The sequence below is a fragment of the Ammodytes marinus genome (genome assembly GCF_949987685.1).
Source record: "Ammodytes marinus genome assembly, chromosome: 3".
Taxonomy (NCBI): Eukaryota; Metazoa; Chordata; class Actinopteri; order Uranoscopiformes; family Ammodytidae; genus Ammodytes; species Ammodytes marinus.
This window is the reverse complement of record NC_137232.1, coordinates 10,721,581-10,865,759: the sequence shown is the minus strand read 5'-3', so window position 1 is coordinate 10,865,759 and position 144,179 is coordinate 10,721,581. Positions and strand designations below refer to the sequence as shown.

General features: G+C 42.0%; 6 protein-coding genes across 9 annotated transcripts; 3 read left to right on the top strand and 3 right to left on the bottom strand.

Moving 5' to 3' along the window:
• Positions 1-1,507: 1,507 nt before the first annotated feature.
• On the bottom strand, positions 1,508-15,938 carry wdfy1 (WD repeat and FYVE domain containing 1). Its single transcript, XM_080025076.1, has 12 exons — positions 15,771-15,938; positions 13,832-13,899; positions 13,636-13,709; positions 13,495-13,549; positions 11,076-11,226; positions 10,621-10,733; positions 5,990-6,116; positions 4,782-4,887; positions 4,486-4,587; positions 4,145-4,275; positions 3,344-3,452; positions 1,508-2,352 (listed from the first exon to the last, which is right to left on the bottom strand). Exons 1-12 carry the CDS (start codon positions 15,905-15,907, stop codon positions 2,293-2,295), a joined length of 1,233 nt encoding a protein of 410 aa, XP_079881202.1. The 5' UTR covers positions 15,908-15,938; the 3' UTR covers positions 1,508-2,292.
• Positions 15,939-16,629: 691 nt separating this feature from the next.
• Positions 16,630-25,499, bottom strand: serpine2 (serpin peptidase inhibitor, clade E (nexin, plasminogen activator inhibitor type 1), member 2). The gene is made up of 9 exons (XM_080052641.1): positions 25,323-25,499; positions 23,724-24,002; positions 23,078-23,305; positions 22,221-22,418; positions 19,097-19,295; positions 18,685-18,782; positions 17,726-17,812; positions 17,480-17,563; positions 16,630-17,287 (listed from the first exon to the last, which is right to left on the bottom strand). Exons 2-9 carry the CDS (start codon positions 23,983-23,985, stop codon positions 17,250-17,252), a joined length of 1,194 nt encoding a protein of 397 aa, XP_079908767.1. The 5' UTR covers positions 23,986-24,002; positions 25,323-25,499; the 3' UTR covers positions 16,630-17,249.
• A 2,391-nt stretch (positions 25,500-27,890) lies between these two features.
• Positions 27,891-40,968, bottom strand: prss59 (serine protease 59, putative). The gene is made up of 10 exons (XM_080053029.1): positions 40,930-40,968; positions 39,832-40,044; positions 39,335-39,516; positions 38,371-38,603; positions 36,804-36,939; positions 34,515-34,629; positions 30,443-30,638; positions 29,494-29,584; positions 29,143-29,345; positions 27,891-28,225 (listed from the first exon to the last, which is right to left on the bottom strand). Exons 2-10 carry the CDS (start codon positions 40,036-40,038, stop codon positions 28,116-28,118), a joined length of 1,473 nt encoding a protein of 490 aa, XP_079909155.1. The 5' UTR covers positions 40,039-40,044; positions 40,930-40,968; the 3' UTR covers positions 27,891-28,115.
• An 820-nt stretch (positions 40,969-41,788) lies between these two features.
• Positions 41,789-53,404, top strand: psmd2 (proteasome 26S subunit ubiquitin receptor, non-ATPase 2). Its single transcript, XM_080053536.1, has 21 exons — positions 41,789-41,958; positions 43,074-43,130; positions 43,244-43,408; positions 44,146-44,267; positions 44,634-44,858; positions 45,400-45,558; positions 46,133-46,277; positions 47,141-47,201; positions 47,314-47,460; positions 47,749-47,855; positions 47,973-48,100; positions 48,482-48,569; positions 48,659-48,821; positions 49,454-49,555; positions 49,747-49,898; positions 50,009-50,092; positions 50,633-50,801; positions 51,690-51,784; positions 52,058-52,184; positions 52,320-52,438; positions 52,615-53,404. Exons 1-21 carry the CDS (start codon positions 41,836-41,838, stop codon positions 52,795-52,797), a joined length of 2,721 nt encoding a protein of 906 aa, XP_079909662.1. The 5' UTR covers positions 41,789-41,835; the 3' UTR covers positions 52,798-53,404.
• Positions 53,405-55,233: 1,829 nt separating this feature from the next.
• On the top strand, positions 55,234-112,337 carry eif4g1b (eukaryotic translation initiation factor 4 gamma, 1b). Of its 4 annotated transcripts, none has more exons than XM_080025043.1 (32): positions 55,234-55,276; positions 60,814-60,866; positions 61,124-61,242; positions 64,378-64,464; positions 65,055-65,087; positions 66,169-66,363; positions 71,438-71,531; positions 87,075-87,214; positions 93,844-93,936; positions 94,553-94,634; positions 95,805-96,932; positions 97,084-97,172; positions 97,398-97,593; positions 99,419-99,552; positions 99,817-99,963; positions 100,074-100,490; positions 101,161-101,307; positions 101,890-102,126; positions 102,251-102,355; positions 103,922-104,224; positions 104,889-105,000; positions 105,108-105,222; positions 105,577-105,824; positions 106,313-106,440; positions 106,576-106,748; positions 107,182-107,307; positions 107,444-107,525; positions 108,488-108,586; positions 108,787-108,924; positions 109,110-109,185; positions 109,539-109,679; positions 110,576-112,337. In XM_080025043.1, the coding sequence occupies exons 3-32, from the start codon at positions 61,171-61,173 to the stop codon at positions 110,761-110,763; spliced, it is 5,325 nt and encodes a 1,774-aa protein (XP_079881169.1). In that variant the 5' UTR covers positions 55,234-55,276; positions 60,814-60,866; positions 61,124-61,170; the 3' UTR covers positions 110,764-112,337. The 4 variants fall into 4 exon arrangements, with proteins under 4 accessions (XP_079881169.1, XP_079881168.1, XP_079881170.1 ...); XM_080025042.1 differs by having other exon boundaries at positions 71,438-71,540; XM_080025044.1 differs by lacking the exon at positions 65,055-65,087 and having other exon boundaries at positions 71,438-71,540.
• Positions 112,338-121,673: 9,336 nt separating this feature from the next.
• On the top strand, positions 121,674-138,975 carry alp3 (alkaline phosphatase 3; the record flags this gene model as incomplete). Its single annotated transcript, XM_080053713.1, has 11 exons — positions 121,674-121,785; positions 122,149-122,264; positions 123,241-123,415; positions 126,614-126,786; positions 126,971-127,111; positions 127,981-128,050; positions 129,408-129,542; positions 132,862-133,053; positions 134,798-134,914; positions 135,872-136,158; positions 138,919-138,975. Exons 2-11 carry the CDS (start codon positions 122,151-122,153, stop codon positions 138,973-138,975), a joined length of 1,461 nt encoding a protein of 486 aa, XP_079909839.1. The 5' UTR covers positions 121,674-121,785; positions 122,149-122,150.
• Between the last annotated feature and the right edge of the window lie 5,204 nt (positions 138,976-144,179).

Genomic DNA, 144,179 nt, shown 5'->3' with positions numbered 1-144,179 from the left:
ACTTCATAAAGATGTTTCATTGTTGTGTTTCAACAGTGTCTGGCTGCACTCAACCCACGTGGCTGAAAGAAAATGATTTAATCTGTTTTCACTATGCAGCTTTAATAAAATTTTCGTAAAAATGCTTTCCTGATAATGAAAATGTAAGGTGTATTTTATCCCAAAGCTTCTACAATCCAAACATTTTCATCGATTGAAAAAATTCAAATAAAGTCAGAAATGCTAAAATGTAAATAATGAACAGATGTGCTAATATTGATCAGAATGAGTCTCAGCTTTCAGCCAATCACAAGGAACTAAATATCTGGAAGGTATTGATGATGGCAACCACTGCTGCTAACCAATCATTGTTCATGTTAAGATGTGCAATGTCCGACACTGCAGTCCTTCATTAAATAAATTAAGAAAACTGAGATGGACATGAAAACTGAAGAAAAAACAAACAAACAGCCATTTACAATGATGACAGATAAATACTTTACTACAAATATAAATATACACTACATGATCAGAAAAAACTGGAATGTGACTACATTTTGAAATCAAGAATTCCAACAATTTATAATGCTCATTTTTCCCACTTACAATAAGGCAAGCGTTAGTCTAACATGAGAAGATACTAGCCGCTATTTACAAGGTAGCTACATCAAATTCAGTTATCATCCCTCCCACATGTGAACTTACAAAAAAAACTTTTAAGTCAAAGACAAAGACCACAAGAGTTGTGCAATTCAGTGCAGTGGTGAGAGATGGGGGGGGGGGGGAGGGAGCTCAGAACAGATCACAAATAGGATGAAAGGAAATGCAAAGGAGACATCCAGAGCTTTATAAAGACAGTGAATGAGCGTGAGTGAACAGTCGCGAGCACTGATAAACCACTAGAAAAAAGGCTCTTTGAGTGGGACCTTCTCTCTTTAAGGCTTTTGAAGGGACACAAGCAGCACTGATCAGCCAGCCAGCGTTTAGTGCTACCTTTACTTTAGATTACCTGGCTGGTTATGTGCCTTTTTGGTGGAAAGGAATTTTGCACCACACACACAAAAAAAAAAAATCAAACATTTGCAGTTATTAATATTTTTTTAAGTCTTGGGTTAACACAAAGTGTGGTATCCACCTACACAACATTAACGTATTTTTCTAAGAGTCATATATCTAGGAGGTGGTGATGCTGTGCTATTTTTTTATTTTGTTTCTTTTACCAAAATAAAGTCATCACAAAGCTTAAATGATGACAAGTGGCTCTAATCCAATCTATGAATTGTAATAATGGCTGTGACAGGATGTTTCGATTGTTACCGTGGCAACCATTTCCCATCATGCGTCACCCGGCTGGGTCGAAGGCGCCGCCCGTGCTAGACATCCGACAAAGTACAAATGACATTTCTTGGCGTGTAAACGAAAGACTTCCTTCTGGATCGACTTCCTCGCCACGCTCGAGTGATTGGACATTAATAACGGTTAGGACTGACATGGAGAGCCCCCCCGCCCAGGGACATCCTACTGATGGAAAACCTCCTGAGAGAGTGAGTTAAGGCCAACTAGTGAAAGAAAAAACAAACTGAGAAAAAAGACAAGAAAAAGGCTGATCGCTTTGATCAGTGAGTCATTTCAATCGACTATCTCCTATACACATGATTCAGGGGCTATATATATATACAGGTTTGTACATGTTACAGTGACTGAGTAATATGCAGTTAGTGGGGCCACAGTTATAAGCAAGCTAGTGTATGTTTGTACAGGGATGGCAGGTTTAGCGAATTTAGTCAAACCTAACTTTACAGTGCAAGGGTAATTTAAAAAAACAAAAAACACCTTTGTCAAAAGAAGCATTGGAAATATTATATTAATAGAACGTAAACACTTACATCAATACCATTCCTCCCATGGGAGAAACCATCACGATACATGCACACATGTACACACACATACACACACACACACCATTGTGCTTAGGGTTGTGGTTCGGATCACGGCGAAGAAGTCAAAAATCAGTCACGCACACTTTCAGGTAGGACTGACATTTAGAGAAAGAAAAGAAGAAATTGTTGTGAGAAGCAAAAGGAATGTGGGGGAAGGGGGGGGCTGCACCATTGACACGCACACACACGCACACAGACACGCACGCACGCTCAACAAGGGCTGGTTGTAGCAGAATATCCCCAGTGTGATGGTGAGATGAACTGTACAGAGGGGGTTTCCATGACATTGGTAGAGTGGGCAGAGCACGGAGTAGGAGAGAAGGGGGGCGGGGGGGGGGGGGGGTCCATGGGTCCATGTAGAGGAGGGGGCATATCAGCGTGCGGAGAAGCCTGTTGCTAAGCTACAGCCAACCACCTGCGTCATATCCCAGATCTGTGGAGACAAAACAGCCAATAACAATGACAGAAGAGGTCTGGTGCAAAGCAGCGTTATTACTGAGTGGACTCAGTATGGAGACATTTGGATTGGGACGTTAACACAGAATAATGCATGGGGACGAACAAAGGTGTTAAATAAAGGAACCAATGCAAACGCAAAATATAGATTACTGTTACTCAAAGAACTTCAAAAAGGTACAGTGGGTAATATGAGAGTATTTAGCGGCATCTTGTGGCCAGATTCAAGATTGGAACGCTCCCTTACTAACCCCTCCCGTTCTGAGAATTTACAGAAGCTACGGTGGCCTTCAAGGACAATAAGGTAGTTACTAAAGATGACATCATCCACCACTGCCTCAAGTGATTCCACAATATCGAGTGATAAAGTGAAGATGTTTTAAGTTATTTATTCTATAGTACTTCGTCTTTGTCTTCCAACAGTTGAATTTGCCTGCGGACACCCACTGTATATAAAAAAACATGAAAAGGCTGTTGTGCTACTGTAGAAACATGGACTTCATAGGTTTCTCTTAAGGCTTTGCCACTTTATTTCCTCCTTGCAAAAACTTGTCGTGACTTGAGTGCATTTGCAACAAATGGGAATCAAGGTAAACCTCAATTCACTGCCAAACATTAAGAGGGCCTTTAAAGTGTTGTTTTATGAGACAGGAGATGTGCTCCAGGACACTGCGACGTCACTGCATACTTCTGACCACAGCCAACTTAACCCAACCCCCATCAGCCCGGTGTTACATTCTAACCTGCACTGGAGGCAATGCTCGATGGCTACAAATTGCAGTTGCGAGAAATTTGAATGTTAATAATAACACGTAGAATCCCAGTGAAAGCCCCTGAACCTTAATTTAAGGACTGGCTGCAGACACAGGAGTCTGAGAGGTAACTGAAGCTTGACACAATGAGACAGTGGATTGTTCTGTGTGTTTGACGTAGCATGAATGATCTAGAGTCAAAGAGCAGGTGCTGACCTTCACAATGCGGTCGCTTCCACAGGTGACCATCAGCCCTCTGGATGGGTCCATGTCCATGTGGGCAATGTTGTGTTTGCCCTCGTGGAATGTGGCCAAGGCTGTCCGACTGTACACACACACAGAGACACACACACACACACACACACACACACACACACACACACACACACACACACACACACACACACACACACACACACACACACACACACACACACACACACACACACACACACACACACACACACACACACACACACACACACACACACACACACACACACACACACACACACACACACACACACACACACACAGCATTTGATCAGAGAAGCCCTCAGTACTCTGGAAATAGGTGACCAATGAATTAATTACAAATTCGACACAAATCTGATTGTACTGACGGCCTGCTAACATCTACATCTGCTATCCATTGGCTTGAGCCTTCCTCCTCCATCTTCTTGGCACTATGCTTTTCAGGGTCGACAGTGCCTGACGTCAATCGGCCAGGACCTTCGCATTTTCAATGACGTGTCAATCGCAAACGACAGCTAATATCACCCTGTCCGCTCAGATCACAGTGGAGGTGACACATCGGATTCATTTTAGATTTACTTCCATGGTATGATCGAGGCCTGCAATCGGCTCTAAGAATAGCAGATACCATGTGCTTTATTAACATGCTTACACGTGCATAGTACCTGATCTGTGTCACATTAGAGGAAATAATCAGAATTGGGCGACATTGACATGTAGTGTAAATATACGGCTTTGTAAAAAGAAGCCCCTTTAACTCACTCCTCTTCTTTGATGGTATCAAAGCAGGCGTCACACATTCGCACCGGGAACTCGAAGCCCATGATTGGGAACGTGGAGCGTTTGGAACTACATTTCCCACACACGGCCTTGCCACACTTCCTGCAGTGGTGCTGTAACGAAAGAAAGAAAGAAAGAAAGAAAGAAAGAAAGAAAGAAAGAAAGAAAGAAAGAAAGAAAGAAAGAAAGAAAGAAAGAAAGAAAGAAAGAAAGAAAGAAAGAAAGAAAGAGAGCCATATATTAGGATGACTGATGATGTGCTGAAGGAGAAGACAACTGTTAAGGACACTGTGCGGCCATCGTCTCTCTCTCTCTCTCTCTACCTGTCTGAGCCCCAGGGTCTTAGTGTCCCACATCTGCTTGATGTTCCAGAAGAAAGGCTGCTCACACTTCTGACACGAGTCGCTCTCTAACCACTGAGGCGCCTGCAGACACACACACACACACACGCACACACACACACACACACACGCACACACACACACACACAGATGACGGCTGTGATTAACCGTGCAGAAACTTGGGAGCACTGAATTAAACCCCTCCAAGCACTACAAAAAAAGACAAATCATGACTGTATCATTTACACCGTGCATTTTTTGTTGTGTGTGATGCAAACCTCTTCTCTCTGCGTGTCCATGTTCCACACGGCCATGCCTCCGTCGGCCGAGCAGGACAGCAGCTGCCTGGTCAGCTGGAGGTAACGCACGGCCTGCAAGCGCTCGCTGGAGGGGAAAGAGAAAAACAACAAGTTTCAATTAATTCCATCAGCTGTCACTTGAATCTGCATTAAAGCAATATTGTAACCGGGGGGGACTCAACAACATCCAACTCTAGAAAAAAACATTACGGAACAATATTTGAACTCGTTGTTCCAGTGTTCTTTGGTTTAATGTGTTGGGTCACCATTTCCACCCCCCCCGCCTCCCCCCCCAAAAAAAAAGAAGCTATACCTCTATACTCTAACAGCATAAGACTAGAATAAAGAGGGAGGTAAACAACGAAAAAATATACCAGAGAAAGAACTTTGAAATTAAAGCTGAAATGCCAAAGGATCAAAAGGCTCTTCCATCATTTGTATTGCTTTTCATATCCTCTCTCTCACACAGACACAGACACACAGGTCTTTAATACTTCTACTGTACTTCTGCTCAACTGTTATACCACAACTGTTATAACAAGGATGTCTGTTTAATCCATTCTAATACACTAGTTAAATGGGGGAGAGGAGGAGAAAGAAGTCACAAGGACAACTGAGAGGCTTAAGCAGAGATAAAGACAGGGTCAAATGAGGATTGAAGACCTGTCAGAACACAGCACTATTACAACTCATTTTAATGGCTGTGTCTAGAGATAGAGAGACAAGACTGCGGTAAATCCTGCCAGAGTGCAACAGGAAATATGGAGGGCTTGCTTTGACACGCACCACTGTACATGGGCTTTGTTGATGATGAGCCATGGAAAAGGAGGTGTGTGTGTGTGTGTGTGTGTGGAGGGGGGGGGGGCAGGAGGTGAAATATAGTATGAAGATGAAGAAGTGGTAGTGGTAGTCAAATGCCTGGGGGGGTGGAGCTAGCAGTTACTGAAACCTTAAGCTTGAAGAATCCCATTGGTTCACATATAAAGAGGAAGTAAAGCCATAAAGCAGCATGTACACACACACACACACACGCAAACACACACTCACACTCACACTCACACACACACACACACACACACACACACACACACACACACACACACACACACACACACACACACACACACACACACACACACACACACACACACACACACACACACAGGAAACAATGGAAAAGGACTTACTGGTGTCCCTGCAACAGTAACGTTCGTCCCTTGCGGCCACCAATGTCCCACATGATGACGCTGTGGTCGGAGGCCCCGGAGAACAGCAGCCTCTGGACAGGGTCCCACCATAGAGTGGCTATGCTACCTGGATAGGGTGAACAGAGGGAAAGAGGAACACACTGGTTAGAGAAGGATGACAATTAGCAGGGGATCAGGTCAAAATGGCCCCTGAAAAATCTGAAATTGCTTTGATATTCAATCCTCCTACTCGCACCACCAATGTCATTGTCACAGAGCGAGTGGATAGGCCATGTATCGATTTGTGTATAAGATCCCTAACGTAAGTAGCATAGATTTAAATATGTTTTCTACACAAACCCCCCAATATTGTCATTGTGAACAGTGGCATTTTAATTCCTTATGCCTTTCTTCTCCCTTAGTTAATATGTTTGTTAATGATTTCGCATTGATTGATATGAACTTTAAAGAATACAATATTTGATAAGAGTAACTGAATATTGGTGTTTCCTGTAACACCACTTGATAAATAACTGTCTAGATCATAAATTAAGTACTGATCCTACATTATATATCCCTGAAACTTGTATGGAAGTGCATGGACACAGCATTACATTTCATTCTAAGTGATATTAGAAAGGTCTTAAAAAGTCTTAACAGTTGCTTTAAAAAAAAAAGAACCCTGGCAGTACCCTGATAAAAGAGCTCTTTCCAAACATTTGATAAAATAGCCCTGATAAATGAATTAGAAAATGCACCTGGAACAATACTTCACATGGTTAACGAAAGAAAAAAATAATAATAATTACATTACCTACCCTTCTTGTTATGTCTGTAATTATGTGCGCCAAGAGCCTGTTGAGGGGACAGTGTTATGGTCTGACCTGGTGGCACCACCTAGTGCCCACTGGGAGAACTACAGGACTATTCAGACAAAACAACAAGCTACGGCTGGAGCTCGAGGAAGCCCGCACGTAGACAGTAAACAACATTTTTTTTAGCTACACCGCAGTGTTTGTACTTGTATTACTTGAGTATGTGTAATGGTTATACATCATATGTATATTTATCTACACACAGTATAGGAACAAGGCAGCAGTTTTTGGCCACTTATGATAGTTTATTGGAATTACAGTTTTGTCATTTGGAGATTTTTCACAGCTCTGTTGTAGCTGAGGTTTTATGTCCTGACACCTGGCCAGTGGTGTAGTGGGGGGGTATACGCAGGTATACGGCGTATACCCACTTATTTTTCAGGCGACATTGCGTATACCCACTTCTAACGGCCGCGACTGCGGGACTTGTTGCCACCCGTCCCGTTTTCCCCGAAATTGTTCTCTTTTTTTCACCAGCTGTCCCGGGAAAAGAAAAATCTCTCCCGGGACACAATTTGTCCCGTTTTTTGGGGAAAATGCCAGAAACTCATTTGATTTCCTTCGTTCAGTAGTTCAGGCCTTTTCACACGGGCCGAGGCGTTTGTTTCGCCCACTAATGCATTCTCAATAGAGAGGCGAGCGGGCAGAGAGAAGGCGGCAAGCGTGCAGGGGCGGTCTTAACGATCTCGGGGCCCGTTTCAAGACCCTGTGGGGGGCCCCCACATTTTTTTTCTATGAATAATGCTTGTGCATGCTCCCCGCAAAAATAAAAAAGATTGTGGAAACCAGTTGGTTCATAGACGGATTATGAGATTTAAAGTAAAATGCATCAATCTGATGCACTTTCAGAGGAACATTTAGATTTAAATCAAATCTTGAGCTGCAGAAGGAACATTATTTTTCTTAAACAGGCAGCACTCTTTACTCTGCAACTGTAAAAACATTTCAGTAGATTGGTCTGCAGATCCATGTTATATGATGGAGGGGCCCATTGCAACAGATACAGGGTGGAAAGCTACTTTTTATGAACAGTATAGAATTTACACGTATAAAGCTTATTCCTGTATGTGTGTGGGGGCCTTAGAGGCCCCTTATGAAGCCCATAAGACATAGCTAATAATGCTTTTGTTTTGCACTTGCTTTTCTATTTTTCACCTGCTAGGGGCCATGATGATTTATTTCCTATTCCTTTTTGGACCCTAGGCTGTTATTGACATGAGTGACTGAGCTCTTTGACAATGCGACATGTAAAGTTACTATCAGTATCTCTGGCTTAGGGCCCCCCTGAGCCCTTGGGCCCCTGGGCCTGGTTGCATGCAGTTTTCTTCTCAAAGTGCACCAGATTGATGAATTTTACTTTAAAAGGTTGCATTTTTTTCTTCCGGGGGAGCATTCCCCCGGACCCCCCTAGAAGGTCCAGGGTCCCCACCTCAGTCTCCCTATTTAGCCTACTGTGCAAACAGTGATGGTCCGGCAGACCGTAGCGGCAGTCAGCTGTCAGGACAGTGAACTCCCCCCCCCCCCCCCCACTCGCACTAATGGCTGTAAATGGAGCGGACTCGGAGGCTAAACATATAGCCGTTCTGCCAGCTACGCTCTCTAATATCTTATAGGCTATTCATGCATTAGGCCTGTGTTGGACCACTACTCGCGAGTGGCTGTGTGAGGCAGCGCAATTATGGGAAATATAGGACCGGCAAAAGCGGATGCGCGCGCAGTACAACTTAGAGTATACCCACTTCTCCAGGCACCACTACACCACTGCACCTGGCCTCGCGTCAGCTGATGAACAACATGACCAAACCATCTGCCCATTGTTGTCCGATGGTACAGCATCACACACACACACACGCGCATCGCACACGCACACACACACACACACACACTCACACACACACACACACACACACACACACACACACACACACACACAGCTACTGTATGTTCTTAGGGCACTGTGCACAGCCCATGACATGAAGTGCTTCGAGCTTCAACATTTGTAATTAGGTTGAATAACAGATTGACTTATTGTTTCCACGGTAGCAGTGAACCCCCTCTGCATTCAAAGTGAGAGGAACACACAATGAAGCTCTTGAAGTGGGAGCAGTCATGTGATGAACAATAGCCTGTGGCAGCCAGGTGGTGGTGGACTAACTAGGCCTGCAGTGACTGCAGCTACATGAGAAACACCGAGCCACAACACAAACATGCTTTATACACAGAGCACCATGCTCATACACAAACACAGGGAGTCAGGCCACATTAATGACAATGTTGAGAGCTAATGCTTGACTTTGCTAATAACTTGGAGTTAAAAGGTGCGACGAGGATTTTTTTAATATTTCTGAAACAGCCTAATTTTCCCTCTGATGATCATGAATTACATGTAACAGCAAACATGTTATTTTATCTTAAAAAGGCAAGGGCAAAGCGACATGTAATGCATGTCTCCACTGGCTTACTTAACTAGGCCTTTGTAGAGGTGGAGATCGTCATGTTGTCATAAGATTCAGCCCTCACCATGTTCCCAACCAGCACATGAGCACATGTGTGATGAGCGCCTGAAGGAGAACCCAGGGGGGTGGGGGGGAGGGGGGTTGTTTCGCACAGTGAAGTGTCCTGACGACTTCTTTATATTGTGGGAATCTATTTGTCTTGGCACAGCTACAAGTACACTGAGCTCCTAGAATACAAATCCCAGCAGTGATGCGTTTTAATGAAGGTCAAACATTGGGTATTTTAAAAAGGGAGAGTTTTTTTGGCAGAATGATAACTCCCATCTGAACGGCTCAATACGTTTTCACAGAAGAACAGCTTGATGAACAGTTGCCACATCTCAACTTTGACGAGGCCCACACACGGGAATTTGTGAGAGGTTGGGATTTCCCATCAATTACATCATCATCGTTATCCTCTTCTTCCTCCAAAGCAAATGATGGGATTCCTAGTGGAGCAGTGGTCTCACATCCTGCCAACAGAGCGCTATACTCACATGGAGAGTGAGTGTCAGACGCCATAAAGCTTTTGTGGCAGTGTGTGCGGTGGCTGAGTGCTCCATTTGACAGAATGTATGCGGGCGGTCCCTTCATTATGTGGAGTCAGCGATTTTTCGGAGAATGCCTGTTGTCAAAATCAGTACGATCCGCTACCTGTCCGTACTGTGTGTGTGTGTGTGTGTGTGTGTGTGTGTGTGTGTGTGTGTGTGTGTGTGTGTGTGTGTGTGTGTGCGCGCTGAAAACAAATCTGGTTATAATACACAGCCTAGGCTCTGTAAAATGGTATGTAAACAAAGGGGGTCCACCGTAGCTAGCCACATGCCTGTTAACAGAGTGCCTAGGCTGTGTATTAAAACTGGATTTTTTTTCAGCACATACACACAGTACGGACAGGTAGCGGATCTTGAGTATATTCCCTGATTTTGACCAAAAAGTTATTTTGACAAGAAAAACTCCTTTCCTTTCCTCTTCAAGTTGAACAACTTTGGTCTTTCCTTTCCGTACATAATAAAGTTAAGTTGAAAGGTCTGGGTTATCTATGTGTAGCAACATCTGCATATCTGGCTTCATCTCGTGCGTAGACGTTTTAAGAGACATTGTATTTGAGAAAGGACCTAGAACGATACATCTATGCTAGGAGAAAACAACAGTTCTTTGTGGTTGATAAGCTTGATCCTTTACGTGTGTGTGTGTGTGCGTGTGTGTGCGTGCGTGGGTGTGTGTGTGTGTGTGTGTGTGTGCGTGCGTGTGTGCGCTTTACCTTCGTGACCCTTCAGTGTAGTGATGGTGGAGTAGGTCTGCTTCTCCAGCTTCAGCAGTGTGATCTGTCCAGAGTAATCTCCCACAAAGGCGTGCTGCGTCTCCTTGTCGTATCTGATCAGTAAGGGGTCAGGGTTTAAACACATTCTACGTCTTGCTGCTCGGCTGCTAATATACAAAGTGCATCTCATCTAATTAGAATAACATGGAAAAGTCATTTTTTTCTTCCCTAATTGAATTTAAAAAGTGAAAGTGTAATATACTCTAGAACAAAAATGTTCTAGATAAGCAACATTTAAATATAAAAAGGCAAGCGATATTTCACCGTGTGTAATGAATCTACAATATATAAATGTTTCACTGTTTGAAATTCAACTTTTCCATTATATTTGAATTCTATAGTATAGATGCACCCGTACTGTATACACACACAGTGGGCGACTGTAGTAAGGATACTGTAGGCAGGAGGCCCAGGCGGTGAAGTAGTGTCTGCCCAGCATGCTGCCGCTCTGGGTGCACATCCAGCTCACACTCTTGTCGTGGCCGGTGCTCACGAGCCACTCGCTCTCCAGGCAGAACACCATGTCGGACACGCGGTTCTGATGGGCTGTGGAAAACAAACAAGCAAACACACACACACACACACACACACACACACACACACACACACACACACACACACACACACACACACACACACACACACACACACACACACACACACACACACACACACACACACACACACACACACACACACACACACACACACACACACACACACACACACACACACACACACACACACACACACACACACACACACACACACACACACACACACACACACACACACACACACACACGTTTGTACGGCTAGACTTATAAGGACACTCATTGACATAATGCATAATGTAGCCGTTTAACCTAGCCCTAATCATCAAAGCTAAATGCCTAACCCCAATTCTTACTCTAACCAACAACAACAACAAAAAGCTCTTTAACATTTACTTTGGATACAACTTACCTTATATGACATGGATATGCTAGTTATTGAGACAATATACTTAAAGCTGCAAAAATAACATTTAATGCTATCGGAACAGCACTCATGACTGTGTCTTATGTCTTATGTTATTATTATTTATTGTTATTATTTTCTCATAGTTAGAACAAAGCATCACTGACAAGCACAGCTTCAAAAATGGTGTAAAAAAATGTTAGCTCAACTGAGGCAAATACAACACCCGAGACATGTCTTATTTTATGCTTCATGTACTTTCTACTTTATCATGATCTACTTTCAATCAATGAGGACATTCTTTGCATATTTCAGCTGCCCCATGACCAAACCATGGCTGCCAAAGACATTTGGCCTGAGAGGCTTGAACTTTGATGTTCTCCGTCCTCATTCCTATTCCAGATTTCCTTCCTTTTCCCTCTTTAGATTCTTTCTTCTTGGAATTGGATGAAGTGACAGGCCTCTAAGAAACACTTTTAATCACCTAAACACATCTGTTTTATTATAACTACTGCGTGTTTTGGAACTTGTTGCTGTCCAACAGCTCGAATGGAGCAATGTTTTTTTGTCTATTGTGCAGTGCAGTTCATCAAGCCACCATGAACAAGTTCACATAAAAATGTAAAACAGACTTTGCTAAGTGAGTGATCTGAACTACAGAGAGGAAATCATTTCTTTCATTCTGTCATATTCCTTTCTAACCAGACGGAACATATGTAAGCTGTTTAATCTTTGGCCAACGGGCTAAAATAAAAAATTTCAATATTGCTTTGTCGGCTGTTCTTAAGAAAGTAAGATTGTCTGCCAAAAGGCAAATGGCAATACTAAGCCAGCCCTGCCTGTCTGTCTGTTTGATGTGATGGTGAGTCATGTTCAGGGCTCTGCTGCATGATTTTGCTACAAGTAGGAGAAACAAGATGGAGCATTCCAGTGTTGACAAGTGGCATTTTTTTGCCATCTAAAAGCAACATGCTGGGCCATTTCCAGACCCCCACCAAACTAGATTTTCCACTATGGAGGCCAAATGGTTGCTGATACAGCCACATAAATGTTCTTCTCATAAACCGCAAATTATGACATTATGAGTTGAGATTGGAATCGAGATGTGACTATAGGGTTGCAACTTACACTTATTTTCACCAAGCCAATATGGATGATTTAAAATTCTCAAAAAAAAAAGGACAGGCCTATACTCTGTTCTGGTTAGAAACACTGAATGTTCACGCAACCATGTTTGTTTTCAAGAAAAACTCAACAGAGCACCTTCAAGGTTGCACCAATGAAGGCTCATGCAAGACTCGTCGTTGCAATGCACTTGTAGTCACTGTGTGCTTTACTGCATCAATGCTTTCAGCTTCGTCAGTCAAGCTCAACCTAGCTGCCCCTTTAGAGTCTCCTAGGGCGGGGAGAGGCCTCTGACTGTACACACACCCCATAACACTGAATAAATACTGAACTCAAATGAACAAAACAACTGAGTACACAAACCTGCAGTAGACACATGATCAGAGAAGATAAGCCTGATGAATGAACTTCCTTCTCCTATTTTACTTTGACTCCACCTCTGCTAAGCCTCAAAAGCATCCTAGTTTTTTTTTTTTTTTTTTTTTTTTTACAGTTGAAAGCAACAGTTTAAGAATTGAGCAGCACACGATCAACTCATTTCGAAGCCGTCTTTTGTCCTTTATGAATTGTTTCTTGAGCGTTTGACCGAGCGCCAGTGGGAATTCCCTGGACCACCATGGATGTCTACAACTTTGTCTGATCTCAACTTGCTGTAAAATTGGTCTTGACAGATGTGTGTCAATGGCAATGTCAGTGTGTGTGTGTGTTTCTTCCACCTCATGCTCTCACCTGGATATGTTTTGACGTGGCTCATCTTGTTGAAATCTTCAGAGATGAGAAACTCCTTGAAGGGCAAACAGACAATGTTCTTAGTAAATAACTGTCCTGTCCCCACTTGCATTGCAGTTAACTGGAGTGAGCTTCACTCACCACAACAGCTCCATTGTCCTGGCCTATGAAGATGCGTCTGCTGTCGTGGTGGTACGACATGCAAGAGCATGGAGCTGAAGGAGAAAATAAGCAGAGAGTCGCAATGAGCACGGAAATAATATCCAAACACACACACACACAAACACATATATATTTTTTGTATTGCCATTGAAGTAACAAACACAGTCTTACTTACAGGAGACTGTGTGGTAGATGCTCGGCCAGTACTGACCACTGTCCCTCTTCAGCCAAACCCGAATGGTTCTGAGGGGAAAATGTCAAAACATCACATTCATAGGCATTGTCCAGTGTCGTCTCAAATGTCATTCTGTAGCCCACTTCCTATGATGGAGGTCAATTTTGTGAAATGCAGAACTATAGATGCATTTTTGAAAAAATAATTTCCTTGCTGTTTGCATGGACATTAACATGCAGTCACGGAGGCATATTCTTTGTCTGTGAATGAGAATTGGCTCTCTTCAATGGAAATATGCACAGAAGACTGAAGAGTGCTCTCACCCTAGTCTGGGAAAGCAACCCCAATTCTCCTTAAACACAGTGCTCCATTCTGTCCACTGAACAGCACAGAAAGCAGTGGGATGACACATGTATTAACAGCATGTTTAAATATCTTCTGTTGTGCAAAAGTTATTATTATATATTTTTACTGAACCACTTCTGAAATCGTACACTACCAACTTCAAGTACTTTGTTGTTTATTTGATCAAAAAAAATGTTTTAATAGGTCTCGTGCTTTACTACATTATAACACTTCAGTACACAGTTGAGCGTCCTCGATACATTTTTTTTAAAACTAAATATCTAGGCTACTTTTCAAAATTCTTAAGTACTGTAATGTTGGGTTATGGAAAAACCACATTAAGTTTCCGTCTTCAGCGCATTATCAAAAGAGCTTCAGTCAACATTTTTAAGGAATCGGGTTTTAAGGGCTTTGACTTCTGTTCCAGTATAATGTCTGCTAACTAAGTCGCAGCATAAACGATACCAAGAGCAGCAAGTGGCCAGCCCTGTTTCATTAAGGAACCTCACAGTAATACTGCTCCATCACTGTCCCACAACTTCCCTTTTTGAGTTACAAAGTGGGTTAGATGTGTGACAGCAGGTGCATCGCATTTGCTCAGAGAAACTAAGTTCCTTTATCTTTAAATGAGGATGTTGCTCCTTTCGAACTTGTAACACAGCATGATAGCACAAATGCCACTATCAGTACACAGTAACTGGGTGACTGTGATGGACTGATATGACAAATTCATGGCTTGGATTATCTGGCTACTGCCACAGGGCGAGCAAGTCAAGTGCTCTGTTAACACTACCTTTATTCTGCTGCCTTCACGTGCTGTTGGAAAAGTGATACATCATACAGACTTTATGTGGGTGATCCCTCACGTACACTATAAATTGACAAGATGTGATGTTCACGGGGCAGAGTCCACAGCGATTTCGACAACCATTAAATCATGACGTAACTTTGTTGCCACACATAAAAACGTAACCATACCAAACTTAAATGAACCCTTGGTAATGATTGTTTTCATCAAATCAAACGGAAAACGTATCATTTTAAATTCATTTTAACAGCGTTTTCGTTAAAAGCACTTTTCACAAATACGGCCTTTACAGAAGACGAGGTGCACCTGAAGGCAGCAATCGCTGCTTTCAGAAAGTAATGTTTACTATGAGCAGTAGCGTAGCTAGCTGGGTAGCTAAGTTAATATAGCCTTACACTATAACACGGTTACGTATAGCAATCCTAAAGTCCTTAAACTCAACGTGTTAGAGTTAAGACCAAATGTTATAAACCCCTTTACTTTTACAGTTGGTTGTTTGTTCGTTGATATTTAATGGAAAAGCTATATTCTTGGGGGATTATCTCCTCACACCCTGCTATGCTAACCACCTTGGTTCCATTCCATATGCTATATTCCAAACCAAAAATGTAAAGTGAATCTCACGAGAGAGAAGAAATGTTGCCAGTTCTTTGTCATTTTGTTCTTTTTGAACAAGCGCACAAAGAAACATAATATGTGTAACGACCAGAAAATAGACCGAGCCCGCTAGCTAGTGCCATCAGGCTACCCTTCGCCAGCTTGGCAAAACTATGGGGCAAAACTCACCTGTCTTCGCTGATCGTGATAACTCCATCTTCTTTAGGTATTAAAACGGCTGCATTGACGGTGTCTGCGTGGCCCTCGATCTTGTTCAAAAGAATGGGTCTAGCGGTCTGGGGCCTCGAATGAATCTCCGCAGCCATGGTTCAAAACACCCAGCAGACAGTGTTTTCCTTCAGCTGGTTTTCCTCCTCACTCGCCAGTAAGGCAGGATCAGCTGACACCCAGAGCCGCTGTCAGGATTACCGTAATGATTGCAAGAACGCTCACAAACAAACGCAGACTGGAAACAACTGAAACCTGTACACCACATCACTGACAAGGCAAGTGGGCCAGACATCCCCAGGGTGGAGTGCCCAAAAACACAAAATGTTTTTTTTTATTAAAATCCACCTAATTTCTGGATATATTAGTTACATTCTGTATAATTAAATATTAGGTTTATGATGGACTGTATCTTCTGATTCACTTTTCATGCAGGTACATGGTTCAAGCACACTATTGCAGTTTGTGTCCATGCTTACAGGTTGTATTAATGTGTGTTCTAGATATTGTTTATGACACTTTCAAATTATTGTAGTTGTTGTGTTATGTATGATGTGTCATACTTACTTTATTTTAATTGTTTTGTTCAAATTAAAGAAGAAATTAATCAATGAACTGATGTGCTAGTCCCTAGCAGAATGAAAAACGTGAAAAAAAAAAGAATAGTTCTGAATAAAGTGTGCATTGTCAAGAAGCACAACCACTCATTTCTGTAGCTTACTGTTATAATTGAAAATGTTCCACAATAGTACTAATGTCACAACACAAACTTTCCCTTGTCAAAAATAATATCACTGAAAATAAGAGACAAAATCATTGATGTTATAAATATGTGTATTTATTTGGCCCACATATGAATCAGTTATTATAACAGAAGACTTCCTCAGTGAGGGAAACATTCATTGCAAAGTAGCTGAATGCAAGGCATTCCAGATGGGATGTACAATGCCATAACTTAGGAGTGAAACTTAGAACAGACTGGAGTGACATGATTTGAAATGGAGAAGGCTTAAACTGAAACATAGGCATGATGATCAAACTCAATCATATACTCCAGAGTTGAAAAAATACACAATTGACATTCAGAGACTTTTAAAAAATGTAATAAATTCAAAAATTAATACAAAAAATTAAAAAAGCTGGACAAAATTTAGTCAGCAAAGCATTTGATAAAGCATGTTATGCGTTACAGAAAATTGGTAACATAAAAAGCGACATTTAAAACAAATAAAATATGTTCACACTGTACATAAGTCTACAGCAAAGTTTGTGTGTGTGTGTGTGTGTGTGTGTGTGTGTGTGTGTGTGTGTGTGTGTGTGTGTGTGTGTGTGTGTGTGTGTGTGTGTGTGTGTGTGTGTCTTCGTTCATGCATGGCAGAGTGGAAGCATTTCCCGTACTCTCCTATGATGCTACCAGGGGCAGTCCAATCAGGGCTGGGCTCAAGGCTGGTTGATCTGGCCCATAAAAAGAATGGTACCTAAAGACATATACAAAGATAACTGGTCACTCTGTTTCACTCAAGACTCATGGGTGATTCAAATCCATATTTCAAACAGTGATATGTCAGATATATTTGTGCTGTACCTGCAAAAATGTTTCATCTTCTGTATGAATATATTATTTATACCTTTAAAGTTGAGTAAAAGTAGATGGAAATAGAGGACTGTACCTGTTGGGTTATGTCTGATGAGGAAGAGGAAAGGTCTGTCCACTGTAACCCAAGGTGGAGAGGACCGAGCTAGCAAAATGGCAGCTGTGCACACATTGTAAAAACATGTCAGTAACTGTAACAGCATAGGTTATTGTTATGAATGCACAATACTGCAAGTACTCTGTATACCACGATAAAGAACATTCTCATCAACTAAGCTTACATATTTGTGTCCAACACAAGGCTGACTGAACAGATACTCACTAGTGGCAGCTGCTGCTTTTGTTCCATCTTCATTCACCTCAATTTTGGATTTCTGCAGTGCCTTGGATACATGCACTGGCTCAGAACCTGAGGAAGCAACACATGTTCATTCTGGCTTTTTTTGGATACGTCAAGTCATCACTGCCGTTTAATAACAATCTGATACTGGTCAGCCAATGCTGTTCACATCTGACCAAGAATGAATGCAATGCGTTTTGTAATGATATACTAGCGATATATGGTATTAATGAAAACACAATTTTTACACAATTTGCTTATGGGAAATCCTAAAAGGACCTAAATGCCCATTGTTCACTCACACATGTGTTTCCACTTATTTAGCTTCCCAAATATGGCAAGGACCTCGCATTCAGGAAACCATGCTTGTTTATATTCTTGTTTCATGGTGAAATAATACAAGCAGCAGAGAAGAAAAGATGATGCTTATCTATAGTGAGTCCAAGGACAGTGACAGAGGTAAAGGACATCATTTTTTGTCCAACGCTACATGTACCCACATGGGGAAATTTAATTCCAGTGACTGACAGCAAGCCATGTAACCATTTACGGTTGCGGGCTTTTCATTCATTGTACAACATAACCTAATTAGCTTATTACGGCTTCTAAAATATCTCTATTCAAATGTTTTAGTGTTAGCCTTGTTGGCTAGTTATTGAGTAAAAGTATAAAAAGGTCTCGAATGCCACATTACACCACATGATGGCACTAGAGCTCTTTGTTCAGATATCACTTCATCCCATCATTCAGGGAGAAGATAAGAGAAGGAAAGAGAACAAGAGTCATTCCAATTTTCACCCTGGACAGTAAGTCACATTTCATACTTCTCACTGGGTCTTGTGCAGCAATAAATGCTTTCATAATTTAAACCCTTCCTAATGTCCAGATAAACCTTAGGTCATTTCTGTACCACTTGTGTGTCTGGACTGTGCTTCACTCACTGAGGTGTCTGAAGTCAGCTTTGTCCTCACTGAACATGTCTGTTATTCCCAGGGCTGAGAGGGGGGCTTCCAGATCTACTTCAGCATCTGCAGTAAACCTAAAGACATAAAACACACAGAGAAAGAGATGAAATGAGCCGGAGAGGGGAATGACATGCAGAGAACAACCACGGGCCCGATTCAAACCTGTGGTCTGCGCTCTAACCAATATACCACGAGCGACCCCCTACGGGACAGGTTCTTTGAAGGTTGAGGCTCGGGTATGAATAAGGTTTAGGTTAGGGTTAGTATAAGGGCTGGGATAGGCAATTCATTTTGATGGTTAAGGTTAGGGCCTTGTGAATGCGTCATGTCAATGAATGTTCATAAAAGTAAAGTCGTACAAACGTGTGTGTGTGTGTGTGTATCTTACTTGGGGATGAGCAAGCGCACTTTTCTCATGTGCATGAGTTTGGTCCAACTCTGCACTGTGGCTGTGCTGATGTGTGGGATGACACGGGACAGAGGCGTGTCCTCTTCAGAGGGCAGAACTATCAGCATGGTGATGGTGTTGCCGTGGTAGGGAAGCTCAATCACTTTATATTTCAGTCCCTGAGGAGTGCTGGCCATGCCTGGCACAAGAGGAGAGGGGAAGGGGTTAGTAGTTCATTAAGATGACTCATCTATTTACTTCCTATGTCTATATTACATTTTTTCAGAACACATGTAGGACTGACTGGCAGACACGTCCTCTTCCTTCCATCAGTACAAATGACATTACTTTTTGTACAGCTTGCTCTTCTTTTATAGAGACTGCAGAACCTATTGTATATTTAAACTTTCTGAATTTAGAATTTAAGGAAATTACATTTCTCCCAACGTTATCCATCTGTAAACTTGGGTATTGTAATGTTATTGGTATTATTCCTGATGTACTTAAGCCTTGAACAATACCATATTATTTATGTGTTAATAGATAAGCATGTTTTTGAATGCTATCTAACCGAGAGTCTGTTGAAAACCCTTTGTTTCTGAGAGTGACAAAATTCCTTTGTCACTCTGAACATGACTACAGCTGCTCAGTATTTTTATTTAGTCTAAACAAACTCAAAATGCACCATATCCTGATGACAAACAGACTTTTTTCTCACAACACAAATACCAAATAGCAGATGTTTATCATCGGAAATGCAAATGATAGGCTTGATAGCTGGAACAATAGGAAAAAAACAATGATATTAAAATAACACATGGATATGGTTTAATAGACCTCTATTGAGCCTTCCAAGACGCATTCTCGGAGAGGCTTTGCTTCCTTTGCCTTTGCCTTTTTTTTTTTTTTTTTTTTTATAACACCACATTTCTATTTTGGCACTTAACTGCGTAATAAGAATGACAAATGTGCAATTTAACTCAGACACAGCCAGTCACAGCAGTAGTTTTATGCGACAAAATATACCCATTCAGCTGTCCCTACACATGTTTTAATGCTTTATATGGCCATTAAAGTACCACACTATGCTCTCAAGTCATAAAGCCAAGTGTAAATGCCATTATATTCATTGAACATAACTATCAAGCCATGGCCAAGTGATTCAGTGCAGTTGCACATTTTATCTTCTCTTTATGAACTAGCAGTGGGCATTTGGGGACGATAATCCAGTCAAAAACTCACAAATGATGTTCACTAAAGCCAGCACACTGCAAGCTAACTGCTTCACACATGAACGTGGCTTAGTTTAACCCTAGCACTGTATGAAAAATCTATCCACAGTACTCACCATGATAACACGACTCTGACACACTCCTCTAAATATAGACCACTGACTGCTGTATCGTTGCATTTCACACAGGGTGAAACACTGTCCGGCGGATGTGCCATGTCTCAGCCTGTGATTAATTTACGACTCAACCCAAGATGAACTGATAATCATAACCCGTCAATGGCTGGGATTGCATCATAGAAACAAAATAAAAATCTTTACTTTATAGACATACACCTAGACAAACACCTTAAATCTACAGTAGCCTATAAATAAATCCTGAGTTTTTTTTTAACAAAGTGGCTAGCAAACAAAATGGGAGTAGCACAAATTGAATGAAGGTTTCATGAATGCATTCAGTTAATTTGTTAGACCTCAGGATACAAGTTCTGGTGGAAGACACTGACTGTTACTGTTATCCCCGTACAGTGCCTTGCAAAAGTATTCATACCCCTTGAAATGTTCTACATTTTGTCATGTTACAACCACATACGTACATTTATTTTATTGGGATTGTATGTGATACACCAACACAAAGTGGTGCAACATTGTGAAGTGGAATGAAAATGAAACGTGGTTTTAAAAAAAATATATAAATAAAAAACTGAAAAGTGTGGCGTGCAAAAGTATTCAGCCCCCTGAGTCAATGCTTTTAGAGTATTTCTCTACCAGCTTTGCACATCTACAGACTGATATTTATTACCCATTCTTCTTTGCAAAATAGCTTGAACTAGAGATTCAGCATCAGATTGGATGGAGAGCGTCAACAGCAATTTTCAAGTCTTTCTCAATATTCTCAATTGTTTTAGGTCTGGACTTTGACTGTGCCATTCTAACACATGCCTATGCTCAATTTTGATCTCATTTGAACAGAGCACCTTCCTCCAACCCTTGCCAAAAGCCATGCATAGTCAGATGAGACCAAACGTGAAGTTTTTGGCCTGAATGCAAAATGCAATGTTTGGCAGAAACTAACACTACACCATTACCACAGTGAAACATGGTGGTGGCAGCATCATGCTATGGGGATGCTTTTCTTCAGCAGTTACAGGGAAGCTGGTTAGAGTTGATGGGAAGATGGATGGAGCCAAATACAGGGCAGAAAACTTGTTAGAGTCTGCAAAAGACTTGAGACTGGGGCAGAGGTCCACCTTCCAGAAGGAAAACTACCCTAAACATACAAACATATCTACTGTGGAATGGTTCAAATCAAAGCATAGTCATGTGTTAGAATGGCCCAGTCAAAGTCCAGACCTAAAAACAATTGAGAATATTGAGAAAGACTTGAAAATTGCTGTTGACAGACACTCTCCATCCAATCTGATCCTGAATCTGAACCTTGAGCTATTTTGCAAAGAAGAATGGACAAAATATATCAGTCTGTAGATGTGCAAAGCTGGTAGAGAAATACTCCAATAAATGTGCAGCTGTAATGGCAGCGATAGGTGGTTCTACAAAGCATTGACTCAGGGGGCTGAATACTTTTGCACGCTACACTTTTCAGTTTGTTATTAAAAAAATAATAATTAAAACCACGTTTCATTTTCATTCCACATTTTCATTATCACATAAAATCCCAATAAAATAAATGTACGTATGTGGTTGTAACGTGACAAAATGTGGAAATTTTCAAGGGGTATGAATACTTTTGCAAGCCACTGTATATGAACAACAAACTAAAACAGCCTTCTTCAGATTCATGAAACCAGTCCGAATCTATTAGTGCAACCATCTACACAAGATACAGCAGGCAATCAGAAAAAAAGCTGTCACACACACATCACCACCGCTCACCAATGTTGAAGACGGATAGCTGGGACATCATTGGAACTTTATATACGTTTCCGTCGCCCCCGGTGAAGGGCCTCATCTTGGTGTTCTCGGGCTGGAAGCGGGACTTCCACAGGCCTTTGAAGTAGATTGAGTTGACAGCGACCAGACGGGTCAGAGCTGGATCCAGCATGTCTGCTTTGATCAAGCTGGGGATGTGACCTGGAGAAATATGCAACATGGCCCCATTATTCCATCAGAGGACTTTGATTGATTGTTTTAAACACCATCTCTTTCATAATGACTTCACAAACAGACTAAGGTGTAATAAAGCAGGATCGAACGAGAACGCAGCGATCTACGTAAGAAACTGACCGAAACATTAGGTCTAAGCTTTGTAATGAAGTGTGTGAGAAACACACAATAGTGCTGTGCTTTGAATGTGCATATGCCTTTTTCCTACGAAAATAATAAAAGCAAGACCCGTTTTATCGGTCCGTATCAAATCCACTTAATCAGTCATTCTGCACCTAGTTCAGGGTCTCCTGAACTACTGATGGGTTTCCATCTAAATGTAAAGTGAATCTGTTGATTGGTTGGTTAGTATTCACCATGTTTACTGTTATCCAGTTATGTAGAGTTCAACGTGCACTACATCTGAACTTATTCGACAGTTTGGTTCTCCTATTTTTATCATTTTTATCACTCTTTTCTGAGGTCATACATAGAAATGTATAATAGAGCAGTGTGATGGAAGCCCAGCTTTAGTTTCAGCTATTTTTCTTTCTCCCATCTGTTGCTACCGCCTAGCTTAACGAGGGCTTCTTTGAGAATATTTTTATTGTGTGTGCCGCTGCTATGTACATCCATGACTCCTATACCTTTGGTCTTATTATTGACCCATTCATTGATTTGATCTGCTGCCCCTCTGGTGTTGCTGAAGTCCAGGCTCCTGCTCTCACACTGGAAGTTGGCTTTGTTGGTGGCTGCAAAGGCCTGGTCCAGGGGGAAGCCCTCCTGTGTGAACATGGCGTTGGCTATCAGCACTACGTCCTGGTTGGACTTGGCTGTCAAGCTCTTGTGCAGCTTCTTCAACATCTTGTAAGGGCCTGTGCGGACCAAATACACTTGGAGTTATTTCTCTACTGTTGCATCAGGTATAAATGTTAAAGGAATATTACAAACAATGTTTTATTTTAACTTGTTGGTCTAATTTCGGATTCAAGACAAGGCGATGTAAACCATTCCTTAAACTCTACGTGCATTTTTGAAAAAATGATTGACTTGGCTCAAACACTGGTAGCCAATAGCGTTAGATACACTCTACAACTTGACTAAACAGTTGTGTGGGCTTGTTGTGACTTGTTTATTTACCATGTTATGTTCTGCTCTTTATTTTTTGCACATGATGTCACTTTCTAATCAGATACTGGAAGGAAACCGTGCAGGACAAGAGCATAATATTCTTACTACTGAGGCACAACTCTAGCTGGCGCCTGAACTTCTATTGCATGAAAGAGTCCTTACCGTTTTTCTTGTAGCGGAGAGCATTGACAAACTGCTTGCGAGTCTCTCCATGGGCTCCTGGTAGCAACATCCCCAGGATTGAGGCTACTCCGTGGGGGGAAAGCACCACATTTTCCAGGGGCTTGGAGCGGACAACTTGCTGAAATACCTGTATGCCGAGATCAGAGCCCCGTTCACCGTAGGAGGGAGCCTGTGACAGCACGCCCTCATGCCCATATAAGGTCACCAGCACACACAGGCACAACAATGAGAGGTGCTTCATTTTAACCTCTGCAGCACCTGGGAAGAAACAAAGAAAATAACATTAAAAAGGTGTTTCTTAAGAACCTTGGCATGTCACATCTGTTGATTTGTTCTTCAGTAGACGCACAAAGTACTACTTTACACATGATTCATCATGGTTATCACATACACCTTTGTACTTGTTATCCGGCAACAAAGCTATTTATCCAGAGCGGCAGGGTCTGACTAACTCTTACTCACACATCTAAATATTACAGTCCCACCATGCAGCCAAATGAAGCTGGCTCTTATTTCACTTTAATTTTAGACTTAATTAAATCTTTTAAACCTTTTTGGGAAAATTGATCACTGAAGCAGGAGCCAACAAGAATGTCTAATGACTTAGAGGGGGATATCTTATACAGTATGTGCCGTGATCATCTATGAACTCAGTGGTAAGCAAGCTGTATTTTTCCAAAGTGGAAATGGTAGGTAGTCTACTTTGTTATTTATTCACAGAAGATTACATTTGTAGTTAAATCTCTTATATTGTTCCCCAACCCTTTGGAAAACGCAGTAAACAGTATTGACAGTTGATTGTTTTGGGGATCGAAATTTTACAAAATTCTGGAAATGTCATGGTCTTTTGACATAATGACTTGATATCAAATCCTACAAATAATGGTAGTGTTTGTGTAACATGGTTGGTTGAGAGGTCACATTTGCATTATATGACCGACCAAATGAGCATTTCTTTCAACAAAAGTGTTATCTGAAGCTAATATAAAAGGCCTACGCACACGCTTTATTTTGGTGGCAGACACAGCAAAATGCACATTGGACATCATGTTAAAAATATACAAGACATACCTATAATATGCCATTACTGTGGGACACCTGCAGGTATGTTTGGCAAAAAAGCAGCAATAAAAAAACAGTATTATTGTTGTGTTTGTTTCAATGTATGACACAAAGCCATCCCTGACCACAATGCCTAGGAGGCATTTTAACTACCCCCAGTCTGAAGCTCGGAAGCGCACCTTTCTTTCTATTGTCATGTAAGTCACGTTAACAGCCTGAAGACAATTCATGGCTTTCCTGGTTTACGTGAATTATTTCCAGTTAATAAAAGGCGTAAAACGAAACCCGACTGACACGAAACGCTTTCTCCTAATTTAATTTAATACCAATAACAACATGTGTAGCTCTATGTAGCTGACGTTTTATTGAAATGGTTAGGATCAACTCCGTGCGCGTGAATGCAATGGTGACGAACGTTACAAGGTGGTGCTAAACGTTGTTTAGCTAGGCACAACGTTTGGACCTGTTTAAAGCAGTTTAAAGTAAAAGTAGCGTTTAAATAACGACGGTCCTTACCTATCACGAGGTGACTTTAGTTGGATTTATTCCACAGGTGAAACTGTTACCTTATTACACAAGTTCGCTTTCTACTGCAGTCCAAACCAGCCGACAAAGCTCCGTCCACTATTTGAAATGAAATGTCTTTATTCCAGTGATGGTGAGCATTGCACTACTACTGACTCCACTGTTGTTTGAGAGAAGACTTTATTGAACTGAACTCCGCCCTCTAATCAAACTGCCGAGCACGAAGCGACTGGAGTCCCCGTTAGTGCAAATTTTACGATAACCAAATATGGGCTTCCTTTAGATTTTCAAAATAAAACTAATTAATTTCCGTATTGTGTCTACTCACTGACACCAAATACAGTGACACAATCCTCATGACATAAAGCCCATGATTTCACATGTTTAAATCTAGTTTGTTCTCATAACTTGCAGAGTTGTTGCTCACACCTTCAACAAAACAATGTTTTCGTTTCATGTTTGCATTATCATAGTCGCTACTTCCGGTACGTTTGGCCAACTCTGGCTAACTTGACGCAGCTCACAATTTACACGGTGTTAACCACAGGAAGTGATTTATGGGGAGTGTTTTGAAACATTTAATAGCAGTCATTTTAGTTATTTGTTGTCATCAGTGGAAAATTACTCAGGCCCTGCAATTCACCAAGGTGTACCAACACAAGTACGACCCAGGCAGGGACACCAGCAAAATAATCAGATTAGAAAGTAAAATTCCTATGCACCCATGCTAACATAGGCCTACAATTATTAAAATAAAGTGCACAGGTAGGCTACATATTGGCATAACTTGCCCACTACTGACACCGATCCACAAAGGATCACCCAAAGCCTTTCTTTCCAGTGAGGTGATACAGTTGGGGAGGGTGGCGACCCACACACATGCACACGCACACAAACACACAGGAAAAGAGGCTGAGGCTCAATTACATCCCTGCTGCAGCCAAAGAGAGGATTATGAGTAGGTGCATAGGGGTTTGAATTACAGGGGATCAAATTAGATTGTATGGGTAATTATGGCAGAATCCATCGTAAATGTAATTTACCTCGACAAGGACTGGGTTGCGTTCTAGATTTCTTATTTCCACTTCCACTTCCATTATTATTTTTTTTTTTAAAGATATTTTTTGGGCATTTTTATGCTTTATTGATAGTGTTAAGAGACAGAGGTGAAATGGGGCAGAGAGGGGAATGACATACAGAGAACGACCGCGGGCGGGAATCGAACCCGGGTCTGCTTCTGGGCCCGGCCCGGGGGGAACGCCCTACCAACTGAGCTAAGGGCGCCCCCACCACTTCCATTAGTTTGACATAGTCTTTGAATACCCAGACGGATTTAAGAATTCACTGGCACAGCAAGGGAAACTCAAAGTCGGGCTGGACTCAAGAGCAGGATGCTGGTCTACAGTCTGTGTGTGTGTGTGCGTGCGTGCGTGCGTGCGTGCGTGCGTGCGTGCGTGCGTGCGTGCGTGCGTGTGTGTGTGTGTGCTTGGTAAGTGCTCAGAGAGTGGGGGTCTTGCATGTCCAGCTGAGCGACAGAGATAGGTCTGTTGTGAAAATAAACACTGAAGCAAAGTGGGGGTCACTGTGTCTGTGTGGGTTGAGAGTCTTGAGGATGATTTGACTGAGCACACAGCTGTGTACTATAATCACGCCACGCAAGGAAACTTCTAATTTTCCATTGCACATTCTGCTTTTACACTTCAAAATCTACTTCAAGACAATGGAACCGAGAGCATCGTGCATGGTGTGCAGTCCAAATTACGCAATTTCCAGAAGTTGTCCGTGTGCCACATGCGCCATCTCCGGGTCCCGCTGGAGATATCATCATGCCCCTGTTGAGCTGCCAAGACAACATTTTAGTTACATTCTTATCATCAAGCAAGACTTGGCTTGTTCTGGATACGGCCAGTTGTATGAATCACATGTCCCAATGCAAACATATGAACTGGAACACATTTTGGACACATTTTCTGTTGAAAAGGTTCGTCTTTGTGGCATTCCAGCCTGTTTAAACATGATTTTCAGTTTGTTATCTTGTCTGACAAGATGTTGATGAAATGACTGATAACCAGATTAATGGCATTTTGAGGGAGGAGACTATATGAGAGATTTTAAAGCTTATGACTATATGAGAGATTTTAAAGCTTATGACATCTCTAAAGGTTGCTGTTGAAAGATAGTTTCTCAATTAGAAATGATGTTTGTCAAGAGTTGGGACACAAGTTGTGACATTGCATATTAAATCCAAAAGCAAACGTTATGCTGTGAAATGTTCTATTCCACACACTTCCTTATTTTTGAACTTTTTTAAGAACATATTTGAGGGTTTTGCTGTATTTTCTGGATCATGCTACCTGTTGGTCCACAGTTGAACAGTTAAACAGATCCGAGTGGGTTCATTGAAAGACATTCTTAATTCAAAGTCAAAGTCAAACCTTCAAAGTTGAATTTAACTAGGCTATATAGGACTGTCGGAGAGAGCACACACCTCTGCTACTCTTAGCTTAATGTAGAAGTATATCCTGTTAGCTCAGAATGAAACTGAAAATGCCGAGCAGGTCAAATAGAAAAACATCTTTATTCATCAGCTCAAAATTTTCTGAGTCATTTTAGAATTACCTGAACTTTGTACCTATAGTGATGCTTGTGTAAAGTGCCTTTTCATGTCATCTCATTAACGTGGCAGAACAATCAGCAGTCTCCCTCCAGCGTCAAAAGTCCGGACATAAGAGTCATTATTTTTGCTTTGCGACGCCAAATGGTTGGTTGGTACTGAGCTGCCGGTCACTGCTTCAGCCACTGCTGGAGGAGTAAGAAGACGTGGTCTCTGGCCAGAGTCAGCTGGGGGAGATCTTCCCCCCTGGCAGGGTACATGTTGGCACAGTGGGCTGTTCCTGGATCAGACACAAAAAAATATATATATAAAGAAAATGCCAAAGAAAAACTGTAAAACTGAGATTTTCAGAGTTGTAAAATAAGAGCAATTATCTAACTAATAAAGTCAGAGCTGAACAAGTATGCAATTGTTCTACTCTGAAACTGTTGGTTGGCCTCTGTGATTTGAGGCAACCCTGAACGTAATTCAGTTTTCAGTTAACTTTCTGTGACTCGACAGATTTTAGACCTGGAAATACAGTGATTCAGAATGTTCCTCAGAAGCCTACTGATCAAATGTGGGTCAATGAAGAGATCAACCTCTTCTCAATTTCAATGCAAAGCGACAAAAATGTTGCATTTGAGACTAATAGTTATATTTAACCTATAAATGTCTAAAAAACATCTCACTTTCTAATCAAACTAGATGTCGGCATGGATTTTGATCAGCAAAATCACCAAATACTACTCTATTGACTGAATTTGTAAATACACTGTATGTTATGGGCCTGCAGCCGAGGTCAGCAGACAGACTGACTGTTTTGAATACTTTTGCAGATGTGTTTAGACTACTAGAGAAGAAATGGACAAGGCCATATCACTATCTGTATTGTCACAGGCAGAGAGGAAAATGGAAAGCATGTCTGTTGTACACTGTCAATGAATAAGGAGACCTAAAATTGTATGTGTATTGGAATGCATCTTCTTAAAAAAAATGTTTTAACTGTATCAGTAGCTGTGTATCTGTGTATCTGAATCTTATGGCAGTGGGGGCGGGACCTGATAAGCCTTTGGCTTCTCCTGCCACCCTTCGGACGATAACACAAAGTAATATGTATGAATATGCAAAGATAAAATTGTGTATTGTGTGTAATTGTCCGGAAGAATAATAATAAATAAAAAATAAAAATAAATTGTATCCAGAGGGATTTGTCACCTTTGATGAAGACAGCAGGGAGGTCAGCCGCTATGTCCTGGGTGATTCCCAAGGCGTGCCAGGGGTCAATGGAGCCGTTGGGGAACACTATTCTGGAGGAGCGGATGTCATAACCGCCGTAATACTCGTTGGTCTGGGCCACGGCCTCCGCCAGCTGATCAGCACTCACATTGTAGAAGTCTGCACACTGATTCACGTGATACCTAGAGGAGAAATACTAAATTTACTCATATTGAAACTGGAAGCAAGAATGGAAATGGCCAGTGTTTGATGTGGAAATAGCAGAAGGTGCAGGGCTAAAAACATAATTATGAGTTTATTAGGGAGGGAGGTAATGTTTAGTATACTCACACAAGAGGGAAGCCTGTGAATGGTTGGTTGGGCGAATCGGTGCTCTGGTAGAATCCAAATTCAGTGCAGGTCTGGTAGACCCATTGTCTCCCTGACAGACACACACACATGAGAGATGGAGCCATTCATTGGTTAGCTGATTAATAAAGCTGATTAATGGCATTTTGAGGGAGGAGACTATATGCAGAAACAACTCAGTGGCTTTTTAAAAGACCACTTCCTGTTCCAATGATTGCCCCCCTACCCTCATGAAACTGAAGCTGTGAACTGTAACCACTGCTCAGGGCAAAGCTACAGCATATAGAAAGCTCATTTTTGGTTAAACACGCAAATAGTGTTAATTAATAATCGAGACAACATGGGAAAAAGAATATTTAAAAAAGGCACATCCCGGATTTATAATAGTCTTCTTCCCTCAATGTCAAAATAAAAAACACCCCATGGATGTAAAATTCAACTTTGCCCAAAGTAGAAAAAAAAACATTATTTTGGGATGTACACGCCAATCCAGGAGTTAGTTTGTAGTCAAGTGATGTAATGACATTTCTTTTTGGTGCATAGCGTGCTTAAAAAGCCTTTCAATAACACCCAAAAGTGGGGTTTCAACATAATGACAGTAAAGCCACTGTCTTGTGGCTGTGTAATATTCTGATGATGGGAAAATTGGCATTTCAACCACCGCTGCAATGGATCGCTCCTGTGTTATTGTTGGACGACAGCGGAAAATTTCAATGTGACATCATCTTGCCTATGCCAGTTTATTCACAAGAAGAAAACACACACCACTTGACAACCTGCCAACCAAATGGACCGGGAAGTACACGGTGCATGTTTTTTCCAACAGTCATGAAGTTATTAAGGCGACATTTGAAAATAGAACCCACTAAAATAACCATGTTTACACATTCGAAAAAAAAACACTTTCCAGTATGTGTGTCCATATACCCACCTCCCCCTGCAGCCAGCCAGGATGTGTTAGTCATGTCTCTGAGGTAGTTCTTGTAGCTGGCGTCCAGGCATTTCATTGAGAAGGTCTCCATCATAAGGTGGGCCACCGCAGCATAGCGGGCGTAGGGCTCACCCAGTGAGGTGTCCCCCATCAAACCACACAGCACCTTGATAGTGATGTTGGTGCCCGTCACGCCCTAAATGAATATCAAAGAGAAGAGAAAAAAAGGAAAGTAATTAATGTAAGGAAGAATGCAGCTAAATACACAGAGGTCCTGAAGAAAACATGTGACAGAGCACTCACTACCGAGGACTGACTGGGGCAATGTTGTGAGAACGTTAGCATGCATTGCTCTTATCACAAAAGTGGTTTTGGGGTTAAGTTAATACTGCGTTACAGGAGTGCTGTGTTTGTTTTTGTTTTTTTACGAATGACTATACAGTATATGCATATGTTTGTTTAATATGTTAACATTAACTGTAGCCTTCATACATCTTACGTATATAGCTCGATGTGAAACATGATGTGTCTAAAGCTCATCAAAATGTATAACATGTTTGTCAGAAACATGGATTAAAGAAGGCAAAAGCATGGACTTTGAACTAAAGGGACTTAAACTGGTTTGTGTCAAAATATAAGGTTTGAAATCGTAAATAGAATGTGCTCTGCAATTGATAACCTAATGGAATGTGTGACTACTGAAATTCAAATGAAAGATAAATGTTAATTATCAACTGTGTGTACAGAACACCCGATTCAAAAATGGAAGACTTTATAGAATAGATGGGAGAATTACTTTCAAAGGCAAATCAAAAGAAGATATTTATCTGTGGGGATACAAAAAACTTTGATTTACTTAAAAAAAAAAAAAAAAAAACTCATTCACTGACTGAAGAATTTGTAAATACACTGTATGTTATGGGACTGCAGCCGAGGTCAGCAGACAGACTGACTGTTTTGAATACTTTTGCAGATGCGTTTAGACTACTAGAGAAGAAATGGACAAGGCCATATCACTATCTGTATTGTCACAGGCAGAGAGGAAAATGGAAAGCATGTCTGTTGTACACTGGCAATGAATAAGGAGACCTAAAATTGTCTGTGTATTGGAATGCATCTTCTTAAAAAAAAAAAATAATAATAATAATAATTGTTTTAACTGTATCAGTAGCTGTGTATCTGTGTATCTGAATCTTATGGCAGTGGGGGCGGGACCTGATAAGCCTTTGGCTTCTCCTGCCACCCTTCGGACGATAACACAAAGTAATATGTATGAATATGCAAAGAGAAAATTGTGTATTGTGTGTAATTGTCCGGAAGAATAATAAATACATAAATAAATGTGCAAAAATGGAAACAAATCTACGCTCTGAATCAGCTTTGAGTGCAGAGGGATTCATCAAGATAGTTGCTGAGGATGTTTTTTTGACATTCTTGAGCTTCAGTTTCATTATGAAACATCATGCCTGGGGTAATTGCAAGGCTCTCTCTCCATGCTAAATATAACTGCAAATTATCTTCTTCACAAAGAACATGTACTTGAGCACCTGTAGGAGATGGACAATTATCATATAAATTGGCCCATCTCTTCTGGCAAGACATAATTCAGAACAGCCCCATGTGTCTTGTCTTATTGTTCCTTTTGACAGATAACTGGCCATTACATAACACATTTCATTATTACAGCTATCACTTCCACTTTATGGCAGAACGCGCAGAGCCAAAGTGTAGATGCAAGATATGCAGCAGAAAAAGCAAACAAACTGTGATGGTCCCTTGCCTGCACACCAACCCACAATGCTCCAATAGTAATACACTAAGGCTATACTCATTGGCAACAGTCCGATACTTGTGCTAGTGCCTTTCCAGGTATAAACTTTCCAAAAGACAAAATGTAGTGTTTGAATGAGGGATGGACGAGTAAAACAGTTGGGCAGTGCATGCAATTCCCTTTGCATGAAAAACCACTACCGTAGTCTACGATCCTGCAAAGAGGGACTGTTGATGCTCGTTCTACGAGCTGTGGCGTTACATGACGTCCTTCCGTATTTTGTAAAGCACCCCATTGATAACCCCTCGACTGTGAAGCCAGCCACTCGCTCTGACTCTTCTGATAGAGTTACACCTCGGCCCTAGTTCTCACACCCAAATTCCTCAGTGGTACCTAAAACCTGGTAGTTAGCTCCATATACCCAGTGCCTTTATATCAGCGAGGCAAGCTGCTGGCTGCGTATATGTCTGCTAGTGCTGTGGGCTCCTCTCGGTTATTTTATGAGCGTCTCTTTAAGCTTGGGGGCGACAGGAAACCAGAGAGACCACAGAGTCTTTTGTTACTTTTTCACATGGGCTTATTGGTAACCGGACTCACGTCTCCCTCAAGGCACCAGAGGGGACAGAGAGAGGGGATGGGATGGAAGAAAAAGGGGGGGGCGAAGAAAGAATGGGTGGATTGGGGACTGATGTACAGTAACAGATAACAAGAAAAAAAGGAAATATATGATGTGTCTAAAGCTCATCAAAATGGGAACTTCTTTGAAAGAGCTGTAAGATTTTCCACACATTCGGCAATAGGGCTGGGCAATACCACACAGTTTTCAGGATTCAGGGTTGTTTTTATTTTCTCCTGATAGAAAAATTAATTCTAAAATTTCTAAAAGTGGAAGGCAGCCCCTGATTGGTTGATGTAGTCATTGACATAAACATGGATCAATGAATATGAAGATTGTCGTGAGAGATGGCCAGCCATTGGCGACTATAATTGATGAACCAATCAGGGGCTGTCTTCCGCTAAAGGGATGGACGTTATAGGTCTGAAAGCAAGCCCTGATTGGCCCAGTCTTTAAAAAATAAATTAAAAAAATCAGCAAAGTGAGACTTCTGCAGCCCATTCCTTATGTAGTCTAGAGGCTACAATCTACATTGGAAGTTAGAAGCAGCATAACACGCCCAAATCTCCAACAGTCGCTGATCAAGCTGCATTGTTGGTAATGAAGGCAACAGGGAGAATGTGTGCACTAAAAAATAAATAAGGCCATATCTCTGGTTCCGCTGCGTTGGTTTTGTGTTGCTTCTTTGTATCTCTACACGAGTGCCTGAACAAAGTCAACAAGCACACAGCCTCCGTTAACAAGCCCTTGGAGACCCTCTTACAACTAAAGGCAGCATCTCTGGGCCCCTCGCTCACATAACAATGCAGGGTTTATTATGTTTCAGTGTGCTGCTGCTGCTGCTTGGTTTGCCTGTAACCCTCCTTCACCTCATAGCTGCCTTCCACTCAACCAAGACTGGATACCAGGTCCTACCCCTGACCTACAAAAGGCTCTAATACAAAACTCTCCCTTTCAACATTCATAAACCAGGCCATATCTGATATATTGTTCCTTTACCAGATGTCTGTCGAGTCGCCCCTGAGGAGATTGAGGTAATTATATTGGAATAATTTCTCTAGGCAAAATTACAAATAAAATTGCTACCAGCCTTGAAGCTGTAGCTCCAGCTCCTATTTTCAACTCGGAACTTCTCCCATCATATTTCTCTTTCCATGTCAGTGTATTAATATTAAATTCTAAAGACATGCCTGGTGTGGATTTTTTCGTGAGTGATTTCTCAGCACTTTTTGACACATGCATGCATCAAGTAGACTAAAATATAATGATGAAGCTGATGAAAATGTGTGCAATCAATCAGCATGGTTCCATGTTCCAAAATGACTCCAGTCTTTATGCTATGCTAAGTGCCTGCTGGCTCTGGCTTAATATGTAGTGCGCGGACATGATCTGTCTGCTCATCTGTCCTTAATAAGTGAAACTGAATCTCCTAAAAAGGGTTGAACTATTCCTTTAAACACTTAATAACCTATGCGAAGAATTCCCATTAGTAAAATAGGCAATAAATGGTTTTAACGTGTCATGGTCTATATACTGTTTGTGAGCAATGAATGCTTGTTGTGGCTTTCAAGAAAGCAAATAAAAAGGCAGCAGCTGTTGGCGTAAAATGATCAGCATCTGCCTCCAAGATCCATGTTTTTTTCTACTCATGTCGTTTGGCAATGCTGCGTGTACCCTGCTCTCACCTCAAACCCCCGGTTGTCTTCATTGTACTGGACCACGTCCATGAAGTTGCCAGCCAGCGTTTCCAGGAAGTAGGCAGAGTCCACCTCTGTCTGGATCTGCAGTGGGGAACACAAGCTGGGATGGAGGGATGGAAAGTGGGGGCAGACGGAGAGGTGGAAAGTTAGACCAGAGCATGTTTTAGCAACGGTACAGTGCATATTGCCACATCTTCTCATTTCCTGTTAGTTCACAGGAAATAAAACCTAATGGCATGTCTTTGAAAGTCAAAACTTGCCACCAGCCAATGTTTAGGGCGTCTTATGTAGGACAACCAGCTTGGCAAAACAGCAAGCATGAATGTAGGTGGACTGTGTTGATGAACAATTATTGCCCAACACATCCACGTCCTGTCTACAGAATTCATAGCCCTTTATTCAATCGGCTGCCAGGCTTTAAAACCTCAACAGAAAGTAGCTTTTTTATTTTGTTGTACCGCATGTGTACCTCTGGGATAAATATACTTGTCTGACGTTTGAAATGAACTTATTTTAATTAAAGGTCACCTATCATGCAAAATGCACTTTTAAATGTGTTTTCAACATTAATATGGATCCCTGGCCTGACTGGAGACTCCCAAAGTGTGAGAGCGTCTCCCTTTTTCACCAACTCACCTTTCTGAAAACCCGATTTTCATTTTCTTAGTGAACACATTTTCGACCCACACTGATTAGGGTCGTCAGTCAAAGTGACAGTAATGAGGTACGGTGGAAGTGACATACATGTAAGGTTTGTTATACTTTCCTCCAATCCAGGTGTGTGTGTGTGTGTGGATGCTAATGTGTGTGCACAGGGAACAATCTTAAATGTTTTTCATGATGAAATAGTGACGCAAGTCCTGTATCCTCTGAGACATTGTGGTTTGGAAGCTGGACAAGCCTCCATACTCCCCTTTGTGACCTTTTGTGTGTTTGCCCCCGCATGAGGACACGTCTGCATCTACTGTCTGCACCATGTGAAACAAGTTACATTTAAATAAGATGTCCAGTGTGGTCAGCGCAGTGCAGACACAAAGACAGGGCTTTGGTGTGTCTCCATGACAGTGCTAGTATGCTGAGACTGGCGGCCACACCATTATAAAAAGCATTTTAAGTGTGTTTATTCATCAAGTGGACTGACCTTACTGTCACTATAACAACCTCAGATACACAAATATAAAAAGAACACCAGACACTGACATGATGACTGAGGAAGGAAATGATGAAACAAGGGGCTGAGAACATGTGCCTACAAAAAACTAAAAGCTCAAGGGAGATCTTTAAAGTTATATTAAGTATATATAGGATGCAAAGGTATTTGAAACCATGCATTAAAAGTCTAGACCATGTGACACTAAAGCCACCCACTGAAACCTAAGACTGCAATTGGATCATACTAACCTAACACAATTAATAACTGAACTTTACAAGCTTTATTAGCTGCCCATAGACAAGCAGTGTAGTGATGATCATTTACACTGTACATATATCTGGCCATTGTATTTTACTGGAGCAGGTCCCACATTCCAGAGACCCAGTCTCAATCCAAAATGGCTTGAGGGTACGCTCAGCAAGCTGTAACGGGACCCCACTCAAAGAGGGTACCAGGACAAACCTGGCTGCTCTTTTGAGGCCTCTAATATAGCTCCAGGTATCACTGTGGTCTACCCCTGTTCTCAGACTGACGCTATTAACGCCAAACAGTGCTGTTTCACCCACAACATCCCTCACTGTCCAGAAATGAGCAGAAACAAAGAAAGAATTGGGTAAAAATTTAAAAAAATGATTGTCAAGAGTCAAAAAAGGCTATTGATACTGCTTTGATGTCTGTATGAAAGCTGCAGCACAAGGACAGTTAGCTTAGCTTACCTTCTTAGGCTCAGCATGACAGCAAACAAGAAGGCCTCCCCCCCCCGGTAGCCCAGCTGGTAAAGTGCATAATACCATTTTCCTCTTTGTCTCTCTCTACTATCTAATAGTAAGCATCACAATACCAAAAAAGTCATTTGAAGACTTGGGCTCAAGGATTTTACAAAAGAATATTCACTGATGAAAGTTAGTTGCAGCTCCGCTATTAAGATGTTTCCTATATTGATTTATGGAGTTTATTAAAAATAAATTATTATGAATATTGTAATTAAAGTCTCATAATGCAATCCCTACTTCCAGATCTTTTGGGATGACGTACATTGGCATTGGTCAGCTCAAATGTTTTTTTTCGTGTAAATAACAGGGTAGAGAAGACGTGGGCTACAGGGAGTTGAGATACTGTACTTGAAGTCTTTGGTGATGTTGTCATGGGTCTTGGGGTCCTTCAGGCGCTCCACTAGGGTATCTGAAGCCTTTTGCACCAGTACGGGGCACTCTGGGTTCTCTGAGGCCAGCGAACGCCACACAACCTCCAAGTACTCTGACAAAACATAAAGGCAAAAGGGTGGAGTGGACACTTAGAACGCAGGCTGCTTATAAAGAAAGACCACAATAATACACAGGAACAACCATGAGTTAAACATACAGGACTATTTTCTGAGGCGCTGCAAAAGGCACCAATTCATTTTCTAAAATAATGCATGAGCACTGAACCAGCCAAGTGCTTGAGAGAGTATTTACTTAAAAAAGCTTGCAGGTCTCAAGCGAAGTGAATTACACAGTTTATGAAGCTCTAAACACAGGCTTTCAGAGCAGAGGAGAAACTCCCACATTACAAAATCTTGGAATATTCCCACTTGGAGTGAAAGTCAACCTTAACTGCTGACTAACTGCGGCGCTGTTCGGGGAAATAATACCTTTGTGGTCCCCTGACGTCAGTACACCATGCACACTATTCTTTGTGTGTGTTTTGTCTCTGGATAGAAGAGAACTTGGGGCTGTGTGTGTGTGTGTGTGTGTGTGTGTGTGTGTGTGTGTGTGTGTGTGTGTCTTCGTTCAAAGCTACTTTGATTCCAGCCTGCAGCCTTCCGGAGGAAAACAACGAGCTCAGCCAAACACAACACATACACAGATAGAGAGTGAACCCTTCCTCATCTTTGATCTGTCTGTGACTCTTCCTTCCGAGACACTGAACAACATTGGAATGTTGTGGTGAATTGCAAATTTAACGCTTGACGATGTGGTCTACAGAAATGTTTAATACAAGATTCAAGAAATATATAAGAGGGTGTTTTCTTTCAATATGGTGCACGAAAGGTCACTTAATATGCAAAATACACAAACATGTATTGGTTTTTAACCTTAATCCGGGTCTACCAAAGTATGACAAAAAAAACACACTCTCTTTTTCACTGCCTTTCTGAAAACCTGTGTTCAAAACCCCCAGTCAGATTTCTCTCTCCATGTGACGTCATAAGAAGGGAAAGCCACGCCCCCTCATTACCAACCTAACTTAGCACTGCCTCCACCTGTGATACCCCTCAATCAAACTGGCAATTAGATTCAAATCAGCAGTTAGATTCAGGACCGAGAGCAGACTAGGTCATTTGGAAGGCAGGGCTCTCAAATAGAGGGTTTCAGACAGAGGCTGAAAAGAGGAGAGTGCCATGTTGAATACAGTTTCAAGCAGAAACCTAAATTAGTGAAACATGTAATGAAACAATCTTGAGTAATCCTTTATGTGGCATCGGTAATTTGTTTTATTGACTCATCTAAAAATCTCTTATTCACCAATAAGGAAAGACATACATCTGTATAAGGATGAGAATGCAGTCCAATATAAGTGTGTGTGTGTGTGTGTGTGTGTGTGTGTGTGTGTGTGTGTGTGTGTGTGTGTGTGTGTGTGTGTGTGTGTGTGTGTGTGTGTGTGTGTGTGTGTGTGTTGTTATGTCATACAATGCCTCTTTCTTACCTGGGAAGTTGACAGCGGCGTGAACAGGTGCACTGGTGGCCACAGAGGCGTGGACCAGGTGGGGATACTTCAGCCTGAACCAGGCGGCCAGAGAACCCGGGTACGACCCGCCAAACGCTACCCACTTCCTATTGGTCAGACCTCGGGTCTCTGCCATCGCGGTGCGGAAGTGAGCTAGGTCCGCCAGCGCCTGACGACTGCTCAGGAAACGCAGGCTGTCTGTGCTGACGTCACTATATGTACAAAAGAGGGAATTTTGTTTAGTAAGGAATAGGTGCAGCTTCATATACAGTCCGTGCAATACTACATGGACCATTTGCAGGACTGTCCTTTGAATGCTGCATTGCCATCTACTGGTCCACTAGCTGCTGTACACACACCAAACACATGAAGCTAGTGGGTGGCCCGAGATTTGTTGTTGTCCTTTTGTTGATCCCGCAGTATTGCGCAAGCAGAGCTGCTGAAAGCTCTCAAACTGCTGTGAACACATGTTGAGGGTGAGGGTATAGTAGTGGTTGCTCTGTGGCACGGGTCAATAGTGTAAAGTTATAGTTCACTAAGGTGTGAGAAATCTGTTGACTGGAAAGAAGCCTTTCGAAAAGCATTGGATAAGCAGCCTTTTTTTCCCCAATCCATGCAGATAATGATGAGGTTAAAGAATTATGGCAGTGGGTGGAGTCAAACTAATTGGATTCATGTCTCTAAAACTTAAAATGATGAACCTGTTTGTACTGCTGCTAATTGACTGTCTATGGTATCCACACTAGAAAAGAAAACAGTCCAGAGTTTTTAAAACTGCAATAGGTTTTTAAAATAGGACTGGGCTCTTGGATTTCAACTGCATGGTTATCCTGGCTGGCAACACAAACCAAAAAAGAGTAAAAGCGCCAGAGTTTGTAGTAAACTTATCTAAATGCCCTCTTTTGTACAAGGGCATGGATCAAATCAGCAAGATCAAACCCACACTGTAGGGTGACTGTTTCCATAGAAGCGATGTTCCAGCATCAGGCATAGTGCTCCTAGTTTCTGAGCATATGTGAGCCAGGTGCCAGACTGCATCCAGGCTGGATTAGCCGGGCCCTCTCCACCTATCATCAGAAACACTGGACCACCTGGCTTGTAGAAGGCTTCATTTACAAAGAACCTCTAAGGGAGGAAAACGAGAGAGAGAGAGAGAGATATGAATGAAAAATCCTAGATAGGGGGATGTCAAGTCAGGTTTACATCAGCACATATTTCATTTTTAGAATGATTCCAAGGGTCAACATTTGAAACAAAATGGATGGGTGAACATTAATACGCTATTGAATGAGATCATATACTAAATAAAATGCATAATGTGTTACCTTCAACTAAGCCCATGAGAGAGCAAGGACTAGCTAAATATTATCCATTTGCTCATTAAAAAAAATATATATATATATTTTAAGCCGTGTATGATACATGCATACACAGATTTACCTGCTTCCACTCTCTGCTGTCTGCACCATTGAAGTGATCTAGTTTCTGAGTGAACCACTGCTCCTCTGACCCAGCTGTCTGGCTGTTATCCTGCACATGATTCCACTTTCTGAAGCCCTTAAACCGTCCCTCTCCGACGACAAAGAGCGAAATCAGGAAAATTAAGGTCACTTTGCACAGAAGCAACCGACACCTTTGGAAAGCCATGCTGATCTAAACAGGAAAACAGACAGGGGAGCATGTGATTAATTTCCCATGTAGTCACATGACAAGTTCTTGTGCTACCTTAAATGACTCGCTCAACATGGGAGATTTGAGTACATACGGTATGAACAACGCTTACCGTATTTACAATATTTTAAAAATACGAAAGTATTGTATACATCTAGGCTATTATTCATAAATAGAATGGATCGAAATGCTTACAAATCAATCGACTAAAATTATGTTGACTGTGTTGTTGATGCGATACCTAGCGTGGTGTAATGTCTTCGAATGTATCACTCAAAACTCATGTGTGAAAATCATAGATAGTATATAAATAATCCCTCTTATAATAGGTCATTGGTGAAAATACTTTAATCTGACAGAAATGTTCGTTTCTTTTTACTTTTAAGTTTTAAACGCTTTCTTTATGAAACAAAAACAATTGTCATTGTTTTAAACAATGACAAAAAATTACTGAATTTGAACAATTCTGTTAACAAACGTATACATAATACATGGAATCCTCCTTTTGCATGTTTAACAAAAGCCTATTCCCTCATGAAATTAGGCTATAGGACAGAGTTTGTAATCTCTAACATTAGAATGCAATGTTGCAGTGCAAATAAATTGGAATAATGTAAATAAATAATAAATAAATACAAAGAAAAATATAATAAATCAATTAGAAATGGGCTACAATAAGTCAGATATTAGTATATATTTTTTAGCTCGAGTATTATCAATTTTGAAATGTAGCCATTGAATGTGTAGGCCCAGGCTATATTTCTATTTAAGTAGAGTCCAAAATGGGGTAGATTTATAATACCTACTCTTATGTATATAATATGTTGTAATAATGATAATATTGTTGATAAGAAACTGCATTTTTACCTTATTTTAATTTGTCACTCGAAGCTGTTCCGGTGTTCTGACATTTTCTGCTCCCTCGTCAGATTTTGCTACCTATCAGAAAATGCTACCCTACGTCATGGTAGCGTATAGACAATTACCTCATCAGACGATGCATCCACTACAGAATCACGTTATTTTACACCACTACTCACCCTATGTAGGCCTACACACAGTGTAGCCTACACTGTAGGAATATGGGGAGCATATTTTGATGCTGTTAGTGTTTAATAGCCTATATCAAATTATGCTACCCTATCAGAAAATGCTACCTCACGTAATTGGTAGCGTATTTGATCTGTAGACCCATTAACTATCAAATAATGCTCCCACTACAGAATCACGTTATTTACAACACCACTACTCACCCCATGTAGCCTACACTGAAAGCTGTATATTTGTATGCTACTTTATAACGTTATTATAGATTTAGTAGGGTATAATGTGAGATCAATTGTCTCTATCAAATAATGCTCCCGCTACAGAATCACGTTATTTTACACTAGTCTGGTAAAGTTAACACATAGAAAAGCCACAATTTAAACATATGTGTAGCATAATTACGCAGTTAAAAACATGTTTTGAAGAAAATACTCGGTAGCAAAAAAAGGTAGCAGAATCTGACGGCTGCTCACGCAGGATTGTTATTTTCGGAATGCGCATGCGCAGAACCACTAGGGAGCAAAATCTGACGGGTAGCAGAAAATGTCAAGTCACCGGTGTTTTTTTGAAGCACGTGAAGTAATCCAAAACAACCACAATCTGCGTCAACGGCAGAGGGCGGTAAAGCGAAATCACACCTTCTCCACACTGACGAAGAAGAAGTGGCCCACACACAAGAGTAGTCCTCAGTTCGTTTGCTAGCCGACAGTTCACAGAGCCGCAACTATGGAGGAAGCAAAAAACAAAGAGAAAAAGCAGACCGAAAAGACCGATGAGAAAGACAAGGAGAAGGAGAAGGGGGATAAGCCCACAGGAAAAGACAAGGGAAAGAAAGCGGAACAAGAATTGGTAAGCCGGGCATGTTTATCTTATTCAGACTTGTGCTAACTGACGTTATGTTATTTTGCCTTAGTCACTGCCGCTTTGACAACATGGCTGAGCAGGCCGGAGACACAGCCGCTCCACATACATCACTGACAACCTCTCCGTAAAGTCCAAATCATTTCTCGTATAAAGCGCTCACATTTTGATTTGGTCAAATTTCATGGTCCTCCAAAGGCATACAAATGAGCTCGCCAAAAAAGCTAACTTTAGCCTAGCCTAGCCTACCTCAGCCGGTATGCTAGCGTTAGCTCGCCGGTTGTTATCTCGTATGTCCGTGCTGACATCAATGTTAGCTTTGCTCCCAGAGGTGCTAGCAACGTTAGCCAGGTTTAACTTTAGGAGACTCACTGTATGACACAGCAACTAACATGGATAAGAATAAACACTTACACCACATTGTAACATGTATTATGTATCAACCTAACAACTGCTAACAAAGACTGGTTTGGCAGTTTAGCGGCTTTTCAAAATAGCCAACACCAAATGTCACCGGTGAGGGTATTTTGTTCCCTTGTGGACACTGAGCCACACAAGTATTATCGTTGTGTCTATGCTTTGACCAAGATTCCAGCTTTCGTAATTGGTAAACATGTTATTGGGATTAAATGAGACGGTTATAAAGTTGGACTGCTATAGTATACATCTAATGGTTATTTGCCAAGTAGCTGTTAGTCAGACACATAACTGTCAAAGTTAGCTATAGTTTAAGTTGTTGCTGGGAGTAATACATGTCTATTTCAAATACACAAACAATGCTTGACACGCACCATGCATCAACAAGGGCATAAGGTCACCAAGCTCGAGCTTGTTTTACTTTCAACAGCAAGTATTCAAAATACATTACATCCTTCTATGCTGCTGCTAGGCAGCTACAGGAGTAGTGTCAGGTTGTTGGGAATAAAAGGTATTGATGTGAAGTTACAAGGCAGCATAAACAAATAAACATTATCACTGCCATCACCAGGTCTTGACTAAAAACGGCAGTAGTAGCAAATAAGTCCTGTCATTTGTTTTGTTTAACACTTTTATAATTTTGGATAAGTAACTGATTGGATCCTCTTCTTTCTACTACTTCCCAGTCAGAGGAAGACAAGCAGTTACAGGAGGACTTAGAGATGATGGTGGAGAGACTGGGTGTAAGTATTTTTTTCATTTTTTTTTTCATTTTCATTCTCTCCCTTTTTTAACAACTCTTGTATGTCGTGGTTGCAACAAGGCAGACAATTCACCCTTTTCTACACATTGTCAGGATACGGACACAGCGTTACACCGCCCCGCATTGGAAGAGCTGCGCAGACTGATCCGCTCCTCCACCACCTCCATGACCTCGGTACCCAAGCCCCTCAAATTCCTGCGCCCGCACTACGCCAAGCTCAAAGAGATCTACGAGGGCATGGCTTCCGGAGAGAACAAGGTAAGGCTCTGCTGTGCTGGCTGAACCTTGGGAAATTCATGACTGGATACTTTTTTTTGTTCTATTTTCAGTTGAATCACCATATGTAAAATAGCGTTCAAAAGTACGGGCAGGGATTTGTGATGCATCTGGTCTCCTAACTAGTGTTGAATAAATACAGGAATTAAGTGTCCAATGCAAATATTTGGAGTTGAAGCTTTAGATGTCTGTTGTTGTTCTTGAATAGTATCTTGTGAAGTGTCACTTGTTCTGTGTTTTTCTTTTGGATAAAATGGCCTGTTTTTATGTATGCTTGTAAAGTGGTGCTAATCAGCATGAAAATAGCAACGTATCATTCGTTCATCTTTGATTTATTGTCTAATCTATGGCATATATATCAGCATAAATGTTAAAGCAATGCAAATACATCAAATATTCCCTACTAATATTTTCAGTATCATTAATCTTTTGATTATTTGTTTTATCAGTTGTTTGGTCTGTAATGTCTCCAAATGCAAACAGTCAAAAACATAAAGGAATTCAGTGTGCTTTAAACGTAAGATCTGAAAACCTGCAAATGTTAACATTTAGAAGTTGCATAAATGTCTTGCATTCTTGCTTGAAATTTGACTTTAACGATTAATCAATTATCACAATCATTTCCGATTAACATCCTGACAATCCACTATTGGATTAATTGACAAATCGTTGCAGCTCTCGTCTTTGAACTAAAAACTGGACTGTGTTTGTGTTGTTAGCGTTTCTGTGGTGATGTGGTGTCAGTGCTGGCCATGACCATGAGCGGAGAGAGGGAGTGTCTCAAGTACCGTCTGCTGGGCTCCCAGGAAGAGCTGGCCTCCTGGGGACATGAATACGTCAGGTAAGTCAGGAGTCATAATCATCAGCCAATGCAAGTAACAGTGTTGTGGTTCTTATAGAAATAGAGATTTTTTTGATGGTATTTATTTATTTAGTATGTGATTTTGTTCACTGTCAAATATGTCGAACAACTTATTTATAAAATATAAATGTGTGCTGTAACTTAGTATCAAATTATTCAGTCAGCAATTTTTATATTTGTGTGTGTGTGGGGGGAGGGGCCTTAGCTGTTAAGTTACAACAGATTTGTTTTCAGTGCGCACACAGTACATACAGTGAGTGGATTGTGAGCAATTATGAAATACTGTACAGTTAATTTCTTGTTGACATATCCAGTAAATCTCTGTGTGTGTGTGTTGTCCTTCAGGCACCTTTCTGGTGAGGTGGCCAAAGAGTGGCAGGAGGTGGAGGAGAGTGACAAGGCGCAGCAGGAGACGCTGCTGAAACTAGTGAGGGAGATCGTCCCCTACAACATGGCCCACAATGCCGAGCATGAGGCCTGTGACCTGCTGATGGAAATCGAGAGGCTGGAGATGGTGGAGGACTACATCGACGAAAACGCCTACGGCAAAGTCTGCCTGTACCTCACTAGGTATGATCTGCTTTGCACTTTGCTCGGGGAAAAACACAAAAGCTATTGTTGAACATGTAAACATTTCAAGAATAGCCCTGCGTTCCAATACCCATACTATTTATTATGGTAGGAAAAAGATTTAGGATGTCCCGATTCTTGTGGCCAGATCTAGTATGGTTAGAAATACTCTGATGTTTACTACATCCGGCCGAGATTTTTTCTGTTGAAAACAGCATCCTATTTCCTATTATCCTATTTGGGCGATTCTGAACCACAATCCAGTGCGTACTGGAAGTGACGTCACATCGACGGAGCCGCCATATGAAAACAAACAGGGATGCGACGGATATAAAAGCAAGATCAAGGTGCAATGTTATGATGAATAATAAATGAGTAAAAGTATGTCCCAATTGTATGCCTACTGCAATCTAACTAGATAATTTTTATGGTCAGGTGTACTGTGTAGAATATAAAAAAGAAAGAGTATGCGATTTGGAACTTAGAGTAGGTCTCATTGTCTTTGAATATCATCTCCTACCTTCCTGTGTCCTCCCTCCAGCTGTGTGAGTTACGTTCCTGAGCCAGAGAACTCTGCGCTGCTCAGATGTTCTCTGAACATCTTCAGGAAGTTCAACCGTTACCCAGAAGCCCTGCGCCTGGCCCTGATGCTCAACGACGTGGAGCTAGTAGAAAACATCTTCACATCCTGCAAAGACATGTAAGGACCCTACGAACCCTGTTCCTACAGCACACAGCTCCATTCCTAATGTGCTTTCAATATAAATGATAGGAGAAATAAAACATTACGTTCTCTGCAAGAAAACGCATTCCAAACTTGAATCTAATATTGGTCTAATAAGAATTCTAAGCCTTTTAATTACTACTTCTACTATGCAGGAAATAAAAAGAAGGGATTTTGTTTTGAACCAACTGTAACCTAAATAAATACCCACCTGATTTGAATACATCAGATTTCTGAAGCCCCATGTTGGCTTCAATGGAACTTTGGATTGTATTTTTGCATAGAGCAAGGACTGTTGATTTCCTCCCCCCCCCCCCCCCCCCATCTCTTCCATTGGAAGCTTATTAGTTATGGATGTCTTGATGGCTAGCATGAACAAGAGGAATGATTAAACAGAGTAAAAGAGTTTGCATGGCCACTGTTGTTTTAAGATGGACTTTAAAAAATTGCTGTACCTGCACTGTTTTTGCTCATCCAACCCCACCCCCCTTCTTTTTTTAAGTACACGTGGCGTGGGCGGTAAATTAAATTGAATGTCTGTGTTTTGCAGAGTTACCCAGAAGGAGATGGCCTTCATGCTGGGTCGACACGGCATGTTCCTGGAGCTCAACGAAGACGTAGAGGACTACGAGGACCTGACAGAGATCATGTCCAACGTGCAGCTCAACAGCAACTTCCTGGCCCTGGCCAGAGAGGTAAGAGACAAATAGGAACACATCTGAAACTAGGGGTGTCCTCCCCCAACTAAGATTTGACATAGTCCAATCTTATTGGTTAGGTCTGGCTGATAGTCTAATAATAATTCTTTTTTATTTCAGTCCACTCAAGGACACCTTACATGTACAATTAGTAAAAAAAATGTGCTAATTGAACCGTATTTTCTATTGCAATATATTCCTCACCAGACAAAGGGACTGAACACTCACTTACCGTTTGTCTTCCTTACTTGGCATAAGATCTATTTTATTGCGACTTAATCTACCATGCTGATTTATTCATGCAAACTAACAAGATTGATTAAGTTTAGTTATTTTCAAATTTTTATGAACAGTATTATTAATAGGGTAGACTAATACCCCAATGAGCGATGTATCATGATTTATTGGGAGAAACCAAGCAATTCCATGTCAAACATTTAGCACCCCCATATAGCCGGAATAGAATGATCCTTGTTTCATAACCAATCATGTATCCTTCCCTCGAATAGTCGACTTCTTCGGCGTCACCCCTATCATGAACCAAAGTTATATAGTTTAAAGGCAAGTTAGGAATTGCATGTAATGTGGGGGACTTGCTCGATTTGAAAGGTTTTACTAGGCCTTTACCGGTACATGTCCAAGTTATTAAACAGCCATGGATATTTATACAGACACTTGAATTTTAAAACGGTATAATTTGAATAGTATGCAGAGGATGAGATGGAGGGTCACTGCAGATTTATAAGAGTATGATTAATATAACAAGATGGAAGATTACAGCCCTAAGCTCAAACGTCACTGTCACAATGACTCAACACATTTTCACCTCCTATTAATAACACTGGTCTTGTCCTTCCCAGTTGGACATCATGGAACCCAAAGTCCCTGATGACATCTACAAAACACACCTGGAAAACAACAGTGAGTTCCAGTCTGTGCAGGTTGACATGCAGCTGTGGCCATGTGAAGTGAGAATAAATTGTTGTTGACGGAGTTGGGGCGTTTTGTGTGACCTCTGTGCTGTGTGCCCCAGGGTTCGGAGGCAGTGGCTCGCAGGTGGACTCGGCCCGTATGAACCTGGCCTCTTCCTTCGTCAACGGCTTTGTCAACGCCGCCTTCGGACAGGACAAGCTGCTCACAGACGACGGCAACAAATGGTTATACAAGAACAAGGATCACGGTGAGAGAATGCAATCGGGAAAAAAATGTACTTTCTAGACTCTTCATCACAGTTACCCCTGCGTTCCAATCCCAATTATTCAATACTAAGTAGTATGACAGAAAGGGATTTAGGATGTCCCGATGTCAAATGAAGAATGCCAAAAATACCCGGATGCCCTAATACATCCAATTGTAGTTTGTTTTAACTTGGCTTATATATGGACATCCATATATTCATGAAGATTTATTTTATTTGTGCATTTCATGTCATTTGTTCAGTGACTAAAGCTGATATAATTGTCCCCAGGTATGTTGAGCGCAGCAGCCTCCCTGGGTATGATCTTGCTGTGGGACGTGGACGGCGGTCTGACCCAGATTGACAAATATCTGTATTCCTCTGAAGACTACATCAAGGTAAACAGCAGGCGAGGAAGTATTGAAAACCTCACTGACCAACTTTTTTCTATTATCTTTCCCTAGATTCTTATGGTTTTTTTCACACCTGCGTCATTCCCCTCTCTCTCTGTTTAGTCCGGCGCCCTCCTGGCCTGTGGCATCGTCAACTCAGGCGTGAGGAACGAATGTGACCCGGCCCTCGCCCTGCTCTCTGACTATGTCCTCCACAACAGCAACACCATGAGGATAGGAGCCATCTTTGGGTGAGGAGATTGTTCACAGTGCACACACATAAGATATAATAAAAAAAAAAAATCTAATGGAAATGTTATCCAGGTTCTATTATAAAATGTTGTATAGCTTTGTACTATAAACTATGTTTTTTTTTTTAAGCGTAGTTCAGCCATTGTATAACTACGCCAACTTGCAACAGTGCAGTGCACCTTTTAGACAGTCGGCAAATCAACTGTTCAAGAGGCACTTCCTACAGCCCCACAAAAATACTGAGCTATTCTGAACTATAAGTTCCAAGTCTTTTGTTGTTCTTCTGAAAATCATTGAGTCTCTCCTCTGGGGGTCAGTAAAGAGCGTCTTTAATGGCACATTATGGCTGTGTGTCTTGATCCTTGTCCTTTTGCTTTCAGACTGGGCCTGGCCTACGCTGGCTCCAACAGAGAAGATGTCCTTTCTCTGCTTCTCCCCGTCATGGGAGACTCCAAATCAAGCATGGAGGTACGGATGCATGTTTTTTGTTTTGTTAAGAGGTTCCTCTCTCTTTCTGTGTGTTCAGCTCTGGAACATTGAAGTGTGTGTGTGTGTAGGTTGTTGGCATTACGGCGCTGGCGTGCGGTATGATCGCAGTAGGATCTTGTAACGGTGACGTCACCTCCACCATCGTCCAGACCATCATGGAGAAGAACGAAACAGAGCTGAAGGACTCGTATGCCCGCTGGCTGCCTTTAGGCCTGGGACTCAACCACCTGGGTAAGCATGGGGCTCAGAACTACTAATAATAACTAGACATCAAAACAGTGTGACAGAACAGAACAAGCTAATACTGGATGTGTGACAGCTTTATGTAGATCAAGAGGTCAATGCCATTAGCACTGGACCTTTACATCCTCTCCCCTGTGATGAGATCCCTTTCATTAAATTCCAGGATTCCAAAAGTCATGAAATTCCTGGAAGAGGTTATCAAATTGGACACAAACTGTTTCCCAAGCCTGAAAATGGTTTTCATTTAACTGAATGTTTTGGTTTTACACATATTTGCTTGTGTTCAAAACATAAATATTCCAAAACATGTCTCACGTTATGCAAAATAGTTCCTTGAATTACTATTGTTTCAAATATTGCTTGCTTGATTATCTTCAAGAATGCCAGGAAAGTGCATATTTAATAATTTATGGCTATTTGGACAAATATGACACATGGCTCGAGAGACGCAGTAAGAGCTTCATTATTGAGCCATATGGTTGAACAACAGGCTCCCTATTTAGATAAGGTTATATAAATTGGGTTGAATGTCACAAAATGTATTGGTAAAAATGTATGGGAATGGGAACCCTGGAATTCCTTGCCATAACTTACCTGTTTGTGTTATTTGCCGTCTGTAGGTAAAGGAGAGGCGATTGAGACGACCCTGGCAGCTCTTCAGGTTGTACCTGAACCTTTCCGCAGCTTTGCCAACACACTAGTGGATATCTGTGCACATGCAGGTCAGTCTCATTAGTGCCTCTCCACATTTTAATTCGTTTTTTTGCACACATGCAGAAATCCATTGCCCAATCTCTTCGCTGTATTCACTTCTGTGTAAGCCAAGTTTACACGGCTCTACCTATAGTGCAATGTCTGCTGGTTTTAATTGTCTCCAAAACTCTCCTTACTCACTGTAATGTGTCCCTCTCAGGCTCTGGTAACGTGCTGAAGGTGCAGCAGCTTCTCCATATCTGCAGTGAGCACTATGAAGCCAAGGAGAAGGAAAAGGAGGACGAAAAAGACAAGAAGGATAAGAAGGACAAAGATAAGAAGGAGACTGCTGCTGACATGGGCTCCCACCAGGTAAGGACTGACCTACTACCCTCATTATCCTCAAACCTCAATGAATTAACCCTCTATTTAGCATTTCTTTGTCAGCTACATTATTGATGCTTATCTTATTTTTCTCTCAGGGTGTAGCTGTTCTTGGTATTGCCCTCATTGCCATGGGGGAGGAGATTGGCTCTGAAATGGCATTGCGGACGTTTGGACATCTGGTCAGTAGCACTGCTTACTCTCAGTTCGCTATTCTTTTAGTTTTCACTTCACCAGCCCTCAGTTTTCTATTGATAATCCTCAATAATGAATCAACATAAAGAGCTATCATGCCAGTATACTGAGTTGTGGCCATTTAAAGGCCTACTTCACCGGCTGGAATATGAAGGTGTATTGAACTCGGAGATCCTATTTAGTATAAATGTGCAAAAAATAAATAAATCGGATCATCTTAGCCTGAGAAAAGGCAGAAAGAGTGTTTTATGGTCTCACTGTCTAACCCTACAGTTTCCTTCTTGTGACATCACAGTAAGGGTTAGGATTAACAGGACAGCTGGGCCAAGGGAAGACTGAGGGAAGAAAAACCTCATTCATTATATTATAATAGTTATTTTATAATGATAGAACGCTGGTTCCGTATGGGTGAAGTATTCCTTTAAGTAGGTGATATAAGCAATAAGAACCACATTGTTTTTCCTCTCTTTTGTAATAGAGTCCCATCATCCTAATATTTCTTCTTGTCTGTGTGTTCATTTGATCAGCTGCGTTATGGTGAGCCCACCCTGAGGCGAGCGGTGCCTCTAGCTCTGGCTCTCATTTCAGTGTCTAACCCTCGTTTGAACATCTTGGACACACTCAGCAAGTTTTCCCACGACGCTGACCCCGAGGTGGCACACAACTCTATCTTTGCCATGGGCATGGTGGGCAGCGGTAAGTCCTGTTATTGACATGGCATGAATTCATGTTTATAGCTGCAACAATACAATCCCCCTATGTAATGTTTTCGTAATGAGTTTTTGACTTTAAGCCTGTTTTAACTTCCTAATTTAATGTTATAGTGTTAATAAAAAAGTATTTTAAGTATACCCCAATAAGATACTTTTATCAGAATTGTTATAGGTATACACTTATATCAATCTTTTATCAATCTGCTTACTGTGGTCATTTTTATTGCTGTGAAAATTTCCATTTCATACTTGTTGCCTATTTTAGGTAGAGGCTTTTTATGCTGAAATGAACTTAACTGAAAGTGTTTAAACCACTAATGTATCAGTCCTTATTGAATTGAATCAAATTCCTATACTAACTACTAGAGCTGCAACGATTAATCCATTATTAATCCATTATTAAAATAATCGCCAACTATTTTGATAATCTATTAATCGTTTCGAGTAATTTTTTAATAAAAAAGGTCCAAATTCTCTGATTTCAGCTTCTCAAATGTGAATATTTTCTGGTTTCTTTAATCCTATTATGACAGTAAACTGAAATATCTGTGTGTTTTGGACATAACAATATATTTGAGGACGTCAACATGGGCTTTGGACAATTGATCAACATTTTTCACCATTTTCTGACATTTTACTGACCAAAACACTAATCGAGAAAATAATCGACAGATTAATCGATTATCAAAATAATCGTTGGTTGCAGCCCTACTAACTACTATTCTAGAAAAAACATTGAATAACTGAAGGGATATCTTAAGTAAATTGTCATTTTTTGACTGATGCACAGTGACGCCTCTCCTAGGAGTGCCTCTAGTGTTGACTTCCTAAACCTATTTAAACAGGCTCTTCATTTTTTCCATTTCCTTAGGCACAAACAACGCCCGTCTGGCCGCCATGCTGCGACAGCTGGCCCAGTATCATGCCAAAGACCCTAACAATCTCTTCATGGTCCGGCTGGCTCAGGTGGGTGGCCACACAAAGGGTACTCTGTAACAGTGGGGAACTTATGGGAAGTGTGTGTGTGTGTGTGTGTGTGTGTGTGTGTGTGTGTGTGTGTGTGTGTGTGTGTGTGTGTGTGTGTGTGTGTGTGTGTGTGTGTGTGTGTGTGTGTGTGTGTGTGTGTGTGTGTGTGTGTGTGTGTGTGTGTGTGTGTGTGTGTGTGTGTGTGTGTGTGTGTGTGTGTGTGTGTGTGTGTGTGAGCGGCTATTGACTCTCTGCTTGTTTGTGTCTCTTCAGGGTCTGACTCACCTGGGCAAAGGCACACTGACACTCTGTCCCTACCATAGCGACAGGCAGCTGATGAGTCAAGTGGCTGTGGCTGGACTGCTCACCGTGCTCGTTTCTTTCCTCGACGTCAAGAACAGTCAGTACATTTTCCTCAGCTCTCTGCTTCCAAGCACACTAAATAGAGTCCATTTCTCTTTACTAATTTAAGAGTTGTGTACTTGTGTTCCCTGTGTTAAAATTCTCCCACTGTGTGTGTGTGTGTGTGTTACAGTAATCCTGGGTAAATCTCACTACATTCTCTACGGCCTGGTAGCAGCCATGCAGCCACGTATGTTGGTCACCTTCGATGAGGAGCTACGGCCACTGCCTGTGTCCGTCAGAGTTGGACAGGTAAAGACTAGGAAAATAAGTAGAACATATTAATTTCCGGAGCTCAAACAATATGTTGCAGCTGAAGCTTAGCTTAGCATAAAGACTAGAAGCAGAGGGAAACAGCTAGACTGAACAGAATGCACCTACCAGCGCCTCTAATGCTCACTAATTCACACGTTCTTTCTCGTCTACAGGCTGTGGATGTCGTGGGCCAGGCGGGCAAGCCAAAGGCCATCACAGGTTTCCAGACACACACCACGCCGGTGTTGCTAGCTCACGGAGAGAGAGCTGAGCTGGCCACAGAGGAGTATCTCCCCGTCACCCCCATCCTGGAGGGCTTTGTTATCCTCCGCAAAAATCCCAACTATGAAACCTAGACTTCCATTCTTCCATTCTCACTGGCTCACTCTTTCTCTCTGTTTTTTTTAAGGGTAGCTCTACATGGCTCTTTGCAGTTGTTATATTTAGTTGTTTATTGCATGGCTGAAAAGAGCAAAGCAGGCCTATCCTTCTTCCTCGCTGTGTCGTCTTGCTGTTGTCAGCGGCCCAGCTCCAGCTGTCTTTAAAAACTGATGGTTGGGGTCTGGTTAATTGGACTGGGATGACACAGTGAGGGTAAAACTGGGACCTCATCCACTCTACATAGAGCTCTAATTTTGATGGACCTCTCCCACATGTACTGTACCAGCTGTTTGACTGACACAGGGCCAGTCCAAAATGGGGTTAACTGTTAAACAACCTCCTGTACATGTCATTACTAAATGAATAACAACTGCTCAGTCCACATAAGTGCTTCAAATGTGATTTCATCCCCCTCCCTCCCTCCCCCCTACTACTTACATCCCGAGTCATCTTTTGTAATTAGAGCATTTAAAAAGTATGTGTTCTTTATCACGTTTTTCTTCTGTTTTTTGGTTTTGTTACAGTACTGTAAAAGGTTGAATCAAAAAAATAAATAAAAATATCCACATGGTGGAAATGTTATGGCTGTGTTCTGTCAATTAATGATGCAAAGTATTTCATGGGTGGCTTATAATGTATTCAAACTCAGAAGTGCTGCCTTTCGCTTAAAGCAGGCTGCAGGCATGTCCACAAGGAGAAGCAGTTGAGTCATACACTTAAAATACTACAGATGCCTACTAGCACCACCTAGGAGAAAAATAAAAGTAGCGGGTACCATCTAGATCGGTCCAAAAATCTTGCATGAATGAATTAAAAGTTTATTTTTTAGTCGTGCCACACATACCCCATCCAACACAGTATTACAAGACACCGATTTTAATACAACACAAAAAGTATAACGTACACAATCAAAATATACTATGTAATACATCGAGCCACGGATAAACAAACTAAATATATTGTGCATGGAGAGAAGCAGTCCAAATGCAGATTTCCATCAATATTTTATGCAAAAACAACAGTATTGACATGTATTGCTGGGGACTTAGATTTCTTCGTAGTACCTGTTCACCAAAATAAATAAATTGTACTAATGCTGGGCTTACACTACACGACTTTTCACGCGATTTGTAGTCGCAGAAAATCTTCCAATGTCGGACTGAAATCACGGGAGTCGTGCGTTGTGGCGCGCGCACGTAATCTCAGTTGTTTGGTGGTCTTCTGACCCGATTTCAACCTGTCGTCTTCCCGTCTTGACGTTCCGACATTATCAACAGGTTTGATATTATCGCTAGTCTCAGGGGGTTGGCTCAAGCGAAATAACGTAAACACTGTCACGCTCTCGCATGCACCAAGCACGACACAGGAGGAGCGGCATTAGTCGCGACCTGTGTCCGCCTGGTGAGGCATTTATTTCGGATACTTTTTCATAGAAGCCTCGGTGGAGAACCAGGCTGACAGCCGCGCAACCTGAACACTCTACCGTCAAATATAGGGTTAGGAGTTAAAGTTATTGGGGGATGAGATCAGCAAATAAAGCTGGTCAAATAACTAAATAAGTCCCCCGCTCGGAATATTGAATTAACTTGTTTTTAATTAAATAATCACAATCGCGTTTGCGGAAATAATATTAATCTCAAAAGGAATCTGTAGTCTTGCAATATGAGACCCCTGTCTTTTCAAAATCTCACTCTGTGACTGAAAACTAATGACTAGTTGTCTTCAGGTGTGAGTTGATTATCTTTAGATGTAAGAGGGTTTCAGTCAGTCTTTTCAAAGTCTTTTAAAAGTCCTCTAGTGTAAACCCAGCATAATGTGTAATGAAGGAGAAATTGCTACGAAGCAGGTGTAAGACTCGTGGCCTCTCTGGTCTCAAGTTTATGATATATCAATGACTGTGTGTCCTTGGTCTCTTGTGACACGGAGTTCAGTTTGCTCTTCAGAACATAAAAACAAATGTGAATAAGGGTTTCATTAATATTTAATTTTGTCGACATAATTGTATGATTTTATTTGTGGCAATCTAAATGTTAAATGGCTTGCACCGACTGTGGCACACTGAGACATGCCATATAACTACATGCTTTTCATTAACAGACTGATAAGTATAATGCTGTGGCCCATATTTGTATTATTACCTATTATAATCAACTAATTATAACACCGTTGTAATCTAATAATTGCTGAAACAATTTAAACATGAAGTCTCATTTAAAATCAAGAGTATTTTAAACATTACTTATTTTGATCTCTGAAAAATGGTAACTTGTCTTTATTTTAAGAACAAAGTTAAAATGTCTTCAATCGTCTTGTTGACGTCCAAACATCATAAGGATTATCAGAGAGCACGTTCTGGGAAAATTTCACGTGATGGGATTTCGCCGGAATTACCTAGCTACCGGCTTCCGGGAAGATCTTCCGTCCGTCCGGCTCTGCGGACTCAAGGAGAGAAAGGTAACACCGCGGTCCTGAGCTAAATTCTCTATTAAAAGGCTTATATGTTCAAATAACTGTCAAGTCGGTGTTACGTGGAGACTCGGGCGGGACGTTCAAATGTACGTTTGGCCTGTTGGTGTGGAGATATTCTTCGCTGTGTTGACTTTCCTAAGTGGTTGCTGCTGTGTTGTCAGGGATTAGCTCGCTAGCTAGCTCGCTGGCGCTGCTAGCATTCCACGCTAATGCGACGTGGGTGTTCTTTATTCACTTTAGCCCCTACAGCTAGCAAGCTAACATTGTAAATAGGCAGCCAAGACGAATGCCTTCTCATGTGACGTTTAGAAAACATAGTATTTTGAGTGTAGTGTGTCACACATGAGGAGCGAAAAAATAGACTGTCGCGTCACAATGTTTTCGCCGGTTAACGTAATACGTGCTGCTAGCTATCCAACCGCTCACTAGCTAGCTACAGTAAGCTATTCAGGTAGCATTAGGTGAAACCACTCTAGTTGTATCGAAGCCGTGTTCCCCTTGGTGCTTGTACCTCCTGGCAGAAAGCGGCGGAGCAGCTCTCATGCTTGCCAGCTTTGCTTCACTTCGAGAGACGTATGTTGACAGTTGGGACTGTAAAAAGGGCACCCACGTTGAACACTTGATACACGATGAGACCATGTGATTGCCGAGGAAAGTCGGTGCCAGCAATCTGAAACCATTTTCGTTTGGCGGTAAAGTATGTAAAGGTGGTTAAAAATATGTACTCGGTTTATGAACAGTCCCGCCTATTTATCCAGCAGAGTATCTCGTTGCACGAGCCAGACATCATTTTGCCTCTATACAACATGCGAATAAAGACTGTACACAGGGCTTGAGACAGATTTGACAGGACGGTTGTTTTGAATACTGACGCCGGTGACACATTTATTTGGAACCTGCTAGAGTTGACAGGTCGCTGTGCCTTCAGGTTAACCGCTGTAATGAACGTTATACTACTTTGCTCAATGCTCAATGTGGGATTTTCCGCCAGCATTTACCGGCCCCTTGTAATGAATAATGTAAACGTACGCTGGCGTGGTGTTGGCAGTGTTGCTGTTAAACTGGGCCAGTTGTTTGGGTGTGAAATGGAACGGGAGGTCTCTGACTCACTCTGGCTGGTTGACAGCACCGGTTACCATTTAGCTAAGCAGATAGTTACTGAATGTGAGTAGCATATTGAGCTGCTTAGCGGTAGCCACCTCCTCAGCTTTGACAGTTATCTATTCTCCCATTCATTGACACGGCCGCCGTCACGTCAGCCTTGACTCGTGACGCCCTTTAAACGTCGCTTGTTTTTGGTATGTTTAATGTTTTCCGTGAAATAGATTGTTGTCATAGCCGATATGGGTTGAGGCGTGGCTGGCACGAAGCCGGCAGCAGGGGCGTGTGTCGCGCCAATATCGAAAGAAACCACGTGGTAGATCCAGATTGGGCCTAGGAAAGTTAGCAACATGGCTAACAGCACAGCATACGGCGGCAACACGCTTTTGCAACCATATTTGCTGGTGTTTTGGCAAGACTGAGCGTTTGATGGGTGTATGTGTATTTTTTTAATGCAATGCAAAAAGCTGTCGTTGTGGTGCGTTGGGTGTTTGTGTAGACAGGCCGACACGCCCCTGTGTCATTGCTAAAGTGTCCCACACTGAAAGCAAGACGAAATGCCGGTGTTCTACTGTAAAGTTAGCTTGGGGTGAGTGTCGCATATTGACATTTTTAGCGGGTGTCATCGCTGATGTGCTCATGTTTAGGCCGTTCCTTGATCACTTCACCCTGCATGCTGCAGCAGCGTGCGACTCAAGTTGAGGACTGCAGACATGTGACCTCAGCGGAGAATGTGGGTCCAAAATGGATGCAGTTTCCAAAGCATTGTAACGGTCACCATATAGCTTATCGAGGCAGATGTTTATCCAATCAATCTAAAACATTGATCTTTGCTTAACACTCATCAGTCTGGGATAATATTATGCATATGCAGTGATGTCAAACATGATTTAGTTACAGTGAATGAATGAAACAAATTGCTGAATTGTAGTCGCAGGACACATGCATGATGCAAAACAGCCAGTCTGTCAGTTTGCCTTGACATAAGGCCATTACAGAGCTTCCCGTTGTGACACTTGAAAGCGTCTGGACATGTGGGTTTTTGGCAGGATTTAAAGGCCTACTTCACCAGTGGGAATATGAAGGTGTATTGAATTCTGAGATCCTATATAGTATAAATGTGCAAAAAATAAATAAATTGGTTCATCCTAGCCTGAGAAAAGGCAGAAAGAGTGTGTTTTTTAACCCTATATTTATCTTACTGTGACATCACAGTAAGATAAATATAGGGTTAAAAAAACATTACTTTGTAAATATTACTGTGATATCACAGTAATATTTACAAAGTAAGGTAAGCAAAAGCAGTATTGCAAAATAGTGTGTTTGTTGTGCTTAACTATGTTTTGGTTAGTGTTGTTTGATTGCTTCATATGTTGGGCCTGTAGCTTTGTGTTAAAGCAGCACCACATGGATTTTACTAAGGAACATCACTTAAGAGGAGTGCTAGCAAATCATGTTAATGCCATCCGGGTTGTCTCTGATTGGGGTTGAGATGTCTGATTTATAATTAATAAAGCTTGCATTACAAATGAGGGGTGTGGCGTTCAAAGATGTGGGCAGTCCAAATTCAAAGATGGGGACTGTCTATGTCAGGCACTGTTGGAAAATCATTATAGGAAAAGTAGTAGTATTATTGAGTATTTCTTTAGGTGCTAAAACTACTTTGGCAACAACACAGTATATAGGCTTTGCTGCTTCGATTTTGACCTTTCTATTTTAAATGTCTCTTCTGAGTTAGGGCAATATTAAATCTGTTGAATGCAATTAAGAAACAGTTTGGTATTGCATATTGCTTTGGTCAGTAAACTTGAACATAGGCCTAACTTGTCCAAACTATGTTGGCTCTGCTGCCTTTTTAAGGGTGGATCAAAAACACATGTATTTTACTTAATGGGGAATGGATGTTGTGTTGCTCCTTCTTTTTCTGGCTTTAGGCTAAATTAAAGCTATAGTTTTTCCTGGTTGTAGTGATCAATCGGGTCTGTAGAGCTTGCCACCACTGGAGCCTTTTGTGTCCCTGTGGTATCATCACAGCCAGTACCAGTGGCCGGTACAGAATGGTATCACCTGCAAGCCAGTCAACTGTGTGTATAACACAAGTATTATTAGGGGACCATCGGCTTTTAGCAGAGGCTAAAGCATATAACGGCCTCCACACACATCCTATCTCTACTGCGCGTCTACCTCGTGTCTGCGCCTGACTAATCAACCTAGAGCGGCCACACATCCTACCTCAGACGCACTGCTGATGCGCGTCGGAGGCACGTCTGCAGCGACGCTCCCCTTTACCTCAGGAGGCTCGCCTATTTTTTTCTGAGAGCCACGCGTCTCTCTCGGGTCTCTGCTTTAACTGTTAGAGAAATACTCTGCTGAGAGTCATATTGACTTCACACCAGCAGCTTTCGCTGTAGTTTCACCATTTCCTGGTGTGTCCCTTTCAAAATAAAACTTCCAACAAGCAAAAATGTGGCAAAAAAAAAGGCAATGGGGCTCACGGATTACTGTCCAGACTCAATATTAGACTCAATATAAATCATATGCATCATAAATGACACGAAAGAACTTCATTTTTAATGGGAATTACCTATGAAAACTTCATGTAGAAAGATAGGGCTTTTATAATCAGCGCTGCAGCAGCTGCTGAGATGTTCCATGTGTGTCCGAGAAAAATCGCTGACTCCACCACCTTTTTAATACAGTGACTTGTGTATTGTTTCACTTGCGTCACCGTTCAGTAAAGTTTGACTAGTTCTCAGGCTCAGCGTAGCTGTCATGTGAAAGGCTACAACAGGCAGTCTTTTAACAACAGTTGCACTTAGAGTGGGGTCTAGATCATGTACAGACAGTGGTAGACTCAGAGAAGCTACACTCTGTGGGTGTCATGCTAGCTTAAGCAAATGTTCTCTCCTCCTCCTCCTCAGCATGTTTCACCAGCAGTGAATGCTTCTAGTGGCTCCATCTCCACAGTGCAGGTCAGCAGTGGTGGGTGTGCCGTGCATTACCTCACAGAACTCCCTTCAAACTCAGATTCCTGCCAAGACGCAGGTCTCTAGGGTTATCCTCCTTTGTTAGTATTGTAGTGCTGCAGTGTACACTGCTTCTAGGATTACTCAGCCATTTTACTAAATTGTGCAGACTAACCTGTGTGGTGTGAAAAGTGTATTTCACTGACACAGTTGAGTAGTTGCAGAGCACAACATCCTATTTCTTCAGGAGACAGAATTCCCTACAACAACTAAAGGTTTTCTTATTGTTCCCCTATTAAGAGGAGTAAAGTCTGGGAGGCGTTGTAGCATTCTGAGACTGTTTAGTCAGCATTACATCTCGCAGCCATCCCAACATCGTCTGTCAATATGTCTGTGTGTGGTTGACCTTTGAACTGTGGGCTAACATCCCTCAATCATATTTCTAACCATAACTTATATTGCTGCCGTTTTCAGATCTCCAAGGCTCCAATAGGAGGGATAAGCCTACCAATCGATGTTTCAGATTTCATATTGCTTCATGGAAATCTTAACTCAGTCAAAATCCATTATCTTTTTGTCTTCCCTTGTTGGATGTGTTTATGTTATTGTCATGGTAACAGTGGTGATTACAGCCATTTCTGCAGTGTGATTTCCCCCTCCTCTTAAAAAAGAAAAAAACATCCTGATTCATCATGACTCAGCTTTTTACATTGTGGCTACTGTAAGTGTGAGTGAAAAGAAGGTGTGTGGGTCATGTTATGTAGGCTAGATAATGTAGGCTTCAGCTATAAATACCATATCTGTCGCTCTTGCAGCAAGGGCTATTATTACCTAATTACAATGGAATTCGGAAATGACCCTTACCAGTGGGCTACTTAGTCTCAGCCATTGAAACAAAAAATGCATGTTGGTTTTGTTTCTTGAAACATACTTAAAGTTGTGTTTTGACTAAATGCAAAGCAGCTTTCAGAGGTAGTGTAATTGCAAAGATAGTCAATTGAAATCCAGCTTTGGTTGGATACATAGATTCCATACATTGGATTGGTACTGGGCTGGCTTTTCTAAGTCACTGTATAAACTTGTAACAGCGTACGTTTATTTACCTTCTATGAACCTATAATATAATTACATTTTGTACAGGTGGCACAAAAGCCAGCATTGGTGTATCAGAGCTAAACATAAACGTGTGCGCACTTGATACCTATAAGACACATCTGAGTATCGTCCTTCTAAAAATGCCATAACTATTAAATTACTGTCTATTTATTCATGTCTGGAATATGGATTGTTTATTATCTATAAGCCTGCTGATTATTTTATCTGTAAATTGATAAGTGGGTGACACACTCTTTATGGCACCATTCCCTGTATGTTTTAGTATATGGTCACTTCTTTGGGTAAAAAAACAACAAATCAGGCTAATTCTAACTAGTTTGCTCTTTCTGTCTTTCTTAGGAAAAAACCTTCCTCAGTGTAACCACACTTTGGACCTAAGAAGATTTATAAATGTAAGTATACAAAGAAGAATTATTGAAGACTTTTAACAAGATATATTAACATTGAGTTTAATCCTCCCATCAAATGTAGAATATTTCATATCTCTATGTACACTACACACGGTGAAGATGTTTTGCTAATTAAATGATCAAACATTGTACATAAGCCCTCAATGTCCCACATTTCACTTCTCTTTTCTCCTGCAAATTGTTGGTCATTTTTATAAGCCAACTCCCATTTAACCTCTTTGTTTTCTCCTTTTTCTCAGATTTGTACACAGGTCCACATCTGCCTCCCCATGCAGAACTCCATGAAATGAATAAAGCACCACAGCCTATAACAGGACCCCCCCACCCCCACCCTGCCCCCTCCCCCGGCCTCTCACAGGTAAGGAGCCTTGCCTCTTAAAGACACTACGAGTAACTTTGTCCGTTGGCGGCCCCTCTGGACAAAAGCGGTAGTATTTTTACGACGCCAGCTGTCGTGAAGCTGTTTTCTAGCGTGTGCAGGTCGTGCCAGTCTCAATTGATTAGGATGCAATATAGTGCATGTCCGTGTGTTGAAAGCCGTGAGGGCACGGACTCTTTTCGGCTCTGAGAGTGGTTAGTGACTCTGCATCAACTAATGCCAGTCAGTGCCACACACACCTGATTGCAATGAGTTAATGCAGTGTCACCTAACTACTCTCACGGAGCTGAAAGATTATGTGTCCTCACAGAAAGCGAGAGACGGCAGTTAGTATGGATCACGATGAGGTAATGCAGGGTTCAACATAACTTTTTTTTCCTACTGGCCCGCCGGGCCAGTGGATCTGAGTTTTACTGGCCCCTTGTATATTTTCACTGGCCCTGCACACACTTTTTTTTTCTTCATAATTTAGTGTCAATAATTATAATACCTGTATTAGAAAAATAAAGAAAGATAACCAGATCTAAAGGGAATATCTATACTGTAACAGTATATATATATTCCCTTTAGATTTGGTTATTTTTATTTTAGTTAATTATATGAAATGTTGATATTGCTCATACACATAATATAAAACCAGGCAAACATATTGAATTAGAAGCCTACAACTGAAAGTATGTTGAAAGAGTCGGCCAGTATTTTAAAGTCCAGTAGTTTGATTTTATGATTTTTGATTGTTTTTATTCTTGAATTTGGGCAGTTTAATGAATAGTTCACCTGCAGAAGTCATGTTCAAACATAAAAAAAAAAATAAGAGATGAAGGTCTGATCATTCTTTGTGGTGTGGTAGGCTGTTTTTTACTTTCTCTATATGCATTAGGGATGTGAATGTGTCGACCGAATGACCGGTTTTCCACTTGCGCTCAAGTTGACTTTAAAAATAGAATAGAAATACGAAAATCAGGGGGTTATGCCGTTTTTTTAATGGGATATTTCACCGTGTATGTGAGTTCACGTCTGGTCGTGAGCGCGCTGCAGGAGTGTCACTTCTCCATGAAGTGTCAGCTTCACATTAAGAGTCCGGTGTGGGACCATTTTTTCAAACTATTGATAAAAAACAATGCAGTGCAAAATATGCAGCACAAGTTAAACGCTCGTCTAAGACTAAGACGTTAAATCACCTTAGAAACACACAATGCCTTCGTCCGATCACAGCAGCGTTTCACCGTGTGATCTCGCCAGCGAGTGAGCCGCCGCGCAGATGAACTGTGGTTTGTGGCTAAAATAATAACCGGGGATATTCTCCCCGTTAGCGATTTCAATGGGAAAGACTTCCGCGATTTGATTGAATGTCTCGAGCCTGAAAACACAGTGCCAAACTGCGCGACTATAGGAACTGTACAGTGAGCGGAGTCCCTTCGTTCGTTTCTGTCTACAACCGACACAATCACCGGAGACGCATTCACAGCGTTTAAATAACGCCTCTCATTTGTATTACCATTGGGGCTTGTATGCAAATACTGTAACATTACGGTGGCAGATGAAGGAAAAGCGCAGTTATCACTTTCTGCACCTCAACCTCTGCTGTGGGAAGAAAGAAAGGGGGCAAAGCAAGTCGATTGATTTGTCGACTCGCAGGCGGACGGTAGGCAGCTCTGCCAACGGAGCGAGAGTGCACCCGCTTCTTGCTCCGCCTGTCAAAACGCCCACGCATCGGTTGTCCACTGGCCTTTCATTAAAAAATATATTTTATATTAGGTTTATTATATTGAGTCTTAAATAAACACTGCTTTCATTACGACTCTCAACGCGCATTTCAATGAACCATGATAGTCTACAAAAAAGGTAATCTACAAAAAGATACTGAACTGTGATTGGCCAGTCACTGGCCCGGGCGGGACAGTGACTGGCCAATCAACTTGCCCTGCATATGATTTTACTGGCCCCGGGCCATCGGGCTATACGTTATGTCGAACCCTGGGTAATGTGTTTATGTTGTTGTAAATAATGACTATTTCAGATGAAAAATGGTCATCTGATGATGGTGAAGCCAAGTAAACTTTGTGTTAGTAACGCTCATTCATTTAGGAGTAAACACTGCACTCCCGTGTAATTGTATACACGTTGCTTGGCAATGCCCTCGCCTCCTCCCGCCCGTCTATCACTCTCCCTTTTAGCTTTTCTTCATTGCATTTTCTTTTTTTTTCTTTGATGGTTCAGCCCCGTTATCAGTCATTATGACGACAAATAACTGTCTCAAACAAGGCTCCCGCTCCCCTTCCCTCACCTGGTGGGATAGGCTTCTCAAATCGCGTTGCAGTGCTACACTGAAATCTGCGACAAATATGGATATGTGACCATAGCATGCGCAAACCGAAAATCGGACTGGGTGTGCGACCAGACCAAACGCAGTAATAAAAACGTCTTTCTTTGCACTGATGGTCTCGTTTGCTGTTAAAGGTAATTTATGACTATCAGAGGAAACATGGGGCTGTTAAAAAGATATTTAAATGTTACTCGTAGCTGCTTTAACTCCATGTGTGGTAGTTCTTTTTAAGGATGGGTTTCACTATCCCACTCTGTTTCTCAAAGAAAATGGGCTGTCGTGAGTCGCGACAGGATTTGTGTGCACATAATGGGATGCAGATCACACAACACTGCACTCTCCGGCGCATAATGGTTGCATCAGCCAAAAGCAATCCATTGGTACAACTCTCGACTATGTAGCAGAAAGCTGTAATCCATAGTGATAATCAGAAATAACTACGGCCATGTTAAAAAAAAATGCCTGTATGTCAGTTTCCAGCTTTTCCATTGCATTGTCAGCTGCCAGTGTTGCTTTGAGCAGCTTCATTGTAATTATGAAAGCAACAAACACATTAGTCTTCTCCAAAACAAGATTATTACCATATTCAGAACATTTTGCATGTGCCTGCTTAAAGTGCAGTGTGTGTATTCCAAAGAACACACTTGGTCACTTTACATTAACTCAGATGTGAGGATATGCTGGTATTCTGAGAGCTGAATAATGTGATCATCTTAGTGCCTGTGCACCTTTTTGGACCTTTGTGTCCCACTCTGCAGCCACTGATGTCACTTCCTGTCTCTCTTCAGCCCTCCTTCCCCCCTGGGCAGCCCCCTTCTGTGTTGTTTGCCTCCCCACCGCCTCCACAAATGAACCCAACACCTCAGCCCCGACAGGTAGGCCTGCACACTGCTCAGCCATCCTACACAGCACGCCTACAGTCATCCACTTCTTTGTTTCTTCCAGCACATTTCGGAGACTGTACTCCTGGTTCTAACGTTAGTAAAACAGCCAAACTGTACCTTCCTGGAGTAGGAGCACACACGTTACCAAGTTAACTTCTGTGGTGCATTATAGACCTAAAGTTTAACATGCGTTTTGTTTTGTTTTTATTCCTAACCCTCTTTGTCAAACGATTGACAGACAAACCAATCAATCCGTTTCAAAAGTTTGGATAAAGATTAAAAAAAAATAAAAAAATCTGTGTGCAAATTTGGAATAATTGCTCCTCTCTTTCACTATTGGAAGTCTTCCCGACTGGAAAACACAATCTACTGTCAGTTTCTTAGAATGCCTGCCTGTCTATTTGCCTGCTTTCAACCAGTTCTGCACCTTTGTTGACTGTTAGCCCCCTACCTCACACAGCATTGTGTGCAATGGCTGTAGAGGTGCAGAACTAGAAGGAGCTTGTCATTGGAGAGTGGAGCATGGATCATTTGCTTTTTGTGTTTAACCTCTGTCCTGTCTGCCTCTCTTCTTCCTCTAGTTTGCCCCAGGGCCGCGGCCTATGCACCAACAGGTACTAACAGCACAACTGACTGAACTAACATGAGGGGGGGCCCTTTCCTGTAACACTTATTAAAAGCAGTAGAGGAGCTTTAACTAAAGACCTGAGCATATAACTGTAGACAGCCCCACCGAGCTACAACAATGTTAGGTGATCTTGATTAAATTAACCCACTATATTTTGTGACTTAATAACTGTCATAAGTAAAAATGTTTTAGAGGTGACCGATGTGAATAATGTTACTTTTCACAACTAGCCATCGCTTTGTTGAAGAAAGTAAACATCTAGATTGTTCATGCACATTTTTCTATTTGTAGTTATTGAGCTTTGGTCTGAATCTTATTCGAAGGGAACTAGAACTAATTTGTTGGGATACACTGTTGTGCTTCCACTCTGCATGTTGCTTGTTAAATCACTGCTTGGCACAGAAAGGACTGTTTCTGGGTGCTTTGGCTCTAACTGATTGTGGTGCTTCTCTCTTTTTCTCAATCCTCCTCTTCCCACCCTCTTCTTGCTTCCATGTGATGTGTCTGTGTGTGATCTGTGTTTGCGCTGCTGAAGGGAAGCTTCAGGTCGCTACAGGTAACTCAATTTCCTCTTTCTCCCAGATTTGCCTTCTGTTTTTTTCACATCCTTTTAAGGAGTGCAAACAGTACTGTATGTGTGTGTCTAATATTTGGCACCGTTGTGCTCTGTTGGCTCAGTGTCATTTTGCTCGCTACGGCGGTTAGCTCCCAGGCCAGCAGCAGAATGTCAATGAGGAGGCTCTGAATGAACTAGCATTAGCTGCTTTATCTCGCCTGGCAGGCTGGACCAATATGTTTCCAGTTGGATTCTAGCCATAGATTCATGGACAAACTATGAGGCTAGCTTTTTAGGCTGAACAAGCTAGGTTCCACTTGCTTCAAGAGATAAACTCCTACAACGGCATGGGGGATGGTTTTTATGTCAGAGGTTATAGAAAGGTAACTAATGATTCCTTTTATTTCTTCTCCCATTTCTTGTCCCACATTTTCCTGTGGCCTTTCTGTTGTCTTTCAACTACATGTGTTGTCATTGTCAACCCTGGTCTGCTGCCCTGCCTCCTCTCTAGCCCTATTACACCAACAGGGCTGGCCTGCCTCCTAACAGCGGGCCTCGGGGCGTCCCTCCCAGCAGCGGCCCTCGGCCTGTGACACCGACCCATGTCTACCAGGCGGGCCCTGGCTCCCAAATGATGATGATCCCCGGGCAACAGCTGCCCTTCCCCAGCTCCCCACAGGGACCGGCCTACTTCATACCAGGACAGGTAAGGGGCACAGACATGGGCGTAAAGTAGTGAGTAGGATTGGCCGGTATCCAATTTCTTAACCCTTCCCCAAATTATACCCCAGTACACAGTATTACGGTCGGGTAATCCCTATATGTGCTTCAATGGTAGCCTAATTGTTTTCGATTTTCGCCTAACACTGCAATATTGCATTGAACGAACCATGATGACGTTGCCTTCGCCAAATACAACATTTTACTGAACAGCGCTTGAACAAATCACAATGTTACTCAACACAACCTACTGTGCGTCACAAACAAAAGAAACAAACAAAATCACTGCAAGTTATTTACTTTAACCTCCTAGGACCCGAGCTCTTCCAGGGCATGCATTTTTTATTTCTCTTTGCTATTTGGGCTGATTGGGACCTAATGAGTATACAAACCAAGAATTATCTTTTTACATGATGTAGTTTCTGAGAAAAATGATGTCCACATATGAGGACCGCAGTTTTAAATCAAGATAAAACACAATAAAGTCAGAATTGAGTAATCATGAACAAAACTCATTTTTTGGTGCCTGAACAGAGCAGCATTTTTCCTGAGTGCAAAAACAAAATGAGAAACAACAATTGTGCCCCTTTGAGCAATATGGCTCATTAGAAAGGCTGCTAACAGTTGCAGGAAGACGTATATCCTGAATTGTAGCCAGAATCCTGGCCTTGGCCCTGGGGATGGTAGTCAAAGACCTGGCTTTGGCCCTTGGGTTGGTAGTTGGCAATCTGGCCTTGGCCCTTGGGTTTGTAGCCAGAATCCTGGCCTTGGCTCTTGGATTGGTAGCCAGAAACCTGACCCTGGAAGCCAGAATCCTGGCTTTGGCCCTAAGGATGGTAGCCGGAAAATTGGCCCGGGTAGCCAGAATCCATAGCTTTGGCCCTTGGGTTGATAGCTGGCTATCTGGCCTTGGCCCTTGGTTTTGTAGCCAGAATCCATGGTCTTGGCCCTTGGGTTGGTAGCCCGAACCTGGCCCGGATAGCCAGAATCCTGTCCTTGGCCCCTAAGGATGGTAGCCGGAAAACTGGCCATAGCCCTGGCCCTTGGGTTGGTAATCAGAGACCTGGCCTTGGCCCTTGGGTTTGTAGCCAGAATCCTGGCCTTGGCCCTTGGGTTGGTAGCCAGAATCCTGGCCTTAAAAGCCAGAATCCTGGCCTTGGTAGCTGAAAACATGGCCCTGGTAGCCGGAAACCTGGCCTTGGCCCTTGGGTTGGTAGCCGGAAACCTGGCCTTGGCCCTTGGGTTGGTAGCCGGAAACCTGGCCTTGGCCCTTGGGTTGGTAGCTGGAAACCTGGCCTTGGCCCTGGCCCTTGGGTTGGTAGCTGGAAACCTGGCCCTGGTAGCCAGCAGCCTGGTCTTGGCCCTGGGGATAGTAGCCAGAAAACTGGCCTTAGCCCAGGCACTTGGGTTTGTAGCCAGAATCCTGGCCTTGGTCCTTGGGTTGTTAGCTGGAAACATGGCCCTGGTAGCAAGAGTCCTGGCCTTGGCATTAGGGATGGTAGCCAGATAACTGGCCTTGGCCCTGGGCCTTCGGTTGGTAGTCAGAGACCAGGCCTTGGGCCTTGGGTTAGTATCCGGAAACACGGCCCTGGTAGCCAGAATCCTGGCCTTGGCCCTGGGGATCATAGCTGGAAAACTGGCCTTGGCCAAGGCCCTTGGGTTGGTAGTCAGAGACTTGGCCTTGGCCATTCGGTTGGTAGCCGGAAACCTGGCCCTGGTAGCCGGAAACCTGGCCTTGGCCCTGGCCCCGGCCCTTGGGTAAGGAGCCGGAAAACTGGCACTGGGGTTGAAATTTACTGAAATGTACTCATTGTAACTGTAAATGAGGGCAACCTAAGTGTCTCTTGAGTGAAAAGTGAAAGGTTATTGATTGATTGATTGATTGAAAACATATAAAAATGTTCCACAGAACTAAGTCCCGCTGTCCACATACAAGGATTTTTCAATAAAACTAACAGAATGAAGTCCTCCCGTCCACATATGTGTACATCATTTTTAGCAGCATGGTAAATTGTTACAATTACTAGCTTTTGTAAATGTTTTACTTCCATAACAAACATTGAACACTTTTATACATATTCTGAACAAGAATCAGCCATGAAATTTGATTAGATTTTTTTCTTGGTCGAAGTTTGGATCAGGATTTTCCATTTTGGGTGTGATGAACTTTTGGGTGTGTTGTCGGCCATCTTGAATCTAAAGTATAATGTATTATACTCTTCTGCCACCACTAAGTGGCAGTATAATGTCCTTGTATGTGGACCCCAGGCCCTTTTTAGAGCAACATTTTGCATTGTGGTCTAGACAGCCCAAAAAGTTGATGTCCACACAGGTGGACGCCAGGTCCTAGGAGGTTAAAAGTATTTTAAAGCTGCATTCTTATATTTAAGATGTTATACACAATAAGGCAGCAGTTTTTGGGGACCAACTTTCTTGCCTTGGCAATCTTTTCTTTCTAATTATCCCTTCTGAGAAGAGGCTGTCATGTGATTCATACAGGACAGGTAAGGGGCACAGACATGGGCGTAAAGTAGTGAGTAAGGGCGAGTATGAGCCCTTTTTTGACAGGTTCTGTATTTGACAAATTATGCCACGGACACACTCATTATAAACGTGCGCACATTACACAGCATATGTTTTTTTTTAGTGCTGTCAAACGATTAAAATATTTTATCGCATTTTTATCTATTCTAGCCTAAATGTCCCTTGATTTATTTGTCCCATTATTTTTTCTAATTTTAATGCTCATATCACACCCATTCTCTACACCCTTGTAATTCAATGTATTTCTTCTAAAATATCATAATTTGCAATTCAGTGCAAATAGCCCACAATGTAGATCTCTCCACCCTCCCTCCCCCAAAACAGCATAGACAAACATAACTGGAACTTCTTTTTTTATTTAAAAACCAAACCATAAAACAACATAGGCTATATAAAACAAATTAGTATTTAGGCTAAAGTAAACTGGTTGTTGTAGGCCTAAATGTTTTGGGAGTCTTTCATCCACGGCTTATTTCAGACTGCAGTGTTTCCCCCAGCGCTTTATAGTTAAGGCGGCCGCCTTAGCAAAACCGGCCCCCCGCCTTGACTACTGACCGACCAAAAAAAAAAAATATATTAAATCTTTATTTTTTTTATTTTTAGTGCTGCACAATTAATGTACTAGCAAGCGCGATGTGTGATTTTTCATGGTCAGAAATGCGCGAAAGGCCGTGATTTGCGGTAAATAAATGTGCACATATGTCTCCAAGCGTTTCTCTCTGCTCAGACTATCAGCTGCTCTGTGTCGGGGGCTCTGCGCGCGCGACCGTCCCGCGCTGCGCGCGACTACAGCATGTACGCGGGAAACGAGCAGCAGCAAACCGACATTTAACCTGTGGCGATAATAAACGCAGTGCGGTTCTATGGGGATATTTAGCTGAACAGAAAGAAGTGCTCTGCAAAGCTAGACTAGTTTAAAACTCCACATCACCGTGGCAACACAACTTATCGGCTCATACAGCGCAGAGAAAAGTCTGATACATGCATGAGAGTGATGGCCCAGGCACCTTTCAGTAAGTTTACAGAAGTGCACACTGTAACTGTCTTTGAAATGCCTTTAGTCATTTTAAGGGGAAAACACTTTGTATTATTTCAATAATTGAATTATTTTTCAAACAGCATGCTTGTGTAGCCATACAAGATTTATTTTTCTGAATTTTAAATGCTGCTTTATTTTTATGTTTTAAATTTGGAAATACATGTTCCAAAACAACCAATAACCTCTGTATTTAAAAAGAAATCAAGCAAGTAGGCTAATAATAACCATATATGAATTAATCGCATCACAGTATGCCTATTGTCCACAATAATCTCACAACAGCCCCCCATCCAAAAAGGAACTTTAAAAAGCACTTTGATACACATGTTAAGTGTATGGTCCATTATTTGTATTTAGTGTGTCTGCATGGTATTGCACCAAAACAGTAGAACTTTTCTTTAATTGTATTTTGTACCGTCTGCATGTTTGCACAAAATGTGCACATAGCAAACAAAATTGCACAACTGTAAGGTCAGTGTCATTCAAATAAACAGAACCATTTCTTTAGGGCGCATTGGCATCTTTGAGCAAAATACCCCCAAAATTTTCGCCGCGGCGCTTTGCGCCGCACCTCCTGTGCGGCTTGACAGTGACCACCTTGACTAAGACATTTCCTGGGGGAAACACTGGACTGTGTGGAGTGGACACACTGCTTGTGTATGTGGGGTATTTGCTATGGTGCTGCTGCAGCCGAGGCTCGAGTCGCCCTTCGTAGCGAAAATTAAAGTGAAAATGAATGACTGCCGGCTGCCACTAACATTCATGGAGGTTTTGGTGTGCGCGCAGGGTTATAAGTAAGACTTTTGCAAATGACAAGCTTTCTTTACTGTTCTTTTTCCCGCGAAGTCCCAGACTCACACCACACGGAAGAAGCTACTAGTGAAGGTCGCACAGCTGAGCTAGGAAGTGCTAGGTTCCGGTTTCTGCTTCAAAATAAAAGTCAGAATTGACTGGACGTTTCGCCGTTTTGCTAGTTAAATGATTTTAATGTGAAATTACGCTGTAATACATGTTCCGTTTGAATTAACAGTAACTTAACTGCGAGCCACATGTATAGTTTGTGGTGTTTCAGTTGTTCAAACACTACTTGATTCAACAGCTTGTGAAAAAAAACACAACGTTTGCTAGGCCATGACGAGCGTTAATCGCGCGATAAAAAAATGATCGCTGTTAAAATGGGTTTGCGTTAACGCCGTTAATAACGCGTTAAACTGACAGCACTAGTTTTTTTTATTACGATCATCAAGAAATACCGTTGCTATTTTTAAATATCCTGGGATACGGTTTAATTATAGTATTACTGCCCTTCCCTAGTAGTGAGTGACGCTGCCAAACCTTTGCTTTACTGGGGTCAGGTGGAATATGGGCAAGCCTATATTTGCACTCATAATTTATATCGGTGTTGTGACTGTATCTAATGACATTGTTTGCTTCCCTTGCTCATCTTCCCAATGCTCCCTCTTGTCTGTTTCTTTAGTACCGGTCAGCAACCTACGTGACCACACCCCAGCAATACCCAGTCCCAACAGGCACTCCAGGCTTCTATCCAGGAACCAGCCCCGCTGAATATGGTACTTATGGTAAGAGGCTCTACCTGGGGCCTCACCTGAGCCAAACACACGCACACACACACACACACATGCATGTAGCAGGGGTATTAATTGACGCAGGGACTTGCTAACTTAATCAAATGTTTAAAAAATACTTAATTGAAGTAATGCATCAGCAGGTTCTGAGACAGGAATCAAAGCTGCAATAACAGGGTGTTTTCAAACGACAGAGGCTAACCACAACCAAAGAAAAACCTCATCTCTCTAATCACTTTTTTAGTGACATTCAACAATCCTACAGAAAGAATGACACTTTGTTCCTATCCATCACAGAGCATAGGACTGTAATGAAATGCAGCTACGAGAAATGTTGTGTTGTCACTGAGGGGAGCGGCTGCATTCTGGAAAATGTTAAAAGATAATGACTATCGTATTCAAAGCAGGCTGAGCGAAATGGGTGCTACGCAAAAAATACATTAAAGGATGTCGTCGTAAATAACGTCTGCATTGAGCTTTTCAGATTGTTCTGTATACAACAGTATGATTCTATAATACAAAAAGACACTCAGCTATCAAAGTTCCCACACATTGACTTTTCTGTTGTTTTACATTGTGTTCATTCATTCCAAACATACTCCATTATTACATTACATGTCTACTAAACATAGCAGCACTACAGGTGTAAGCTGTTGATCCCATGTGTTGTCACACCCTCTAGAGGTGGCTGAGAGTCAGTACACCACAGGAAGTGATGATGGCCTGAAAACAAACTTGCTGACCCCCTGCCAGCAGGCATCTGAACAATGTGTTGTCTTTGTTTAAACTGTAGCTCATCAGCAATAGAATGCACTGGCCTCAATACAGGACTGTAAAAACACAATTCTTCCGATAAGGCTTCCCATCTACACTATCAGCGTGTGTGTGTGCACTGTACCATGTGAATGGTTGCTTGAACAGTACCTCTGCACACTCCACATTTGCGTGTATATATGTATTTGATTAAAAATAGTGGTAAATGTTTTGTAACTGTATTTTATTGTTTGTGTCATGTTCAAACGTCTGTGTTAGCAGATAGCATAGGCTATATAATAGTCTTGTGTTAACGCATTGCAACCAACAAATGCTAAGGAATATTCTGCATATTATGCCTTTAATCAAATGATTATATCATCAAATACAGTTTAGAAGAAAGTAGCTACAGTTGTGCCTTGTTTAATTCATAAAACCTTTAAAGTAAGCTATTAATCTGTCACTGCACTGGTTACTAGTTCATTTTGATAAGCTCCACATAAAAACAAAAGTGTTACACACGTCACCAGTCGATTAATATTCAGGGCAATATATAAATATGAATAAAAAAACAAGAAATGGGTTAAAGGCAATTTAGAAATAAGCATCAATTGTGAGGCTAACAGAGAATAATGAATATGAACAAAGTGCAATGGTACAGTTCAGTTCCATGTTCACCTGTTCAGATTGAACGGTCTAACTGTTTTGGAGTAGTCCTTGTTTTGATTCTCCTGTATCTATTTCCTGTCCAGACTGCATTATGCCTTGTTTCCACCGAGTAGAGCGGGTCAGGTCGAATCGGTCCGGTTATTTTGGCTTTCCATTTGCCAAAAGCTGGGTAGGGTACGGATATAAGCGAGCCTAACCGCTCTAAGCCCTACCAACTGAGCTAAGGGCGCCCCCACACAGCACTGTTTATTGTGTGTTGTTTTTCCTCGTCATTAAATTAATCAGTGGGCTACACTGTGTCCCACTGCTACGATGTCACGTAGCTGCCGCAGCCAGCACTGTTCGACCTAGCAGTCTCTGGGCATTTGCCGGTGTAATACGCTTACAACAAGAGACCGCTGGCTTGACCATAGTTGTTCCACAGCCCGATAGTTTGACCCATATTCTGGCGGCATCTATCACAGTCAAGCCTAAACCCTGCCCTTCCAGTAAGGGTAGGGTCGGCGTTGGTGACACCACCGATGTTCTTAAAAGCGAACAGTATCAGGTCACTGGTAGTATTAAAGATCTCTTCTGCTATTTATGCCAGATATTTGAATCACCACATAGGACAGGATGTCCCCATGTGTTTGTGTCTGAGGATTTGAGTCACATGGCATGTTGTGACATGAGCTTGGCACATGACCCAAGATAACAACATATGCCAGTAAAAGATGGCTCTCAAACTCTGCTCTCCTTTGAGCTTCACCCATTATTTTTGCTTTGAAAATGCAGAGATGGTGAGGGCTGTCTTAGGTTTCACCATGTCACAGAGGCTTAAGAATCTACAATGCTCATCATAACCAAAGTTCTGGTAACTGCATAGTTACAATCCCAGAGTATCATCCCAACACCCCCCTCTGCTCCTCTTAAGTGGTACGGTCTCACTGACCACCCAGTCTTTTTGTAGCAATCAGGTAGAAACACATACACACATACAAAGTGCTGAGGGAGTGTGGTGACTATTTTTAAGACTCCCCCAAGCACCCCACAACACTTGTCCATACACACAGCCCCCCACCCCCTTTGTAGTATGTTATGACATCTTTGCTGTCATAAATCAGATCACTTGTCCAGGGTGGAGAGATAGGGGAGTCGTCAGGCAAATTGGAGCCATTGTGAATGATACAACTTAAAGGTGCAGTTTCAGAGGAGGGGGATTTGTTTACATTTACAGAGCCTGCAGTTAGAATTATTCAATACTAAGTATTACATGTACAGTTAATATGTTTTGTAAACGTCATCATAAATCAAGACAACATTATTTTGTGTCACCTGGAACCAAACGTAAGACTAGAATATGTTTGTTAACAAAACTGTGGGCCCTGCTGCTGTAAACAACAATGGCAAAACGGTAACGTCTCTTTTTAAAACTTTAAACAGTGTTTCAGGGATCCAATTTTCCTGTGAACAAAGTTTGTTTATTCAGTTAAGAGAATATACCTTAGAAAATGTTCTCTTCTCTGAAACACCCAACGTTACATATTGTACCTTTAATGGCTTCGCTTGCCTGCCAGCGCTCTCTAGAGGGGGGAGAGGGGGAGGGAGGAAGTTGGAAAAAAAGTGAAAGGCAGGGAGGAAATAGGAAGGTCAGAGGGAGGAGCAAAACCCGGGGACAAGCTGGAAGAGGCAGGACTGAGCTTTCAAAGAAGTCATTCTGAGAGAGGGCACCTGTAGAGAGGACAGGAAGAAGTTTAGAGAGGGGGTTTGAAGAGAAAACCCCCTCTCCCTTTTCACTGTCCAAATACGCAGTTGTTGCATTCAGCATGGGGAACCGTGGGTCTCGAGAGCAGCAGGACTCAGAGGGTAGGTGTCGTCTAGACAGTGGGTATATATTTACAGCCCATCCCCCTCACCCCACTCTCTCAATGTCCTGCACGTCGAGAGTCCTATCTCAAGCGACTTATTTACAGCATGGGGATGCTGTCCAAGAAAAAGTCTAATTCAGCCATCTGGCTTCTCTTGGTTTTTAGCATGCTCATATTCTCTCTCTCTCTCTCTCTCTCTCTCTCTCTCTGTCTCTCTGTCTCTCTCTCTCTGTCTCTCTCTGTCTCTCTCTCTCTCTCTCTCTCTCTGTGTCCGTCCGTCTTCCCTCCCTTTCCTTCTCACTCTCTCTTCCCCCCCAGCCGGTATGGGGTTTTTGACTATATTTAGGCTGTGCTGCTCCTGGTCAACAATGCGGACTCAGTAATGTGAGTTCGACTAAAATGCGCGCAGAGGGGGGAGAGAGAGGTAGAGCAGGAGCTAGTCACCGCAGGGCTGAAAGAGGGGCCTCTTCAATCTGAGGAGGAGGTTTTCTTTTTTCTTTTTTTACATCAGTTTGTTGAAACTGGGCTAGAACTGGTTCTGAACTGTAGCTGAGGCCAGGTAATGTCACTGAATAGTTAGATGTCTTGTTGACATTATTGACCGGGTAAGCTAACAGAGGGTCTTTGAACTTGGTGAACCTAGCCGTGGGGGCCAATGTGTTTGCTCGGATAAAATATGACGAGAGATTTTGAGATGGCACTAAAGCATTCAAAGACAGTGTAAAGACATCATCTGAAATGGTGAGATGCAGATTTGAAGCAATGTTGACTGTTCAAGTGGATCTCCCCTTGTTGTTGGAACAATTATGATAGAGGACATGTTTTGAGTTACGGGCGCTTTCACACCTGGAAAGTGGCTTACACATTGTTTAGTTTGTGAAAAGGTTTGATTTTATTTAACACCTATCGTTTCCTCTGGTCAGGATCAGGTCGTGAAGTGAACCGTAATGCAGCGGCATAAGCAATGTGAGAACGTTCTTGTCATTAATTGTTACAGGCATGCAAATGAGTCACCTTTCGGCGAAATTTGCCGTTTTGGAAACAAAATTGGCCACTGATGTGATTCGTGGAGATCCGCTGAGAAAATATGTTGGGGGGTGGTGGGGGGTCTGATGGCCAGCACAGTGTGTGTGAGAGTGTGGAGCATGCACCTATTAAGAAAGTGGAGTGACCATAGTGACTAACTATGATTAAGAAAGTGGAGTGACCATAGTGACTAACTATGATTGACGGATGGTAACTCCTATCCTATGAGTGTTGACGGTCATTTGGCCAATCGGATCCAGTATGTGTCATTGAGGGGCGGTGTCAGTGAGCCAGAGCCTTTGCAGGGAAGTTTACTTTTTTTGCTCTCCGAGTTATCGGAGCGTCTAAGTCATGGTTCAAGTAGCCGCAGTATTATTATTTTACCATGTTAATGTGCCCACTCAGTTTATGTGAATCACTTTTATAAATAAATTCACGCTGTTTGCCAACCATTGTTTTAAGGCCGTTTGCCCTGATGTTTGCGCACGCGCGATTTGCGGATTGTCACTGCAGATTAACGTGTCACCTCAAGTTAATAATGTGCTTTTGGCTATTGCGGTTTTCACGGTTTTTGAATGGTGCATGGTGTTATGACCGGCACACCTGAGGTGAATGTAGTGCTCATACCGAGATCGCTTCAACAAGGTCTAGGGATGCTTGTTTGGTACGCTTGTGGTGCGCACCCAAGTGCGATTGCTGTGTCCTCACCTGAGCAAATGAACCAAAGCAAATGTGGAATCGAGCTCAAGGTAATTTCAGTCAACCAAACAAGGCAGGTGTGAAGCGCCCCAAGATGAATTACTCTACTGGAGAAATGGTTAAAGGCAGCAACCAGGAAAGGGCATTGTGGAACTGAATCAATTTAAGTTTATGGAATTTTAATTTGATCGATGACTTGAATTGAGTGTTACAGGAATATTTAAATGATCCACATTTGTCCTATTTCACTCCCCAACATCTTCATTCATTTATTTGTCCATTCACTTATTAATTATTCCTTAAGGTTACCCTGATAGATAAAAGTATGATTATTCAAACACTCTCCTGCAAGGTGTCTTTACAGTTAAATAGGAATGTTGTCATGACACTAAAGCCCAAACCTATACATTTTTTATTTTTGAAATCTAGGAATTGTAGGCCAATTGAGGTGAACTTATATTGTTGATTTGCTTTGCTAAAGCATTTGATGGATGCCTTAAAGGGGTAGTTCAGGATTTTAGACATAGGGCCTTATTCCCAAGTTAGCCTTGGTGTTCTTTATCAGTGGAGACAGTTTTCAACACATTTAATTCAGTCCTTCTAGTTGCAGAGTGCGCTCGTGCTAAGCTAGCGCACGGCATCGGGGGGATACCTAGCCTGCTACTAAAACAGTCTTACCCATTCCACAGTACACCCGAGGCCAATCAATTATAACGCCAGACTATCGATGTAAATGTCTGTGTTGATAGAATAATTTTAGAAATAAAACCAACCTCGCATCGCATGAATTATCGCATTTTGAGGGACTACTTTCTTAGCAGCAGCGGACTTTTACTTTGCTGTGTAACCGAATCACTACAGCAGAAAGTAAACAGAGCAGCGTGGGACAGAAACTGAAACTGCACTGCCACCAGTCTACCGTCATTCTGTCCCGGTTCTCTGCTGCAGCTCCAGCGGGGGCTGTCTCTACAGACGCTCTTTCTCTTTCTGCCCTTTGAGCATCCCTCTCAATTCTTCATCAGTGTATTCCGGCTCGTACAGGTACGGTTCGTTGGATATTCCGGCTCGTACAGGTATGGTTCGTTGGATACAACAAATTCCTCATAATCGTCTTCAAAAGCAGATGCATTGCTAAGTCCTCCAAACGTGGCCATATCTTGTTTATTGCATAGGCTAATACAACTCCTTTGTGCACTGTACTCTGCGTCTGTAAGACAGCAGCAGGTAAACAAACTATTATAGAGCCTGTAACCTAGGTATTAGTCCGCCGCTGCCGCAGCCTACAAGGAATAAAGTCCCTCAAAATGCAATAGCCTATGCGAGGTTGGTTTTATTTCTAAAATTATTCTATCAACACAGACATTTACATCGATAGTCTGGCGTTATAATTGATTGGCCTCGGGTGTACTGTGGAGTGGGTAAGACTGTTTTAGTAGCAGGCTAGGTATCCCCCCGATGCCGTGCGCTAGCTTAGCACGAGCGCACTCTGCAACTAGAAGGACTGAATTAAATGTGTTGAAAACTGTCTCCACTGATAAAGAACACCAAGGCTAATTTGGGAATAAGGCCCTATGTCTAAAATCCTGAACTACCCCTTTAACCCATTGATGACTATGGTAATCTAGGATGCATGTACTTAATGCCTGAGGGTTTTCTGAAAAAATACTACGAAGTGTCAACGTCTACCAAAACCTTAATATCTAAGCCTGTGTAGCCTACAGAAACATGAAATAAAATACATTTAAAATGTAAGGTTCACAGGTTTTATTTAAACATGCTCCCTAAGCACTTACAAACCAACACATTTTTCTAAAAATCGTCCAAATTAGATGGGGGGAGAAAAAAACCCAATACATAATATACATTTTTTTTAAATAATGTGCTAAATGAGGTTATAATCCTGCTTCCTTTAAGCATGGATAGTAGTGACTGAGTGTGCAGTGGAGAGAGAAAGATAGACAGATAAAGGAAGGAAGAGATAGCTTTATTTTATGATTTAGTTCAGTTATAACTTGCACCTTAAATCCGACTTCTCAGTACAACTGGAACACAGACTGACTCCTGCTGTCGGGAGCCGATCTGCTGGTACAAACGGCTGTATAAGACGGAGATGAAAACAAAACTGAAACTTAGCTATCGCCTCGCTGGGCTGAATTTGAGTTGGAGCAGCAAAATATATAAAATGATATATATATATAAATATTGTTAATAAAAAGATGCAATGTGTTGTGTGATTTTCGTCAGTAGCCTATAGTAGACCTAGATTCTGCGCTCTGAACGCCACTAACTGTTCTGTAATACACTATCGCCGACACAGCTGGCTTATTTTTATTATTTATTTATTTTTTATTTGACGCGATTTTCGGCAAACCACACAACATTTGGGTGGTCATGTGGTCTTGAAATATCAACAAAACCCACCTCATCTGTCATTTGAACCAGTGACGGTGCATTCTATGCTGCGCGCACCATGAAAATTAGATAAAGCAACAATGCTACGCAGCAGTAGGGCTGGGTATCGTCAAGGACTTCGGGATACGTATCACGATACACTGGTCACGATACGGTATATCACGATATATTGCGTATCTTGATATATCATGATATATTGCGATATTCCATAAACAAGTTGCCTTGTCAAACATAACAGCACAATATATTGATAATTGCACAGACAAATTAAGTCAAAACTATTTCATTCACAACTTCCTTTAATATTTTCTTCCTTTTTTTTGGTTTTGGCAAATGATCAAACACTGCTGCAGCTGCCATAACATCAACATAACATCAAAATAACAAATCCAATTCACTCTTGTACTAACTGTACAGGACACAATCTAACTTCAATAGTCGGTATCCTAGAGGCTCAGGCCTGACAGCAGACATGGGTTTGAATCTGACCCGTGGTTGTTCTCTGCATTTCATTCCCTCTCTGCCCCATTTCATATCTGTATCTCTGCACTGTCAATAAAGCCATGAAAAGCAAAAAAACATAAAAAAAATTAATTAAAAAAAAACGATCTTTAGATACAAAAATCGATACTGATATCGCAAGACTAAGTATCGCGATATATCGATTTTTTGACATAGCCCTACGCAGCAGCCGGCAGGAGATAGAATGTTGCGTCGCGCAGCAGCCGGCATCAATGGGTTAAATAATGCACCGACTTTAGTACTTAAAACAAGTGACATCAGCTAACCCTAATGACATCATGCATTTGCTGTGAACTTAAAACTACAACTGTTGCACTGCACAGCATTATTTCAGATATAGCTTTACTAGTACAGGGTTCAACATAACTTTTTTTTCCTACTGGCCCGCCGGGCCAGTGGATCCGAGTTTTACTGGCCCCTTGTATATTTTCACTGGCCCTGCACACACTTTTTTTTTCTTCATAATTTAGTGTCAATAATTATAATACCTGTATTAGAAAAATAAAGAAAGATAACCAGATCTAAAGGGAATATCTATACTGTAACAGTATAGATATTCCCTTTAGATTTGGTTATTTTTCTTTTAGTTAATTATATGAAATGTTGATATTGCTCATACACATAATATAAAACCAGGCAAACATATTGAATTAGAAGCCTACAACTGAAAGTATGTTGAAAGAGTCGGCCAGTATTTTAAAGTCAAGTAGTTTGATGGTTGTTTTTATTCTTGAATTTGGGCAGTTTAATGAATAGTTCACCTGCAGAAGTCATGTGTGGTAGGCTGTTTTTATTACTTTCTCTATATGCATTAGGGATGTGAATGTGTCGACCGAATGACCGGTTTTCCACTTGCGCTCAAGTTGACTTCAAAAATAGAATAGAAATCCGAAAATCAGTGGGTTATGCCGTTTTTTTAATGGGAGATTTCACCGTGTAGGCCTATGTGAGTTCACGTCTGGTCGTGAGCGCGCTGCAGGAGTGTCACTTCTCCATGAAGTGTCAGCTTCACATAAGAGTCCGGTGTGGGACCATTTTTTCAAACTATTGATAAAAAACAATGCAGTGCAAAATATGCAGCATAAGTTAAACGCTCGTCTAAGACTATGACGCTAAATCACCTTAGAAACACACAATGCCTTCGTCCGATCACAGCAGCGTTTCACCGTGTGATCTCGCCAGCGAGTGAGCCGCCGCGCAGATGAACTGTGGTTTGTGGCTAAAATAATAACCGGGGATATTCTCCCCGTTAGCGATTTCAATGGGAAAGACTTCCGCGATCTGATTGAATGTCTCGAGCCTGAAAACACAGTGCCAAACTGCGCGACTATAGGAACTGTAGGCCTACAGTGAGCGGAGTCCCTCCGTTCGTTTCTGTCTACAACCGACACAATCACCGGAGACGCATTCACAGCGTTTAAATAACGCCTCTCATTTGTATTACCATTGGGGCTTGCATGCAAATACTGTAACATTACGTCGGCAGATAAAGGAAAAGCGCAGTTATCATTTTCTGCACCTCAACCTCTGCTGTGGGAAGAAAGAAAGGAGGCAAAGCAAGTCGATTGATTTGTCGACTCGCAGGCGGACGGTAGGCAGCTCTGCCAACGGAGCGAGAGTGCACCCGCTTGTTGCTCCGCCTGTCCGCCCACGCATCGGTTGTCCACTGGCCTTTCATTAAAAAATATATTTTATATTAGGTTTATTATATTGAGTCTTAAATAAACACTGCTTTCATTACGACTCTCAACGCGCATTTCAATGAACCATGATGTAGTCTACAAAAAGATACTGAACTGTGATTGGCCAGTCACTGGCCCGGGCGGGACAGTGACTGGCCAATCAACTTGCCCTGCATATGATTTTACTGGCCCCGGGCCATCGGGCTATACGTTATGTCGAACCCTGTAGTAGCCGAACAGGACTTCCAGAACATTAGCAATCTAGAGTTTAGTAATTACTTATGCTGTTGTGTGAACAGTAGCCTTGTGCTGGTAAAGGCCCGGACACACCGGCCCGATAATCGCCGTCGTAGAGTCGGGAGGGGGCGGGGACACAAATCTGTTTGGTGTGTGCCGTGAAATCGGTCGTCGTAGATGTCGTCTGGCTTCTTTTAAGCCGATTGAACATGGCGGCGGGCAGTCACCTTAGGTCTTCCTGTTTGTGTGACTAACCCCACAAAACGTTCAAGAAACACTTTTCACTTTAATACAGCAAATTTCTCAAACCTGGTATCCATTCCCCTTCAGCCACAGTCTGCTGTAGTACATAGGGCTGACAATGCGTCGCATTCAAACACACTAAGTTTGGCCTTGTTAAACATCAGATCGTTGTCGGGTAAAACGTTTTTAATTAATGATTTTATTACCAAGCACAATCTTGATTTTATGTTTTTAACTGAAACTTGGTTGGACCAAGACAACAGCTCAGCTGTTCTTATCGAGTCAACCCCCCCGAACTTCACATTCATGAGTTGGCCAGAGTTCTTAGGAAAGGTGGTGGAGTTGCTATTTTATTTAATGAATCTCTACAATGCAAAAAGATGTCTTATGGAAATGTTGTTTCATTTGAATATGTGGCTCTCAAGTTAAATTCAGCCTCTCAAGCCATATTTATTAATATCTACAGGCCACCAAAATACTGTGCAAGCTTTTTTGATGACTTTGCTGAACTGCTCTCTGTAATCTGCATTGAGTTTGACTGTATTAATCGTTGGTGATTTTAACATACAGTCGTATGGAAAAGTTTGGGAACCCCTCTCAGCCGGCATTATAATTGACTCTGCTTTCACAAAAAAGATATAAAAGTGGTATGTCTTTCATTTACCAGGAACAGCTAACTACTGGGATGTTTTCCAAACAAAGATTTTTTGAAAAGCAGTATTTGGTCGTATGAAATAAAATAAAATGTGAAAAACTGGCTGTGCAAAAATATAGGAACCCTTGTGGTTTTGTTGATTTTAATGCCTGTAACAGTATGTAAAACTGATGACTTTAAACACAAAATTGGTTGGATTATGTTGTTAAGCCTTGAACCTCATAGAAATGTCTGTTTATTCATGAGAAAAGGTATTTTAGGTGCCTAAATGCAAGTTGCACTTCTCTTTGACTCTCTGCTGAAGTGAGACAGAATGGGATCATCAAAGCAGCTCCCAAAAGATCTGAAAAACAAAGATTATTCATTGTCATGGTTTAGGGCAGTGCTTCTCAAATGGTGGGGCGCGCCCCCCTGGGGGGGCGCCGTGAGTTGTCAGGGGGGGGGCGCGGGCTGCCTTGATTTCCAACTGACAATTTTATTTTATTTTTTAAGTGCTAGCAAGCGCTATGTGTGCTTGTGTATGGTCATATCTGCGCGAAAGGCCGCGATTTGCAGTAAATAAATGTCCACATGTGTCTCCAAGTGTCTCAGTAGGTTATTTAAAAAGAAATCAAGCAAGTAGACTAATAATAACGTTAATGAATTATTGGTTATCGCATCACAGAAGGCCTATTGGCCTATAATAATAAAAAACACCACCTTAACTATGTTTACAGTTTAAAAATGTTTTGAATGAAATGCAAACCTCAGTGAATCATTTGCTCTTGTTTCTCTGTCCTGAGATTCACACAGACTGAGCAGTCTTGTTTAAATGTTACAAATTGAGCTAATAAACTGAACTTTGAATGTTTTTGCTGCAGAAGTTATCTCAGCTAATTTTTGTTATCTAATTTGATAATAAGGTGATTGTATGCAGAATGCTCGTGCCAGAAACTCATACAGTGGTTTTGTACAGATAAATAAATAAATATTGTCAGGTTCTCAATAGTATTTCAATTTAGGGGGGGGCGCGAAACAATTTCTGTCCCCTAGGGGGGGCATGACAGAAAATAATTGAGAAGCACTGGTTTAGGGGAAGGCTACAAGAAGCTTTCCCAAAGGTTTCAATTGTCAATTTCGACTGTAGGGAACATTGTCAGGAAATGGAAGGACACAGGCACAGTGGCAGTTAAACCCAGGCATGGCAGACCAAGAAAAAAACAGGAGCGGCATAGGTGGAGCATTGTGAGAATGGTTGCACACAACCCACAGATCACCTCCAAAGACCTGCAAGAACATCTGGCTGCAGATGGTGTATCTGTACATCGTTCAACAATTCAGCGCAATTTGCACCAAAACATCTGTATGGCCGGGTGAAGAGAAGGAAGCCCTTTCTGCAAAAGGAGGCTCAACTAAGTACTGATGTCATTTTTCTTTTGGGGTGCCCAAATTTATGCACCAGTCAAATTGTTATGATGCCTATTGCATATTTTCTATTATTCCAATAAACAAAATGACACTGCTGAATTGCTTCTGTTTCCCTAAGGTATGTCATATATGAAAAGGAATTTGCTTCTTTGATATCCCAGCTAATGATGATCAAAAATCCCCAAAATTAGAAGGGGGTCCCAAACTTTTTCATATGACTGTACATGCGGACAAGACTAAAGAACTGTGCTATGTCCTGGAAAACTTTGGACTTTCCCAGCATGTGAACCGGCCTACACATAACAAAGGTCACACCCTGGACTTAAAAATTTCCAAAGGCCTGGACATTGCAATGGTTTCTGTGACTGATGTGGGTCTCTCCGACCATTCATGTTTGTTTTTTGAAAGTACAGTCGCTATACACAAAGGCGACCAAACAAAAGTAATCAAGAAGCGGTGTATTACTGAAAACACCAGTGAGGAATTTGTTCAAGCATTTTCTCAGACTCCAATCCTCCCCTGTGTCTCAGTTAATGTGTTTGTGGATAACTTCAACTCAAAAATTACAAATATTATTGATGCCATTGCACCCACTAAGGTGAAGGCCGTCTCTGGTAAAAAAAAAGATCCCCATGGAGAAATGCCCGCAGGTCAGACTAGAAAAAAGAGAGTGCCGTAAAGCAGAACGTAGGTGGCGAAAATCAAATCTCAATGTTCATTATGACATCTTCAAAGGAAAACTTCGCACTTTTAACTCGGAACTGAGAAATGCAAGGCAGTCTTTTTTCTCTGACATCATCACCAACAGCAACAATGCACGTGCCCTGTTTGCTACTGTTGACAGGCTCACAAACCCTCCTGTGTCAGTAGCATCTGAACATCTCTCCACGAGGGCCTGCAATGAATTTGCCTCCTTCTTTACTGAGAAAATTCATAAAATTAGACAAGCTGTCATCACATCAATACCGGTTTCAAGATATGTTTTATCCCTGTGCCCACTTAAAATCAATCCAAATGCCATGACAGAAGTTTGTCTGATTAACCAGAAAAGCCTTGAGGACATTATACAATACCTGAACTGCTCCTCCTGTTGCCTTGACATTCTACCCACAGGTTTCTTTAAAACGGTTTTTAACTGCATGGCCTCAGATGTCCAAGAAATTGTCAACATGTCCCTTCGGACAGGTGTATTCCCACAGGCCCTGAAAATAGCACTCATCAAGCCACTCCTAAAAAAGAACAACCTAGAAACATCAGTCATGAACAATTATAGGCCCATATCTAACCTGCCATTTTTAAGCAAGATCATTGAAAAAGCTGTTTATCAGCAGCTAAAGAACTACATGGCAATGAACAACTGCTTTGATGTCTTCCAGTCAGGTTTTTGTCAACACCACAGCACTGAGACCGCTCTGGTTAAGGTCCTCAATGACATCCATCCAAACACAGACAGTGGCAAAAGCTCTGTATTAGTTTTATTGGATCTCAGTGCTGCGTTCGACACAGTTGACCACAGCATATTACTAGATCGACTAGCAAACTGGGCTGGACTTTCTGGAACTGTACTAAACTGGTTTGAATCATACTTAAAGGACAGAGACTACTATGTATCAATAGGCAATTTCACATCCGAGAGAACAAATATTACATGCAGGGTCCCCCAAGGTTCCATTCTTGGGCCTCTTCTGTTTAACATCTACATGCTCCCACTAGCTCAGATTATGAACAAGAACAAATTATGTTACCATAATTATGCAGACGACACACACATTTACATAACCATATCACCAGGAGACTATAGTCCGATTCAAGCACTAAGTAAGTGCATTGAACAAATCAATGACTGGATGTGCCAAAACTTTCTTCAATTAAACAACGACAAAACTGAAGTCATTGTCTTTGGTACCAGGGATGAACAATTAAAAGTCAGGGCACAGCTTAAATCTGTTATGTTAGAAAGCACACACCAAGCTAGAAATCTTGGATTAGTCATAGATTCAGACTTGAATTTCAAAAAACACATTAAATCAATTACTAAGTCAGCCTACTACCACCTTAAAAATATATCAAGAATTAAATGGCTAATGTCTCAGCAGGACTTAGAAAAACTTGTCCATGCATTTATTTTTAGTAGACTTGACTACTGTAATAGTGTCTTTGCAGGCCTTCCTAAAAAATCAATCAGACAGCTTCAGCTAATTCAAAGCGCTGGTGCTCGAGTCCTCACTAGGACCAAAAAAGTGGATCACACTACCCCAGTTCTTAGGTCTTTACACTGGCTTCCTGTCACTCAAAGAATTGATTTAAAAATATTGATGTTGGTCTATAAAGCCCTAAATGGTTTAGGGCCTAAATACATCACTGACCTGCTGATCCCTTACGAATCAGTCGGAGCTCTCAGATCATCTGGGACTGGGCTACTGACAGTCCCCAGAGTAAGGAGAGGCAGCCTTCAGTTTTAATGCACCCAAGCTCTGGAATAAACTTCCAGGGGACTTGAGGTCCGCTTCAACACTCTGCTCTTTTAAATCAGGTCTGAAGACTTTACTGTTTCCGTTTTAACCTGTAAATTAAAATTTGTATTTATTTTTATTATTTTTAAATGTTTTAATTATTTTATGTTTTATTTATATTCATGTTTCTCATTCGCTTTTTTTTTTATGTGTGCTCTATACTTGATGTATTTTGTTTTTGCATCTGTAAAGCACCTTGAATGGCCTTGTGTCCGAAATGTGCTTTAGAAATAAACTTGCCTTGCCTTGCCTTTCAGTTGGAGCAATTTGATTTGTGGAGGGCTAGCGAATCAGTGAAGCCCGGAAGTGAGGCGGGTAGCACGGAAGTGAGGCGGGTAGCACAAACAGCTAATAACAGTTAGCCATTGTTTTAATGTATTTGTTTGTTTGTTTCGTTCAGCGAGTACTCGCATGCATCAACCCTGGTTGACGGCTCGACACCATGCTCAACTCTGCTAAAAATGGTGCTCTTTATGGTCCATAAATATAAATACGTATTTCTATCTATGTTTATGGTCTAGAGAGCCGTCCCATAATTTCCGGCTTCTGTAGTTTTTTGGGCCACAATACAGATTAGCGCCGCCTGCTGTTATGGAGACATTACGTCCCGCGCAAGCGCAGAGCGTACGGAAAGTCAGCAGTCGGCTTGGTGTGTTCTTTGCACTTTTTTGGCCGCGACGGGAAGACTGGAGCTGCCTGAATCGGCAAACTCCATTTTCGGGTAGTCGGACCGGTGTGTCCTAGCCTTTAGGGAAAGTGTGAGTGTGTGTATCCTGTGCGTCTGACGTGTTGGTGTCAAGTTGTGGCTTTAGGATTTAGTCAGTGTGTGTTGATTTCCATTCTTCTGTCTGTCTGTTCCACAGCAGGGGCCTACTACCCCGCCCAGCCTCAGTTCACCCCATCGGTGCAGGCTGCACCCGTTATTATGAACCCGGCCCCTCAACAGCAGCAACCCCCGCCACAGCCTCCCCAACACATCCCCACCAAACGAGAACGCAAACAGGTACAGTCAACATTCTACTACACAAAACATCTTACACCTTGAAGTGGCTTATCAAGAGTGGATCTCTGGCTCAGGATTTCCATTTGACCTAATCCCAAGTTAAAAATGTTAATACATTTAGGATGACTTTACAACTACTGAACCCTAGAATAGGCCTTTTTTTTTTATCTCTAACATGATGGAAATGTAAATGGAAAAGTAACAGTGTTCACCTAAAAGGGAAAATGTTGTTATCAGCACTGTTTGGACAGGGATAGGTCTGGTACTCCTAAATGGCACCATAATGTTTTCTTTACTTTCACCCAAATCTGTGTTTTCTACTTATGAAAACAATTCCAGCCCCAAACGACTGATGTGAAATAAACTCAAGGTTGCTCTTGTAATTGCAAATGTATATATGTAGACATTGCTTATACACCTTAGTGATATCACAGACCAAGACCCAAATAATATTTTATTCTCTTGAATGATGGAAAAAGGTTTCCATCACTTGTTTCTGTATAAGTCGTACCTGCCTGATGCAACATACTAGATAGAAATACATTCATGTTCATATAAGACTCACAGTCTATCTATCTGTGAACTTTACAGTGAGTCAAATAGTATTTGGTCAGTATTTATTTCGAAGTGATATCCTCTTTAATATGGGACATGAGTTTCCACCTGGAGACAATGATCAAAACTTCACCAGTGTAAATATATTGACTTTGTGATACACACTGTTATAGTTTGGCTTCCGGTCTGTATGTGTTGTGCTCTACATGCTGTTTTGTATTGTTAGACGATTCCAAAGTTAAAAAAATCCAGAAAATTTTCTAAAATCTGTCCACGTTTGTTGTTTTAGTTCAGCTTAAAACCTTTTTCTGCTTCAGCTGTGTAAACTGTGATAATTGTCCTCAAGTGATGTCACTTGAGTCAGAAGCACAACACACAATTTCCAACTGAACTGTTGGTGTTTTAGTTGCATTGTGGGTAATGTAGGCAGCAGGTTTGGGCAAGAAAGAAGAATGCATGGAATGGAGTAGCTAGGTCAATTAGTTACTGCGCATGCCACAAAAAACGCTATGTCCCAGGTGGAATTCTGGGTGGCGGACTTTATTGCATGTTATTCTCCCCTTTCCTTATGTTTCCTGCCTGTCTCTTAACTGTACAACTATCCAGTAAAGGGCAGGGTTCAACATAACTTTTTTTTCCTACTGGCCCGCCGGGCCAGTGGATCTGAGTTTTACTGGCCCCTTGTATATTTTCACTGGCCCTGCACACACTTTTTTTTTCTTCATAATTTAGTGTCAATAATTATAATACCTGTATTAGAAAAATAAAGAAAGATAACCAGATCTAAAGGGAATATCTATACTGTAACAGTATAGATATTCCCTTTAGATTTGGTTATTTTTATTTTAGTTAATTATATGAAATGTTGATATTGCTCATACACATAATATAAAACCAGGCAAACATATTGAATTAGAAGCCTACAACTGAAAGTATGTTGAAAGAGTCGGCCAGTATTTTAAAGTCCAGTAGTTTGATTTTATGATTTTTGATTGTTTTTATTCTTGAATTTGGGCAGTTTAATGAATAGTTCACCTGCAGAAGTCATGTTCAAACATAAAAAAAAATAAGAGATGAAGGTCTGATCATTCTTTGTGGTGTGGTAGGCTGTTTTTTACTTTCTCTATATGCATTAGGGATGTGAATGTGTCGACCGAATGACCGGTTTTCCACTTGCGCTCAAGTTGACTTTAAAAATAGAATAGAAATACGAAAATCAGGGGGTTATGCCGTTTTTTTAATGGGATATTTCACCGTGTATGTGAGTTCACGTCTGGTCGTGAGCGCGCTGCAGGAGTGTCACTTCTCCATGAAGTGTCAGCTTCACATAAGAGTCCGGTGTGGGACCATTTTTTCAAACTATTGATAAAAAACAATGCAGTGCAAAATATGCAGCATAAGTTAAACGCTCGTCTGAGACTATGACGTTAAATCACCTTAGAAACACACAATGCGTTCGTCCGATCACAGCAGCGTTTCACCGTGTGATCTCGCCAGCGAGTGAGCCGCCGCGCAGATGAACTGTGGTTTGTGGCTAAAATAATAACCGGGGATATTCTCCCCGTTAGCGATTTCAATGGGAAAGACTTCCGCGATTTGATTGAATGTCTCGAGCCTGAAAACACAGTGCCAAACTGCGCGACTATAGGAACTGTACAGTGAGCGGAGTCCCTCCGTTCGTTTCTGTCTACAACCGACACAATCACCGGAGACGCATTCACAGCGTTTAAATAACGCCTCTCATTTGTATTACCATTGGGGCTTGTATGCAAATACTGTAACATTACGGTGGCAGATAAAGGAAAAGCGCAGTTATCACTTTCTGCACCTCAACCTCTGCTGTGGGAAGAAAGAAAGGGGGCAAAGCAAGTCGATTGATTTGTCGACTCGCAGGCGGACGGTAGGCAGCTCTGCCAACGGAGCGAGAGTGCACCCGCTTCTTGCTCCACCTGTCAAAACGCCCACGCATCGGTTGTCCATTAAAAAATATATTTAATATTAGGTTTATTATATTGAGTCTTAAATAAACACTGCTTTCATTACGACTCTCAACGCGCATTTCAATGAACCATGATGGTCTACAAAAAAGGTAGTCTACAAAAAGATACTGAACTGTGATTGGCCAGTCACTGGCCCGGGCGGGACAGTGACTGGCCAATCAACTTGCCCTGCATATGATTTTACTGGCCCCGGGCCATCGGGCTATACGTTATGTCGAACCCTGAAGGGGAAAATACTACCAAAAAATACATAAAAAAAAAGAAGGCATGGAATAAAAAGATGATCTCTTACTATGTAGTACAAATTGATCATTTACTGAAAGTATGAACTCGGTCTAGAGATTTAGAGTCATAGGCGAAAAAGCAAATGGAGAATATGGAAAATGACTGTATTGGATTGACCTTTTCTGTATTAAAGTCATTCATTTAACAAACCCCTTGCAGTATTGTGAACCTGATACTGTTTTTTCCCCCAATGACCCAATGGCTGTGGGATTATACAGCTTGCCTGAAGATGATTCTAGAGTCTTCTAGTCTGGACGTAGATTTTAGTGTACTGATAGAACTAACACCGTATCCCACGGATTTAAAAATAGCAACGGTATCCCTTTAATTACCATCATGAAAAGCTCTGCTGTGTAATGTGCGCATGTTTCTAATAAATGGCCTACAAGTGTGTATCCGTGTCCAGCAGCAGCACCAATGCTAAAAAAGTGAGGACAGAACTCCTGTAAATAATGGAGGATTCATTTGTCAAACAAAGAGCTTGTCAAAAAGATATGTGCAGTAGACAAAGCGTTCCTACTCACTGTGCTTCATGTGATGGTCTCTTCTCAGAAGAGATAATTGGAAAGTGATGTGTGTATGCACTGTTAAGTAAAAATTACTATTTGGCGATGGTAACTTCATCGTGATTGGTTCAATGTAATCTTGTAAAAGGTGAGAAGCTAAAACAAATAGTCTACAGCTGAAGTAGAATTGGGTATTCTCCTACATAATACCATACACAGGAGTATCATTTGGGGAAGGTTTGAATGTATCTCAAATTGGATAGCGCCCAACCCTAGATTATTGAACCTGACCTTGGTTTGCTGTAAGACTAAGCTGCTGTACGACATTTTCCCCAGTTCTACACTATGTCTAGTGTTTCCTCTGCTCTCAGATGGCCCTCGCCTGGTATGTGGTAGCTCCATGTGAACTGTAGCTACAGTTTGTGCCTCTCTGGATTCTGGTAACATAAGGGGAATGATTTTGAGATTCAGACAATCTTCTATCCAGCTGAAATTCAAATGATTGTCCTTCAACAACTGTTTCATAACATGCAGCTTATTTTTCAATCAACTGATGATAGCAGCTGAAGTGAAATCTCCTCGGTCTTGATACATCATCTTTTAAGAGGTTTATATTTTGAATCATCTGTGCAAATATCTCAACTATAGAAATTGACACAAGACGTACAAACCTAGGCTATTTGAACATGTTTTTGTCTATGCTGTATTTGCATGTTCTTGACTTCATTGCTCTGTTCGTCAACATTGTTTGTGGATCTTTAAACTACTTTTGGCTAGCTTGGCGCTTTTGCCGCAGTTTGCGTGGGAGTGGGGTTAATTTTTGGTCTGTCTGACCAAAGTTTTTTTTACTTCCTGGATGGGGCCGGGACATTCTGTCTTTATCTGATTAAACAGCCCAAAACCGAAGTATGCTTTGTTGAAAGAAATACGCTGACATCATTTGTAGTTTCTTTGTATAATCTTTCATATAGTTGGTGTTGTGTGGATCCCTTAATCTACTAACAGTGTGACCAGACTATGCTGTTGAATCGAGATTTTTTTTTTTGCCACAAGACTTTTTTTTTAAACTTTTCTGGCCCCTCTTGCTGGGGCACTTGGCTGCTTATCAGCAACTGTGGACACCTGGGGTGGACTATGGCCCATTCCCACTGTCTTCAAGGCTCAGCGCACACTCACTGTCTTTGTCACACACACCCACACAAAATGGAAAAACCCCCAAAGTAAACTTCAAGATGGCAGACAAGGACTGAAGGAATTGCTGCTACAATCTGCTAGAGTAAATGGTGTAGGTCCTGCAGCCCTATAGGAATTCGGCAACACACTTTGAGTTAAGTTTTTTAGGGGTGATGCACTTTGAGAGAGCAAGTATAGATTTGTCATGCTGTAAAAGACATGTCAACAGGACACAAGTTTCTAGTGTGGGCAACCTGTGACCTTCCATTTACTAGAAAGTGTGCTTAGAACCAAAAAGCTATTTTTCTGCCCCAAATAACACAACCTGCATGTAGTTGCATGTTGATCAGATGGGAAAAATAGTTCCTTTTAGTTTGTATAACTCTGGATTTTAAAATTAATATCAAAGTATTGTCTGGCCTATGACAGTCATGTTTTTTGTAATTTATTTGCCACCATTTTTTTGGCCTTTTAGTACTTTGGGCTCGTGCAACAGTTGCAGCTTTGCAAGTTGCCTTTTTTCTCCTACTTTTCTACTCCCTTGCCATGCCTCTCCCGTGTGTCAAAGAGAAAAATCCAGAGGGGAGGGGGGTTGAAGGACATGTCAGCACATAGCTCAGCTCCACGTGGCCACCGGCCTCCTCCCCCATCTGAGCCGGAAGGGCTAACCAAACCAGCCTTCCCTTGCTGCTGTGGCACCCCCTCCCCTCCTCCTCTCTCTCTGCTCTCATAAGGGGTGAGCCTGAGGGGGGAAGAATGTGACTAGCGACTTGTGTGTGGAGGATGACTGAGCAGACTGAGAGAATGGGGGGAAAAAGTGGGAGTATCTCTTGCTAGCTGCAGCTCATTTGTTAACCAGAACTTTTTTTTCTCGCCTTACAAAACCCTCCCCTACTACCCTGCACCTCCGGCCCCTTTAACTGCCTGTTAGTCCCTGTGGGCGGGCTTGTTGCATTCCAATACCATAGCTTTACAAGGCCAGCCGCTTTATCCTGCTTTTTTCTCTCTCTCCCCTCCCCGTTCAGCACATGAGAGAGAGAGAGAGAGTCAAGTTGCTAGCTAGCTTACTGACAGTCAGGCCCAGCCCTGCTCCGTCTGTGTGGCTCTCTATCACCGCCTGGATGCGTGTGAGTTAAGCTGAGGTATAACTAAACTGGCTACGTCTGCTGGCCGCCCTGCTCTGTGGGGTTTAAAGTCCAGCCCAGTTTCCTGCTGGAACGGCTACTCCAGCCCCAGGATGAGAGAGGCCTGCTAGGGGGTTTGCAATGCTCCAGGACAGGAGTTGCTGACGGGACTATAGCAGGTAAAGGTTGGGTAACAACTTGTTTTTAAAGTCATATAAATAGGCCGCAGAGCAGCAGGTTAGCTGCAGCTCACTGTTCACTTTTTACTCTTTTTAATCCTTGCCCAGTGACTTTGTGCGTCACTTTTATTTAGTATCGTTGTGGCTCATACTAGTTCCATGACAGCTCTTGGCTTCGTCAAGGAAGTATGTGGAGAGTGTGTGAGAGAAAAAGTTAGCAGAATAGAAAGCATGTGTTTGACAATCTGATCACTCACTTACAAGGAGTGCCCAAACTTTACGTCTTTTTCTTGCCCCCCCCCCCCTCTTCTGCATGAGTGTTGTGCGTGTTCACAGCGAGACCTTTTGTGTTGTCTGTCCTTTTGGTGTTTTGCCTTCATGAAAGTAGGGCATTTTCACAACAGTTTAAACCAGCAGGGGAATTTGTTTGACTATTTGGCTTGGAGTTGGTTGACTCGATTGTGGCTCAAACGGGCCTCACTGCTGCTGACTAACTGGCTGAAGCACATTCAGTTGTGCTGCAGAGGAATTTACATGGCGGGTACTGTTTGGATTTGGTGTGCCTCCGTGTTCACAATGTGAGAAATGTAGCTTCCATTGATCAGGGAGGCAGCCAGTGAGTCATGGACGCCGAAAGGGCTGACGACCGTGTGCGTTGCATCATGGGAACACTTCTCGTTCACGCTGCTGTCCTCACCCTGAAACCTTTTAACCCTTTGCCATTCTCTCTTTATAGTAGAAAAGCAGACAGTTTTGCTTCTATGCTTTCCATTCTTTTTTTAAAAGTCTCTTCCCTCTCGTCCACAGATAAGAATAAGGGACCCAAACCAAGGAGGCCGAGATATTACAGAGGAGATTATGTCCGGGGGCCGCAGTGGCTCTACCCCAACCCCACCACAGGTGAGCTACAATACCACGGTCTGGACCAAATACTGTCAACTCAGCACAAACTAGCACAATGTTACAGTTTAAGTTTATTTGTTAGACACATTTTCAAATTCTGTGAGTTGTCAAACTTCAAACTGCAAAGTTCAAATGATATTGATTTGATTTAAGTGAGCACCGGTGGTTTACAAATTGATTTAGGTTTGTATTCTAGTTCATTGTTAATGGTGTATTTGGTGCTTACCATATGCTGTTTTGACAGTTATTTCATACTTAATATATACTGGAAACTCTTTGCATAGTTGTTACCTATTGATTGATGACTGCTCTTCTCTGGTGTCCATATTCTAAAACACAGACTAAATGTCAGTGTAGTCTATTTAAAACAAGAATCAACTCGCCTGCTCTGTCCATATGTTACTACTTTACGGGGAATGCTGCAGATTGCCAGCCCTCGTACATGTGTTACACTATGAGCTGTCAACTGATTTATGCTTTGCTCTCAAGAGTTCTGACGTGTGGGCTCATATGGCCAACCAACAATGTTTGTCAAAGTCTTGTTGAAACACACATCTTGTCCTCAGCACTAAGGTCACATCTTACCTCATGGTGCATGTGTGTCTCCCAACAGACATCCGAAGGTACAACAGGGTCCCAGACCAACGGTGAGAGCGCCCCAGCTGCTGCTACTCCACCAGTGCTGGTCAGACCAGGTGAGTGTCACATGCACAGAATCAGTCACGCAATGATATAATGTTATCATTTAGATATCGTTCATCTTTCATTACAGCTGTGGACATATGCCTGGCTTATTAAATTCTGTTCTCATTTACCTTTTAATTACCTATACAAGGCATTCATGATATTTTTATTTAAATTTTAGCAGCATGAAATAGTCGATCTTTACAACATTGAGTATATTTATTCCAAAATATGCAAGATTGAGCATGTATTTTAAAGAAAAACTCAAACTGCATTGCCAACAAACATCAGTAATTCTCTTGATCCTCTTAAATCTAAATCCTTAACAAAGATAATGATTGGTCCCCATATATTTTCAAATATTTGCCGTTTAGCTTTATGTAAGTTAATCTGTACTGCATAAGTACAGAATAAAGATTTGCCTTTCTTAAAACATCCATAGTTTTAATTTAAACAATTCACAAATTTAGGTTGAGCAACAGTATTCTCAAAGCATTTCCTCTTACTGTGTAAATGCGACACGTTGCCAGCTAATGTTTCCTCTTAAGGTCAATCCACTGTTGAGAGAAAGTTTTCCTGAGTTATGGAGCTGTAAGCTATGAGACTGGTGGGAGTTGACCTCGCTGCTATTTCTGACCTTCATGATTCACAAATGAGTTTACTACCTACAGCAATAGGTTAACAGGGGGAAACCCTAATGAATAAAACAAACCAACATTCTGTGAGCGTATATGTCGTAACAATTCAACTGTTCAGTTCAACAAGTATATACAGTCTGTGGGTCAGAGCCTTTGATCGGCGCTGGCCGTGTCAGCTACTTAACTATCGTGACATCGTAGCAGCAGGACACAGTGTAGTCCCCTGATTAACTCCATGAACAGGAATTACACCACACAATAAACAAAGAGCTGCATGCCGCCATTTTCCTCTAAATACAAGACTCTTCACTATGCCGAGGTGACTACACACGGCGGTTTATCTCTCACACGGAAATGATTCCGTCAACCACTCAACGGACTGCTTTAGTTTTTACCAAATCTCCACTAATACCTTTGATGTTGTGGTGCTCCATATCTTCAGAGCAGGAGTGTAGATAGTGAAAAACATTATAACAAAGTCACAATGCTTTTCAAAGGTTTCAAAACACCTTTAAACACCTTTTTTTCCCCCTGATCCACCAGATGACAAAGGGAAATCTACACCTCCTCCTCTGTCAAACACCCCCGAACTTGCGAAGGTTGACCCCATCCCCACTGAGGCTCCAGCCTCTGACACAAACACTAAGCCGCCTTCCCCCCCTCTGCCATCGGAAGCGGAGGACGCCCCTCTCCACACTATTTCCACCCCTGCAGCCAGCGCTCCTGTGGCAGATGTGATGGACGCTCCGACACCCCCTCACAAGACACAACCAACCCCAACCCCACAATCGGCGCCTGAGGTGCCCGCTTACCCCGCACCCTTACCCGTCCGCTCCTCTGCCCCCAAAAACAAAACGGACAAGAAGGCCGCAGAGGCAAAGAAGAAGGAGGAGGTGGTGAAAGTGGAAGAGGAGAAAGCAGAAAAGCAAACTGCTGCCTCTTTAGACACAGCCCTTGCGCCTCCCTCCACCACTAACGGTGTCACAGAGGTGGAGCCTGAAGAGCTGTCGGTGGTGTTGCCATCCACTCGGCTCCAGGCCCCTCTGGAGTCTCCCATTGCCCAGCCCGAGGAGCTGTGCCTGCCCAACGGCCTGCCTCTACCGGCCCCTCAGGACCCCGAGGTGCACACAGTCAGAATGGCCGAGCGTGACGACAGCCCCATCGCCGAGCCCGACGTCAGCCAGCAGGAGCCCGACGTCAGCCAGCAGGAGCCTGAAACACAGACCTGTGCCGCCATCATCACTCAAGCAGAACCTACACCCACACCCACACCCACATCTACATCTACATCTACACCCACACCCACATCTACGCCCACACCCACACCAACACCTACACCTGTTGTCCAAGCAACAGTTGCAGTTGAAGTTCCCGTTGAAGAGCCTGCAGCCGCACCCACTGTCCCTGTTGTTCCGGTGGTCCAGACAGAACCTGCCCAGCCTGAAACCCAGGACACAGTTCCTCAAGCAGCCCCGGCTGTGGAGGAAGAAGCCTCAGTGCCCCCTCCCGCCGAGGAAGAGAAGCCATCCCCCCAAGAGACGGTTTCCATAGCTGAGAGCCCTGTTCCAGAAGCAGAACCCACCGCTCAGCCTCCCCCAGTGGAGGAGAGGGAGGACACACCTCCTCCCCCACCGACAGTCAGCCCTCCCCTTGTAGAAGCTACTATGCAAGGTCAGTTAAGGACAACATGTTCAAATATTTTGACTTAATAGTCTCTCCTTCCTTTCATCATTAATAGAAAATCCTCTTCAAAGGACTCTTCTGCCGGATGTGTTTGTGTTGATGTGAGGCTGATGGTGTTTGTCCTCCTTCCTTCCTGTAGCTGCCGTGTCTGTGCCAAAGAAAAAGAGGAAGATGAAGGATCTGAACAAAAAGGAGGCAGTGGGCGACCTCCTGGATTACTTTAAAGAGGTGCGTGTGTGTGTGTGTGTGTGTGTGTGTGTCTGCAAATGCATGCGTGTGTGTGTGTTTGTCTGCAAATGTGTGCGTGTGTGTGTGGTAATTCATTTATTGAATCATTTTTCCATGCTGTTAGTTTTAGTGAGCCTACAGTCGCTTTAAACCCACCTACACTGGCAAAGACCGAGATCACATCGCTTGAACTAAGTGTATATATTTGAACTGTGAATTTCCCAGGAGCAGGTAGTGGCCCCCCCAGAGCCCAAGCCAGCCCCAGCACCAGAGCCCCAGGCCCCCGCCGCCGCCGCCCCTCCTGCCCCAGAGGATCCAGACCTGACCTGGGAGGACAAGGAAGACAAGCTGGACGCCGAGAACGTCAAGCCAGAAGCTCCAAAGACGGCCGCCACTGACAAGCCTTACCAGTACAAAGACGGTAGGGTCCTCTGAACCTTGACAAGTGCCCTTCCGCTGGCAATCCAACGGGAAGATCTTATCTCGCTTGAGTTGATGAGTTTGCAATGTGTCAGTTGAGTTGGATTTTTATGTTTGCTTTGTCGGAAATGAGGGAGCGGCTTTCTACCTGATAATGCTCCTGTTGATATGAGTGTTCAGTGGAAAACCATACTTAGGTGATTGCGTATTTAAAGCCGTGATTTGCAGATAAATTGTCTGTATGTCTTCACACTTTGGCTATTTGCAGCCTTTTCCTGTTATATAAACTGGTAAATGCAAAATGCCTCAATAACCTCAAAATCAAACCTAACAGGCAAAAAAACTTTCATAAGCCGTTTTAGAACCCTGTCACTCACTAATATAAATACGTCTTAAATGTATCCACGGTTGTAAACACCAATCACATATACTGTACTTATTCATTTATTAACCCATTGATGACTATGGCAATCTAGGATTGCATGTCCTTAATGCCTGAGGGTTTTCTGAAAAAATAGTACGAATTGTCAAGTTTACCAAAACCTTAATATCTAAGCCTGTGTAGCACATAGAAACATGAAATAACATACATTTAAAAGTTAAGGTTCACATGTTTTATTTAAACATGCTCCCTTAGCGCTTACAAACCAACACATTTTTCTAAAAATCGTCAAAATTAGATGGGGGGGATTATATAAAATATTTAAAAATAATGTGCTAAATGAGGTTATAATCCTGCTTCCTTTTAGCATGGATAGTAGTGACTGAGTGTGCAGTGGAGGGATAAAGATAGACAGATATAGGAAGGAGAAGATAGCTGGTAATAAATATTTTATTATTTAGTTCAGTTATCACTGGCACCATAAATCCGACTTCCCAGTACAACTGGAACGCAGACTGACTCCTGCTGTCGGGAGCCGATCAGCTGGTCCAAACGGCTGTATACCACGGAGATGAAAACGAAACTGAAACTTAACTATCGCCTGGCTGGGCTGAATTTGAGTTGGAGCAGCAAAATATAGCCTAAATTCCTAAATATTGTTAATAAATAGATGCAATGTGTTGTGTGATTTTCGTCAGTAGCCTATACTAGACCTAGATTCTGCGCTCCGAACGCCACTAACTGTTCTGTAATACACTATCGCCGACACAGCTGGCGTAATTATTATTATTCTTTTTTATTTATTTATTTTTTATTTTTTTGATTGGCGTGATTTTCGGCAAACCACACAACTTTTGGGTGGTCACGTGGTCTTAAAAAATAAAAAAAAACCCACCTCATGTGTATTTGAACCAATGACGGTGCATTCTATGTTGCGCACGCCATGAAAATTAGATAAAGTAACAATGCTGCGCTACGCAGCATCAGACAGGAGATACAATGTGGCATCGCGCAGCAGCCGTCATCAATGGGTTAATTCATCCATTCATTTGTGTCCTAGCCTGTCTGCCACCTTGTGGACATTATGAGTCATGATACTATCTGCAGTTTTGCTGACCTGGGATGAATTACTCTCCTTTACTCTGCAGTACAGCTTGCTATCTAGGAACTAGGAAGCATTGCACATGTGACTTTGTGTCACAGTTTCATTCTGAGTAGATACCGAGGCCAATATGGGGGCGGGACCTGATAAGCCTTTGGCTTCTTCCGTCTCCCTTCGGACAACACAAAGTATGATGTATGAATATTTGCAAGAGAAAATTGTGTATTGTGTGGAATTGTCCGAAAGAATAATAAATAAATAAATAAATAAAGATAACATGAATGTTATTCCAAATGTCTTTTAATAAAAAAACATTCCGGTCACATTCTGTTTCTCTTTCAGAACAATGGAAGCCCCTCAACCCAGAGGAGAAGAAGCAGTACGACAGAGCCTTTCTTCTGGGCTTCCAGTTCAGCTCAGCCAGCATGAACAAGCCTGTGGGTCTGCCAGCCATCAGTGATGTTGTCCTGGACAAGGTGCAAATACATGTCTATGCATTTACTTTTGAATACATGTTTTCCATGGAAATAATTTCTTTAATTAATTTGTTGTTTTCTGTAAATCAATTTGAGATTTCCTCACTGTACTTTAAATGGTGCTGTAAATGCACCTACTTTCCCTCCTATGGGCAAGAGACCGGATTAACGTGCTTGTTACTTGAAACCTAAAAAGACAAAGATAACAGTGTTAGAGAATATCTAAATGGAGTTTAAATCAATGTTAATTTTTTATTTTTTCAGGCTAACAAGACCCCTCTGCGTCAACTTGACCCCAGTCGTCTACCAGGAATGAACACTGGCCCTGACTTCACGCCTTCCTTCGCCAACCTTGGCAGGCCCGGCATGGGAGGAGGAGGAGGAGGAGGTGGAGGAGGAGGAAGAGGACCAGTAAGTTAAAAATGTTCATTATGATATCCAATTGTTCTGCACTTGAAGTCCATAGAGCCTTTTTTTTTTCTTTTTAAATAAAGTGCTAACCTTTGTTCCCTTCTCACCAGCCTCCAGGTATGGGCATGGGAGTCGGCGGTCCACGTCGCTCTCAGCAGATGCAGAGGGAAAAGCCACGTAAAATCATCAGCACCATGTCCCTGGGCGAAGACGTCAAGCTGAACAAAGCGGAGAAGGCCTGGAAACCCTCCACAAAGAAAGCCACGACGCACGGCCGCGGGGCAGAGGAGTCGGCGGACGAGAACGACCCGGAACACATCAAGACCCAGGAGCTGTTCAAACGCGTCCGCAGCATCCTCAACAAACTCACCCCGCAGAAGTTCAACCAGCTCATGAAACAGGTGACGGAACTGACCATCGACACCGAGGAGAGGTTGAAAGGAGTCATAGATCTGACCTTTGAGAAGGCCATCGCCGAGCCAGACTTCTCGGTGGCCTATGCCAACATGTGCCGCTGCCTTCTGGGGGTAAGTGTTGCCACATGATACATGGCAAATACATGGTCGAATAGGCTACAATGTTTCCTACTGTTTTTAGGTGTTAACTTCTCTAGTCGTGCACAGATCTCAGCGAAGGGTTCCAAAGATACCATGTGTTAAATGTGTTGTGTTCTTTTTGGATTTACGTTTTATTCTTGACATTTCAACTTATTTCTTAAAGTGCATTACTTCCTCCTCTCATTTTGTTTCTCTCTCCTGTGGTCCATGATGATAATTATTTGCTTATTGATATTGAAATGATCAGTCACGTCTTTTGATATGACTATAAGGCTGATTGATTATCAACACCAGAGTATTCGGTCTTATCACTTTTTTTCAGCCCCCTTACCGAGGTGTGATAGCAGTGTGATAAGGACATTGTATTATAACTTAAGGTGTTACTGGCACACACTCAGCAATTGATTATCTAAGTTAATTTAAACCCGTTACAAATTTGAAGTCGGCAACTCTGACCTTAAGAAAATATGCTGACTGCTTAAAGAACAAAACGGAACCACAACAAGAATTAGCGCCGTGTTCTGGCCCACCATCCTAAGGGATGAGATTGAAGAACCGAGGAGCGACATATACTACATAACCCTCCACACTGTATTTTTCTGCTCTTTTTCCTAACATAAATTTTTTCTGCTCTTGTCAGCTCAAAGTCCAAACCAGTGATAAGTCGGCAGGCACTGTGAATTTCCGCAAGCTGCTGCTCAATCGATGCCAGAAGGAGTTCGAGAAGGATATCGACGATGACGTGATCTTTGAGCAGAAGCAGAAAGAGCTGGAAGCCTCCACAGTGGTAAGTAACCTACTGCCTCTTGAAATATGGGTTCGGGGGTTGTCATTTTTATGCACAAAAGAGGTCAATTTAGCAGTTAAACCTGAATGGAGAATGAGAGAGAGAGGGATCTACAGGGTTTGTAAAGAGTCTGAAACGTTTGGAACATTTCTGGTTTTAAATGTCAAGGTTTTAAATGTGCTCGAAATCTGATCCAGACTGACTTGGGGACCGTCCATAAAGTACTGTCTTAGGAGTTAACACAAAACCTTCATGCGGTCTTGGCCATATTATTGATTGAAAATTATGATCAAATTAAGTATTCTTAATTATTTATTTTCAACCAATATTTACTAGAAGATGATGGATTTTTTTCTTAAATACCTTCCATGTTATGCGACCCAGGGACTCAAAATCATCCACAGAAATACACAGGACACACCTTTTTTAAATTGGCTTTTAGAGCATTAATATTTTGATGGAAAATGTATTTGTGTTCATATATTCAATAACTTTATAAGATGTATGTCAATATACATTATATAGTATAGTTTCCTTCCATCAACCACTGTTTATTTATAATGCAACATGTTTGCTTTGCAGGCTGAGGAGAAGCAGCGGCTGACTGATGAGTTACAGTTGGCTAAGGACACGGCCAGGAGGCGCTCGCTGGGAAACATCAAGTTTATTGGCGAGCTCTTCAAGCTCAAGATGCTCACAGAGGTCATCATGCACGACTGCATTGTAAAGCTGCTCAAAAACCACGACGAGGAGTCCCTGGAGTGCCTGTGTAGGCTGCTGTCTACCATCGGCAAGGACCTAGACTTTGAGAAGGCCAAGGTACAACAACACACACATCATGCTGATACAGATAAATGTCCTAGATCAAGTTTTTTGATTTGACGTTGCAACTTTAGCGTAGGAGATGGACTCACCAGAATGTTGTTGTTGTGGTCCTCCTCAGCCTCGTATGGACCAGTACTTCAACCAGATGGAGAAAATTATCAAGGAGAAGAAAACCTCCTCCAGGATCCGCTTCATGTTGCAAGATGTGCTGGACCTAAGACGGGTAGGGCTAAGACACACACATGCACACGCGCGCAGCACACACACACACACACACACACACACACACAATGGTTTGTATACAGGGTCTTGTGAATTTTTACTTTTCCCTTTCAACTCAAGGTTGCAAGCGGAGCCAACCACACCGCACGAAAGGGCAAAAATCTAAAACCACATCTATTCCTCTCAATTCTTGGTTTAGAAAGAAAACTTTTCGAAACCGACCTTTAAGCACAATGTTCCCCCATCACTCGCATTATTGTTGGATGTAGCCTGTGACAGTGCATGGTGTTATACACAGCCCCAGAGACGGCTCCACTTCCCTCCGCTCATTTATTGCAGCGTAGCGACTCTTTGCCATAGACGGTTGAGCACAAACTCCACAACCTCTTCTAGCTGCAGGTTTATAGGTGTAATCCACTTCTACTTTTGGCTGAATAATCATGTCCTTATGTATTTTATAAAAAAGGATATCTAGTGTTTCCACTTGTCGGTGATTTTGTTGTCTTATAAAGAAGGTTCACTGTAGTGCTGTGAAAGCTTTTTCTCTCTAAAGGAATGCTGCAGTCCTGTAGTTAGACTCCCAGTCCCGCCCACACAGTCTTACAAAACCTGCTGTCTCTAGTGTTTTTACAAGCCAAAAATCTGCTGCTCCAAGTCAGCGCAGTGGCCCAATTTAACCATAAAACACACATACACACACACTCAGTTATTTCCTATCTAGGCAAAAGGCTGAAGAAAGAAAGAAATTAAGATTCACTGGTCACTATGTTGGTTTCTTTATCCCTTGTATTGCTAGTATCTCCCGTTAATGCCATAGTCATGATAGACGGCTCTAATGCGGCTCTAATACTTCTATATTCATTTTATATCATTGGTCAAAAAGAGAAATACTGAAGTACAGTTGGATCAGTTTGATCATTGTACCAAACCTGTAACTTCTTCTTTCAAATGTTTAACTTGTAATCCGTCATAATTGAGTTACTGTGATTCTGGCATCAGCTTTGGCAGTCATATGTAAAGCTGCAAATACAAGAGCTTTTCATCAGTGGGTCATATCGGCTCAATCACTATTGTTTAAAAGGAGAAATAAGTGATATGTGTTGTTAATATACAGTACGTGTTAAATCAGTCTATATTCATACAGCAATCACTTAACCAGTATGGACAGTTCATAACACAGGTTTCCCCAGTCATTCAGCTTTGCAGTAATTGTCAGATACAATTTCGAGTATCCCGCTTGTCTTATCCAAATAAGGACACAAAGCGCTAAAAAGAGGCCAGTAAACGATGACTGCTCTATCTGACGTAGACGGCTCCGCGTTCATGTGGTGGTGACGTAGGGACGAGGGAGGGGACTGCTAACTGCACTCACTGACAGGAAGTTAGCTAAAATGACCATATGACTTACTTCTCCTTTAACTCACTATTTGATAGATATTTACCTAAAGGAACATAAACTAGATGAAAATATAACGGGTGGTGGTGACTAAATAAACTCCCCCTGAAGGCAAATCATGTGAAAAAAATCGAACTGAAAATGAATTGTTTTGTCATCCGTCCCCCTCAGAACCAATGGGTGTCCCGGCGAGGTGACCAGGGTCCCAAGACCATCGAACAGATCCACAAAGACGCGGAGCTGGAGGAGCACAGGGAGCAGATGAAGGTGCAGCAAGCCCTGGTCTCTAGGAAGGAGTCTGGCGGCGGAGGCAGGATGGGGGGTAGGGACGGGGGCAGGGATGGAGGCGGACGCGGAGGGGGCCATCACACCCCGGCACGCGGACCTCAACCTCCCCAGGACGAGGGCTGGAATACAGTACCCATCTCCAAGAACAGACCTATCGACACCTCTCGCCTTAGCAAAATCACTAAGGTAAGATAGAGAGAGAGGGGCTGCATTTCACCTGCTGATAAGGTGCATTGTATTCCTCGTTTCCATTGAGCAGGACAGTTCGGTGATTACACACAGCACGCAGACATGACTTTTCTGTCGACCAATCAAAAGACCGCAGTGTGTAACTCCACCCTTTTGGTACCCTTTGGGATGGCTTCGTGCCCCAAAGGAGAGGGTGACAAAAATAGGCGCTGCACGCTTTCGCTTAATTTGGAACCCTTCCAAACTTTTGACACAAATAAATGCGTGCCGTACCAAAGCAAACAGCTCGGCTCAGTGGAAACGAGGCTATGGTTTATTATTGAGAGGTTCAGGGTTTGCCTGTTGGATAAGTCACGCTTTCACTTAGAGCAAACCATGTCTTTCTCACTCATCACATATTTGTTTCACTCTGGTTTATCACTTTACGAGACTAAACTGATCGGCTTTGTAATGCCTGGCCTGTGTAATAATATTCATAGGCTACTTACGGTCTGGGGACTATTTTCGCAGTGTACTCAAAGCAGAAAGACATTAACATATCATTTTTAAATATTATATTTAAAGACCTGAAGGATGACGTATCGGAGATGTCTGTTAATGTTGTTTCAAGTTTGTAGTTTTGGCAGGAAGTGTGTTTTTAACCAACGGTCTTTCCTTTCAGACTCCTGTACTTGACTTCAACAATCAGTTACTTGCCCCCGGAGGTAAGGGCACATGGGGGAGCTGGGGCAAGGGCAGCAGCGGTGGCAGCACCACCAAACCCGCAGAGGCTGGTAGGTTTCACAGACAGATGTGTGGATATACATTTGATAAAATACTTAGTTGAACAACTCCCAAAGCTGAAGCTCAAAATATATAATCTAATGTTATTTCTGCCCAGGCTCCGAGTCAGGCGGCCGTCCAGCCACCAGCAATATGAACCGGTTCTCAGCCTTACAGCAGTCCTCGGCCTCCTCGGGACAGCCACAAGACTCAGACAGACGAGTTCCACAAAGGTGAGGAACGAGACGCCATTCTCAAAGCCATTCTCAAAGCCAACTCTCCATAAGTGCTGCAAGATTTAGTCAAAGTGCACGCTTATAGTGGACAATATTGGGATCTGCTATAGCAATATGATAAGTAAATGTTAATATGAGCCTACTTTCCTGGTCTTCAAGAAAACACATACACACACATTTTCAGAGCAGCTAGTGGGCGTAATCAAATGGAATTCACACAAACAGAGGAGAAGTTGGAAACTTTACAGACACACACACACACATACATGCACATTTATTTTAAAAAAAACGACAAACGAATGGACTTTCCCCCTAACTCTGCTGCTCTCCCTCTCTCTTGTCCTTCTACAGAAACAGCTCGAGTCGAGAGCGCGGCGACAACTTTGAGCGCTCCAATCGCAGCAACGAGCGCTTCGACAGGCGCGATGATCGCCGGGACGACCGTAACCGTCTGCAGGTCACCAAGAGGAGCTTCAGCCGCGAGACGTCAGGGGGCAGCCGGGAGAGAGAGCAGAGAGGCCCCACTGACCCCGTCCGCCGCGTAGCCAGCATGACAGACGACAGAGGCAGCAGGGACAGGGCCAGGAGCAAGGACAACGGTAGGGCCAAATTACATGCTGTGGCTGGAGGGCAACATTTCAATGACTTGTTTGAAAGGCTGGCAACTCCATATATTCAGAATGCTTTTTGAAGTTTAGTTTATACGTTTAGTTATAGGGTGAAAGGGACCATGTACAAAAATAGCATGGTGCATACAATACAATAAAAAAAAATATGAATACATAGCATATCGAAATAAACATACGCAACAAATGAAATTGCCATTTGCCTTTTCAGGATTAATATAATGGAAATGAAAACAAAATCCATAAAAAGAGCAAACTACTAAATCTAAACTAATGTGAGAATGACTGTTTATATACAATCTATTTCTTGATCTTGCGGCAAAACAAGTTGAAATCTTCTTACACTTGTAGCCTTTTGGGAAAACCAGGTAAGACTGACCAGATGCAGATCCTCTAGTCAACGTAAATTTAGTTCATCAGTATATCGTTTTTAAAGTCATTTGTTGTATTTGTGTGAACAGTGAAGCGGGAGGCAGCCCCCGCCCCTCCACCTGCCCCGACCCCCAGCAAACCTGCCTTGACCGAGGAAGAACTGAGCAAGAAGTCCACCGCCATCATTGAGGAGTACCTCCACATCAACGACATGAAGGTACAGACTTATTATATGTGCAAAGTAAAATGAAAAGAAATCCTTCTTGCCACCTCACTAACAGCCAATATAATATGTCATGTAGTTTTCCCAACACTGCCAACAATGTGTGTTTGTCCTTGCCTGACCCAACAGGAGGCGGTGCAGTGTGTGCAGGAGATGAACAGCACTCAGCTTCTCTTTGTGTTTGTGCGAAACGGTCTGGAGTCCACGCTGGAGCGCAGCACCATCGTCCGGGAGCGCTTGGGCCAACTCCTGCACCAGCTCGTTAAGGCTAGCCTCCTCCCAACAGAGCAGTACTACAAAGGGTCAGTCACTAGAGAGAACTAATGTCAATGCTCTGTGTAAAATGTGCCTTTTTATCCAGACAGGAAGTGGTATGTGAGGAGATATTCACTGATTTTGACACCAAGCGTCCTCGCTGACTCCACCTTTTAATAATCCATGAGCTAATGCAGTTGGTATTGGAACAGCAGGATTTTAGATGAAAAGATGCCCATAGTGAGAAATGTTTGCTTCAACTAGTTAATTTAGTCCATGAAAAGTCCAATTATTTAAGCGGTTGTCAAAATTGAGAAATCTAAAAACCTCTGTGCTTAGCCAAAATAAATAAATAAAGTTTCCAAATGTTTCTGCCAGTGCGGTGCCATATTGCCCAGTTTCCCCATCTGTTGAGTCATTTTGAACTTGTTCTCCTTAACACCTCTTATTAAAGTTAGACGTGTGTGTGTTTTCCCTCAGGATTCAGGAGATCCTAGAGGTGGCTGAAGACATGGCCATAGACATCCCCCACATCTGGCTGTACCTGGCAGAGCAGATCACTCCCATGCTCCATGAGGGAGGCATCCCCATGGGAGAGCTCTTCAGGTTAGTACCAGCCACGCCTCGCTTGGCTTCTCACCAGGCAAATCTGCAGAAGAGAAATAAACTCTTGGGTTGTTTATTTTGACTATGCTAGTGTTTGATATCTGACCTACGCTTCCCTATGTTTTAATGGCTTCAGGGAAATCTCAAAGCCTTTGATCCCTCTGGGCGTAGCCGGAACTCTACTGGTCCAGATCCTCACTTTGCTCTGCAAAGGAATGGTGAGAAACAATCACTTTTATTCACTTATCTATATCAGATTGTATATAATTGTGCATTTAGCTAGGTTTTTGAATATTTCGGACCATTAGCTAATATAATATGGCAATTAGGGGTGTGAACGGTTACAAAAAATTGTAAACGGTTACACGACCCCTTTTTTTTCGTGTACACGGTTAACCGTGACGTCATTGTCCTCGTGCCCCCGCCGTCTTGTAGGCGCGCGCGCGCGCGCACACACACACACACACACATACGCGTTCGTTCGCCTGTAAACACACAATTGACATGAACTACGCTCGTTTAGGTCCATGGTACACACACGTTCGCCGTCATAATCGCGCTTCATTCATTTCCTGATTAATATAGCCTATCGCTTTCTACATGTCCACGTTAAATGCATGTTGAACAGGTGTTATAAAGTTCGGGCTACTTACAAGCGTAGTTCACGTCATCCGGGTAACTTTAATCTTTAGGTTATCTTTCATCACTCTTCCGTGGCTGTGAGTCGGTCGAGCCCCAGCACGGCGACTCCCCTTGTGTGTGTGTGCGCGATACACACACTCACTCACACACACACACTCGCCGAGGGACAGACAGATTCTCGGCAGACTAGCTTTTATCCTCCCCAATTAGTTTATTAGTGATGTAAAATAAATAAACGCGTGTCTCCAGAACATATTTGAAAACTTTGAAAAAAAATAAAAAATAAAAAATAAAAAACGGTTTTCGTTTATTGATTTTTCCTAAACGGTTATGATTTACTAAACGGTTACACGTGTACACGTGTACACGTGCACACCCCTAATGGCAATTACTATCTTTGAATTCATAAATTTTTATATATAACTAGAGATATAAATGTATAACCATTTAGCTGCCAGTGGGTTTTTGGCTTTAATAACATGGGGTCTCAAGAAAATATGTCGGTGATGAATGTAATCAGATGTATGTCCCTCATCAGAGTCATAAAAAGGCCGGCACAATGTGGAGGGAGGCCGGCCTCCAGTGGGAAGACTTCCTCCCAGAGGATGAAGATGTCAACAAGTTTGTGACAGAACAGGTGAGAGCTCGCTTACTAGGTTCACCATCACCAACCGTGAAAATGCATTACAATGTTGAAACTGTTGTTTATCATTGATTTAAATTGGAGAGTTAAAGTATTGCTAGGATACTGTACTGTATAAACATGATCAAATAAGGGTAACCCGAGGAGTATGTGGAACAACTGAAACCTATTAACTTTTCCATGGTGTTAACCAGGATGTGGAGTTTACACTGGGAGACAAGACGGAGAAGAGCAAAAAGAAGGAGCTGAGCTCTGCAGAGCTGACCAAACAGCTGGACAGACTCATCATCCAGGACAAGGCCGACAACCAGAGGATCTTTGATTGGGTCGAGGTTTGTATTCCTGTTCATTTCTCTTTATTCCTTTCACAATTATATTATTATATTTTATTTTACATACTTTAAAAAAATATATATATTATAATTGCAGGTTCCACTATTATGTTACTACACGTTGGGATATTGTGTAGTTTTCTACCTGTGTGTAAATGTGTCTGTGTGTGTTTGTGTGTGTGCAGGCCAACCTGGAGGAGCAGCAGACCTCCAACATGTTTGTCAGAGCTCTGATGACCTCCATCTGCCAGTCAGCAGTCTGTGAGTCAGCACGTACACTTCACATTCCTCATTAAAAACAGACTTGGAAAAATACATCAGTGATGGATAACAAGTAAAGAAAATTTTAAAAAAGTGAGAAAGAAAACGCTATCCCAAACACCAGAGGCAAACTCAAGGCTGTTATAGGCTATATATTTTTTTAAATGTAAAAAGAATCAAATAAATAGATCCTGATTGTAAAATAGATATAATTATCAATTTGTAAAGTTAATAAAAATACAGTTATAGACCACTAAATAGGTAAATAAATAAAACTGAATAAGAAATAAATAAGTAAATTAATAATAATGATCAGAGTGACTAAGTCCTATTAAATGTTGTTTTCCCACTAGGTGAGAACCCCAACAAGGTGGACAGTGACGTGATCACACGTCGGGCCAAGGTTCTGCAGAAATACCTGAAGGATGAGCAGCAGGAGCTGCAGGCTCTGTACGCCCTGCAGAACCTCATGGTGGAGCTGGAGCAACCAGCCAGTGAGTCATTCATCTATTAGCATGTTACTCCTTTCTTTACCCATGATGTTTTCTTTTCAATGACTTTTATGGTCATATTATTGAAAATGATGATCAATGGACTTATTTAATTTTGGATTTATTTTTAATTAATAATGTAATATTAAATAATTTAATTAATATTTAATAAATTAATTACAAATGTAATAACCAAAGGAATACATAGGGCACCTCTTTATATTGGATTTTAGTGCTTATTCTGTTTTTTTTATGCTTTATTGATAGCGTAGAGACAGAGTTGAAATGGGGCAGAGAGGGGAGTGACATGCAGTGTACTGCATCCACACTATTCGCACTTTACTTAGTATTACCATGTAATCACCTGGTCAATGATCAAATTCCTTCGTGATTTTCTCTACTCATGACATCTATTGCAGTATGTCCGTCCTGGGAGAGGGATCCCTTACTCTATCGACGCTCCCTGAGATTTCTTAAATTTTTTTATTCCCGGTAAAGGGTTTTTAGAGTTTTTTCTCAGCCGAGCTAAGGGTGTAAGGGCAGGGTGTCATATTGTATCGTATATCATATTGTATGAAATGTAAAGCCCACTGAGACAAATGTATTTGTGATTTTGGAATCGAACCCGGGTCCGCTGCTGGCCGAGGCCCATGGGGGGACGCCCTACCAACTGAGCTAAGGGCGCCCCCCTTATTCTGTTTTATATTAATGTTTTTATAGAAAATCCATGTGTTTTAGCTTTATTAGGTGATTGTCAGCATACATTAAATTTAAGGGTTCGGGTCCTTGGAAAAGGTTATTTTTTTATCTTTAAATTGGTGGAATTCCACTCCTCAAAAGCTTTATGAACCTTGTCTGATACACTTGTAAACATTTCCCGTGTCTCCTCCCTCCACCAGACCTGCTGCGGATGTTCTTTGACACTCTGTACGACGAGGATGTGATCAAAGAGGAGGCCTTCTACAAGTGGGAGTCTAGCAAAGATCTGTCGGAGCAGCAGGGCAAAGGAGTGGCCCTCAAGTCTGTCACAGCCTTCTTCACCTGGCTGCGTGAGGCCGAGGATGAGGACGAGTCAGACAACAGCTAGGCGCCCCCCCCCCCCCCCCCCCCGCTTCCCCCCCATCTGGTGGGAGAACTGCTGGGAGTTTCAGGGAGGAACCTTGGGAAGAATAGCAAAATGTTCTGTGGATGATTCGGGGGGAAAAAAAGACCGAATCAGCAAAAACCTTCTGCATAATAAACAGAAAAAAATAGCAAGAAAAAAAAAATCTTCAACTGGGAGAGATTGTATTATGGATCGAACGTTCGATCATGTTTTATTTTTTGGTTCTCTTTATTTTTGTTTTTGTTTTGGGTTTCTTGTTTTTTTTTCTTTGCGCGAAATGAATGTCTTTTTTTGAAACAAATGAAAATACAGGATTAAATAAAGCGAATAGATATGATAGAGCGAGAGAATGTTGCGAAGCGTTACAAGCTGTGTGGGGAGATCAGGGGATAATGCTGTTTTTTCCTTCAGTATTTTTTCAAGGTTTATCTCCTGTTTTTTTCAAACTGGCTTTTTCCTCGCCACGGCAACACTATTCAAGACACTTTGCTTAACGACAGATATAGAGAAAAAAAAGAGAAAAAAAATAGAAAAAAAGGCTGTTCACATCTCATCTATATTTTTGATGAATTCATCCTTTTATCATGTGGACTGGACACAGCAACATTGTCATGTCACATGTGCGGTGTTTACATGACGCGCTTATGTAGACGGGCTATAGCGTTTTCTTCCGCTCTTTTTTTTCCCTCCGGTATTGGATGATTGGAGTGTGTGTTTTATAATAAAATAGAAAAAACTACAAAGAAAAGTGGTGAGAAAAAGCTGTCTCTTTAGAGTTAACGGTTGTGGACTCCCAAGGATTTCAGGCAGACTTTATGAGAGGACGGTGTGTCACTGAGGAGACATTGGGCGATATGAACATTGACCATTTTGCTGCTTGGGGGAGGGGGGTATATGATGCTTCCCCCCCGACACCCCTCTAAACCCCCCCCCAACCCAAAAAACACCCCCAAATATACCCCTCCTACATGTCCGTCTCACTTGTTTCCTGCGCTTCTCAAAACAAAACTGTGGACTGAGAAATGGAGAGTGAGAGCCAAGTCTCACGGCTGCACCCCTTACCGCAAAGCCTGTTGTCAGATTTTAAAAAAAGACAAAATATCCGCATTGATGCTTGAAAAAAAAAAAAGTATACAGTTAAGAACACACGTTGATGACAAAAGGACTTTAAAAAGAAGTTTAACAGTACGAATCCTAAGGGCCTTTTCTGCTTACCCCGAGTGGAAATGCATTTCAGGAGAGTTCTGTAAATATATGATGGATTTTTCTTTTTTTGTTTTGTTTTCTTTTAGTTTTTAGGTTTTTTTTTTTTTTTTTTTTTCAAAGAAGAAATGGCTCTTTTCCCTGTATTTATATTTTTCTCTCCTCAGCTGGCAGAAGGTGCTTGATATTATCCAACCCAAGTCATTGATTACAATTTAATTGAAAATGTGTAAATACTTTTTTGCTTTACTTTATTAAAAAGATATTTAATTAAAGAAAGATTAATGCCTCTTTTCACATCCAAAAACTGGAAGAGAATAAAGATTGTTGCCAATAAAAGAAAAACTCCCATACTCATGCTTTTGTGGAGACTGTTTGGAGGATGGTTTTCCTGCTAAAGATATTAGGTTTCCCCTCTGTTCGGCCTCCCAACAGAGCTGATCTTAATTGTACCACCTTGCTGCTTTAAACGAGCCCTCGGGAGTGTTCTTGTAAACAAACAAAGGTTCTGTTTACATTCAGTATTTCTCTGGAAAACTCTGTGTTAAGAGTCTAGCAAACGTGTTCAACATTTCCTTCCACATAAAACATTCACAAAGCTGATTTTCCTTAGAAGCTTGAAACCTGTGTAGTATTCATTCCTGTGTTTCCTGGTGCATAGCTGCCTCCTATACGTCAGTTAGAATATTCTGAAACTAATGGTTGCACCATATTTGACATAATATATTTTTCTACATTGCCTTTTTGGTGAGCAAACGTGTGTTTTAGTGACATGTGCCAGAAGCACCACATGGGACTTTGAGGCAGTCAGAACTAGCAACATGTCCCACTTCATCTGACCAAAAAAACATCAACTCTTCTTCAGCCTTTTTATTACAAGCACATGCTGTAAGGATAAGGTCTTTAAAGTAAATGCTATTATAAGCTATCTATAGCTAGCTAGTTCCTCATCCATATATCCTCTGGTCCACATTTCTACATATAGGGTTTAACTTTTTGGTCCGTAGTTGCTAATGTATCAGTTGTTCAGTGATATCTTAGATGGGAGCCTGGTAGTACTCGATGGCTGTGGTGAATGGGAGAAGTTATGTAACTGCTCTGTGAAGTCATCCCCAGGCTTCTGGATGGATTGTTGGCCACAGACGTTGGACTTCTTGGGGAACTCCAGAAACCAAGAGTTGTTAGAATATCCCCTAACCTCCATTAAAAAATAGTTTTTATTATTATTATTATTTGATTTATTTCATCTTATTACCATAGGGGTTTGGAGCAAGGGAGTATTTCCTTCATCAGAATTTGACGGTTCGTACAAACACAATTCTAAAGGAAAAGTGGTAACAAATGGAAAAATAAATTGCTGGCGTATTCTGGGTTTGGTGTGCAAGTGTCTTCAATCTTGAAATGACTGAAAATACAAAAATTTGTAATATACATTTTTACAATGACAATTTAAATCAAATATTACAAAGTTACATAAAATGTTTATCGCTTTATAACCAGGAATTGCATTTGCTTTTCCTTTGCTAGCTTGACGAAACCATTGGGATGGATTTAGGATGTGGATAACCACTGCAGACCTTCTGTTCAATAACATTTAATGTTGCGGTAAACTTTATGCCCTCTATGTGTTTTATAGAACTATATCCAGTGTGCTGGTGTGCTTCTCTCTGTCCAAAGCTGTGCAGCTCAGATCGGCTTGGAAACTCTTTGAAACCAACTGCATTCTCAAAGGTGCAGTCAGTGACCCCGGGAGAAAGCTTTGTTGTCAAAATCACTTTTTGACCACATCATTGAATTACTCCTCACAATCTGCTTACTGTCCGTACTGTTTGTACGATGAAATAATATGTGTGTTAACACACAGCCTAGGCTCTGTAAACTGGTATGTAAACAAGGGTTACGTTAACAATAGGGCTGCACCGTAGTTTGCAACATGCGCATTTACAGAGCCTAGGCTATGTTTTAACAGCAGGATCTTTTTCAGAGTGCAGAAGAGTATACAGGTAGCGGATCATGAAGAGACATGACTGATTTTGACAACAAGCATTCTCCACCTTTTAATAAGCAAGAACACCACATCTTAGCCTCGGGATCCCCCAGTCAGAGCTGGTTGATGTGGCCCGGGAAAGAGAATGTTGGGGTCCCCTGCTCAAGCTGCTGCCCCCGAGACCTGACTCCGAAGTGGTTGAAGATAATGATGATGATGACCACATCTAAGCCCACGTGTGAATAAGCCTGTGTTGTAGACTTTGCTTGTGGGTGGAGAGGTAAAGTGGCGCGGCCTGAGTCTGCACACTGTACAGACATATCCATGCTGGGGAGGTAAGGGGAGTGGGCTTCACTCTCTCTGGCTCTAAGCCTGGACACTATAGGCCCAAAACCACCAGCAGCCAGAAATAGAAAGTGTGCTTGCTTGTGCTGGACAGCTCCTAAATGCACCCTGCTCCCAGCGGATTATGTGTGATCACTGCAGAGCTCTGTTGCGTAGCCCCCAAGGTCCTTTTATTAAATCACAGTTTCCCTTTCAACCAAACAGCCAATCTCAAGTGTTACTCTGTCACACTCTAGTCTAGATCAACAGCAAAAAAAAAACCTTTGTCGACGGTAATTCAACCTCTGTGTAACTTTAGCCGCCTTATCTTTTACCTGATTTCATTTGGCTGCCGTGTCACAGTCAGCCGGAACCTCTGTTCAGGTGACATTTTCACACTGTATTCTTTCACCTCATTATTTTCCACGCAATCCTTCCAAGGTACATTTGCACACAGGGTATTGTGAATAGATCAGCAGGCCCACTGTACAGGTCAGTTGATTATAGTTCAGATTTGACAGATTTTCTGAAATCCTGAGAGATGCTTACACTATACACTAAACTGCTCACACAGCATTCCTGCTCCTAGCAGACATTCTCTTTTCCATTTGGGTCAGCATGTTTTAAGCCATTGTATGCTAATGAAACTGGTGAACTGCGTTAAAGGTGGAGTCAGTTATTCTGGAGAACACTTGTTGTCAAAAACATCTATTCTCAAAAGCGGTGAATATCTCTTCACGGTCCGCTATCTGTCCATACGAAAATATTGGTAATGAGAAAATCAGTTAATGCACAGCCTAGGCTCTGTAGACGGGCATGTTGGGCCCCTTTGTTTAAATACCCTTTGTTAACATAGGCTGTGTATCAACACCGGATATTTTTCTTAAGTGCACTGCACACAGAGGGGTAGCAGACCATGAGATGATATTTACAGATTTTGACAAAAAAAATTTTTGACAAGCGTTTTCCAGAATTACTCTATTTGGTGTGTTTGGTATGTTGACCCACATGACCTCAGCAACTCTCTTCATCAGCAAACACACACATCAGACGAGCTGGATACTGTTCCGTTTGATTATCTAAAAAAAAAACAGAATTGTATTGGCACTGAGAGGAGTTTCTGGTTGGAAGTGTACTGCAAAAGGCTTTTAAACACATTTCTCTCTAGCAGTGTTTATCTACATCTGCTGCTTGCTAATGGCATCCAAACGCTTTAAATAAAAGGACAACCATCTGTGCACATCTGCTCAGTTTAAAAAAAAAAGTATGTTCGTAATGTGGGTGAACTGAGGCATGCAAAACCGTCAAATATCCCCCAAAACTAAAATGCGCACTTGCAGGTGTGTGCGCTGCTCTCTTCCTGTGTCCCAATGAATCCCATACTCGCATCTTATTCCTCAAGCATGTTATGTTTGAGAATAGTTAGAGAAGGAATAATACTCAAAAACATCACTGAGCAGACAATAATTACTGTATATAAAAATTGTATATTAAAGGCAAGGTCCTTTAATGTATGGTTCCAGAGACCACAATGAAATGTCTCTTCATTCATTTTTCTAGATTTAGTATGTTAAAGTTGTATTTTCTAGACATTTTCTTTTCTCAATGTTAAAGATCTATGTACATACAGCCTTTAATACGTTGCCAGTAATGTTCTTCATGTGCATAAATACTGAATCTGTTATTTATTTATTTATTATACGTTTTGACCTATAGAAGTTGCCCAATTGAGATATATTAAGTCTAAAAAAGTTGCAGTCAGCATATAAAATGCAAGCCATATGCAGTTTCTCAGTAATAGAACGTAGGATTGCAGACTCCCTTTGAGTTGAGCATCAGTATACACACCTTCCTAAATCCACTAGAGGGGGCCATTGCACTATACAAACCACATACAGTACAGCGGTGTGTTCCTTTGAGTCTTAGAAATCAAATGTCTCAGTCACAGTTGATTTAACAGTTTGAACAAAGAAACTAGGCTGATTTTACATTCTAGAAAGAATCTAAACAACTCTATATAACTGTTTGAAGAAATCTTAAGCAAGTCCAGCGGCGAAGGTCTAGGATTCACAAACTTTACATTTTTAAATAAAAAATGTACTTGCATATACCTTCGCCCAATTAAAACGTCTATCTCCAAATTTGGAATATTTCAATAAACTCAAGGATTAAGCTGTGTGTTTATTCTCATACAAAATAGACCAATAAAAAAAGGATTTTTACAAAGGTGAAAATGAGGGTTGTTTTCTGTAGATCACACACATTTGAAGTAAAGGGGGGCTCTGTGGTGGACAGTGGCAGATTAAGAACTCAAGTGAATGATAACTTGATTGCTTTGACCTTTCCATGTCCTATGTCACCTATCTTTATACTTGACATCACTTGAAGCTATTTGGAATTCAGAAGAGTTTACGCCTTATTTTCTCCCCCGCCGAACTTTGGAAATGTTCCTCATTGAAGCTTTAAATTGACTTCAGTAAATGCATGGACTAAGTGCATTTACATTAAGGCCCATTGTCTTTCCGGCTGCATGATAGACGCCACTGAGTACACACACACACACACACACACACACACACACACACACACACACACACACACACACACACACACACACACACACACACACACACACACACACACACACCTATTGCACCTATTTCACTTCCCAGCTTCCTCCAGTCTTTTTACACACAGAACTGTTCGTTTTGACCCTTAACTTAGCTCTGCACGACTAACCGCTGCCACCGCCTGTCTTTCCCCCACAGGCATCCGAACACACCGCCATGTTTAGAGTCTAGTAATGAGCCTATACATGGTCCCATCATGAATCATAACTGTGTAGCAGATGGCTGTGTGTGTGTGTGTGTGTGTGTGTGTGTGTGTGTGTGTGTGTGTGTGTGTGTGTGTGTTTGTGTGTGTGTGTGTGTGTGTGTGTGTGGTCCTTCCGTCCGGCTGGCTGGACACAGTGTGGTCGCGTCTCTCTTCACCACCCAAATCCCCACCACCACCATTCAGCTGTCACACACTCAGGTTAGTGTGTTTGAGTGTGTGAGACAAGAGTTTGAGCAAGGTCACGACTCAAGTTTATGTATAAATCCCACGTTTTACTGCTAAAGTGCCTGCCTTAATTCAATTAGAATGAATAAACATCAGTCAGATACAAACGGACACACAAAAACAGGACACAATTGTACCAGGGACATGACACACTGCAACGTGGGCCTGTCTGTTGGTTTCGTCGGTCCATTACTTACTGTAGGTCCAGACTGAAATAACTCAACTCAAGCCATTGGATGGATGGCCATGTATTTGTGTTCATGGCCCCCAAAGGAAGAAACACTGACCCATTCATATCGCCTGATTTGTCTTCAAGTTCAACCATTTGGTCCAATTATTAATCTTTCCAATGCTTTTGTTTATGACCAGAATCCTGCAAAGCTAATGACATTTTCAGTCAGCCTTACCTTTTTATTGTGTCTGGTGATCATTTGTTATCATGCTATAAAGTTGGTTGATATGATAAATATTAAACCTGTTTAACGTCAGCACTTTACATGCTGACGTTAGCATTCTGCCAAGTGCCCAAAGGACTTGTCTGGTTAACTCTTAAAGGTGGAGTCAGCGAATGCTGGTTGTCAAGATCACATTTTGTCAACAACAATGAACCTCTGTGTGTACTGTCTGTGCATATAAACAAAGGGTTCAATATGGACAGGTAGCGGATCAAGGAGATATTCACTGATTTTGACAAAAAGCGTTCTCCCGAATCACTGACACATAAGAGACCCTCGAATTAAAGGAATATTACTTGAGAGCTCTGATGACTTTCAATGTAGTCTTTTTTATGTGTTTGGGCCTCTGGCCTCTGGCCCAAACACATATTAAAAATACACTACCTGCTTTTATGGTGTGCCGACTTTTCTCTTCTTTGATATCTGATTCATGTTTTAGCTCCAATCATTTCTCTCTAGGAGAGAAATGATTGGAAATGACTAGACTACATCCCCCCCTCCCCCCTTTTACTATTTATGCTATGAGCCATACACAGTCCTCAGCTAATTCATAGTTTTTAACCCAGTTTGCACATGAATAAATTATCATTAAGGGTCCACCCTCAACATTTGCTAATAGGTGAACATCATTGGGAACATTAGGTAATTATCAGTGTGACACATGCTACCTGTTGAATAAGAACTGAAACGCATTTTTTGCATCAGCGGCCTTTATTACACCATGTAACTTCTTCCCTGTCTCGGATGGAGAATTTTCGGACAAGCAATCAAGGAGAACACCATTTGCTGATCCAAATGTTCTGTCCCCCCTCACTGATATTCATTGGAAAATAGACGGGCGAGTGTTTGTGCCATTCAACTCGGTCCCCCTGGACTCTGTCTTTCTCACTTACATAACTGTGTCCCCGGTCGCATTATCTGTCAGACACAGTCCATTTATGATTGGTAATCACACGCATACACACACACACACACACACACACACACACACACACACACACACACACACACACACACACACACACACACACACACACACACACACACACACACACACACACACACACACACACACACACACAAACACACACTCTCTCTCTCTCTTTCCATAGCCGTTTGGTACAATCACTCCTCTCCCCCTTGATCTTTAGCACACGCGTCATGAATAATGCCCATAAGAAACTCCGTCATTAATTGATGTCATTCAAGCTTTTTAAAACTAGTGTTAATAATTAATTGCTTAGGCCTACATGTTTGTCAAGCAGCGTTTACTGGAACAAACTGACACATACACAGGGACTCTCAACTCTCTAGTTTAGTAGTTCAGTCATTGAGCTGTGTATAGTGTATTTCCATTTTCTTCTTTCGCGATACCTGTTTTTTTTTTTTACCAAACCACCATAATACATTGTTTTTTGCAGTCAGAGATCATACGTTTACCAAAAAGGGCCAATGTATATGTTTGTGTATTTATGACGTGCTGTTAAAGATGATTGGCCGCTGGTGTGATTGGAGATAAGCATTGTTTGAGTGTTGGAGATTGTAATGCTTAAGGAGGGTTAGTGGGAGCATTTTTCTCTCCAGCCCTTAGAGTGGCCATCATGGGGTTGACCAGAGTGACCATCTGGGCTTATCTTCTGTTGCTGGCTTTTGGAGGGTCCCACGCCAAAGGTAAGCTGTAAAAGAGAAAAGGCCATTCTATTTTGTGAACTAGTCCAGTGTGCTCACTCTGGATTTTTCTATATCAGTCTTCTACAACTTGTGTTTGGGGTTGGTGTGAGGGCTCCAACTCCTTTATACTTTCTTCTGGAAACTTGAGTCAAACTTCAGAAAGTTCAGCTTGTTTATGGCTCCCTTTTGTCTGTGCAGATTGTTAGATTATTTGCTATAAACGCACGGACTCTGTAAATCTCAAGCGTCCTTGATCCTTGTCAACTTCAGAGTTTAAACCATGACCCCTTTGTGTGTCATTGTTATAATTTTTTTTCTCCAAATATTTCATAGTTTTTAGGTCACTTTTAGGTGTTCTTCTTCTTATTCCTGTACTGATTGACTACTCTTAATGCTTCCACTTCATCTGACATTTGAATGACGTCTTCCACTTATTTCTCAACGAGCTTCTCCACTGTTTTTCAGTGGCTGGGTGTTACCACTGACATTTCCAATATACTTTTATCTCCTACTCTTCAAATGGCGATTCCCCAAACTCCATCACCTCTCAATGCTTAATGCACAATGCTGTTTGATGGACTCTTCTTCAAACCCATTCAGGTCTTGGATTTATTTCTTTGGAATATTTTGAACAACAACAATAAAAAACCCTTTCCCACAACTTTTATTGCTCATACACAATTTACTCCAATGGCTCTCAGTGCATAGTACAATACTTCAGCCAACACACCAACTTTTCTTTCTTAAAATCCACTTGAAAGGATTATTCAACATCTTTTAGTGTTTGTATTTTGACCACCACTGGCAGCTTCAATGTGAAACTACAGTATTTCAAGTGTCTAACTTCCACATGCCAATTACAATCGACATAAATTGCGTGTACATTTCTGAATATTTTATATATTTTTTGTATCCCTTCCTCATCTTCCTGACACACAATCCAGCGAATTGTTCTTTACATAAGATCACAGAGACACGGAAATGTTGAGCTTGATGTATGATCTTCACTCTTCAGCCTTTTTTTCACCCTGCAGACAGACCTCTTTTCTATTCTTATGTGTGCTGTTGTGAAGCTAAATCACGGCCCATTCAAGGCTGATGCTCTCTGTCTCACGCTGCCCTCTCTCGCTGTGTGCTTGCCCTCATTTCACTGTCCCTTTATTCTCTCCATAAAAATCCCCCTGACTCTACCTTCCTTTTCATCCTTTATATCATTTACTCTTTTTTGTACTTTTCCCTATGTGCTTTTTTGTAAGGGGGCAAACCATTTTGAAACAGCACACTCAGTACTTCTAATATTGCTCAACTAAAAGTGGCTGCTCTCAGCATGTACAGATTGTTAGTGTACCACTGCATAAAACTATCTGTTACGGAACAGATAGATGGACCTGCAGTAGATAAGAGGACATGTGAGGGAGCTGTGACAGCTACAAACAAACATGTTTATACACACACACACACACACACACACACACAGACACACACACACACACACACACACACACACACACACACACACACACACACACACACACACACACACACACAGACACACACACACACACACACACACACACACACACACACACACACACACACACAGTTGAAAGGACCGGGTATTTATCTGTGCTCTGATTGATCTTTACTGGATGCCATGTGCTCTTTGACTCTCTGTAACTGTCACTCAGAATGCCTGTTGTCAAAATCCCTTTTTGTCACAATCAGTGAATATCTCCTAACTGTGCGCTACTTGTCCGTACTGTGTGTGTGTGCTGAAAAAAAAATCCCAGTGTTAAAATAATTGCACAGCCACAGCACAGGCATGTTGCTAGCGGTGGGCCCCCTTTGTTTACATACCCTTTGTTTACATGCCGTTAACAGAGCCTAGGGAGTGTATATTAACACCAGAATTATTTTCAGGGCACACATAGTAAGGACAGGTAGCAGAATCGTGATCAGATGTTCACTGGTTATGACAAAAAGTGATTTTGACAACAACTGTTCTCCAGGATGTTCTCCCAATATCTGGGGGCTGTCAGCATGTACACTCTCTGACCCCCATTGGGCCCCATGTTTGGTGCCCTTTATTTAAAAAATGTCGTCCATGCCCCTTTGAGAGTGTATGCATGCCTCTGGTTGGTTTCCACCCATAATCACATGGTTTCTGCTCTGTATGCTTGCCTATAGTTGAGGAGGAGAACCCAGAGTTCTGGAGGTCACAGGCCCGGCACACTCTGCAGGCAGCGTTGGACAGGAAGCTCAACACCAATGTGGCCAAAAACATCCTGTTCTTCCTCGGAGATGGTAGGCTTCACAACAACCTAATCAAACTGCATATGTAGACCCAGGAAAATAGTGTCTCACCTACTTTTTCTTTTTGATTTTTTGGCCCTAGTCTCTGTCTGTTTTACTAATGTGCAGTGCGCAACCAAACCAATATTTCAAAGTAAAGGAGATGTGACTTAGCACAGCGAGACTTTGATCTTTTTAGCAAGAGCACACCGCGCACAGACATTTCAATTACAGTGGGATTGAAGTTATGTGTTTACAGAGAGTGGAAACTAATAGAAGATGTGTTTGTGTGTGTGCGTGTGCGTGTGCGTGTGTGTGTTTGTGTGTGTGTGTGTGCGTGTGCGTGTGTGTGTGTTTTGTTATTTGGTGCATTAGGAATGGGCATCACAACCTACACGGCAGCTCGTATCCTCAAGGGACAGCTGCAGAACCAGACAGGGGAGGAGACAGTGATGACCATGGACACCTTCCCTAATGTGGGACTGGCCAAGGTACACACACACACACACACACACACACACACACACACACACACACACACACACACACACACACACACACACACACACACACACACACACACACACACAAATAAATGCCTAATGCATTCATAACCTCTCATTAATATAATCCAGGAGAGCAACCTACTGCCAACACATCACCCATGGGTGCTCGCACAAATTTGTCATCTTGTCATATCGAGTCAGTTTTATTCATATAGCCAAAAAAAACACACTTTTTCCTCAGTGGGCTTTACAATCTGTACATTATGACACCCACTATGCTTAGACCCTCATGTGAATACAAATGTGATGATAGGCCCTGTGGCCATATATCTGCTGTGTGAGATGTGTGACTGTATGCATATGAACTGGAAAGTTGATTTATGTGTGTATTCATCATAGTACAAGTGAAAAATAAATGTGTTGCAGTATTGCATCAAATGTATTCTGCCTTCCAAAGCAAACCCTGTGAACCCTCCTGCCATTACTCTGCATTAGCATTATTTTTAATTCAAAGTTATAACACATAGTTTTTTCAAATATCTCATTACTGTAAGACTATTAAGAAAAGATAATGCAAAATAGATCCAATTAAATGCGAGACAATAAATAAAAGGAGAACAAATTAATTTGTCAAGAAAACAAAAAGAGACTTTGACGGTTCATTGTTATGGCTCCATTTGCTTCATAGTAAACAGTTTTGTAATTGTTGCTTGATGCCCCATTTGCTCCGTCAATTATTATATTATATTCTATTTTTCTTTTTCTCGTTATCATTATTTTCTGCTACAAGAGCAATTTTCCACACAGAGGGAACATTAAAGTTAATTTTGTCCAGCCGTATAATTTGTTCAAGCTTGGATCTTTGTGTGTGTGTGTGTGTGTGTGTGTGTGTGTGTGTGTGTGTGTGTGTGTGTGTGTGTGTGTGTGTGTGTGTGTGTGTGTGTGTGTGTGTGTTGTGCAGACCTACAGTGTGGATTTCCAGATAGCAGACAGTGCAGCCACGGCCACGGCCTATCTGTGTGGAGTGAAGACCAACCTGAACACAGTGGGAGTTAATGCTGCAGCTCGCAACGGAGTCTGCAAGACACAGATGGGCAACGAAGTCACGTCCATCCTCAAGTGGGCCAAAGATGCCGGTAAGACCACCACTCTACCATGTTAAAAAATAAATAAGAAAATACTATGGTTTTATACTATGGTCTTACCCACTCACATTATCTAGAAATACTCACTGTTTCACAAAGTGTGCACTATATGAGCTGGCTGAACAGTCACCCCAATATCATACAGTATTATCATATTATCCCTCTATAACCATCTTAGTCCAATGCTGTAATATGAAATGATACCTGGTATTATGACATATACATACAGAGATGAGCAATCCATATCAGCAGATTTACTCCATTGACATAAAACCACTGCTTCTAAAAGCACTTTCTTGATGAATGAACTACTTTATTACCACTTATAGAGTGAATGGATTGGCCAAAAAAACAACAAACCGATTTGTCACTATGTAAGAAAATACAGTAGCCTAGATGATAGAGAAAATATACCTCAAACTCAGGTAAAAACCAACACATATAAGACAATAGTAAAGCATTACAAATTACGACAACATTTATACGCACACACTGTACGTTACTGAGGGAATAACAATGTATTCAAACTATGCTGAGATTGAAGTGACAAATGGGATTGTGTGACTCTTTGCCGGGGAGCAGGTAGATATGACACTGCTCTGTCGTGTCACACTTGAGTTCTGGATCCCCCTGGCATGAAGAAGAATCCCTCAGGTCTTACACAGCCTCAGCTAAACCCCAGTGTTGCAGCTGAGCACTCTGGTGTGAACAGCACTTCCCCTGTCAGCGCAGGAATACACAGGTTCACCTGGGAGAAGAAGCAGGGGCCGCCGCAGGTTACACTGCAGGATATGTGATAGTCAGGGAAGAAGCACCTTCACTCTTATCATGTTCCTGTGTTATCAACGGCCATACATTTTTTAAAACACACACACACACGCACACAGGTACGTGTGCAAACATGCACGCACACGCACACACACACACACACACACACACACACACACACACACACACACACACACACACACACACACACACACACACACACACCACACACACACACAGTGCGACATGGCCTTGACCTCTGCACAGCACAACACACAAGAGACTGACACTGATGTGTGTGTGACTTTGCGTATATGTTACGTAGTACATGGAAGTTCCCAACCTGTAGGCCTTGACTGCTGGGGGGTTGCAGGGTAAAGTATTCGTCTCACCTTGCTGCATTGATGTACAGGTGTACTGCAGGACCCTGGGACATCACTGGTAGTGGGCGTGGTTACAGGTAACAGAGCACATTTCTGACCACACCCATCAGTGAGATTCCTAAAATACCAAATACATCTGGGACGCATAAAACAAATGCAATTTGTCTTTCAAAGATACAACCTAGGTTGAAACCTAACATCATCATCATCATCATCATCATCATCATCATCATCATCATCATCATCATCATCATCATCATCATCATCATCATCATCATCATCATCATCATCATCATCATCATCATCATCATCATCTTCAACCACTTATCCGGAGTCAGGTCACGGGGGCAGCAGCTTGAGCAGGGAACCCCAAACTTCTCTTTCCCAGGTCACATCAACCAGCTCTGACTGGGGGATCCCGAGGCGTTCCCAGGCCAGTGTGGAGATATAATCTCTCCACCTAGTCCTGGGTCTTCCCCGAGGCCTCCTTCCAGCTGGACGCTCCTGGAACACCTCCGTAGGGAGGCGCCCCGGGGGCATCCTTACCAGATACCCGAACCACCTCAACTGGCTCCTTTCGACGCAAAGGAGTAGCGGCTCTGCCCCGAGTTCCTCACGAATGACTGAGCTTCTCACCCTATCTCTAAGGGAGACGCCAGCCACCCTCCTTTGGCCGCTAGTACCCGCAATCTCGTTCTTTTGGTCGTTACCCAGCCTTCATGACCATAGGTGAGGGTAGGGACGAAGATCTACCGCTAGATCGAAAGCTTTGCCTTCCGACTCAGCTCTCTTTTCGTCACAACAGTGCGGTAAAGCGAGTGCAACACCGCCCCTGCTGCTCCGATTCTCCGGACAATCTCACGCTCCATTGTTCCCACGCTCGCAAAACAAAACCCAGAGGTACTTGAACTGCTTCACTTAGGGTAAGGACTCATTCCCTACCTGTAGTAGACAATCCATCGCTTTCCCGCTGAGCACCATGGCCTCAGATTTAGAGGTGCTGATCCTCATCCCAACCGCTTCACACTCGGCAGTGAAACCTAACATTTCAGCAGTGTATATATGTATAGCTTTGATTGGAAAGTGTTGAAAGAAACTGAATATAGTGTCATTGGGAAATGGTCTAACTCCAAGCTGGTTAGAGCAACTGTCGCTTCCAGCCCATTCATCTGAGTGAATCGATGTCTGCCACAGTGTCCTATGTATACGGCCAGCAGGGGGGCTTTAAAGTGGATTTAAATAGTGTTGTGCATCAAGCTGGTTAAGGGGACAATAAGTATGTTTACCACCTCATACTTCAACATAATCTAATATACAGGATCTGCCTGGGGGTTGAAGATGTGCTTGATTAATGGCTCTACCAACTCCCTGCCAGCCGCTCAGACATGTTGTCTTTCTTTTTTTCTTTTTTTTTTCTTTGGCATTTTTATGCTTTATTGATAAAGTAGAGACAGGGTTGAAATGGGGCAGAGAGGGGAGTGACATGCAGAGAACGACCGCGGGCTGGAATCGAACCCGGGTCCGCTGCTGGCCGAGGCCCATGGGGGGGACGCCCTACAAACTGAGCTAAGGGCGCCCCCATGTTGTCTTTCTTAACTGAAACCTCATTCACATATTATAGAGACATACGGGCCCAGAGCATATTCTGTATGTAAATGCCTTTGTATGTCTAGTCAGCAATTCTGAAGAACCCTTGTTGTCAAAATCCCTTTTTGTTAAAATCAGTGAATATCTCTTCACAATCCACTACCTGTCTGTACTGTTTGTGTGCGCTGATAGAAAATCTGGTGTTTGTACATAGCTTAGGCTCTGTAAACTGGTATGTAAACAAAAGGGGCCCACCATAGCAGAGTTATGTTTACAGAGCCTCCTTGGCTGTGTATTCTTATCTATTTCAACGCGCACACAGTATATGGATACGTAGCGGATTGTGATTAGATATTCACTGATTTTGACAAAAAAAGTGGCTTGACAACAAGCGTTCTCCAGAATAGCAATACTACACCTGTATTAAGCATGGAACAAATGTATCTCGTAGGCAAGTCTGTGGGCATCGTGACAACCACGCGGGTTCAACATGCCACGCCAGCCACCACCTACGCCCACAGTGCCAGCAGGAAGTGGTACAGTGATGCTGACATGCCCGCTGGCGCCAAGAAGGAGGGCTGTACCGACATCTCCTCCCAGCTCCTCAAAAACACTGACATAGATGTAAGGTTCACCATACCTCCCATTATTCAATAATATTCTACTACTGGATTATGTTGTAGAGCGTTACATTATATTTAAATGTGTGTGTGTGTGTGTGTGTGTGTGTGTGTGTGTGTTTGTGTGTGTGTGTGTGTGTGTGTGTGTGTGTGTGTGTGTGTGTGTGTGTGTGTGTGTGTGTTCCCAGGTGATCATTGGCGGTGGTAGAAAGTACATGACCCCTCAGGGCACCAAGGACCCAGAGTACCCAATGGATTTCTCCTCCAATGGCAAACGAAGAGATGGACGCAACCTCATCGACGAGTGGCAAAAGATGAAAGTTGGAAAGGTGAAAGTTGTGTTTAACACAGGGACACAGTGACCCAGAAGACCCAATCTTAATCACAGCAACAGCATCAGGGAGGATGCAAAATTACAAAATATAATGGTAATTGTTGCAAGGCAGCAAGCTGTGAAATCAAAAGACTTGAGTGAACAAGTGCATTTGATTTTGGGAATAGGTGGAGGCAATGATAAGTTATAAATTAGCAGAAGTTCCATCTGGTTTGAGAGTAGTTTCTACAGTACACACAATACATGGTTTGGGTTACCAACTGACCTTTTAAGATGTCAATCCTCTAGAAACAGAGATAGCATTTAGTTTGGGGCGAGGGCGTTCTTTACTTTTACATGAAAATATAATTAGCTGTCTTTTTTTTCAGTATTATAAAATAAACGCATGATGTGAGTAAATTGGTACCACATGTATTAACATGGACCCTTTATGCATGGAAGGGTTTGACATTACAATCACCAGAATTACTTTCTTCATTGTAACCCCTATGTGATTTTCTCATGTTAAAGACATTTAGGCATACATACAACATCTGTTATCAATATTGTCATGAGAAGTGATATCTGCTTAAAGAGTCTAATATTATCGGCATTGGCATCTTTGTATACAATATTGAAATCCATGTATCACAGATCTTTTGACAATCACACGCTTTAAAATTGCGCATGAACTCACAGATTGTAAACAAAAACACTGTTGGGTTAGAGAAGGTCTCTGTATCTGTGGACGGTGTACTGATAGAATAGAAGTTGAGTCATACAGCAAGACAGAGAAAAATCTCACAACAAGCACAAAGACTTTTACTATCTTCCTCCCACTCAGAATGTGTGAGTGTGAATGTGTATGTGCTGTGTGTCACACAGGTAGCCCGCTATGTGTGGAATCAAACTGATTTCAGTGCTGTTGACCCTGAAAGCACAGATTACCTCATGGGTGAGTTTTTTAATTGCACCTTCCTTCGCACAGCCTTGAAGGCAACGCATTCCCATTATGACCTTGAAGAACACAACATCAACAGGCCCGTAGTGTGTCCTTGGTTCATTCATTCTGTTTCTCCTTTCATAGTAGTGATGTACTAGTACATTATGGTTTACCTCAACCTTATCTACTGTACCTGACCTTCATAATGTTTAAAAGGTGCAAAAAACCTTCAGCATTTATCAAACGCGTGTGACATTCAGCTGTTATTTTCATATTATTGTGATTGCTAAAGCCTATTTTTACTATACCCTGGTGACTGTATGTGCTGAGTGGAGTATCTCATACCACTTTGGATGGGTATCCACTGAATAATGTGCAGCCATGTCTCTCCTAAGTTGACTGCAGGTAACTATAGCGACAAAATGTTTGCCTACTAACTAAAGAAATAATTCGACATTAAGATAATTCTAAAGCCCTACCTGAAACAGTAGTGCTAGCCACCTGATGAATGATAAGTCTAATATTCACTCTATTTTTTGGTCTCAAACGTTTGAATCCTTAGATGATAAATGCTCCTCTATGTTCACCACACCATGCTAGTTGTTAACTCTGTCTACAGTTTGGTGCAGGGTGGAAACAAAGTGTTGCTTGGATGTAGGGCTACTGTATCATTATGCCAGTGTCTTCTTTTGGGATGTGCGCGGGTGGGGAGGAAGTGTATAGAGGGTTAGTCATCATGTGCCCACTTGCCACTTTATACAGACTCAAATTGTACCCTAACCCTTTACACTTTGGTGTATCACTTCCGGTGTGCTCAAAATAGTATGAGATGGAGGTGGAGGGTGGGACTTTTTCTTCCTGCTTGCTGCCCCATTGTGGGCTGATAAAACTGACATACTGTATTTTATTTTATTTATTTATTGTATGGCAAGAGAAGTACAGATAAACGTGTTGTACATCATATTTTCTTAATTTTTCCCTCAGTCCTGAGGTTCCAACTAACACATGGCTTACAGACACAATACTAAACACACAGATAACAACCAGCACATGACAGAATACATTACATATACAATGTATAAAATGTGTGCACAAAAATAAATAAATAACTGAAAATGCAACAATTAATATAGAGAAATTGATGAATACACACACACACACACACACACACACACACACACACACACACACACACACACACACACACACACAAACTAAATAATAATAAATAATTCATTATGTCAACAAACTCTTACAGTTGATCAAAGTGGTTGAGTGGTTAAAGTATGAACATACTGTATTTTTACATTCATTTTAATAAATCAAATACAAAACGTGACTTTTGATTGGTCCTCCTCTCTCCTTACAGCTCTGTTTGAACCTGGTGACCTGCGGTTTGAGGCGGAGAGGGATCCAAACATGGACCCGTCCATCGTGGAGACCACGGAGAAGGCCATCCGCATCCTCCAGAAAAACCCCAAAGGCTTCTTCCTGCTAGTGGAGGGTGAGGACAACAGCTTTACTAAGTCTCCTTCCACACACACACACACACACACACACACACACACACACACACACACACACACACACACACACACACACACACACACACACACACACACACACACACACACACACACACACACACACACACACACACCAAACACACTCTCCCTATCTCTAAATCGGTCAAAGGTCAGGGTAATAATGTCATCCCAAAAGAGGTGACGGCTTTCTGCTTAAAATAGAGGAAAAACACAACACACGGCCGGTCTAATTGGATCGATTGAATTATTGATCCTGTTGTATTCACAAAAGGGCACCCGGGTGGCAATTAAATGACTCCGCCAGTCAATTGTGATTTACTAAAAACACTGTGTTACATGTCTTTACAGTTATATAATTGATGGTTTCATCACTTTACGTACATTGAGTTTGTTTAGGGTGATCGTCAGGATATCTGCCGTATTATAGCGAACTCCTCCAAAATAGGCAATCAGGGAACTCTGTGTGTACCTGCAGTGGGTCCGATAATTTGACATTGATTCTGCAAACAGCTCAATGAGTTTGCCGCAGTGTGTGTGTGTGTGTGTGTGTGTGTGTGTACGGTGTGTACGGTGTGTGTGTGTGTGTGTGTGTACGGTGTGTGTGTGTGTGTGCTATTAGCAGAGTGTGCTAGTCTCATGTGTGTCTGTTCAGTGGGCCCTATACTCATCCATCTCTCTCCCTTTTTAATCTGAGGCAGCTGCCTAGGGACTCCATGGTGCTGCTGGAGTGTCTACACAATGACTTTAAAAATAACAAGTCAATGTATAAATAGAAGCCGGCATATGCTGCACACCCAATTACTGACAGCTCACTGCGACCACAAAACTTATCAACCCGAAGTCTACTTGACTGTTCAATACAGGGCTCTGGTGGAGAGGACAGGAGCAGAACAATGTGCTAAAATAATAATACATGAGCTCTATCTGTCAGACAGAGGGTCCATATAAAATAATAACATGATGGAGCTAGTGTCTGTCCCCAAATCTATGTTTTATTCCTGGAGAAATTTCAAGGACTCACTCGGAGATGAATACAGTTGTCTGCTCGCCTCTAACACTATAAAGGGATTGCATTTTAGCTGATCCCAAAAGGCTCAACGTTGGAGTACACCTCACATCTGCTGTATACAGGATACCGATTGTCCATTTTTTTGAATGTCCAGTTTTGACAGCTCATTAAAGTTACAGTTCACTCTTCCAATCTCAGTGAGACAAGCCCCAAGTCGGCAGTCAATTTAGAGTTCCAATTCAAGGCTCCAAGTCATTTGTGATTAGTTTTTAAGACCAGTGTTGAATCTTCAAAGTCAAGTCTGATGTAAGTTGAAGATTCATTTGAGAACAAGTGTAGTCTTATGTCATTGTGGGAAAGGCTAGCTGGTCAACATATTGATTTCATATTGATGGAGTGATTATACTCAGTGGGCCAGAAACATCACTCCAATCAAATGCTAATATAGTGGAATCAGCAATTCTGGATATGTACAATAATTCAATCCATCAAATTAGACCAGCCATGTGTTGTTTTTCCTCAATTTTCTAAAAGAGCCGTCACCTCTATGGGGATTCCATTAACCGACCTTTGACCTATACAAGGCGGAGTAAGCGAAAGCGATTCAGGAGAATGCTTTCGTCAAAATGACTTTCGGTCGAAATCGGTCAATATCTCCTCACGTTCACAAAAAGGTGTTCCGCAGAATCTCAGTGGCAGTGGTTTGCTATCACATTAAAGCCAGTCAAATTGGAGTCTAATGTAATTTGAGTACAAGTTCCAAGTTAGAAGTCTGAAGTCCTGTTACTATAGCAAGCCTCAAGTCATGGTCATATGTTTTCAGAGGCAAACTGTTCATCAATTGCACATCTTTAAGGTCTCTGGATGCTGTCCATTAATGTTAACAGTCATCAAGCGTCAAAAGTTGGACAGCAGTCATATCCATGTCTCAGTTATATGGCTCTACTGTGTTTACTATTTACTGTGGTAAATGGTAAATGGACTTGTATAGCGCTATATCTCCGTTTATCACAGACTCAAAGCGCTTTACATTGTTTTTTGTACACATTCACCCAGTCACACACACATTCATACACCGATAGCAGCAGCTACCACGCAGGGTAGGCTTAGCACTAGGGTGCTAAGCTAACTAAGCTAACTATCGGGAGCAATTCGGGGTTCAGTGTCTTGCCCAGGGACACTTCGACATGTGGCGGGGAGATGGGGGATCAAACCTCCGACCCTGCACACCAGAGGCGAGCTCCCTACCCACTTCGCCACTACTGTGACACAGAAGTGGCCCAATCACATTTCTTTGTTAACAAAAGTTTTTAAATCTTTGTCTTACTACGTCAGGCTAATACAACGGACCAATGTGAAAATGAATCAGTGCTATCTGCTTTAATTAAAGTGTCACTGTTTCCTAAAACCAACCACTCTTTCTTTCTTCCTCACTCTGGAGGGAAGGAATCAATGGCCCTCTCCATCACTTTAAGTACCAAGCTTTACCAGACACCATTACTTCCTCCCTCTATTCTCCTCATTAAAGGTGCCATTTTTGAGAATGTTTGTTGACAAAATTACTTTTTGTCAAAATCAGAGAATATCTCCTCACGATGTGTAGGCGCGCTGAAAGAAACCCAGTGTTAATGCACAGCCTAGGCTCTGTAAAAGGGCATGTTGCTAGCTACGGTGGGCCCCCTGTGTTTACATACCCTTTGTTTACATACCAGTTAACAGAGCCTATAGACTGTGTATTAACACCAGATGTTCTTTAAGCGCACACACACAGTACGTACAGGTGGCAGTTCATGAGGTGATATTCACTGCTTTTGTCAAAAAGTGATTGGACAGCAAGATCACAATCACAATCACTGACTCCACTCTCTCTCTCTCTCTCTCTCTCTCTCTCTCTCTCTCTCTCTTTCAAATTCAAATTCAAATTCAAAAAGCTTTATTGGCAGGACTTTTCTGGTAAACAAACAGTGTTGCCAAAGCGTTACAATATTACAAATATTACAAATAATACAAATGATACAAAAAGAGAACATTCAGAACAGTATGTACATATAACAATATAATATTACAGACAGATGTTTATAATAAGATATAAAATGATATGGACAAGAATAATTACTTATTAATAATTAGGTTATCGATTATCATGAAAAAAAGAAAAGAAACAGTGAGGCCTGGTGTAGAATATCATTCCCTCATGTTGTGGCAAGCAGTCTCACTCTCTCTCTCTCTCTCTCTCTCTCTCCCTCCCTCTCTCCCTCTGTTGTCAGGTGGGCGTATTGACCAGGCTCACCACGCTGGCAGGGCGTACATGGCGCTCCACGAGGCGGTCGCCCTCAACTACGCCATAGCCAAGGGCCTGGAACTCACTGAGGAGCATGAAACTCTCACTGTGGTGATGGCAGACCACTCCCACCCCTTCACCTTCAATGGATACCCGTTTAGAGGGCAAAGCATTCTGGGTTAGTGTGGTATAACTGACTTCTTGTATTCAGACTTTTCCTCTAAAATGTGTTGACATGTGATATTTCAGGGTGTGTTGTGTTGATTTGGCACCGAAACCATGGTAAATCAGCTCACTCCTTTTGTTCCCCCCGCCACCTGACGAGAGAGCTGACATTCCTCCTTTTTTCTTCTCTCCATCCATCCATTCCCCCCTCCAGGTGTGTTTGTTTCCCATGACAATAGACACCCCAAGGTGGCATTTTGTGCTTGTTGTTTGTGTGTGTGTGTGTGTGTGTGTGTGTGTGTGTGTGTGTGTGTGTGTGTGTGTGTGTGTGTGTGTGTGTGTGTGTGTGTGTGTGTGTGTGTGTGTGTGTGTGTGTGTGTGTGTGTGTGTGTGTGTGTGTGTAGGTCTTTCAGTGTGTGTGTGTGTGTGTGTGTGTGTACGCCTATGCCACCAGCAGCTTGACATTTCCTCTGCTTTCTCTCCCCGGCAATTACAGCCCGGGTAAACACACGTAGCTGGCAGCTTTTCTCTCCCTCGCCTTGCTATTTCAGTCCCTCCATTTCTCCTCGTCTCTCCTCCTCCTCCTGCCTGTCTCTGGCCGTCCACACTGACACCTCTCTCCCTCTCTCTCTCCCTCCCTCTTTCTCTCTCTCTCTCTCTCTCCCTAAGTTCCCCTCACTCTGTCAGCCTTTTTCTCACCTGTTTATCTCTCTTTGGAGCTTGTCTTTATCAACCTTACTTACTCCTTACCTCTGTTCCGTCTGTGTCTCTCCGTCACTGTCCCCTCTTCTTAACCTGGAAACATAGGGCGAGACACTGAATAGGGTAACATTTGTAACTTGTAAGATATCATCACACAACTTTGCAACATCGATAACTTACATAAATGACACTACATTACATAATCATTTAGCTGTCACTTTGATCAAAAAGCCACTTCCAATAAGTGCATTCCACCGTGAGGGTACAAACCCATGAACGGCAAGGATCAAGTAAGTACATTAGCTTCAAATAAGCCAAACTTCAAAAGTGCCACATATAAGGGCAATTATGAAAAAAATAAAAATAAAACCATCATCAACATCTTCTTAGCCAAGTTGCAGTCGAAACTAATGTGTTTTTTAGCCATGCCCTGGATATGAGCTGGGCCCGATCCATTCTCAGCACGGTATACGCAAGTACCAGTGTGTTGAAGTGTGTTTACTAGGTAATTAAAAAAAGTACTTGCAGAGTCATTTATTTCTAGGATGAAGACTATAACCATCTCATAAATATTTCCACCCTGTCCAGGTAAAAAAAAATCCTAGGGAAAAGAATGATATTTTTAGCGATTTTTTTGGCATGAAGAGAAGATAAAATCCAGACCACAAACACATACATCCCCCTTCAAGGCTTGTGTTATGTGGTGGCGTCCCCGCTCTCTCTTTACTGTTGTATCCTCATTTTACCCTCCTCCCCCTCCTCCTCCGAGCGGTGCTGCAGTGATTAATGTGCTCGTGAAACTCTGAGCTCTTCATCAGTGGCCAAATTTGCCAAGATAATGGCTCATCTGGAGAGACACCCACCACCCTCTAGACCTCCTACAGCCCACTGGGGACCCAGAGAAGCCTCCTATTGTGTGTGTGTGTGTGTGTGTGTGTGTGTGTGTGTGTGTGTGTGTGTGTGTGTGTGTGTGAACACTTGAGGCAGAAAAAAAAACTGAAAAATGCAAAAGGTAAATCAAAGACAATGTTTAATGCTCTTGCTGTATTTTGCAGGTAAATCTCCGCTGTGGGCTGCAGACATGCTGCCTTACACCACACTGATGTATGGCAACGGACCCGGACACAAACTCACCGGTGGCAAGCGTCCAGACATCCGCGATGTTGACACTAGTAAGACCCACTCATTACTCCCTTGTTTTCATCAAAAGCCGTGTCATTTTCTTTGTTTATCAAACGCAGAAAGGCTAGAAACACACAATGGGAATTAGTGAACAATTTAAAAACAACTGGGATAACCTTTGAATTTGACCCCACTGTGTTTCAATCCATGTCCTTAGATACAACATAACCTTTCCTTTGTAATATAATCAGTTGCACTTACTCTTTACTCTGACATTTTTCTGTGATTCAATTTGTATTCAAAGACAGACAGAAAGTGACAGTTCTGCTAGGCTAATATGACAACGAAAGTCAATTGATAGGGATGTTACTGATCGTCTTGTAAAATGAAAGCAGTCTATTTAGAAAGTGTTCCTCTTTTTACCTTCAACCCACGTGGATGATTAGAATTCCACCTCACAGTAATAAGAATTATTCTGTCACCGTTCAGTTAAAGCTGCATCAACTTAGTAACATACACATCATCATTTCATCCATAGTTCATTTAGAAATCCGGGGAAACACTTTACAATAGGGAACATTAATTAACGACTTAGTTGATGAGTAATTAGAATGAACTAAGCATTGAACTAACAGTGATGCCTAGTTAATGGTTAACTAAGCATTAGTTAACTAAACATAGGTCATGCTTAACCAAGCATAAACTAGCCGTTAATTAATGTGCCCTTACCGAAATCTGCTTTAAAGTCAGCTAACCGGCTCCATGCCGATATAATGTAATAGAAGTGCACTTTTTGATTGATTGATTTATTTGCACAATAAAAAAACATAGACCACATCATTCTAAAATATATAAATATACATACACAGAAACATTTAAAAAAGAAACCAATTGTTGTATGTATTGAATAGATTGCTTGTTAAGGAAATCTCACCTCAAAGGTTGTTGGACTGCCACGTTTGCCAAATGAATTGAATATAAGATTTCAGATTTTTTTCTTTTTCCAGAAACCAAAGACTACGTGCAGCTGTCTGCCGTGCCCACAGAATCGGCCACCCACAGCGGGGAGGATGTGGCGGTGCTGGCCCGGGGACCCATGGCACATCTCTTCCAGGGGGTGAATGAGCAGAACTACATTGCCCACGCCATGGGCTACGCTGCCTGTGTGGGGGCCGACCAGAGGCACTGCCAGGGGGGTGGCCAAACTCAACCAACCTACACCAGCGACTTCAACGCAGCCGGGTCAGCTAAGGGCTCGGCGGCTTTGCTCAGTAGCCTCCTCGGTCTGTTGCTGGTACTAGCCTACTAGTGTTGATGTAAGAGGCCTGTCCCCTAGTAAATGCATTGGCGTACAAGTTTAGATTTTAAATTTTTTCATGATTTAAATTAATGCAGAGAAGAGTAATTGGTTTATTGTTGTCGCCTAGTATGCACAATGTATTAAAAAACAACCCTCTCTCTTTCTCTCCACCTCCACCTTTCTGAATACCTGTGTTTAAATACAATACAATAACGGGTGACAAATGCAAAGGTTTTTTTTTAGCACTACACTATGAAAACAGTTTCTAGTGGAAACCCAAACATCGATTTCGAACCTGAAAATGAGCACAATATGTCATCTTAAGAACCTAATGAATGTAAATGTATCTTGTTTCTACTTTGACCGTCAATGAACTGCCCGTATCATACCAATAAAAGCCTTGAACATAGAGTTGGTTTTCTTACTTTATCAATATAAGCTGTTGTATACATACATACATACATACATACATACATACATACATACATACATACATACATACATACATACATACATACATACATACATACATACATACATACATACATACATACATACATACATACATACATACATACATACATACATACATACATACATACATACATACATACATACATACATACCAGGGCTGTACGCTTATTTTTTTAGGTGGTAGCACTGGTGCTAGCAAGCAAAAAAATTCAGTAGCACAAAAATAAATTTGGTAGCACACAAAGTATGATCGAAAACTTGCATAACCTTAACCCTTGCATTTCACTGTAATTACCTTTGAGCATCTCATCTTGGTCTCCTTTGAGATTCTCAATTAATATTATATCCTAGTGTGTGCAGTAATAATTGTAGAAGAATGAATAGGGGTGCACTGATTGCAATTTAGACAAAATAATCTAACCTGCCAATTGCAATTTTTTGCTGATTCAGAATAATTTTTCCCCATAAAAATAATATCTATATCTATATATGTTTTGTATATACATATAATTATTATATTAATAATAATAAACATTTTTAGAAAATGTCCTTCTGTTAATTAAAACCAAACTTTAAAACATTAATCAATCAAAACTGCGATCAAAACTGTCGCACTGTACAGCCCTGCATACATACGTACACGTATAATGGATCTCTTTACAGCTAATCCTTGAATTAACCAAACAAATTCAATCCTGCTAATATGAAGTTACATGTTTTTCTTTTGGACAAGCAGGTGTCTGCACATGGATGCTACAGAATACATGTGTCATGGAATGTTCCTCCCCTAGCACATTTAAAAGGAATCCACTAATTAGTTTTCTTGGAGGGAGTTAGATGAGAATATGTATACCTTTTTCAAATCCGAGCTCTTTAAGTATGGAGCTAGGAAACAGGAGTATCTGTTGGTTGCTTGGCAACCTGACAATGACACTGGTTGCCAAAAAGTAGTTCCTGCATCTAACGCCCAGTTCTATCACCGCTTGCTGTTTTTACATTCCTCTTTTGGGTACAGGCACTACAAGTATGAACCCATCTCAAGATACATTATTCATCAGTATATTTACTGATATTTCAAAATGAGTGTTTTCATTCCAAGCTGCTTACATACACACATTTCCTCAGGCTTCTCTTGGAAAAAGCTTGCCAGCAGTACATCATGTATATTTAAAGAATACAGCATATGTCAGACCATATTCGCACCACTGTGAGGGAGATTTATTTTGCTTTAGGATCCGATGAAGCGGTAATCAATCAGGCCACAAGTAGATTTTTTAGTAAAGGCTGTTTTATTGAACGTTTGGCCAGACTCAGGTAAACTAAAGTCTGCTCCGAGACAAAGACAGACACAGCTATAAGTGGTATATAATGACATAAATGGATAAATAAGAGCATATACACTTACCATTGATCATGCAAAAAAACAAACATTTCTCATTTCACTTTCTAAAAGCTATAATTTTCAACATGAGTGCAGATGACCCTTCCATTCATTCAGTTTATCCTCTCTTCCAATATCCGCAGTGCTAATTGAGTTTGGAGGACTCTGGGTTTTGATGATATTACTACAGCAGTCCATTAATAATGCAGAATATTTAAAGATCAACTATTTTTATCTTCAGGTGACAGATTGTGGTAATTATTTGAGCCATATGTTGGGGGTTTGGAGTTTATTATTATAACCTGATTTTGACTCTCCTTGTACTCATTTAGACTGGCTGGAGGCCATCTTTTTTTTGCGTCAGATGATGAGCCTGCTTTCTTCTTTTACACACACACAGTCAGTGGTGACTCATCTATGTATCATATGGTGGAGCTCAACAGCTTGAGAGGACATACAAGGAAAGTGTTGTTTCTCTTTAAAACCGTCCCATCATTTGGACATTCAGTATCCTCAATACATGAACAGATACAGATTGGATCCTTTTATTTGAGTATTTTCAAAGGTTAGAGTGCATCAGGAAAATAATCAGTTACATTCACTCAATTTCTATACCTCAGTACAAATTTGAGTTTTGATTTACTTAAAGACATAGTGCGTAACCTTCAAAACTAAATAAAACTGAAAAAAAGTTTTTGATTGAATTGGAGATGCTGTTACTTATTGTAACACAACTCAAATCCCAAATTTAAACTGAAATAATAAGTACTGTGGGAATTTTCAGAACGCTCCTTTGTTTTCCTTGTTCTAGTGTTTTTCCACTATCCCTCTGCTCCACATGAACACACCTGTCTGTCAAAGCTCCCCTGCTCCTCCCCTGCTCACTGCGTCTCCTGCAGGGCCCACACACTGCCTGCTGGCCTGAAGCCCTGAGGGGACAGGACGTCTCCTCCTGAGGCAGGGTCTCTCTTTCTCTTTCTCTCTCTCTCTCTCTCTCTCTCTCTCTCTCTGTCTTTGTCTCTCTCTCTGTCTCTCTCACTGTCTCTGTCTCTGTCTTTCTCTCTCTCTCTCTCTCTCTCTCTCTCTCTCTCATTCAATTCAATTCAATTCAATTCAATTCAATTCAATTCAATTCAATTAAATTCAATACAAAATGGGCTTTATTGGCATTAAAGTTAAAAAAAACAATATTGCCAAAGCAAAGCATTAAATACAATACAATAAGTCGAAACAGTCTAAATCTGTCTGTCTGTCTGTCTGTCTGTCTCTCTCTCTTCCATTCTGTTCCTGTGCTCAGTCAGACACTCCTCCAAAGCCATGGTGTCCTCATGACCTGTTCCTCTGGTGTTCCTCTCCAAGACGTCATGTCTGCAGGACATCTCCATGGAGATCTTCTTGCTCAGCACTGATGAGAACTGGATTGTTCTTGAACAGATATCGATTCAATTCAAACCACTTTATTTAATCCCACTAGGGGTCATTGTTAAGCTGTTCCATACACAAAACACATGTCACACAAGTACATTCAAACAGATACACAGAGGAAGTGAGATGCATAAGAACAATCCATAAATAAATAAGTACACATACTCTACAAGTGATATGCACAAACCACTTACCAAGACAACCAGGCATGCCAAGAACAATATAGGATAATTAATAGTGTATAAAAAAAAATGATTGAGGCTGTTTCTTTCGTTTAATGTGAGGCTGTGTGAAACCAGCAGATAAACCAAAAGCTTATGAGGTTCTCGATAAATGCTTGATAAAAACGATATTTGTCCTGCTAGGCTGAAGGCTTCAGTCTCACCGCTGCATGGCCTCGACCCTGTTGGCCTGATGTTCTATGTGCTTTTCAGGGCTCAGTGGAGCGGGGGACGGCTAGTTTTCTCTGCTTGAGTCAAATGCCTTTTTTTTTCTTTACGCTATCCAATCATTTTGCTTGACCGGCTCCAGCACTTGTGGCATTGGTGGCTCCAAGGGCGTAGGTTTTTGTTTGAAGATCATGGTTGACACAGTATAAGTGGGGGGTGGGGGGGATCTTGGGGGCGTCCCCCAATAACAACAAATGTCTTTATTAATGTAAATATAATATAATATAATGCAGTAAGGCTCTCTGGCATTCTGTACGACTTTCAAATATCTATTCTTCTATATTGTTCAAAACTGTATGCACATTTAAAACATACCACATGTTTTGAGGTGTTTTTTTGTCTCTCAAGGCTCATGACGCAGTATGGTCCACTATAGGGGTGTCACAAGAATGGGGTTATCGTTCATATTTTTTTGAGGAAGACAAACTTACCTCTTCTAAATATTGAAGGGGACATATGCACCCACACTGAGTTGCAGCAGGCTTGATGACTGTCTGGTATTGAGCTATTTTATTATGGACTTTTATTTTATCCTCCGCAGACACGGCAGCCTGGGGTTTCTGCTTGACTTGACAGAAAACAAGTTCACCCTACACCGTATATTATCCACTGATGGTGTCAGTCCTTTGATTTGCACCAGAAGTTTGATTCATTTTATATTGAACCCCGGGCTCTCTCCTCCCTCGGTGCTACAGTTGCAAATGGAATACATGTCGGATTTATCAATGTGTCCAAAAGTTAAAGTGTTGCTGTTGTGACACACACTAGAATTACACTGTGGCAATATTTGGTTGTTTCATATCTGAAATACCCACTGCAGCGCTAATGGATGTCAGCCTAAATATTGGAACATATGAACAGGGGGAGAGGTGGATTATGTTTCAAGAGAAGTTTTTAGTTTATTTGTAGAGTTTTGATACTTTTTTTTTCTTCGGTGAAAACTTTCAATCCCTCACCATCTGAAATCAAGTTGAACACAACTGCAATAACCACTTACCACTTCAACATTTTCTTTTCTTTTTTTGCTCCGAGCAAAAATGAGGACAGTGCTGATAAAGATTGTAAAGTGTGTCAAGAAGCTTCCGAAGTCAGACATTACATTTCCATTTTTACAGCCATTTTAAAGCTTGAAGGGTCGAGAAATATTGATTTGGCTGGATTAGCACATAAAATCTGCATAAACTGAATTAGGCCTCCGCTTTTATTGTCCATTGCTAAATAACAAGTCTGTAAAACACTCCGACCACACACTAACTCTTTTTTTGCTCCATCAGGCAGCCTTTTGCATTTTAAACACTCACTGTTAAACTCCCTGTCCACAACCTAGCCTGCACCAATTGGCAGACAACAAAGTTGGCAACTCGAACGGTAAACATTGTCCAGCAATTACCAGCTAAAGGAGCCAGAAAAATCCCTCAGTAGTTGGTTCATGAGAGAGCAACACCAAAGCACACAGGGAAGTGACTATGAGCCCATTACCAGTGCTGGTTACATAAATCAAAATCTGAAGACAGTAGATTTTATGTTCAGTGAAGAAAACTATGTAAAAACTACATATATGTTAGTAACTCTAACCCCCAAATACCTACATACAAAGGACAAAGGACAAACTAGTCTCATACATCATCAAGCAAACGTAAACTTTTAATAACAAGGTACATTTGAGAAACGGCATATTTCATTGAGAGGAAAAAAATAAGTTAAACTAGCACCATCCTGTTGCTTCATTTTCTTATGGGTACAGTGTATCACCTGGCCAAATCAAAATGTCTTGTGTCAGGCCGCTGCTGTAACCTCCAAGAGGTGGAACGGAGTTGCACCATGATTGTACATTTCCCAGAATAAAACAATGCCTCATCTTGTTTTATCTGGTCTTCTATTTCATTATTTTAACAGTATCAAAATATGTATGCCAAACTGACCATAAAAAGCTTCATCCTCACACAGACATTTATTTTCACATGTATTTACACGTTAAACCAATGCCCACACTTTACTGTGGAGCATTTTGAGTGCTAAGCGGGCAAAAGGCTGCACTCGTGAGAGCAGCAGACATGGTTTCACTAGTGCAGCCTCAACACTTTATGTCCTGAGGCTCTGATAATGGCACCTCTCCATGCTCTCCACGCGGTCTCAGCTTTGCAGTCTCTCAACACTGTATACTGCGCAACAGGCCCTACGCACTCCTGGGGCTTCCACAGCAGCCGACGGTACTACATTGTGCCTTTAGGGGGCGCTAGAGTACCAGACAAAGCGCCATGTGGCATGGAGAAGAGCTGAGCGGGCTACACAGCTGTGGCTTTGCCGCAACTTTGATGTGTTATGAAATGGGAGTTGAGTGCGCACTGCAGAAAAGAGGAGGATGCACGGAACAGAATGTTACAGTCTTCTGGGCTTTAAACTGTACAGTCACAGAACGTGAGAGCAAAAGCACAACAGTGTGACGAATGTCTGTCCTCCCGCACGTGTTGAATGTTTGATGAGAAATACCGCACATTCCCCCAGTTTATTGTCAAGTAATGTGATACGGTGTCTCTCATTCACTTTCAGAGTGTTTATCATAACTACATTTAGTCATTTCAGGAGCACCACATGTTGTATGGTGGAACTGAAGGATGCATTCCCAGTGGTAGAACACCTGTGGCACCAGCGGCTTTTCATTCTCCGCTTCTGCTTTGTCTTTCTCTGCGCAATTACGCACACACAGCGGGCGCAGCAGCCGTCGGTCCAAATACTCTTTGGGGATCTTTCGGCACCATTGCCGACTAAATACCTCACGGTCGTATATCTGGTCGGGTCTAAGTGGTTACATAAGGGGACACATCTCGGTCAGTTTAGCGTGGTCTGGTCGTGTATGCAATTAAGAAAGGATGAAATGCAAGTCCATGTGCCCACCATTCAAATGTATACTTCAGCTGCTTTTAAGCACATATATACAGTATGGACACCCTCTTCCTTTAGTGTTGCACACTGCACCTCACTGTGCTCTGGATCATACTTAAATACTGTCTGCGACGGGAAATGGTGACGAAATTGGTTTGTAGTGTGTATACAGGTAACCCATTTAGCACCAATTAAGTGGCCGTTGCACCAACCTGTGTATGGGATAGATTGAAATAGGCCTCTCGAGTGCCCCGGGTCTGTCCTTCGGTAACAGGCGTAGGTCTATTGGAGGAGCAGCCGCGTGGATCAACGGCTCTGCGGGTCTATGTTTAGAGTCGTGGTGGGCGTGAAGGGGGGGGGGGGGCGGAGAGAGAGAGAGAGAGAGAGAGAGAGAGAGAGAGAGAGAGAGAGAGAGAGAGAAAGAGAGAGAGAGAGAGAATGGAGATACTTCAGCGCCGACCTGCCTGGAGACTAGAGTAGGTCGCTTACAAATAGGCCACACTTAAAGCCTCACAAGATACCTTTCATTTCTCATTCACGTCCTACTCGAATGTTTAGAGTCGTGGTTGGCGTGAAGAGGGGGGGGGGGGGTGAGGTGGGGGGGGGGAGGAGAGAGAGAGAGAATGGAGATACTTCAGCGCCGACCTGCCTGGAGACTAGAGTAGGTCGCTTACAAATAGGCCACACTTAAAGCCTCACAAGAGACCGTTCATTTCTCATTCACGTCCTACTCGAATGCGTCGCGCAATAATGGGCTCATTTGATGGATCACGCATAGAAAGAGATTATCAAAGCTTATTTTGCAGACACGTTGTCTATATTTGGGTGTATGGACTTTGAGGTCGTTACGAGCCCGCGGCTAGGCCATAGCACACTGCGTATCAAATGGGGTTCTGGTGTTCTCCAACGTGCCAGCCTGTGTGTGGAAAATGTCAATTTACTCGCATGCGCCTTTTTTGCCGCCAGATTTGGACGGTTCCATTATTGCAACACTGCACAAGGCAATGTATAAACCCTGCGGGCTTATATAGTTCCAACACGACCTTTTTCTCCCTCTGACTGTTTAGATTGATCTCAGCAGAGCAGGGGAAAAAAATAATTAATATCTCACCTCCCTGCACTATACTCTGTGGCTATGTTCTTATTATTTCGCAGCGTTATAGTAGTAACACGCTCCAGGCTGCCGTCAACTCTGCCATTTTCCTCTTTAGACCTGTTTAGATATGCAGTGTGCTTGCTCATTTGTCATTATGTCAGCTGATACACAGACGAAGATAAAATGCGGTCCCCTTAGTTGACAACTTGCCTCTCTTATGGGTGCACCGCTAACTCCTCCCTTCTCCCCATGTTCAGCATGCAAGGTGACACCAGCCAATCACGGCTCATTCCGCCTCTACCTTGCA

What these genes read in the sequence shown, in the direction of transcription:
- wdfy1 (XM_080025076.1), bottom strand. Translation starts at nt 15,907, where the DNA reads ATGGCTGCGGAGATTCATTCGAGGCCCCAGACCGCTAGACCCATTCTT. An exon ending in CATCTACCACACAGTCTCCT is followed by an intron (nt 13,710 to 13,831) that starts GTAAGTAAGACT and finishes TTTCTCCTTCAG; the next exon opens with CTCCATGCTCTTGCATGTCG. An exon ending in TGGACACGCAGAGAGAAGAG is followed by an intron (nt 4,588 to 4,781) that starts GTTTGCATCACA and finishes GTGTGTCTGCAG; the next exon opens with GCGCCTCAGTGGTTAGAGAG.
- serpine2 (XM_080052641.1), bottom strand. Translation starts at nt 23,985, where the DNA reads ATGAAGCACCTCTCATTGTTGTGCCTGTGTGTGCTGGTGACCTTATAT. An exon ending in GGTCAATAATAAGACCAAAG is followed by an intron (nt 22,419 to 23,077) that starts GTATAGGAGTCA and finishes ATATTTCTCCAG; the next exon opens with GTCACATCCCCAGCTTGATC. An exon ending in AAAAGCAGCAGCTGCCACTA is followed by an intron (nt 17,564 to 17,725) that starts GTGAGTATCTGT and finishes ATGTGTGCACAG; the next exon opens with CTGCCATTTTGCTAGCTCGG.
- prss59 (XM_080053029.1), bottom strand. Translation starts at nt 40,038, where the DNA reads ATGGCTTTCCAAAGGTGTCGGTTGCTTCTGTGCAAAGTGACCTTAATT. An exon ending in ACAGCAGAGAGTGGAAGCAG is followed by an intron (nt 39,517 to 39,831) that starts GTAAATCTGTGT and finishes TTCCTCCCTTAG; the next exon opens with AGGTTCTTTGTAAATGAAGC. An exon ending in AAGACAACCGGGGGTTTGAG is followed by an intron (nt 30,639 to 34,514) that starts GTGAGAGCAGGG and finishes ATATTCATTTAG; the next exon opens with GGCGTGACGGGCACCAACAT.
- psmd2 (XM_080053536.1), top strand. Translation starts at nt 41,836, where the DNA reads ATGGAGGAAGCAAAAAACAAAGAGAAAAAGCAGACCGAAAAGACCGAT. An exon ending in AACACACCTGGAAAACAACA is followed by an intron (nt 47,202 to 47,313) that starts GTGAGTTCCAGT and finishes TGTGTGCCCCAG; the next exon opens with GGTTCGGAGGCAGTGGCTCG. An exon ending in TCATGGTCCGGCTGGCTCAG is followed by an intron (nt 51,785 to 52,057) that starts GTGGGTGGCCAC and finishes GTGTCTCTTCAG; the next exon opens with GGTCTGACTCACCTGGGCAA.
- eif4g1b (XM_080025042.1), top strand. Translation starts at nt 61,171, where the DNA reads ATGAATAAAGCACCACAGCCTATAACAGGACCCCCCCACCCCCACCCT. An exon ending in ACCAGTGCTGGTCAGACCAG is followed by an intron (nt 94,635 to 95,804) that starts GTGAGTGTCACA and finishes CTGATCCACCAG; the next exon opens with ATGACAAAGGGAAATCTACA. An exon ending in GAGGAGGAGGAAGAGGACCA is followed by an intron (nt 99,964 to 100,073) that starts GTAAGTTAAAAA and finishes CCTTCTCACCAG; the next exon opens with CCTCCAGGTATGGGCATGGG.